This window comes from Strix uralensis, chromosome 1 (genome assembly GCF_047716275.1).
Source record: "Strix uralensis isolate ZFMK-TIS-50842 chromosome 1, bStrUra1, whole genome shotgun sequence".
Classification (NCBI taxonomy): domain Eukaryota; kingdom Metazoa; phylum Chordata; class Aves; order Strigiformes; family Strigidae; genus Strix; species Strix uralensis.
The window spans coordinates 140,553,283-140,697,461 of NC_133972.1; the positions used below are offsets into that span (position 1 = coordinate 140,553,283).

General features: G+C 38.3%; 1 protein-coding gene across 3 annotated transcripts; it reads left to right on the plus strand.

Annotated features, from left to right (window-relative positions):
• Window positions 1-17,686: 17,686 nt before the first annotated feature.
• HNF4G (hepatocyte nuclear factor 4 gamma) lies at window positions 17,687-77,009 on the plus strand. Of its 3 annotated transcripts, none has more exons than XM_074894029.1 (10): window positions 17,687-17,986; window positions 61,208-61,376; window positions 62,878-62,972; window positions 66,629-66,735; window positions 70,664-70,819; window positions 73,029-73,116; window positions 75,198-75,350; window positions 75,527-75,763; window positions 76,247-76,369; window positions 76,745-77,009. In XM_074894029.1, the coding sequence occupies exons 2-10, from the start codon at window positions 61,231-61,233 to the stop codon at window positions 76,861-76,863; spliced, it is 1,224 nt and encodes a 407-aa protein (XP_074750130.1). In that variant the 5' UTR covers window positions 17,687-17,986; window positions 61,208-61,230; the 3' UTR covers window positions 76,864-77,009. The 3 variants fall into 3 exon arrangements, with proteins under 3 accessions (XP_074750130.1, XP_074750121.1, XP_074750113.1); XM_074894020.1 differs by lacking the exon at window positions 17,687-17,986 and adding an exon at window positions 32,929-32,957; XM_074894012.1 differs by lacking the exon at window positions 17,687-17,986 and adding an exon at window positions 57,729-58,256.
• Window positions 77,010-144,179: the final 67,170 nt, after the last annotated feature.

Genomic DNA, 144,179 nt, shown 5'->3' on the forward strand with positions numbered 1-144,179 from the left:
TCACAAAAACTGATTTCCTGGTGTTTCAGAAAACTTAACTGGGGTTGAAGGCTGTCACTTCAGGATGAGCATATACATTCTACTACCACCAAGTGCCACCTGAACAATAGAGTAGTGAAACAAGTAAATTGCAAGCTCAGGAAATCTGCCCAAGTAATCCGTTTTATGGAATTAAATATGATTGTGCTTATATACCTGTGACCTCCATGCGGGGAGCACCTGCAAGACATTCCATGTGGAATCAATGGCTACAACACCATGAATTTATTAACCATCCTACTACAATCTCAGTGATTTGAAAAGCAGCCACTGTACACAGAACATGGAAATATCACCCACACTGAAGAAAAAGTATGGTTATGGGTGTCTCCAGAAAAAAAATACCTGGTTATTTTGATGCCAACCAAGGAACGTTTTAGGTTATCACCTGGAAAGTGTGTTATAATTTTACTTTATGTTGTGTGTTGCTCTATGCATGATCTGTCTTCTGCTCTTCCTTGGTCCAACTTCTATGGAACTAGAAAGTCATCTGTTTCCAGCCTGACTGTTCTTAGAAGAGGATCTATTCAACAACTTGCGACAAAGCCAGTGCCAAAAGCTGGCATTTCTCTCAGTTTACACATTCTGATTACTAGGTAAGTGGAAAATGCAGACTGATATAATTTTAAGGATATCACCAAAAAAACATATTTTGACTCCTGTTTCTTCTGAAGACTTGTGTTACGCTTCATTTCCTTCCTGTGGATCACCAAAAAGAGGAGTCCGAGACAAATAGAAACCTGACCATAACAAAGCTTGCTAGTAAACATGGTAGCAAGACATTGCAAAGGTCATCAACTCTGCAAAGTCAGCATAACCTTCCACCTATTGATTCCGCAAATCAAGAAAGTCACAAGCTGCTGCAAGTAAATCCAAATCCTATAAATATCAGGAACATGAAGGTTCCAGTAAATAATTCCTGTCAAAGTCAAGTTTATAAACAACTTATTAAAACATGTCAAACTGTCAGACATCCTTTATATTTTCAGTACCCTTTCCAGTATAGGAGATAAAACAAGGACTTGCTGATATTACCCTACAGAATACTGCTGGACGTGCTGGTACCTTTCCAAAGGTCCTTAAGAATTCTGGACAAAAAGGAAGGATCTGGCAAATTTCTTTACAAATACTCATCTCTCTGGCAAGCCACCCAAAGAATATAAGGTTGGAAAAGTTACAATCTTGTAAGCAAGCAAGTAGTCAATCCTACCATCTAGGAGTCAATATATTTGACTGTATAGGGCTTATCACAGCTTGTTAGAGGGCTTCCTCCTCAAGCAATATAAACCAGTCTTGGAAACATCTGTCCTAACAGAGCAAGCAGAGATCAGATTTAGTAACAATAGCTCTGGAAATGTTCTAGCATAGCCCACCTTTACTGAAGTCATCTACTGAAATAAATTTAAACACCAGTTTCATTTGTTATGTTCAACTGGCAACTTTTGCAGGGAGAAATGTCTGTCAGTGAAGCTTATTTCTATGTTATCAAACATCTCAACTTCCACACAGCTTTTACACTGTTGAACAAAGTGCCCAGCAGTAGAAAATCTGCATGATTAGTCAAATTTCTGAATGAAGGGCTCCCCCAAGATCCACTACTTCTCAATCAGCACTACTCTACCTACAATCTCCTACAAGTTTATGTCAGCAAATGACTTTGCACTTGCAATCAGGACTGGTGCCTGCTCTGAGGTCAGCAGACATTTCACTATGAATCTCAGAGCATGAGAATATATCTGTCCTAATAGACAAATTAGATTAGGGGAAGCTCAGCCCTGAAAAGAAGTCACATTGACCAGCTCAAATCTCCATGGAAAACCCTCTTCCCCTCCAGGGACAGGATGGCTACATCTGCTCTAACTTTTGTGAATGACCTATTGGGAATAGCCACCTGTGCAGGAATATCCAGGCATTTGTCTGTTAGCCTGCAGGCAAAGTCCTAGTTGGGAGGGGCTAAACTGTGCCAATGAGTTTACTAAATATTAAATAGCAAGGACAGTTGTGATCCAGTGCTCAACTCCATGCTCCAACGTTGTTTTATTCCACAGCATAAATGTAGGTTTAGAGACCAACTCCATAGTTTAGAAACTAAACCCACCATAACGTCTCCTTTCTCCCAGAACAGGCGGAAAATCATAGACAGTTAAAAAAAGTAGAAACTGGTAGGAAGTCATAAAAGTCTCAAAATGTTTTTCAGGAACACAAACTAAATTCCTGAATCAGAGAATAATTCAGGTTGGAAGAGAATTTAGGAGACCATCTAGGCCAGTCTCCTGTTGTAAGCAGGGTCAGCACTGAACAAGGAACAGGTTAGGGTTGCCTGCTGAAGTGCATTGGAATCTGACTGAAAGCTGCTTACAGCTGCCAAACTCATTTTGAGAACAAGCAAAATACAAGAGCCCAGACCTATCCATTAGAAGGTAAGGGGAACTACATGGGGTAGCATTGTATGTGCCCTGAAGACTTTAAAACAAGGATTTGTCTTATCTACAGCAGTGAACTGCTCATCTGTTTGATATAACTGCCTTCATACATAGCTGATCCCCCCTGAAATAAATAGCTCTTTGAGAGTAATAAGCAGTGCATTAAACTCAAATCCAATTCCTTGGCTTTCAATACTATTGAGCATTCTGCCATCCAAATATTAAACGTGAAGCAGCTGCACTATAAGAGTGCCAGAAATTTATGGTCAATAAAGATCTGCCACTCGAGGCTAACATAAACGAAGAACAAGCCATCTGCCTAAAATCCAGAAAACTGCTTTAAATATGCATCTCAAATCTTTGGGCAGAACATAAAGATCTCACATCTTACTGGCATTTAGTATAGGTATCCAGTAGTATCCTAAGTAAGAAATGAATTTTTAATCCCACATAGTAATGCCAGAATTTACCTTACTTTGGCAATAAAGGTCTATCTAAACTAATTTTCAGCCAAAGAAGTCATGGAAGGTGTGCACATCTTCTGCATAAACAGGGATAACTTTTTGAAGATAATTTCAGAGAAATTAATAATTCACATTATTAAACAACTCTGAAATGTGCAGTGATGTAGGGAACATCAGAGAAATTAATTAGGCCATCCCAGAGTCTACAGTAGGCTTTTTGTGAATAAATAGTTTGTTGTTGATTTTTTGAATGCCTATTATAAGAAAGAAAGAGAATGTCAATACATATATAGATAACTGTTATTTTATAACTTACTGGGTATTTCCAATTTATATATAAGGCTTTTTAAAAATAATTTCTGCATTTAAGATCTAGGAGTTCTGTGAGCAATGGATTTACCGGTTTCATAAAGGTTCCCTCTTACTCTAAAATGAACCAAAACCAGACGATGGAAAATTTCTATCATTTCTATCAGAGATAATGAAGCATGGGACAAAAAAAGAATCTGTAAGAACTGTATTCAACCTGTGGAAGTCAAAGGCCCTGTTAAAAAGTTAAAATCAGAAGGACTAGTGTTCTATTTTGTTACTAGGAATTTTGGAACACTATTGCCTTTTCAATAAAAGAATAATACTTCTACAGAAATGTGAGGAGGATAATAATTTCCATCAAACCCTTTTTAATGATTCAAGTTTTACAAATAAATCTTAAGAGGTTACAGTTGCAGAAAAAAAGGTATGCATTACAAAAAGGATAAATCAAACCTTATCCTAGAGCAACATGTGTGAGGGTGCTGAACTCTTTTGTTTAATGTAACTTTTGTTCTCAAAGATGCCTATGCTTTGGGAATGCAAATTATATCCATAGCATTCAGATCTTCGTATAGACTGATAGCTATGAAATGCCTCTTAATTTAGGGATTAGCAATATATAGATATGTGAACATTCACCCATACCAGGAAGCAATCTTCCTTCAAGAAAATAAACTATGTTACAACACCAGAATGTACCTTGAAAGGTTACTTTGGAACTGTTATCAGAGATTTTTCTTTCCTTCATAAAAAGATATTTTAAAAAATTATTTTTGCTACATCTCATATAGAACACAGTGTGTAGTTAACGGCTACTATATACAATTGTGCAATTTTGAACCTGCTGCAATCAGACTAACATGGGCTAATTTTTCTAGGGAAATTTCTTAATGTGATATTATTTATAGTCATCAAGAACACCACGGGGCTTTTTCGTAATTAAGTTTTAACATGACAGGAAGAAAAAGGCCACATGGCCATCTAGTGTTTACTGTGAGAAATGCAAGTGATTAACTTCAAAACATTCCCCATTTCACTATGACTTCGCAGATCTCCTTTAACAGTGACAATGCTTTCAGGCTGCACGCCATTTCTGCAAAGCTGAAACCTGAAATTCTGTCTGTAACACTGAAAACCGTAGTAAAGGGCATCATTTCGCAGCTTCAGTTATTCCTCTTAACTGTATCCTTGTGTTTAGACGTTTGCAGCACACTCATCAGTATGGAGCAGATACCGGGGCATGCAGCTAGGGTTTTCAAAGGTGCTCTCAGGCATTGAGTGAATACATTGAATTTTGGTAGCAGTCAAGTGCCTAACTCCATGTGGTTATGTAAATAATACCAGCTGGTATGCTGATACCCCAAATTACTATTCAAAGCCAAATAAAGATTTCTTGCCTTCTCATGTGCACAAGCTCTCTGAAGCTCATGACTACATTCAGATTGCTCTGAAAGAGGGTTATGCCAAGCAGCCTGGCAGGTCTTTGCCATGCAAGCACACCAGGCACACCCTGGCATGTGGGGTCCCTGAATATGCTGCAAGTCTCAGGTCTGGTCTTGCTCTGCGGGCAGATTCAAACCCATAGCAAAAAAGATAAAGACAGATGTAATAGGATTCTTTGGCTATAATATGACCTGGTGCTGAACCAGAGCAAGTATTTACAGAAGATCCGTAAGTCAAAGCATGCTTATGGCTGTCAGTACGTGTCAGGGTGGAGTTATGATAAACAGTTGTTACAATTGTATAGTTATGTTTGCCTGTACGTTCTATAACGTATTCAGTGCAAAAAATTCCCATTCCACCATAAACAAAAGCTGTTTTGTTTCCCTTGAAGGCAAGAGGAATTTTACCATTGACTTTGGCAACATTACATTTCTTACAAAATTAACTCCTTTGTGCTCATATAGATTTATCATATTAGTTGTCTTTCACAGAAATGATCATAGAGTACGTTAGGTTGGAAGAGACCTCCAAAGGTCATTGCTTCCAAAACCCATGACCAGCTGGAAAGAAGGGAGGACCTCTTCTCCTGCTGCCAGAGTACTTCCTGACAACATCACTCAAAAAGTCAGGCCGAATCTTTTTTGCAGAATGACAATATTTGTAATAGACACTTTCTACTGCTCTGACTGTCACTGCGTGATTCCACATAGAGGGCAATCGTACTGACCAAAATCCTCAGGAAAATTGACAACCCTTCCTGGGAAGAAAAATCTCTCATGAAAGCTACTTTTAATGTATCCGAAGATGCAAGAGACACAGCTAAACATCTCACCAGTACATGTTCATTAGGAATGGCCCTTTTGTGCGTAGTGAGTTTTAATTAGCACTACCTTTGTCCCTGCAGGGGGTACTGCAAATGACAGCTGAGTTCACTAGCTTTCTGCCACTGGGTAAACACCGTGGTGTCTGCCACCAACATGGATCTCTTCTGCACTCATAAATGTGGGTTCTTGTCCTACCTCTGCCTCATTTGTTAATTATGGCCACCGAGAATTATGCCATCAAGCTTTATTTGAAGGTACTTCCAGCATAAAGATGGAAGAAATTAAATGACATTATAGATAATGAGGGACCACCTGAGCCCTATAGCAATTTCTACAGGCATATGGGATCTGGTGGGCTATTCAAGAATGTAGAAGAAATATCTGAGGTGATTTCATTCATTAAATAATTCCCTAGGTTCTCACTAAGTACTACACATACACAGGTCACAGCGTTCTCCTTTTCTTTTTTCCAGTGTACAGTTAATGAGATGGCACACTGAGGAGTGGTTGGATTTAAATGTAAGAAGAGATGCCACGTATGCAAATGTCCTGAAAGAAGCCCAGACAGTCATTCCACAGGAAAAACATCACTGTAACCCGGCATAACAGCATTCTGCAATCTAGGTAACTGGATTTACCCCAAAGAATATTATACTAAATCAAAGGGGAAATCTTTTAAAAATTATCTCAGGGGTTGGAAACACATCCTCCTGTACATTTAGTGCAAGATATGTCTAAGTCCCTGCAACATTTTAAAAAAATCTCATCATCCTATCATCCAAATATTTACTCCTGTCACATTTCAAAAGACCAGATTCAGTCCTAAGAGAGCTGCAAAGAACAGTTCACTGTGAAGACAATAGTAGGACTTGAATATACTGCAAGTACTTCCGACTATGTGCAGTATGTCCAGTATACCATCTGGCTCTTGTCACTTCACTGTCTAGAAAAAGGATAGTATAGAAAGAATAGATAGCACTATAGCTCATTTGCAGCCTAACCTCTAAGGCTTCCTTCCCATAAAACCACACGAAAAGAGGTAGGACTGTTGACTCCTGTCTTAGCCAGTACCCTTAGTATAGATACAGTCCAACAGCCTAAACTTATTCCTGCTAAAAATTTCACCAGTTGTAACTTTTTTTCAGAAAAGACTGAATTGAGAGACAAAAATCATCATCTTACCCAAAAAGCAGAGGACAATGTTTACAGCTAAACTCTTCACTTGGGGCAGAAGCAGAGGTTGCAAAGGTTGCAACACTTTGCTGGTTGCAGTTACATCACTGACTAATGGAGGATAAAAGGGGAGTTTGGTACAGTCTGCTATGGCTTTAGGACTGTATGACCACATTGAGTGTGTACTGGCAGTCAAGAACATGCTAGTTGCCAGTCCTACATGCGTCCATACATCTACACTTAAGCAGCAGTGCAATGCAGACCTCTGTACCAACACCCCAAATTGCCTTGCTGCTGCTGAAAAAATTCCCTTCATGCAGCAAATGCAAACTCCTGGGGGTCCTCATGTCCATGCTGCAAAAGGTGCACAGTGGATGGTAGACTGGTACGACACCTTCACTGAGAAGGAAACTACTTTGAAATCATCCTTGCTGCACTAGAGTTTGTACACATCAACCCAAACACAGAAAGAAAGCAAGTTCTCACCCAGACAAGAACCTCTCTGACACACCAGATCACTATCGTAGGTGCAGCTCTGGTTCTTCTATTCTTTTCCTCTCAACTTTGATGAGAATAGGTCCATGTTCACATAGAAGTACAGAAGTACACCTATAAAGAGATCAGGTGCCATTTTAAGTAATTGCTCTTCAAACATTTCCCACATCTGAAGAAAGACCTTTCAACAATTAAAGGGTGAATCCTTTCACAGTCTAACCTCAGCTTCGTATCTGATTCCCTTATTGCCACTGTATCAGAACAGTTCCTAATTGTTCTGTATTTGTCTGTACCCTATACCGCTCTGAGATAGGGAAGTATTTGCCTATTTTCCTTATAGACAAGAGAGAGGCACAGAGACATTCCTCTCTTTGGTTGAGAACCATGGCAGAGGGGACAACTGAATGAAAATCTTCGCAGTCTCAAGGCCCAGAGTGCCATTACCTTTCAGACTTCTGGTAAATATATATGGTCTTGATTACTATGGTGTAAAATTCATACATTAAAAATATACTTGTAGGAGTAATGAAATTATCTTCCACTTGCTCATTTACTGAATTTTCTCCATTTTTCTGGTAAGCACAGAGTTTTCAAAATCTTACTACAAGTTTGACAGAAGCTTATTACATTGCATTTAACTTCCTTAGTTGTTTCAAGGATTTCCTGTTGCCTTTTGAACTGCTATTTGATGCCATTTTGCAAATGAAACTGTTAGAGGATTGGTAACTGGATACATGTCCTTCTCTTGCAGGTCTGTGGTGGCCATCTACCGTCTGTCAATACCGATTACAGTAATGTATGGTTGCTTGACAAAAATGAATTGGAATTCCAAATCTGCTTGCTAATTGACAGCAACTGCATCAGAAACTACCCTGAAAACTGACATCTAAGTTGTGATGCCTCAATGAAATGAGTGAAAGAAGTAGCAGACTCCATTCTTATCCTTCTGAGACAGGGTTGGATCACTAGATAATTTGTGGAATTACATACTACCCATACAGTACCTAGTCAATGACCAAATAAGGAACTTTGCTTTACAGGACTGTCAATCTTTCACCTTTCAGGAGCGTTAAGTTCACTTAAAAAAATTAGCTTTAGCAGAAAAGGATGTTATTGCTTTTACTGAGGTCACTGAAAGGGTAATACCATTCTCAGTGATGCTAATGTGAAGGTACAGGGGTGACATGAGTTAATTGCACAGTTACCACTCTATTATTGATTTATACTCTCCTGACATTTACAGAGAAATAAAACAGAGTTTACATTTTACACACTCTCACAAAATATAAGCCACAGAAACTACTGTAGAGAGTTGGACTTCAAATTGTTAAAATTGTTACATGCAAAGGAATGAAATTAAGAAAAGGCATAATTTCTTCTCTAAGTTTCATTCTGTGAAGCATTAAAAGTATAATTAGAGATTTTAAATGAAAGCAGGGAAAGGGGATTTGTCTACTGAAAGAGTTTACTCTTCCAATAGCTATGGGCATATAAAAATGTTCTGCCTCTGTGACTAGCTCAACTGCTGTAATTAAGGCCCACAAGAGGGTTGCATAAATGTATTTCAGCTATACATTTTACAAGAGTCAAAAAATAAGACAAAACATTAATATAACTGGTGTAAATTTACCTGTTTGAACACTGACAGTAACTCTAAAGCATGTAAATAGCTGTTCTTCCCTGAAAGAGTTTCTTTTGCCAGCCTGTTCAGTCTGGTTACTCGGTTTGGTCACTTTTATTTATTCACAAGTCAAGACAGGAGTCTTTTTGATAGCAAGATTTCTCAGAAGCTTCATCTGAAATTTTCTTCGGCCATAGGGCTCATTTAAGATTCACATTTCTGAATCCCCTTCTCCATTTCATACAACACTGTATGATGAAGTGTATCAGGAAGTGATGCTCCAGTAGAGAAACAAGTCTGAAATTCACTTCACAGTACAAATCTCCAGCCCCAAGGCTCAAACACAGTAACAGAAGATGAATCTGGTGCACACTGATAGTTCAGATGCAACACAGGTTCTAGAAAAGTAGCTTCCAGTACACATGGTTCATATCAAGGACCTGAAAAATATATCTTAGGTCTACTTACATACATGTTCTGTATACTTACCTGAATTCCTGTGGTCTTACCTGGTCTTACCTGTCTACCTGTGCTAGACCTGTGGAGCATGCACCTTCATCTTTAGGGAGTTTGGGGCCTCTTTCCTTTGTTATGTGAGTCTGGCCTTCTCCCCAGAACTTCTATTTGTCCCAACATGAGGAACAGCTCATTATAGTAGATACATGAATCAGGAAGTGGAACACAGCGAGCCTAAAAACCTGGTAAAATATCGCACAGTAAGTCTATTAAGAAAGCAGAGGAAGTAGCACATCTATACAAATGTATAAATATATATATAGGTCATCCCTCAAAGACAAATCGTCTGTTCAGTGATGATGGCAGCATAGACTATAGAGAAGCAGCTGTTCCCAAAGAAGTCTTTCTCAGAGGATACAATGTATTCCACACTGGGGAGAGAATTTCCTTTCAATGTACTCTTTCCCAGCATGTCTCTTTTGGTTTACATCTTTTGTATTACAGAGGCAAACCAGTAACTCTTAAAACAGCTATTTTATAATGAGTTTGATGCATTCCATTTCTTCTAACCAACACATCACCCCTATTTAAATGGTCTTTTTGTTTCCTTTTCTCAGGGAAAGGTGGACACTCTCCAGTTCCCTCATGTTAGCATGCTATCAAACAACACATACAACCTTTCTAGGAATAAACAATCTTGAGTACTTCACTAAAACATCCTACAGTCAGGCTGTCAAAAACATGCATCAGTGTCTCCCATTCCTTGAAAGAAGATGCTTGTTTGTACATATCAGTATGAGAAAATACACTGAAAGTTAGCAAGTATTAATTTATATAGTGTGATATGGAGTGTGGTTATTTTTATGGTGACCTCAACATATTTCCTGGGGTTAGTGACTGAATTTTACAAATGTCATTGCTCTTTTTTTTTTTTTTTTTATTACCTTAGAAATAAAAATTGGCTTATATTATTAACATAAGTGTGAACATAGTAGGGTTTGATTATGTGTTCTGAACGCTTCTGTGCTCTGTACAGAGTATGAGGAATACACAAGAATCACAGCTGTAGCTGGGTTCTTAATAACTTTGGTAATTATATGAGCACATACAGGGCTGAGGTACACAGAAAACAGCCTACCCGTTCTGGATCCGGTGATTTCAGAACTTGAAGACGAGGCTCTCCCCTGCATGGATGATTAAAGTTACACCTTGAAAATCTCCAGTGCTGTGGTTAACCCAGAATACAGCCACTCACCTTTAGCTGCAAGCTTCCAGTCCTCTTTTGATCTGTATTTTGAAGATTGTATCCCTCCTCAGATCTCCTATTATCACTGCATGCATGTCCAGTACTGTTATAATCATCTGATTAAAAACCAAACAAGTTGACGTAATTATGAAGTTAAGCTGTATCATTTTGACATGGTTGGTGGCAGATCTCAGGAACTGGCAGCTTTCAGCTAGGGAGTGGACAACCTAGGAAGAAGTGCTTGGAGCAAAGGTGGGACTGGCAGGGCTCTTCATCGCTCACCTGGCTCAGCCCCTTCACCCTCAGCTGCTGTGGTCAGCGCTCAGGCCGCCTTCTGCACTAAAGACCTGTGTTTCTGAGCTGACTGCACTGAAAAGGTTAAAGTGCAACCACCTCAACTGAAACCCATCCAGGAGGAGTTGGCTTGCCTTTTCCTGAAGCAGAGTTTTTCAGCTGGTGATCTGTGAATTACTGCGGTATGAGTGAATTAAGGAGAGATGAGGGGTAACTACGAAAAGTAAATAAAAACACGAGTATTGCCATGAGTCTGTACCTCCACTGAAAATAAAATGTGGTGAACTACAAACGGAATAAGTTAAAAACCATTATTTTAAACAATTTAATACCCAAAATGGGCTCCAAAGCTATTCTGCAATTCTTAAACCCAGTGCCAAGCACAATGCATTCTGGGATGCTATAAAAATAGCTGGTAAACTTTAAGATTTAGGCAAAGTTGAATTGTCTCATCTTATCTGCATCTACATGAGCGTAAAAATAGCCCTGACAGACCACTTAGTTTTAACCCTCATTATTAAACCAGACAAATGGAATTTGTTTAAATGGTTCATTAGACATCTAGGATGCTTTCTACCTGCGGAGCCCAATTGAAAACATTGCAGAAGTTTTCATCAGTTGATGTCATGGAGACTGAATTATTCCTAACTCTCATCCAAAGATGATTTTCATATGCCATGTCTACACTGTCAAGATCCATGTATACACACTGCTTATTGGTATGTGCAGTGTGAATTATACTCACTTATCAGTAAAAGATCATTTTCTTTTGCCCTGCCTACATTTTGAGTTCAGTCATCCCTAACTGAATCAATGAGGTGGAACTACTTTGTGTACAAATTATGTATCAGATGCATGCTCATCCTGTTAATCTCTGTTCTAGCCCATTTCAGTTGTGTTATGTTCTTCTATTGTTACTGTTTAAATCTCTTCCAACAGCAATGTCCTCTGCTTATCTATCCCGCTGTTTCCAAGGTATCTCCCGAGACCTGTATCTCCTGGAAGGGAGTCTAAGGTGAACACGACATATTCAAACATAGAGGGAGAAGTCACCACTTGAGCAAGGATCTTTTCGGAATAGTCCATATTGGACAGAGCACGAAGACTAGCAGATACGTCTCCATGCTGAAATCACCATAAATCCTCTTGATCCTTTTTATGGATAAGCATGATGTATATTCTAAATCACGTTAAAGGCATCAAATAACGATAGAACAATACACTTCACAAGCGTAGACCAAGCAACAAATCCTCAGAAAGATGATCTGCTATGACCAGTGCTTTCGGATATGGTATACTGAAGTACTTACAAGAACTATGAAATATTTTTCATTTCATCTTTTCTTCATGCATGCATCTCTTGACGTATTTTGGGAGGAAAATAAATTAATCACGATTTGCATAAAGCATACTATGAACATGGCCCGGATTAAGCAACAAGATCAAAATAGTTATCTCCAAATATGCAGTTACTGTCTTCATCTGGGGAACCGTTTTCATTATATTTGTCCTCATTACATCAGTAACTGCATTTGTGCTTCTGAGACCTTACTCCTGCTTTAGCCTGGCAGGATTTTTAATCAGAAAAACAAACACAGTGAACATGATTTGTACTTCGACACATTCACTACCGCTATGTTAATGACAATGTCCCAGATGATAATGTACCCCCCACCCTCTATTTGCATGATCAGAGGATGTGCTTTTACCGGAGAAGGAACTGATAGGATCACCGACATGGGTCAGGTGGAACAAACAGGATGGAGACCCTGGCTCTTATACTGCATTTAGCAATCCATCTACATGATGAATATTCGTGGGGTGAAAGGGTCAAGATGGGAGCGGAGAGGGAAGTGAACGAAGCATTCAGGCAGCGTGAAACCTTTCGGCTGCCGATCGTTTCCTTTTCCCCTGCTGTAAGTGGGACGCCTCGCGTGTAACAACGGTGACACCGCTGGCAGGATTTCGCTCGCTTTCTGCCATAACGGCAGTCGTTACCGGCTGGGCCGGTGTGGCTCCCCCCTCGCTCCAGCCGCGGGCACCCTGCGGTTCCGCTGCGCCGCCGCCTCCCTCTGCCCGGAGGCGGGGGCGGCGCGGGGGGCCGCGGGCGGGGGCCGGGGGCGGCGGGCAGCGGCGGGCAGGAGCGGGCAGGTCGGGCAGCGCGGCCCGGCGCCGCTAGGTGGCACGGCCGGGTCTCGCACAGCGCCCGCGCCCCGCCGCCGCCGGCCGCGTTACCTGCGGAGCTGCCCTGCCCGGCCCCGGCCCCGGCCCCGGCCCCCGGCGCCCTCGCCCAGCAGCGGCCCCCCCGCCCCGTTAGACACAGAGGGGCAGCAGGAGCCCCCCTCGCCTCCCTCCGTACTCCGCTGCTAATGAGGGGAACGGCCGGCGGGGGAGGAGGGGGGGGGGCGCAAACCATCTTGAAAGAGAGGCAGAAAATTACCATGGGCAACCGCCACGAGGCTGGTTTTGTTTCTCAGCTCTCCAGTAAACTCTTGTAATCTGCAGCCATTAGCATAATCTTCAAAGATCTTTAGGGGGATAATCTTTAAAATGCCTAGGGTGCTCGCTTGTGAGGCTCCTAAATGGGATATCATTGGAGGACCGTCAATACCCTTTGAGGTGCCTTTCTTCGGATTCGAGGGGTTCCTCTCCGCCTTCTGCTGTGGCGGACAATAATGTAATCTCCGCCTTGATGGGGGTCAGGGGAGCATTGCAGCTCTGAATACCCAAATCTGCTCTCTCGCGGGCTTTTAATTTACGAGGGGGAAAGGCATACATTCTCCCTCGAAGTTTACTTTTCGTCAAGGGTAATTATCTCACTTGCATTTGAACTCTTCGGGGGACTAGAATGAGTTTCCAATCATTTGGTTCCCCTGCCTGAAATCTATAGCTCTTTTGTGTGAACCTTCAGAGCTCTGGAAATGAACAACCCAACCCGCGGTTTGCAGAAATGTTCATTGCAGCGAAGGGCGTGTTCGAAGAATACAAACAGCACCCACAGATAGTTGCCAAGGGCACCTAATACATCTTTGCATTACACCTTGAACCAGTCTGCCCGTATCTCCCGAGTTTTTATTGCACGGATCATAAATGATTGTAAAGTCTGCAAATCTTTCATGAAACCCTGGCAATTAATACTTTAGCCAGGGAACCTTTAAAGAAAACAGTCTCTAACGCAGCCCTTGAAATCGGTTCATAGCCGCGTGGTGCCGGCGTAATCTCACGATTGAGAGTTTTAAGAGGTTTACAGCTTTTTCTTTTGAACAATGCACTTTCACTCTGTTTTTTCAAGGCAAGAAAACACAGAAACATTAGTTAGTACTAGAATGCCAGGTGCTCTCTGATCAGGGGGAGGCGGAAAGGGCTCTGCAGAAGTCAGCTTGAACGCTCGGTACCAGAACCTGTAAAATTAGACCGCGTTTCCCATTTATGGTTTCAGGTAACCACATAAAACTGGCTGTATCTTTAAACCGGTTTGGTCCTGATCGTTTCCTGTATTGCGCTTTTAAAACCAGGAGCACCCCGTGACCCCAAGTGACTATAGTTCCCGGCAGCCGTTGAGATGGGTTGTGAAGGCACGTTGGGGTTCTTTATCAATTATTCGTGTTAACAAAGAAAAGGCGCTTGCCTGAAGATGGGAAAGTTTTGTCAGGGAAGCTCCTGCGAGAGAAGTGCCCAGTTCCCCATAAATGATTTACAAGGGATGGATCAGTAACAGGGAAAAAGCAGCCCAGGGGAGGGAGGGAGGGAGGGAGGGCACACAAACAGTTGCTTCACCCGCAGGTTAATGGTACCGGAATGAATCGAGCGGAGAGCGGGCGGGTTGCCGCGACGGGCGGCCGCCCGGCCCCGAGCGCGGCTGCCGCCCCAGCCCATGCCCCGCCGCCGGCGGAGGCAGCTCCGGCAGCCCCCCTTGTGTTCTCCCCGAATAAACTGCGGGCGCCTGCCTGGCGAGGGGTGGACAAACGCCGCTCGGAGCAGGTCGGGGACGGGCAGACCCTGGCGCGGGTGGCCGGTCGTTGCCCTGCGGAGCCTTGCGGGCTGCGCGCCCGGGGCGCGGGTCCCTCGCAGCGCGGGGACGAGGGGGCTGAGCCGGCGGCCGCAGCCCCGCGGGCAACCGCCGCCCGGCGGGCAACCGCCTACCAGGTGTCTGCGGCCACAGCCAGAGGCAGCCAAGTGCCTAGAGGGGCTTCTCCAAATTGGCACAGAAACTATACTGCCTGAGACTTCCCCATTAAGGTCAACGCCTGGAAATATTCGTTATCTCCGCGGCAGAAGGCTACGTGGACTTCCTCCCCTCCCTAACCTCAGTATCGTCTCCCCGCCCTGCCTCCCGGGATGTAGTCGGGGAGAGATGTGGTGAGCAAGAGGGGCATCTCCTGCCCCGATGGCCCAGCTGGTGCCTTCAGGGATCCCGGGCAGAGGGTCCCCGCCGCTGCCCTAGTGCCTTGGTGCTCCATCCTCGGGGGTGAAGGGGGGGGGGGGGGTGTACACGGACGGAGGGGGGGACACGGACAGTACTGGAGGTGGCGGGAGCCCCCACCCTTGGGGGAGGCGGGAAGGGCTCCTGACCACGGGCGCCGGAGCAATTCACAGCTACTGCGGCTCTTTGGGCGGTCGCATGATTTCATCGTGGAGGTGACACGTGAAAATGCTGCTTCAGAGGTAGCACTGGCGGCGAGGTGACCGTCAAGGGACTCTATGCTGCCCCCCACTCTTCCTCAAAAACGTTGTTGATAACTAAGAGGCAACCACTTCATAAAAACCATTTAAGGAAACGCTGAAGTCGAAATGAAAACCACTAGTTACATTAAGGTTAAATCAAACGTGGCCTTACGTGATGAGAAATACGCGCAAATATTCCCCGCACAGGAAAGAAATTCCATTTACTGTTCTGCAAGCTATTTGCTTTTGGCACGAAGCAGTACCTTTCCCGCAGAAAGAATAATAATAACGTTTGTATACGCCGAGGCGATTAGAATTAAAACGTTCTGAGTGTCCCCCTCCATCAAATCTGCCCGCATCCAGATGCAAGTGTAGAAATACAGTTGCTACAGATGACCACATGGCTTTAAGCATGTTAACTTTATTCTAATTAAGACAGCAAAGAAACTCCGACCAATCCTCTTTATTCATATAAGAAACCTGGTTATTAGCCCACGGCATATGGCTGAGATTCTCAGAAGAGAGGTAAAAAACAGCCCTCATGTAAGTGACAGTCACTTTTAAACCGGCTATTTGCGCCTGCGGATTGCTCCGAGGCGCGCTGTAGCCAGCAGCAGTAACGTTTATTTCATTGTCAGGGCTGCCCTTGCCTGCAGTATTTTATCTGCGGCAGGAGATGGGCAAGAACTCCTCAGGAACAAGTCTTCCTCGGCGACTTTTATTGGCCTTTTAAAAACCGCCTTTGAAATAACACCGGAGGACTTTGGATGTATTTACACCTTCCTTGTGGCTATCTGGGCAATTATTTCCAGTGATTATTAATGTTTCGTAAGGGGGGGGGGGGGGGGGATTGTCAAGCAGTATTCCCTTTGTTCCCTCCAAGGGACAATCGAAAGCCCCTAGATATTAGATCCAGAGTTTCCACGGGCAAACTCTGGAAGTGAGGAATTGGCCGTCTTAACGAGCAACACCAGCATGGCAAGGTACCATCGGTAAGAAAGTAGAGGAAACTCGCTGATCTCACTGAGGAAACCAATCAATCACTGGCCGCTTTCAGAGGCTGGAGGAAGAGAACATTTTTCATATTTTTTTTCCAATCACCTTCCTGTGTAGAGCCCCCGTAGTCCCTCTACGGCGAGAGTGTCGTTAAATCACTGACACGGGTGTGCAGTTATGGGAGTCGGGCATGTTCACGCACCCCCGGCGAGGCAGTCCCTTTCCACGGGGACTTTCGTCATTCTTACATGGGAACTTCTGTCAAATATTGTCCTCTCACACCGTCGAGGAGGCCCCCCCCGGATGATACTTGGAGTGACAACACCTTCACTGCCTTGAATTATTTCCTTTCTTCCTGATGCCTCTGTGGGTGTGAGCTGGTGATATCATAGGCAGGGCGTTAATTATTGTTTCGGGTCTGTGAATGTTCGATGTCGGAGGACAATGACAATTATTATTTCATAAATACTTCCTCGTGTCACGACCTTCTCGATGGTGAGAGGCCGACAAAGCGTCTCTAGCGCAGGGAACCCAGAGTTTTCAGTGGATGCCCGTAGTTGGTCCCGTTTCTTTCTGTAACCAGGCGCCTAACTGAGGGGGGCTTTTTTTCCCCCGAGACGGTTTCCCTGGAGCAAAGGGGGCGACAGCCGCTGGGGAACCCTTGAGGGTTGGTCGTCCGCAAATCTGGGGCTACCAAACCCCGCGGAGAGCTGAGCACTGCGGCTCGGGGGGGACAGCGGGGCCGGCCCCGCGGCCGGGGTGGCCGTTCGCTCGGGGCCCAGGGGGCGGCCGCGCCGGACCCCCGGGGGGCAGAGCAGGGCGGGCCGGGGGGTGACTTGCCCGCCGGTGGCGCAGAAGCGGCGGCGGCCCGGCGTGGGGCGGCCGGCGCGGCGCAGCCGAGGGAGCGAGGGGCGGGCCGCTCCCTGGCCCGGCGGCCGGGGGCGCTGCCGCGGAGCCAGCCGGGGGGCACCGGGGCTTTGGGAGGGCTGGGGGGGCAAACAAGCCGCAACACGGCGGCTCCCGCCGGCCGCAGCCCCGAGGGGCCGGGCCGAGTCGAGCCGGTCCGGGAGCGCCTGGCCCGCCCGCCGGCGGGTCGCGGGCTGCGCGCAGGTCCAGTCGCTGTCGGCAGCTGCAGGAGCTTTCAGTTTTCATTGAAGCTGCTGGTTACTGTTTAACATCCCCACCCACGTTTCAGTTTGTTTAGTAAATCGATCAGCTTAGGCTGAGGCTGCTGCCCTCTCGCCATTGAGCAAAGTTAATTCCCCCCCTCCCTCCCCTCCTCCTGCCCGCTACGGCATATGGTAAAGACGGTGCCAGCCGCGCCAAACAAGTCACCAGCCCAGCGGCGGGACGCCCGCGGGGAGCCGGGGGGTGCGGGGGAGGCAGGAGGCCCGGGGGATGCCGCCGCCCTGAGTGAGCTGCGACCGCGCCGCCGGAGGCCGAGCGACGGGGCGGCCCCGCCGGTAAGTTCCCGGGGGCGGCCGAGTGACGCAGCTCTGCGCAGCCCGCCGCGCCGGAGGAGGCAAACGTGCAAGGTGGGGAGAGTTGCCCCCGCTCGTGGGAAAACCGACAGCGGCCGGTTGGGGCGGGGGGTATTTAATTTTATACATTGTTTTTTAATTTTTTTTTTTTTTTTTTTGGTAAATACGCCTAGTCACGTGCCCCTGCTGTCGGCGCCCGGGGCGCTCTGGAGAACGCGCTGCGGCAGCCCCGGGCCCCCGGGGCGGGGTGTGCGTGTGTCCTGGCCGCGGGCCGAGGCTGCGGGAGCCCGGCGCAGCGCGGTCCCGCTCCGCGCTCCTGCGCCCCCGCGGGCAGCCCCGGCCCCGGCCGCGCTGCCGCCGGGGGCTGTGCTGGCATTTGTGATTGCGTAGCAGTCGAAGTCACGGCTTTGCACCGAGTTTAGGAGGATTTTCTAAAGGCTTTTTGGTTTTGCCTCCCTCGTTTATTTCTCCGCCCCCGCTCTCACGATCACCTGGGCAGCAGATGGATTTGTTATTGCAGGGCTGCTCCTAGTAGTAACACTTGGCCAGTGCCGGACACCTTGTTAGACAATCCCAAAATACTTCCCTTAGGGGAAAAAAAAATACAAAAGAAAAATTCGAACATGAAACGGGCAAAGCAAGCCAAGGATTGAGTTTTGCAGCAGTGTTTCCAGTGCTTTTACAGTGTTGAAGGGACACTGTTTACAGGGTACCTTTGATGAAAGCCAACTTCCAGGTGTCACACCTGTGAGTCAAACATCTGTTTCCATGCACTGAAATGGGAGATCTAGTCAAGCATTTTGTGAAGTAGATAGTAGGTTCCAATGATAACAGTATTTTAAAGCGACTTTTCACATTTCCAAGTGTGAATACTCTCCATAGTAAACTATGGCTGTGTTAAAATGGACCTTCCTTTGTGTAGGCCTTTTCTTGTACAGTGCTGCATGTACTTATGTACTTTGATTTACTGTGATTTCTCATCCATATTACAAAGAGAGTAGTTTAATGTAACATCTTTGTTAATTGGTGCTGAGTTCATTAAAATGAGTTAGTGAAGAAGGCTTACAATGCTAACACAGCTTTCAAAGTCCCCGAGTCTCATGTGCTGAAGGAAACTATGAAGTGCTAGGTAATTCCCCATATTCCTTAAGAACAGAAGTCCTTACAATTTATACAGGAGACATATGAAACATTTATATACATACAGGTGATTTTCAAATAATATAAACACTATTTTGGTCATTTCATTATTTTCCTCTTTTTTATGATAAGGGAAAAAGGGACAAAATGCTCAGTGGTAACTCAGTTCACGCTTCTCTTTATCCTTCCATCTCTGAAGCACTGAGAGGAAAAAAGAATTTTAAAAGTGCTACTTCCATTGTCCAGTACTCGGCTCCCTGTCCCTCTCTCTTACTGAAGCGCACCAGGCTGCCCGAGGCTCACTTCATACATATATTTAAAAAAAAATAAAATCAAGTGTAGGACAAGATCAGGATGCTGTGATCTTGTTCATGGTTCAGGTCATGCATTTAGACTCATTTCCCAGAACACAAACTTTGTGTTTCCTTAACACAAAGCATAACTTCCTCTGCAGCATATCTCATATAACTAGAGGAGTATCTCTATTCCCAAATTTTGTACTTAGTAGCAGTAGTGTAAAAGTAGAGCAATGCAGAGGTCCAGTTTGCATTTCCAAGATGGCTATTATAAGTACCTCTGTCCTGTGGCCAGGCTATATTAGCCAGTTCCTTGGATGGCCAAGTGATGTTTACTGCTAATTTGCACGCATAATTGTCTCCAGGCCAACTCCATAACAAAAGTGTTCTAGTATAAACACATCTTTGCTACTCCCATTCCTCAAGATATGGCCTAGTATTGCTTGGCCAAATTTGAGTCTCTGAATCAAATTCTATTTGATCTGGCTGAGTTTACCAAACTACAGCAGTGCAAGAACAGAACTCGGTCCTTGTGCTTGACATGGCTCCTGTTTCAAACTTTGCAGCAGAATTTACATCATGTGCATATGGACTCAATACTAGGCTGGTCCGAGTCCAAGCTCTTTATGACTGCGGGTGGAAGAATGGAGTCCACCACATGTCATCAGTGTTACCTGCAAACCTCCATCATGTACATCAATTTACACTGGCTACAAGAAACAAAATAATACTTTAAACAATATTAATTCTTCTTATCAGGTCATTAATTGAGAGAGACTTTCTGAAAAAAATTCAAATCTAGTAATGTGATGGAAAATATCATCAACTGTTTTTATTTGGGAATTGAGTCTATCATAACAAAACAATAATAATTCACAACTGATTTAAGAGTTCATCGCTGGTATAAATGGGGTTCTGAGCTGAGCAGATTGTGCTTTTATATCTGTCAAGAAGCAGGGTCAATGTACTCCATTTATTAATTGATAAATGGACTCTTTCAATGCAGGGATTCAATGCCGCACTTCTCAAAGATTTCAAAGTTCTGTCTCTTGCTTGTGAGCTTTGAAATATTCTCCGATTTCTTTATTTTAATTTTTTGTTTAATGAAGTCATTCAGCTGTTTGTAAGTCTTCCATTTCTGTGCTTAAAAATGAATATTAAGCCTGAAAATGAGTTTGATTTGCCTTGTGTCATGTTGAGAAGAAGTATGTAATATTAGATAATTGCATTATTCTTTTAATGTAGACTGGTAACATAAAGTGCTTTAGAATATAAATAAATGTTTTATTTCTGTGGTAAATAGTTACCTGATGTACATGGTAATATATTTTGTGATAGAATTTAATGTCTCAACAAAATTATCGCTGCAACATAAAATAACAAGGTTGCAGGAAGGCATGGCTGTTAGGTTTAATGTATCTTAATGAATGATGCGTTAGATAACATATGATGAAAAAATATGGAAAATGCATTTCTCACAGATTAAGATGTTTGGATGTCTTGCAATGGCATTGACTGAATCAAATATTTTCAATTTCAAATTTTTAATTTTAAACCAGCACACCCTAAAAATCAGGTCAGAATGCTGTGTGCAGTGTCAGAGCTGAGATCTATCAAACTGAAAGGCTCCAACAACATTTTCAAACCTTTCTCAATTGTCAATTTAAGTTAATTGAAAATGAAAGGTCTCGCTTTCAGGATTGGGCCATTTAAATAGAAGCCTGCTGCTTTCATTTTGTAGAAGGGCAATCTCCCTCCACATACGTGTTCTTAAAAGGTTCATTCATAATTCTCCCTTCACACTTCTATTGGAAATGACAGAATTCATTATTTTGAGTTCTTGAACTATTTTTCTGCAACTTGGGTGATGAATTGTATGAGATCTAGTTCATAACGTGGCATGGCAACCCACAAGATTTAAAATTCTCAATGCTCGATCTGTCTTTTTCTGGCACACAGCTGGCACAGGCACAGGAAGCCTCCATGTGCATCTTCTGCCTCTTATGGGGTAGGAGATTGGGATTTTTTTTATTTAATACTGACTAGGAAAAGGACTCGCACCCTTGCTCAGTAATTCACTAGAGGTATCCAGGCAACAAGGACATACATTACAGTCAGCAGTATACAAGGTGCCGTGTGAATTTTCCTTGCCTCCTGTTAGAATCCAACTGCAATAGACCTATACAAATAGCACTGTTTCCACTATCCCTAGCATGGTAAAGTTTGCCCCTAGACTTCTGTTTTTTTATTTATTTAGTTCTGTGATGGAAGAGGATTTTTTGGTGTGTATGTATGACAGTACCTGCCCAAACACAGGGATTTGGCTCAGGTGGGCGAGGGGGATCGAGCCTCCATGAAATGACAAACATGACTCAGCTTGCAATTGATAGTGCATCTATGGCAATGTGGCAATGAGAATCCCCTTTTTGAGAATCATTTTTGTATGGGTTTGCTGTGCTGCACCAGCCTGGTTTATACCTGTCTGAGACAGCAGCAATGTCTATCAGTAACCAGCTACTTGCTAACCATAATAGGCCTCGCTGGCAGAAAGTTATGCAGATTGAATTTACCTTTTTCTTTGTTAAATAAGTCATTTTGTCATTAACTGATGACATGTAAAGTATCATCACTGGGCACTGAATGGGAACAGTTCATACACTCAGAGGTGGTCCAGATGCTTGAAGACTGTTTTGCACACAGTCCTTTTGCAAGGAGATGTCAGACTGACATTACATTAGCAGATGAAATTCCCTCAGCAGAGTTTTAGACACTGCTCAGAGAAGTGAGATGGTGACCAGGCTGTGATTGCACATTAATACACACTCACCATCCTCTTTCTGCACCGGATAGATGTAGTCAGGTGTTGGCTTGTACCTGCTGTTGTAGTTCCAAAGGTAAAATTACGATTTTGGAAATGGATAGGATTTTGTTCATCAGATTGCTAAATACTTCATCTGTTTATTACTCCCCTGCTCCCAACTGCTAAACAAGTTGAAAACAGTCTTTTCTACTGGACCATTTGGTGACTTGGTTAGGTGGGATAGAGATCCTGTACGTTGTCGACTGCGTGTATAGTTTCATATGGTTTCTGGGCACTTACCTTCAATCCATATTTCTTCTTTTGTCCTCAAAAAAATGGCAGTAGGCTTTTTACTTATGAACAGTGAAAATCGTGCATAGCTTTTACTGCTAGTTCTAATTTTGGTGGTAGACGCTATCTACGTAGTAGGTATGTATTATCCTTCTTTAATATTCTTCTTGCCTTTTGGGAGAACAGTGATATTCCTGCTTGTAATGTCCAAATCCAAAACATTTCAAAAAGATTTACATTTTTAGAGAGGTTTTAATGTCTTTGAGCCTCTTGTCTCAGTTCACATTTTACGGTGTCTTACCCTATATTATCGCTTTTAACTTTTTTTTCTTTTTATCTGGCTCTCCGAGCTTCAATGACTTTTTATATTAGTATTATACATGTAATTTTAATGGGTGGTTTAGGGAGACTTAGAGATAATGCTTTTTAATTTCCTTCAGTTTTGTTGAAGTGTCAGAACTTGGTCTGATGTAAGTTTAAGGAAGAACTTTAGATTTGAGCACAGTAATGTGAATAACTTTGGCCTTGACAGTAAGAGGAGAAAAAAATGCAAAAGAAGGCACTCTGTTTTAATGTGAGATTTATCTTGATATGTTTCATTTCAGAATCTTCTATATAAGTTACAGGGATACAAACTCGCCCTTTTAAGAGTTTGGTGTTGGCACCCAACTTGCATAGAAAATCAGATCATTATATGAAAGACAAAAGGCTATCTGCAAAAATAAAAAAATAAATAAAAGGAAACCTCCACTGGAATTTCCCCAAAGAGCAAAAAGTAACCTCAGGACTAGGGGGAAGAAGTTTTAGTTGTAAAAATGTAAAATGCATTAAACTAATTGCAGGTCTATTAGGCTAACTTAGTGAGTGGTTTTTGTTTGTTTGTTTGTTGGTTACAGCTTTTTTTGGTTTAAAGTGAGTCAAGATGAAAAGAACTTATCTCAAATAAAAAGTACTTTACAGGGCCTGTATCTCCTTAACTACTGTTATTTAGGACTGAGAGTAAAACATAAATGGGATGAACCAGAGCCACAGCTCCCAGGAATTTACAATCCATACTACATTTAAAAATGTCAGTGCATTCTGTATTTCACAGAACACAAGTCTGGTTTGAGCTTTTGGGTTTTAATTTGGGATCCATCTCCTCAGCCAAAGTTTTCAGGCTTCATTCAGATGCCCTTGTTTGCAGATAAGTAAGAGTGGAGGAGAAACAGTACAAGTTCCCTGGTGCAGGCTGATTCATTTCACTTGATTTTCAGGCTCAGCCAAAACAACCGAGGCAGTTTAAGGCATTAGCATCACTTGCTTGTCCACTTCATCTCCCACCTCTCCTGAAGGTCATTGTCCCCTTAACAAAGGTACAACGATTAAAACATATCCTTGTCCGCAGCTGAGATGATAGTTGCCTAAATTGCCAAATATAGGGACGCTTGCATTGATCTAGTGGATGTTGAACTTCCATGGCTGACGTCTGGGCACGTGCCTGCTTCTGCTGTCCCCGTTGAAAGAAATGGTCAGTTCTGAGGAAAGCCGAGGCTGAAGTTTTAGATTATTGCAGCCAGACCTCAACAAATTGTTCTGTCAACAAAATCAGTCATTTATTTTCTTGCCAAAAAGAGAAAGCTGACTGGTGGATATATAATGGTAGGGGTATTTACCTGCTCGAAAACTGACTGAGTGGAACTCATTTTTCATTTTTAACATCACATTGGTTAGTGGTAAATAGGAGAACAAGCAATTCCACTGCAGTAATCCTTCCAATAGCAAGTCTATAAAGACCTTTTCAATAATGGAGCAAAACTTGGAAACTTTCAATTAATAGGCTTACATTTTAAGGGCAAGGAAATGTTAAGCAGTTTTCAGGTTCTGGCTGAGAAAGGGATTCAAATTTTAACAGAAATTTCACCATGAATTTTCTTAGTACAGAACTTAATAGTGGAGCTTTTATCTTATTTTAATCCAATAGGTAAAGTAGTTTATTTCCCGAGAGATACATGAAGCTGAAAGAGGGTAGAAAATAAAAAAACACTCGGAATAATCGTTCCCGAGTTTCTATGGAACCAGAGAGCGCATATGAGCATTCTGAAATTAAGATACATGTATGAATTGCAAAAACCTTGGCAGATAGAAAATGAGCACAGCTTCAAATGGCCTGAAGAACGTATCTATGAGATTGTAGCAAATTTTTTAACCCTTTGTGGTCTCCTTTTCCATCTAGTAGCCTTGAATTTGTAAGTCAGAGCTCTTGCTTTCCGTAAGAGTATGAAAAGCAGCATTGTAGGGCAGCTCAAGCCAACAAGGTGCTTGTTAAACCTCAGCTGTATAGGGAAGGTTGTGAAGGAAAAACTCTCCTGGTACAAAGTATTTAATTAGTTGGGCAAAGTAATGTAGTTAAATAGTTGTAGGGAAGCTACGGGATAGAACTAAACACATTATCAAGCCCAGAAAGACAATATACTCTTAGAAGTCACTATGAAAACAGTTTTGTCTGCCTCGGCTGGTAATTTTAGGTAGACAAAGTAATATATTGCTGTTTTTCAGTTTAATAGCTCTGTTCTACCTCAGACCAGTACAACTGGAAGCAGAAACTTTGGGGAGCCCTGGCATCAACCCACTAATGGTTTAGAAATTTGAAAACGGATTGTGTGGTGCACTTTGCAAAGGATACATCAGCCTACCACAAGTACAGCTTGTGATGCTGGAAAATTAAAGATGCTCCATTATTCTTAGCTAGATAAAGAATTCAACACGTCCTGTAATCCTTGATAAGTCAAGATATATTTTTTCAGATATCAAGAAAAATCTGTGTCTTGCTAGTGGCTGCTGTTTGCAGGAATCCCTTTCTTTCAGCTGAGATGCTTTCCATATATGGTTTGGTTTTGGTGTGCCAAAGAAGACAGACATCCTCATCTTTGTCTCTTTCTCTGTGTCCTGATCCTAATACCACTGAATTCAAAATTCTAACCCATTTTGGGTCAGATCTAATGTTGTCTGTTTGAGATGACCCTGACCCTAGAGTCAGTGTAGTTGTATTAGAACTGTAAGAGGAGCTTACTTCTGTACAAGGATATTTTTCTTGCTGGGAACACTGGGAGCTACTTACAGTGTATCATCTCAAGCTTTAGATACAGCATTTGGATGTATATATATTTTCTATATCTGTGAATCATACAAGTCTCCAAGTTGCTTGCCTTCTTGCCCTGATACAAAACATTTAATGCTGTTATTAGTATGTGACATAGTTAGAGTCCTGTTGAAAATCAATAACCTTCCTATAAAACAAGCCTTACATCCTTTCCTAAATTCATTTAGAATCATTTTGTATGCCTCATTAGCCTTGTAATTTAAGAAAGAATAAAAAGAAAACAAACCAGCCACCTAATATTAAACAATGTATGTAATTTAATTTTTCCAACCAAAGGGGATGTTTATGACACTAAATATATCTGCTAGTCTATAAATACCTGTGTTTACAGTTGAACAGAGCAGTGCTTCTCAAACTGCTGTAGGTAGTACGATGCCACTGCTACCTTTCTTCTTTCCTCTACTACATTGCTTTCATGGAAACTAAATGCACTGGATTAAAAGCATTCCTAAATATTTTGTGCAATCACCCCTTAGAAAGTGGATGGTCAACGTGAATAAATATAGAAATTGTTTTAAAGACTGTACTTAAGCACAGTTGACATTTAAACCAAAAAGGTATCAAGTTCCTGAAAGGAAGCCACCATATACCGTAGAAGAATATTGTTGACTTTATATAAAACTTCCAGTGACTGTTTTGGAAGTTCTCTGAGCAGATGATAGTGCAGGAAAGGGTCACTTACTTACTTCTATGCATAGTTGGTGACCTTTAATGATGCTGAATCTTTGCAATTCCTTGCAGTAACCCTGTGGGAATTACGCCAAATGAAATAAATGGGATGGGGTTGATCATGACCTACAGAAAAAACTGAAGATAGGCATTATTTGAATTAGAAAAATATTGAATGTCATATGTAATGAATGTGTGAAGAAATAAGATTTGCTATGCTTATAAGTACAGTGACACCTACTTTTTCATGTAGTAAAATGTGCAGCAATACCAAATCAGGTGCAGCTATACTAGACATTGTTGTAAGAAAAAACAAAGCCTTTAACAGCTGCTTTATTAAACAATTCTTACTTTTTATAAAGTATATCTACTTTTTATGTATTTATATACGTATATTCATTTTTAAATTTACTTCCATCATGCAGTCAGTGTTTAGTAAATTAAGCACACTTTTTGCTTATTTAAATTTATTTTTTAAGAGTAATCTCCACCAAAATAAAGCCAAAAGCAATAAATATTTCAATGGTTTGTTTTTTGAAATAGATCCTTAAAATAATATTTAAAATTAAACCATAAAATTTAAAATAAAATCGGAATAAGTAATGACTCATCTAGGTCTTGACCAACACATTTTTCAATTATTAGGAACTTCACATAGAACACCTTAGAGTGATGTCCCACATGTAGGAACCTTATTGTAGACTTACTTAAATAAAAAATTAAGGTTTAGTAAGCTGTGTTAAGAAATGGAGTTGGTTGTAATGAAGGAAAGAATCCCACACATTTTAAATTCCCTGAGCAATTTCTTGATGCCTATTGATGCCCATTGATTGAGCCTTGATGCCTATTCTGTGTTGATACCTATGTCCAAACAGCTCATTTCAAACTTTCTATGTGTGTGTCTAAAGAAGAACAACTATACACGTTTTTATTTAAGCAAAATTATAAATTGTTTAACCTATATGAAGGTAAAACTTGACTTTGCCTGTTAAATATATTTTCTTCCATTTTTAGTATGGCTGTCCATTTCCTTCAGAATTGCCCTGCTGAAACAAGATAACTGTGTGCAAGTTATTTATAGACATTAACGTTAATAAGTAAGAATAGTGTGCAAAGGTATTTTTTTCTGTATAAAGGCTGATCATATATATGCCTGGGGTTTTTGTGTATGTGTTCGAGAGTTTGGTGCTTTTTTAAATTTTATTTTTCCTTTTGTTTTGTTTGTCTTTTGAGTAGCCCACCAGCTTTTGCTAAAGACACGAGGAGAGCAGCTGGCTGTGTATTAAATGTAGCTGTTTGGTGGGCAGTTGCAGCATGAAAAAATGTGGCACGTTCTTTTTGAGTTGCTGTAGATTTCTTCCAAGCAAATTCTTTGGAGAGTGAGGGGATTAATGTTGGAGATTTATTCTTTTTTTGTAATTTACTCTTGGGTGAAGAGCAGGAGCACCATTCTCTGTGTTAGAGGATGGATTACAGTCTGTACATCTGTAGGACTGGAGAGCTTGGCTTTAGGGAAGAAAGAGATGTAGCTGAATTGAAAACAGATGAAATTCAAGATGAGGGATTTGGTGAAGAAGTGCGTAGGGCATATTTCCAAAGGTTTTGCTCTCCCATACTTCCACACTTGGAAGGGATGAAATTAAGTGACTGGCCTCCAGCATCTGAGTCGCTGTGGCCGGGAAGATCACAGTTCAGACATCAGTCATAGCAACTACTGAACATGGTTGGACTTCTAGGTGGCAGTATCTTTGAAAAGGGACAAAGTCTACAAAACTTTCCATTGCTAGGTCTGAGATTCTGAGAAAGCTGTTGCCCTCACAGTTTTTGGGGAAAAAAAACACTCTCCAGCTGCGTGCCAAAGAAATTTTTACATACAGAGAATGTTTCAGGAGTCAGCAGGCAGTTTGCAAGCAGATGAGATGCAGGAGGAGAAGAAGCAGATTGATGCTGAAATTATGAAATATGGAAGCAGTTGAGAAGGAACAGAGAGAGATGCTTTGTTTGGGCATATCTCGGGCTTTGGTGTTGTAAGCCAAGAGGAAGACTAGAACTTGCTTGAACAGCAGGGACAAAGGAGAAGGAGGTTTGTTAACAGGTGTAAAGTGCCTACAAATAAGCCTCACTGAAGCTGGTGTGGTGGTTAAGATTATAGGTGACTGATGACCTCAGGTTCAGTGCTCGGAAGTAGTAAGGTGAAGACCTGGGAGAGAACAGAACAGAGGGCTCAGAACTGAGCCTTGTAGGAGTCCACAAAGGAAGGATTCTGTGCTTAGAAGAAAACAAAATGTTGAGACGTGAAAAAATAGCATTTTTCAGACAAAGTAGTAGCAATAGATTTATGTTATAATACGGCAATGGGAAGGTTGAGGGAATTAGAGAAATGTGTATGTATTACAAGGTGTGTATACATATGCAGGTTAGAGGCTTACTCTTAGTATATTGCAGCTTGTCAAGTTCAATAACGTCTCATTCTATACCATATGCACACTTACAGAATAACATCAGGGTAAACCTGATAAGAAAGAGGTGCTACACTGAGAAGTCATGGAGAAATGCTAGCAATTTTTCACTGCAACCTAACTTTTTAAAAGCTCAGCTGAAGAAGTGAAAAATAGCTTTATTAATGAGATTTCCTATTTGTAGCTGGATAAAGAATTCTAAGTACAGCTTTTCAACAAATGAAACTGTTCTAATAGTCACAGAGACTCTATGAACATCAGCATCAATATGTTATTATTAGTATGTCACTGCTTCATGTGGCATGTGGGAATATTTGCATCAATTCTGCGCACTCTGTTGCTGATTGCTCTGCTGATCAAACTTCAACTAATTGAGTTACACCAATTTAAAAATCACTGTGATAGAAGGAAAAATGAATTCCTTCATTTTTTATTAAAACACACTTTCATTGTGTGAAACTGATTTTTTAATTCAGTGCTAACTCCCTTTCTATGCAGTTCCACTGAAGCAATGGTATGGGCTTGCCTTGCTTGTACCTCAACAATGGCACAGTATGGATACAGACAACTGCTTGTTCTTGATTGCAAAAATTACTTTCAGCCACCATTATATGACAAAGTATTTTCTAACTGTAGAGAACGTTAATTGATTCTTTGCTCAGTCCTTTTAACTCTCAGGTTCACATATAGTGGCTCAATTCCAGCATTTTTAAATGTTCGCTATGTAAGTACTTTATTTTTGGTGTTTTCCAGATACTCATTTGAAGGAAAAGTTTCATAATCCAGTCCTATGAGTTACAGCTATTGCAGCTTTCTTGTGGAGGCTTTAGCAGGTGGGGCTTTATACAAAGCTATTAAAGGCATATAAACAGGAGAAAAAAATGCATGCAGAGAGTTGAAGACAGAAATTACAAAGCTTTTAACAGGCAGTATAAGAAAGTGCAATAAATGTCCTAAATTTTTAAACAAAAATAAATTAATCTCTCTCTAAAAGTTCTTTCAACTGTGAGATCCTCTGCAGCTCAGTTCTTTGTGCAGAGGTATAGATGACATAAACATAAAGGTTTTTCTTGCCTTCCTGATTACTAGGGCTGTTAAATGTCTGAGAGAAGACTCAGTTGAGCACAAAGGATTTCTAGGTGTTACCATTACAGTAAGTAATTGCTATTTATAGTAACCATAGTTTAGCAACAGTAATTCCACCAGATGTGTGACAGTCTGTGTCCCCATTTATTTAAACAATAAAATTTCAGCTGTTTGTATTTCATCTGGAAATCACTTTTAAGATCAAGAAGTGTCTTTCAGCCAGATCAGTGATTAATATTGACACTCCAGTGTCCCTGGAAGGAGGTCTTGTTTTTATTAACACTTTCTCATTCGGCAACAAGAGAGGTGATAGCACCTTCCCGTAGTTCAGGTTTACTTGATGAATCAAAATAACTTGCAGACCTTGTGAGAACGGGACCCATAGGATTGGTTGTGGTCCACTTTCTCATTTGTGATTTTCTCTTTTTCATTTTGTTTGAGATTGAATTTGAGAGAGAGAGCTTTGTTCCGGACAGTAGTTTATGGCAGTGGGTTGAAGAGATGAGATTTCATTGAATCATAGAACTAATACACAAAGAGAAAATATGTGAAAATTGAAATGACAAGGTAGAGTAGCTTGGTTGGTGAGGTAGATAAAATAACTGGGTTCTCAGGGAAATGAAGTGGGGATTTTTTTCCCGAACTAGATTTAGTTTGAACAAGAACAGTTGAGATGGAAAACCTAGACACTATAAACACTTGATAAAAACAAAAAAAGAATATTAATCCCACTTTTTATTATAACTTTGTGTTGAAAGAGCTGTAGTGATGTGATCCCACAGCCCAAAGAAGGCAAACCAGAGTCCATTTTTTGTCAGTGATGTAACACAGCTAAAGGAATCATAAATAGATTTAATTAGAGTGGATTTCTTTTTACTTTATTTACTATGCACCATCACTGTCAGAGCACCTTGAGATACTGGAATGCACAGGAAAATAAGTAGTACTCAAAGAAATCTGTGTGTTCTGCCAGTTGTTTTGTTGTTTGGTTTTTTTTTTAAATCTAGAATAATAGTTGGGTTTTTTTTCTTTAGAATCACTGGGGCAAGTTGTGACTGATCTAAGACATGTGAAGTACCCCTTTGTGAACAGAAGAATAAAGTCGGCTTGATGCAGTCACGCCACAGCACTGACAGAGATGCACTCTTTTGAGCTAAAAAAGCCAGGAGTGCTGCCAGGGCTCTCCAGTTTCCAAATAACTGTCCCCTCCTCTCTCATGTGGCTGGAAGAGAGAGAATTATTTTGCCTTTGATTAATGAAGAGTTAATTTCAGTATAACTTCCTTTAATTCTTTTACAAGGGCTCAGTGAGAAAGTGGCTGGCAGTAGCCTTGGTGGCACACAAGGGATTGCGCTGCGCCCTAGGGAATGCGGAGCTTTGTAGCAAGTGGAACAAGCCTGGGCTGAACCCCCAAGCAGGACAGTGTTTCTGACTTTTTTATGTTCTTGCTTTTAGCACCTGAAAAAAATGTCCGATATGGTCAAATCTCATTGACTTTGAACTTACGAGGACTGTAACAAATTTGTCAAGTTTCGTCAATTTGCTAAGGTTTTCTGCAAAAATGTACTTTTTCATATTTGCTTTTAAATTTCTGTGTTGCTTCCAATACATTCCCATGAAGTATTGTTTACAACTACCCTGGATAATTTTTTTTCACTCTGACAAAATTACCAATCTGTCACAAAATTACCACATTCTCATCCTAGCACTTCCAGCTAGTGACTACTTCACCAGTGAAGAATGCTTAACATGATCTGACTGTACAGAGCTCTTAACGTCTCTCGCATAAGCAAATGGTGACGTCTTACACTGTAGTTTCACTCTTCCATTTTGCTGCTGGATAAGTCTTATGTTGACAGCTGCCTTAATTTAGAAGTATTTATGGAGCTATACAAAAATATATGATGGAAAAGTTTAAAAGCCAGTAATTTAATTTGCTGACTTCTAACTTACCCTACATCTGAGGTTCAGAGCAGACCCCAAATTGATCTGAACTATTACTATGTTTTTCATGTATTACAGTGATGCTTGTTGGCCTCATGAGGCTGAATGCCGTTTGTTGCTATAATAAAAAGGTAGCCTTTGCTCTAGGATCTTTAGTGATTGCTGAAGTATTATCAGGAAAGTTAATATTTGTACTGCAGACCTGACTTTCACAGCCCCTTCCCTTCTTTACTTGCCAAAATAAATCAAATTGGCTTCATTCTTCACATATGGAGTTTTCTGGTAAACTGGGTTAGATTTTGAAAAACAGTTTACTCCATCCACTTATTTGCCAGGGTGGCAATTTGCAGAGAAGGGAGAACTTTTAACTTTTTGAAAGTATTATAATTTGTTGTTGTTATTTACAACATGCCACACTCATTTTTTTTTTTTTTGCGTAAAATTAATTAGCTTGTCCTCCTTTGAAATTACCAGAGCCTCTGTTTTGGGAAAGCTGATAGCTGGATCTTTGGAGGTGTTAGGTAAATGTATTAGAGGATGCTAATGCATAAATCTGACGAGTCATATAGTATAATAAAGGCCTACAATGTCCAATGTAGCCGTCGCAGTCTCTATAATAAATTAACCAAATATTGAAAAATAATGTAAAAGATTTTTTATTTGCTGATGACATTTTATCAATCCTGTCCTCCCGCACTTCTTTCTGCCACCTGCTGAGGTGGGTTTTTGTTTGATATTTATACCTGGCCCAAAGGAACTTGGCTGGAAGAGACTCCTTTGAGTCCTCTGGGGAGAGCTGGTTATTTGTTAAACAGCAGAGTGGGACTGCCAAGTTCCTTCCTTAAAAACCGTGAAGTTAATTAGTCACCACAGTTAGAGCAAGAGGGTGATGAGGTATATTGAATATGAGAAGAATGATTGTCATAAGAGGTAGATAAGTTGACTAGGGTAACATTTTCATTAAGTTCACTTTCTCATTCCTATGCAGTACAAACATCATAGATACAAACAGCTCTGGTGACTTCCCTAAGTCTTCCTGCCCCACGAGAGCACTGCTGTGGTGCAGGTTGCACTGAGGAGCCTAGAAGTAACTGCCATGGTACTTCCAGAGACAGAGCAGATGTGATCACTGGAAAGTACTGATGAAGGACAAGGACATTCCCAGTAAAGCTACTCTTGGTTTCAGCTCAGACAGCAGGTAATAAAGTAGACAAGAACGGTATTTTTCAGGCCTCAACCACCACCGCAACTTCATATCAACTATATTTTATGAAGTACCTTCTGTTGTGTTTGACAATTAAACCTTTTGAAAGTAGAATTTTACTCCTTGGTTGAATAACAAGTCTCTCCAATATTGCAACTTAATTTTGTACGTGTGTGTATATACATAGATACACATATGTATCTATATATATACACATGTATTTTATGGTGTGTGTATATATATATTTTTTTTACATATTTCAGTAGGATTTACACATTTCAGTAGGATTGAAAGTGCAGTGGTCATTGTCCAATAAATGGAGGAAGATGCAGCCCTTGCCTGCAAAACATTTGATGAATGTTTTCAACTGACTTAAGAAATGAAGTTGTTTTCTACAGTTAGCTTGTCTTTATTCTTATCAAAACTGTGGGGCTTTCCAATGTCAGGACACTTGGTGGGTGGATACTTCTCAGAAGAATAGAGGACTTATCAGTGTTTGCTTAGGATCTATTACATTCTGAGCCATAAAAGTAACTATGCTGTCTATGGCACTCATAAATCTTCACCTTGTCAAGGCTACTGTCTCTTTCTTCATGCAAGTTTGCATTTAAAAAAATAAGCATAAACTAATTGCATGAAGTAATTATAATCTCAAAACATGTAACTTCTTCATTGCTGGTTTTGAAGAGTAATACCATAATTCAGTTTGCAAAATTGTCCAAATGACTTCTCAGCCCTGCCACAAAAATCTTTCTTTACCCTTACAATGGAAGCATATTGCTTGGCCACTACTCACCAGAGGGCACTGTTATACATACTCTTACAGATATTTTTCTTTCGGTGAAAATAATGTCTGGTCTTGGAAGAAGTGGTGTGTTGGTGTTAGGTTTTGCTGCACACTTTTCTTAGGGGAGCTGTTGCTAATAAAGTACTTTGAACTGGTTTAGTCTTTTTATCTAGATAAAGTACATTTTTCCTATTGACAAGTGGCCATTGCTACCAAAGCTGACATTTCTGTAGAGGGCCCATCTTTATGTGTGTGAATTAATTATGTTATATCAAACGCCATGTAATTTATAAAAGGTGAGTCTGAAAAGCCCTGAATCTTTAGATTTCCACTGAAAGAGTAGCAGAAGGGCAAAGACATTTGTCTTGTTCCTGTTTATTTTTGTTGAAGAGAATGGACAGGTAATATCAAGTAAAACCAGTAATTCAGCTTTAGATAATTATTATGTCTGCTGTTTATTAATTAAAATCATATACTTAGGTAATATGATTACACAGGAGATCTCTGTATCTACTCAGTTATGCGGATTTGTATTGCTATTAGGTGAATAAAGATAGTTGAGAAAACTAAGTAATGGTAAAGTTTATGCCTCAGGCTATTTTTTTTATTGTGGAAACAGACTAGTTTTGCCAGATCTCTTAAGACAAATTTTATTCCAATGACTTTTCTGTCTGATGATGTGTTTCCTGAATTTTTATTTAGATTTTTCATAGCAAAAAGTGTTTCAAGTTCTCTAGTATCTGTATGGGCTTTTGCATGTATATTTTTACTGCGCTTTGTTCCATTATTTCCCAAACCACAAAAATTAAATAATGTGCACCATATAAAAAATGGACATTCCACCACAAATGAATGCAGACATTTTTTAATAATCAGATACATTTCTACTGGCTTTGCTCCAACATCTATTATTTGTGAACTTCAATGGCTTTCTGATCACAGAGTGGAGTTTTTTTTGTATTTAGGTGAGCCCATTGTCACTGGTCTGTTTGGCAGGAGCTGCAGAGAGAGCTGCCATCTAGAGCTGGAGGTGGCTGCGTTGCATTAGGGGTGACCAGCCATGGTGAGGTAAATTCCCATGGTGGTGTGGGAGCCATCTGCAGGGCAGCAGGAGATGGGAACCAGGATTATTCTTGCTCTACCTTAGATGTTTTCTGTCTCACCTGTTCAATTTTTCCACATTAGGTTCTTGCACATATTACTGGTAAAACTGGTGTTACTACAAGTAGGAAGGTATCTGAAAGTATTATTATTTCAATTATCTTCACAGAATCACAGAATCATCTAGGTTGGAAAGGACCTTGAAGATCATCTAGTCCAACCGTTAACCTAGCACTGACAGTTCCCAACTACAGAATGATTTATATTTACTAATCTGTCTCACTAGTCTGTTTTATGTCACCCTGTATCCCTGTATCAAAGGACCAGAATGTCATGGAAAATGGTAAATGCCATGCAATTTTTAATTTTTTTTTTTTTTCTAAAAAGGGCTGCAGATGAAATCTGCGGAAGTACAGTGTGAGCTTGATGCAGAAAAGATAATGTTTAAATCTCTAATAAAAAGAATTTTTTCAGTGGGAGTACACACTGCATAAGCTTGCAGTTCTTTCAAGGAGTCACTAAGTATAGGGAAAAGGATATGTTATTGACATAGGTGTGCCTCAGTGGACCTCCTGGTGTTGTATGCTGGTTTCTAATTGTCCTGTCTTGAGAGAGAAAGCAAATGCTGTATCTCCTCTCCTGCCAACAAGGCTAGTGAAAGGGAAACAGGGGGGCTGGTGCCCTTCCAGACTTCATCCCACTACAGTATGTAGCAAACCTACGGAATGTCAGGCTCAGAGCTTTGATGTGCTTTCTGGTTGTGATTTTAGTCATTGTCACAGTATAGTTAATTTTCCAGAAAGCCTTTGGCAAATTTCCTCCAAAAGGCACTTAAAGAAACAAAGCTATAACGGGTTAAAATGAAAGGATTTTTCCTGGATTAATGATTGTTTAATAGATAGAACACAAAGGGTAGGGCTAGGATTAGGTTTAAGGTTAGCTTTCGTAATGAAAGGAAATTGCTAATGAAGTCACACATAGACTTGTGCAGATAAACAGGTATTCCTGGGACTTCTGTTATTCAATATATTCATCAGGGCTTCTTGAAATGGTTTGATTCGTGAGATGGCAAAATTTGCTCTTGCTGCAGACCTACTGCCACAGGGTACATCTGGTGTGCATCCGTATCTTAGGTACTGGCTGTGTACCTGGTAACCCACTTAAAAAGTTGTAAGAGAGCTTGCAAAGATACCCTTTACATGTCATTTTAGTGTCAGTCAAGATGTCAGCCATCACAGTGAAACTGGACAGGTTTTTGTAACTATTTCAATAGCTTGGGGTAAGGAGCAGGGTACTAATAAGCACTGACACTTTAGTTCTTTTCTCCACAAATTCTGCACTGGAAATCCTAATAAAACAGATGTGTTAAAACAGTCTAAAAACACTGACTTCAGGACTTCTAAGCATGTCACTTTCTTCTCCGTTAAGTGTTTTGTAATTTCTGCTGATTTTTCTGCAAGCCCATTTGATTATACTTAGTGCAGCCTTGATGCAGTGCGCTTGAATTGCTGTATCAGTGAGATTTGCTAAAATAAGTCACACATGAATTGTAGGCTATTATATATCATTAACTCATCTAGAATTTCATGGCAAACTAAGTGCTATGTATAATGTGTTTTCTCAATTGCTACTGGCTGTGTTGTCTTGGTATAGCAGAATGTGGCTTATAGTACAGTCACATGAAGTTCAGATACACGGAAACCAATTTGAGGGAAAAATGGCTTTAGTTAATAATTGCAAATATTTAAAATTATTTCAGTTATTTCAATTAGTTTAGAGGCATTTAAATTAAAATTTATCATGTATACTGTATGGTTGTTAGCTGCATACAGTGCCCATGAAATTCATATCCATGCAGAAGAAAAAAACCAGAAAGCCAAAATTGGACTGTTTTTTTCAGGATACGTCTACTACAAAAAAGGCATTTTCAGGTATTCAGTTGATGTTTGTACTTCCCAAGACTTTGTTTCATAAAACAGATTTCATTTTCACCAGGAACTGAGCTCTAAGAATTGCCTGCTAGTGTTCATTATTTCCTTAATCATTTACAATAATTGCCAACTGATGAGCTCAAGACAAAAAAAGTTTAGCAAATACAAACTTTTATCATCACACTTCTGTAGGGAATACTTAGGGCTGGACTCAGATTTTCAAAGGTGTTCATGCATCAAAAGATGCAAGTAGATGTCTGATGAAATACAGTCTACATATCCTACGTGGTGTCTGTAAACTCATCATCTTGTCTGCCAGTGAAAAGGAACAGGGTGATCAAAACCATCATAAATTGTTGTGCTTGCTGGTTCTCCTACCTGCTGAGAATGGTGGTACAGTAAATACTGTTACTCTGTGTGTGTATGTGCTTTCAGTTGAGAACCATGCTTTTCAGCATGCTGGCTCCCAACAGGATGAGTCCAGCCATTATCAAGAGCCATGGGTTCTCTTACAGTGCATATTTGCATCTTAAGATGCCTGAATAATTTTGAAAAATTTCTGCAGCTCATTTTTTATGGGAGTACTTGATCTTCTGCTGGTTAGTGGTTTGTGTGTGCTTTTCATTTCACTTTGTTCACTGATGTTTTGTTGAGAAGAGGAGTTGTAGGCAGGTCTAAGATCTCTTTCCTCACCACCTTCAGTGTTTAGAACTGAAGGGGATAGAATGTTGTCTATGAAAAGCACATCAGTAGGCGGATATATCTTACTGTTTCTTCTTGTTCCTGTTTGTTTTGTCGCATCATATCATCTCATCTTGTCTCGTCTCGTCTCGTCTCATCCCATCTCATCTCATAGTTATATTTAATTTCCTGAAGACTAGCTAGTGCTTTGCACAAAGTTTTCCATACTGTGTCTTCTGATAATTAGTGGACTGTTTCAGCTAAAATCAATGGCAGCCTATAAACACATTAATAAATATTTTTGTGGCATAAAACAACTGGAAAATTTATTCTCTTGGTCTGACTAAAATTTGATTATCTTTTATCAGACTTGCCATCAAGCCATCATCTGAAGATCATCCTTAGACTCATGCGAGCTTCTATTTCTAGATTTATTTCTATTTCTGGACTCAAATTTGTCTTTTCTAATTCTACTTTTTACTACGAGTTTTAGATAGCTTTTCCCGTAGGCTTGTTTGAAGGAAGTATCCTGAATGATATACCTTTTTTAACACTGATAGGGATTGTGTCCTTTGTCCCTTAGTACTACCTAGGAGATAGTGCATGTTGCTATTGTTTCATATGTAGTGCCGCTTTGTAATAATTTGCACGTTTTGTGTGTGGATTTGGTTACTGAGTGATACACTTTATGACTACATTCAGTTAAATATTGGAAGTTTATTGTGTGATCATATTTGTTTAGCTTAATGCAGATATGTTGGAAAAGCAAGAACAGTGGCTTGATAAAGCACCAATCTGCTAACACTTCTGGTAGAATTAATACCATTTGCTTTTACATACCTCTGATGAGCAATGGATTCACTGATAAACTTTTCAGCGTGAGTGGTAGAAGTCTATGTTCATTAACATAGGAAAATAAAAGCCTAATAAGATTGGAAAGGATAAGGAACAAGAGGATTGACATGAAAGGTTAACAGAATGAAAAATTTCAGGGACTTGAGTGACTTATAAGGTGAGACATGATTAATCTCATCCGGAGGTTGTAAAAAAGCTGGTTGATCATTCTGCTCCTCACTGGTCACAAATTCCCAAAGAGAAAAAAGATTAATCTTGCTGGCTGGTTGGGCAGGTGTACTGCACTGTGCTGCAACTCTGGACCTACTATGTTATTTCATAGAGAAGAGGTAAAGAATTGGCAGAAATGGATGTAAATATGAACTTGGGTTCAGTGTTGCATCTAACTGTTGTTGGAGCTAGGTAGAAAAAAAAATTAACTTGCTAAAGTTTTAAAGGACTTTTTTTAACTGATTAGTAATTTTTCATATTTGGATTAACCAACAGTTTCTTGATTTTGAGAACCACCTTGCTCCCCCTTTTTTCATTTTTTACTGGCATTATTATGTGGATGCTTTTTCAGAAAATTTGTATGTATTAACCAAATTTTTGACTTAGCCTAGTAGTTACCGTTATTGTCAGGTCTCTCTGATGATGTTACTCTATTGACCAAAGAATTAGTATGGTGAATGTTTACAGAATTCTGGAAGATTTCTTCTTAGAAAATCCAGACAAATCTGTTATATTTATATAAATGCATATTTTCCAACTTTTTAACTTATGAGCACATTTCCTTAAAGATAATTGTATTGCATTTAAACATGACTCTATCATAAAATTGTCACTAAGCCGAACTGCATAACCTTCTATTTCTATCTCTCTATATACACAAAAGCACACTATATATGTGTGATGAAAATAAAACTGTAATGTAAATCTGTAGGCATTAATTTTTCTGTATAGTTTGTTAATTTATTTACAGTATCCAGGTAAATGGGCATTGATTTTAATTCTGGAAACTAAAATTGTAACTATTAATGTGAATATATTTGCTTATCCAAGACTTCAGTGCCAGCTTTTGCTATTAAGATTAGGTAAGGTACATGTTGGCCACATTTTAACTATGAATTCTTACAATAGTTGAAACATGTAAGTAAATAAGCCACAGTATATATAGGCAGTGTAATATTTTTTTTTGAAAGGTCAGCTGTGTAAGTCAGCTAGAAATCACTTTTTTTTTTCACTGCCAGTCGACAAATCTCATTGCCGCTATTTATGTTATGAAAGTTCTATTTAAATATATTAAAGATGTTTTCATTTTCTGTATTGCTGGATAATTCAGACCCGATTATTGACACTGTTTCCTGATTTATTTTTACTTTCTTTATTCAGAAAAGTCATCTAAATTTAGGGAGTCATAAAGTTCACAAAAAGCTGCATATGTTTTTCCAACCCTCTTCCAATTGCCTGACACTTTGTCAAGAGTGTAAAATTATGTAGCAGAGAGTAAAATATGGATTAAACAAAATTCAATCATCCGGAAAGGGGCACTGTTTTTTTGTTTTTCTCCCATTATTTTCTTCTTCTTTTTCTCCTCTATCTGTCCATGGTTTGTTCTCCCATGCTTTTAAGCAAAATGATATGATTTATCACAGTGTTTTACTTCTGATCCTAGCTCAATGAAATAATTCAACACATAGCTCTTTTTTATTGTTTTTATTTCAGCAAGGTATTTTTTGAAGAATAGCATACTGTTTGGACACTTGAAAATTCAAATGAAAAGAGGAATCTTTTCCTCAGAGTAGTTTTTGAGCAGCTTTTCTATCTAGAGCACGCTATTTGAAGAACGTTGCCAGGCTATATGCGTTTTTTGTATATCGCATGCATTTACTTGTGCAAACACAACCTGTTGTATTTTTTGCTTACCATATTAATGCAACATATCGCATGTTATCTAGGTCACGTAATTTATTTGTTCTGAACAGTTGCTAGTTTATGGCTGGGCTTCCACATCTGCACAGCTCATCCCAATTTGAAAGAGGACAGATTCTGAGAACGCCCAGTAGAGGAACAAACCACTGCTGAAAGCTGTAGTAAAACCAATCTCTGACAAAAGGCTAACTGAAAGAGGGAATATCTCTGGAAAAGTCTAGAGAAGATGGAGTGAGCAAGAGAAGAACAAGCAATGCAACAGGTGTATCATACAAACAGGGAAATAAAGCCTAACACCCCCCAAATTGTTTAAAAGAAAATTCCAGATCTTTTTCTTCAGACTAAAAAGGAAAGGATTCAAAGACCAGTCCTGTTCAAATTGCCACAAGAAATGCATAAACTGTACTCACAGACATTTTATAAACATCTGTTGTGGAGGTTTTAAAGAAGAAAAAGTAAGATCTGCTGACATTTTAGTACAACGTATTAAGAAATGCAACGGTGGCCTCTTTCAGGTTCAGAAATACTATGATTTTTAGATCCTGAAAAATGGTTCCATGAAAGAATTTCTCTAATTTCAGTAGTAGTCTAAAGACATGTTGGCTTCATTACATTTTAATTATTTTGAAGTGATTTTTATATGTAGGGAATTAATTAAGCAAAATGACAAAATCAAAGAGGGAAGAAATGGTCTGAAAAGGAGCAAGTGGGACAGGGAAATAAGAGAAAGAAAAAGATTGGGAAGAAAAGACTGGAACATACACAGCACATGGTTGAGGTGAAAATAAAGTGACTCTGCAAACATTTTACATGACATAAAGAGGCAACCCTAAAAAAATAAAGTGGGTTGTTTTTCACAGATAGGAAAAAACAGCCAACCAACCAGGGATGGTTAAAGGTGAAACTAGAAATATCCAAACTAGAAGTAAGTTACTGTATTTTGGCTGTGACTGTAATTGTGACCAATCACTGGGCTGTGATTGGTCCCTAGATTTTTTTGGTAGATTGCTATTGGCCATTTTTAAATCAAAATGGGTTCTTCTGAAGGACAACCACATGTTCTTGGTCCCCATTAGGCATAACTGGGTCAAACTGCACTTTTCTGTGTTATTCAGAAGTCAGTCTAGATTATCAGAGTGTCCCATTATGGGAATTATGCTTCTTAAAGCATCTTAGAAAATAATATAAATAGTGAAGTAAAGATAGAGGAAACTACTTAAACACTGAATAGATAACTATGGCTCTTTAAATTAAAAAGGTGTGGTATTTTAAAGGAACGGATTTTAGATTGACATAGAAATGATTGTAAAAATAATCACAATATACTAGTTAGTACAGCTTAAATTTGTCTGCTTGTTAAGTATTTTGAGGAAAGTCTGATTTGCCTTCAAGTGCATAGCTAGATTTTAAGTACATTTCTTACCACTAAGGTTATGTCTACTGTCTAATAACAACAGCCACCAAGCTCTGTTTGATCTTTCAGCCATTTAGCGTTCCTAATTTGGACAGTACACTCAAAGGCTAAGGCACACATTAACACATTTTGACACAACCTCAGTGCAGATATGCAAATTTTGCATTGCATCTAACTCACATCCAGCCGGGTCAGATTATAGGTAGCAGAAGTAAAGCTGGTACCTGTCAGGTGAGGCAGACCAGATGTCCACTTCTTCCACTGTTCTGCCTCCCCTAACTCAACTCTTTCAGTATTGCTCTAAAAGAAAATGGATTAGGGCTGAATTTGTAAAGCCTTTTTTTTTTTTCATAAAACTAATCTTTCTGTGAGGTTTGTTTTGGTTTTTTTTTTTTTGTTTTTTTTTTTTTCACGGTTTGTGTGAAGAAGGCTTTAAAACATTGGGCATAAGTCTGAGAATAATGATAACCAGGGATTTGAGACAGCAGAGAATTAGTAGCTCCAGGTATCAGTGGGTACGAAGGTCTCCGTCATTAAGGACCACGACTAAATAAACATGCTGGGATATGATTGCTTTATTGCTCTTTGCTCATTTTATGTCATTTTATTGCCTTACTAATGGCTATAGGATTAGGTGTGTAAGGGAGTTCTGGAAATGCAGAACTAAAAGAGGTTTAAAAAAATTGTGTGCTTCCCATAGAGATTCCAACTTTTCCTCATCATGAATGATGGAGAGACTAATTTACCTTGCATAGATAAGCGAGGGTAAGGAGAGAGGCACAGAGGGACTTAAAGAACAGATCCATTTCTAGGCTTCATCCTCACTTTAGTACACCTGATGATTTTTATGTGCCTTTATAGTGGCCCCAGTGGGAGAGGCTGTGTCATTACAAGTAGTGCTTTTTTCCTCCACAATTAGCCAAATGGTATGTTTCTGATCCAGGGTCTACATGTGAAAATATGCAGATAAGAATTAATTTTATATATATTTAACTATTAAATAAACCACTCTTATTTTTGATATTGCCATAATCAGTCTGGTATACTGGTGTAGCCATATCACTTCTGAGGACAGAAAGTACTGATGGGCTAATAATTTTACTGCTTTCTATTTTGCATGCACTGCAGTTTACAAGATCAATAAAGAATGTAGTGCCTCAGCAGACCTACAATTTAGACTATAAGAATCTCTGTTCTTGACTAAAGTCCTGTTGTATCTAAATAAGGGGAGCTAGTTTCATCCCTGGTGTCTAGAAATGATTTTCTGTGTTGTCAGTTTCTTCCAAGGGAAAGAACAATGTATGACCCATAAGGTTTCCAGTAAAGTAAAAAGCAAAGCAAAGAATGCTGTCTTGGCTGAAGCTAGTGGATACTTTTTTTAATAGGAAAACCTAAAAATTACATGCTTTTCTTTGGATCTTAATAGCAGAGAGTTACGTTTGGGATGCAGAAGAAAAAATTGTCTTTCAGAACTTTATGAGTGGCCACTGTATATTTTGTTTGTATTTAAGAATTGCTCATAAATGTACAGACTACACATACATCAGAATGTATAGAATTAGTAGGTAGCATTGACATAAGTATACATAAAACCAAAACAAGATAGTGACTGCCCAGCTAAAGTTTAGCTTTTAAAAGTGCAGTTCACCCAAGAAAGTTAGTGAGGCTGCAAGAGTTGTAAAGTAGTTCTCAGGGTTACTACAAAATGTACCTTTGTTTCCTTCATGCCTTCATTCTACTTGAAACCCTCTCCACATAGTCAAATTAAACTTATTTTTCTTTCAGACTTTTCAACTACAAATCCTGTTTTAGTATGTAGTTTACCTAGTACCTAAACATTAGAGTCATCCAAAGAGCAGGGAATGTTTTATTCATGTGCTTCTATGTCAACAGTTCCGCAGTCTTAAAAACCAGTTTGTCTCTTATTCCCTATATGTAATCCTTCCAGATAGTATTTCAAGACATTGTATAAATTCTATGCTTTTTTATTCTACAAGTGGAAGAAAATCTGGCATCAACATTGTCTGACTTAAGCATTTTCTTGAAGTTTCTTTAATCTTCAGAAATGCCTTTGCACCTTGAGTGAAAGCACTGTATTCTCAACCTTTATAATCCAAATAAGAATTTTCTTTAGGGGCATAGTTGGTTTGCATTGCAGGTAGCTTAGCATTTATTTTACCCTTATTGGCTGCAGGTATTACCTAGAGGTGAGGATGGAAATACAGCCTAGGAAGTCTTCCCTCAGCTGTATATGGAGAACTGAAGCTTCTGTATTCTGTTGTTTTCTTTTTTGAATGTAAGTTTAGTTTTGCTGCATGCTTCACTAACCTCCTTGCTTGCTAGAGCCTATATCATTAGCTGTCCTATTTCGACATGCCACTCAGAAAATTATGACCATTTGGAGTTGCAACTGTTGGAAAGATCATGTGCTTCTGAAAGCCACATAAATACCTATGAAATCAGAGAAATTGGTTGTAGCTTGGTGGAAGGTAAACACAGCCCAAAGATTTTTGCTAAATGATATCATTATGTTGTTCACCCAAGGCTGTGTGTGATCCTTATCAGGCAATTGCTCCCTCATGATATCTTATTACTTTCTCCAGTTGTCCAGATTTTCCAATATTGTTCTGGGAAAGATGAACAGAAGAACTGTGAGCCACTAGTTTCTTCTTTTTTTAAATTTGTATGCTTTAATCAGCTACTTAAGGACTTTGTAACTCCAACATCTATTGACCTTGAAAACCCAGTTCTTGAAAGGTGATGATTTTTCCTACTAATTTCATTAGATTGTGAATGATCAGATATTTGTCACTTCTGGGCCTTAAACAAACATACTTCAAAAAACACTCTTCCCCTTTCCACTTTCTTAAGTGAATTCTACTGTGATCGTTCCCCTCTGTCTCCCAGTGAACTCCATGATTCTTGTTCCTTCCTACTCAGCAGCAACTCACGTGTTTTCAATTCAGTCTCACTTGGTTCATCAGGATGATTTTTTGTACATTTTCCCTGTTTAATTATATAACGCCACTTTTGCTCCATTTGTGCAAACATCCTTTGGACTTGTTACAGTTTGATTTTCTGTCAAGGATAGTTCCAAAGATGAGAAAATGATGGGCTGAGGAAATGATGCTGGTGTATATCTTATTTGCAATTCTAATAACAGCTTTGTGAATTTGAACATGTTAGTAAAGAGCACTTCACTCAAGTGCACATTACTGAAGAACTTGCCAAACATGCCTAAGAATAATGCTACTCCAATCTGGGCAAATTAGATGGATACCGTCATTTACAGCAGTTAATTATGTATCAGCTGCAGTCAAAGCATAATTCTGTTAATTGCTTATTGCACTAAGGTTAACTTTGTCATTTATATTTGTTTAATTCATAATTAGAATAACACACTTGATATCGTTCACTGACCACTTGTAAAAAAATTATTCATGATGCAAATGTTCAGCAACATAAGACTAGAAGAGACCTCCTGAGTCATCAACTTGGCTGATGTCACCAACTCATATAATACCTTTCATAAATTTCTCTCAGTGTCTTTAAATCAGTTAGGTTCCTTGTCTCTACTACCTAAATGGAGCTTTGTTACAGTGTCATAACCCTGCCATGTTAGAAGCTTTCCACTTGCCAGCCTCAAATTTATGCCTTGGCAGCATTGTTTTATTGTCTAAATAATTTTTCCCCCCTGTGATGTTTACCGTGCATGATTTATTTGTGGAATAAACTCCCTCTCACTTTTCACTTCCCTGAGATGGGCAAACCAACACCTTTTAGTGTCCTTCTGTAAGATCTGCATTCTTGTGCCCTGAACATGGCTGGCAAGCCATTATTGCTCCTTAATTCCAGCTGTAATGGCAGTTTTTAACTCTCCCCCCCTTGTGCAGATGGAAACAGAAATGCCATTCACTGTCAGATGAATGACAGATAGCAGGAGGTGTAGATGAGTCCTGCTGGCTCTACAAAATGTGTCCAGAAGTACTAGTGGAAGTGACTGGTGCCACTGACTGACTTCTTAGTCTGGCTAAGTGAACAGATATGGCAGTATTTTAATTAAAACTGTTTGAGACAGCTAAGTCAATCTTTTTGAACCAAGTCCATCATGGTAACTTAATTTATGTGTACATCTAAAAACTAGGGAATGCTGTAGTAATTTAGCCAGGGGTGGCTAGAAATGTATTGTGATTCTTAGAGAATAAAAATTCAGTTGAGAATTGAGAAACTGGGGGACAGTTGGGGAACAATCCTGTATTGGGGGAACAATTAAGGGACTGGCTGGAGAGAAGCTCTGCTGAGAAGAACCAAGGGATAGACAGCAATCAGAGTGTGAGCCAGCAGTGTGTCCTGATAGCAGAGGGTCAACAGCATCCTGGGCTGTATATTAGCCGGATCGAGGGAAGTGATTTTTCCTTTTCACTCAGCACTTGTTAGATGGCATCTAGAACAGTGCATCCAATTTAGCTCCGTCCTGCCCCTGTCCCCTTTCTTCCAGGAAAGACATGGATAAACTGGAAGAAGTTCAGTAGAGGGCCACCAAGATAGTCAGGGGCTGGAACACCTGCCAGGTTGAGGAGAAGCTAACAGACCAGAGCTGTTTCAGCCTGGAGATGAGGTTGCTTTGTGAGAGGGGGCCTCACAGCCTCTGGTAGCTCAAGGCAGTTTGTGAAAAGATGGGGCCAGGCTTCTCACTCTGGTGCAGATGGGTGAACAAGAGACTATGGACATAAGTTGAAACATGAGAATTCTGGACTGGAAGTAGGGAGAAAAATCCCCTCTCTGAGGACGAGGGAGGACCAGGTCCAGAAAAGAACAGGATGCCCAGAGAAGTTGGACAGTCTCTATCCCTTAAAGTATTTCAAGATACGACTGTATAAAGCCCTTAACAACCTGGTCTGACCTGCATTGAGGATAAAGCTGAACTTGATGATCTTCTGAAGTCCTTGAAATTGAGGATTAAGAATATATTCCTCATTTCCATAGTGGTATTTCATATAGTTCCTCCTTTTGGACTTATAAAACTGATTATAAGGCGTCATGCAAATACCCAGCCTTTTAGTTTACTTCTGTATCTCTTCTTTCTTGACTGAATTTATATTCAGATGCCCTTCAGGAAATAACATCAAGACATTATCATCATCATCATCATCATCATCATCATCATCATCATCATCATCATCATCATCATTATCATTATTATTGTCATTATCATTATTATTAATTTTTCTTTTTATTTTTTCTTCCTTCTTCAAAACAATATAGCACAGCAATCTGCTACAATACTACTTTAGTCATTTTAATTCTCTTCAGTGTTGGAAATTAGCAAACAACTGTTTCATCTCCGAGTCTTCTTGCTTTTCTCTCCTAACAAATGAAAAATACGACTTCACTTATATAAAATAAAAATGCTTTCAACAAAGACTGGTCTTCATGTCTTTTTTTGGATTCAGTGATTCTGAAGACTTTGGAGTCCCAGACTAATTATTTCTGTCACACTTAGTAGGAATAGTTGGATTTCAGATTTTTTTTAACTGTTCCTTCCAAGATAACAGTAGACAACAGTGCTGTAGTTTTGTTTTATTTTTTTTTCATAAGAATGCTATGCAGATCAAATGAGACAAGTCACATCGATCTTCAATTAGAAAATACTTATTGTGTTTCCTATCCCTAATATTTATTATATATCAAAGAAAAGTGTAACAAAGAAGTTTCAGTATTTTAGTTGTACTTATTCGAATGCCCAGGCAAGGCTAGGTTTTGGCAGGAAGTTGCATCTTTATTGGACCAAGGAGGACATCCACTTCAGACAGCTAACATTGATATTCTCTTTGGTGCAGCAATTTTGTTGTTTCTGCTAGCTGTAACAGTCAGTCTACTACAACAGTGCCTCCAACTCTAGACCTTACATCACTTAAATCCTGTTACCCTGTTTTTTCCACTCACCTGCAAATTCTGACTAATTTGTTATATCTGTAATAAAACATTAACATGAATGGCGAGGATACACCCAATAGTGACCTTTTCATCACCTGTCTAAGTGAAGCCATCTTTATTTCCTTGCACTTCACTGCTACTGACCCAGCCTTCCTGATTCCTAAACAAATTTGTTCTGCAGTTCTTTCTGATTAGGACATTCTTTTCTTCTGCTTCTTTTTGGAAGTTGAAAGACTAAGTTTTCATAGGAAGTTACTTTTTCCATTCTCACAAATCAGCTAGGGGTATTCAAATACTAATGTGTTTTAAATGCTGATGTATTTACAGAACTTACTGATCAGAAGTGGACTGTCACCTTAGATATTTTCTCATGTGTCTAATTAAAGCAATGTTATCTGGAAGATGAATCAGTTTTAGGTGTTGTCAGGGCATTTAATCAGTAGAGTACAGTTTACAGCTGCTTTTTCTTCTTAATCAGATGAAAAGATGTATATATTTACTGCATTGTTTTGAAAAATCACCAACACCTTGGAGTGCAACATCTTTTGCGTGTCTCCTGAGATAATTTTAACAGATTAGTTGTAATTTCTCCTTTTTTCAACATAGAATGTAGCTTTGATAAGGCAGCTTAACTTCAAGCGGAAAGCTGTTCCTGCACCTGTATCTACATTGTGGGGTAAGTGCATCACAATCCTGACTCCAGGAGATGCATCTAAATAGTGTCCCAGCAAGGTGGGGGAGTGACCTGTGTTCTCTGTATGCCTTGTATTTCTGGTTCCCCAGACCAGAGATGGTATCAGCTAGGTTCCGAGCCTGTGTGCTTGGTATACCTTCCAGAAGAAATTAGAGAGGCCTGTCCTCCGGTCACAGGGATTTTGGGTACACAAACCAGGGCTGCAGCTGTTCCCCTTTTAGGTATGGTAACATAACATTTGCTTTGTCGCTTTCTGTTGTGAGGAATGTTCTTCACCTAACTTATTTTTGGATTATATTACATAAATCTTCGTTTTTATCAAATGCAGAGATACCTGGGTCTGATTCTGTTAATCCTCACTTTATGATTGTACACATGACCATTCCTGTTATGTTGGCTGATTCTCTTCCTGAAGTTCAGGCCTTCTGAAACGTATCTTAAATTGGAGCAAACATTCATTATGTGAACTAGGAGTATAACAATATTTTGAATTTGATTTAAGATGTGATAAAGGATGTTTTTTCTGGCATTCATAACCTGTAGCAGGTGGGCTGTATGATACACTTTCAGCTTTGAGAAAGTGCTCAGGTGGATAGTGCAGGAAGTGGGTCTCCATCCAGGGTCTCCAGCTCTCTTCTCAGATTTCGGGGAGTCATTTATGTAGATTGACCTCACTTAACTCTAGGGATCTGTTGCATTTGTGTGAGCACTTTGATTAGACAACCAGTGGGAAGAAATAGGTGTTTTGAGAAGTGATTCCATTCAACCTACTGTTAAAGATAGTTTTGATGAATCTGTTTAGATGTGCCTGTTTCTGATCATTGTATACAAAGGGAATTAGGCATCTAGTTTGCATGCAGATGACTGTATTGTAGACACGTGGACTCAAGTGCCATAAACGCTATCTTTAGTTGTCCTTTGCCTCAGTTCTTTGCCTCAGTTCTCAGTTCATAAAAGGGGAATAGAGTTTGTACCTCTCTCACAGGTATGGAGATAATGTTACTGACTGCAAAGTTCTCAGATAAAATGATGGAGCCTACCTACATGAATACATTAAAAACACGGAATACAGCCAAATGAATATTGCTGATGTCCAGAAAACCCACCCAGACACAGCTGTTATTTATGGTACTTAAGGTAGACCTGATCATGTAACCTACATTAATGCACCTACACTAACTTTTAAGATTTTATCTTGGTGATTTGCATTGTGTTTTCACTCGTAACTGCATCTATGACCATTTCTCAGTGCTTCCTCTTACCTGCTCTTAAGATAGAGACTAAGCACAACTTTGCAGGACCGCTTCTCTCAGTTTCCATGCCAGTGAATTTTTTCCTGCTCAGCTTGATTGGTGTTCTGGCTTTATTAATCAGAGAGATGCAGCCCACCTTATTTTTCTAATATTTATTATCAGCTTTTAAAAGGGACTTTTACTGATTTTGAGCTCATTGAAATCACTGTTAAAAAGTCTGTTGGGAGCAGATACATCTGTATTTCTTGTAAGTCACGGTAGTTAATGTTTTATTCCTACCTGGGAACACACCTAGCAACTGTTAAAATTAAGAGATAACTACTGGCCAATTGCAGAGCGGATCTGTACGTGTGCAGCAAAGAATAGACTTAAGCTCCTTCTCCAGATTATTCTGTTTTATGTACACTGGGATCTGAATTTGCTGCACTCACAATGCAGATGCCTCTGCTCATAAAGATATCAAGGGTCCACGGTCTCCCCGATTCTTAGCACAGCCCCGTTGTTTGCATTTTCAAGGAGATGGCTGTTGTCATTTCATGTTTGCTGAAAACAAGAATGAATTTGTTCTCTTAAGGAAAATAATGTAATGATTTAGATGTGAAATTTCTTGGTTTGTGACTTAGTGTAACGGTTTCCTTGGCCAAATTTAGGATTTTTAGAAGCTTTGGATTGTTGGTTTTGATATGCTTTACAAGCTATTTTTTCAGCAGTACTCAATCCCGTGATATACTACTGTTCTCAGAGGGAAAAGTATCCCTTTGAAAGTCAGGGTAGTTTACATGCATGCCTCCCTAAGAGATGAGTTGTTCTAAAAGTCTTCATATTTATTTGATGCATAAAATTGAGTTATTTTCATACTTTAAAAAGCTGATCCAAAATATTGTTGAAACAGAATATATGCCTTTATGCCTTCATGTTGTTCCTTTATTTGTGTGATATTTTGAATTTTCTGTCCCTTTGTCATACTTTCAGTTTAAATTCATAGACTTTAACATGCTCTGAACTTCTCATTAACTGATTTTTGTAACAATAAAAATGTGAGAAGTTGTCAGGCTAAGCATAACCACACTAGTGTCCCAGAAGAGTTAAGTCAAGTGTGTTGACACAACATTCTTTCTACAGGAATGTGATGAGTCAGTTTAGATTCTAGTTAAAAATTTTAATTTTAGACAGAGTAACTGAAAATAATGGGACTTGTCTGACTATCCAGTTATTTAATTAGCCCTTTACGTAGGACCAAAAGTTATATAGTCACTAGTATGGGCAGAAGTGTACTGAGTTTGTTTTGAAACATGTAGAATATATAAATCATTCAGCAGTGGATGGAATATAGAAATTAGAAGACTTGCTGTGATTAATTCATCACATAGAAAAGAAAGATTCTAGGCAAGCTGAAAAAAAGCCCCAAACAAACCTTGCCTTGATACTAGTTAACCTTTTTTTGAACTCTTTTATAGTGTATGACAAAGGCAATAGTGTTTATCTGCAAAAAAAAATCTCATTATATGGTATCTCTCAAGATAGATATGGATAAATTGTAAGTAAAATTTATCTAACTGACTATATAAAATATAGTTTATGATCAAGTGTGCATAAAAAACTGCAGCTTATTAAGAAATTACTAATCACCTGGGGATGACTGAACAAGAGTGTTTAGTCTTGCTAATCAGCATCACGAGAGTTTGTTTTTATCTTATGCCTGAACTCTTTCCTCTTCTCATTTCATTCTGCTCTCTAGGACAAGTCTCTGATTAATTTTTCTGTGTGTATCAGAAAATAATAAGTTACCTGATTTAAGCAAATAATTAACAAGTGACTCCAGTCATTTAATTGTAACTCAGCAAATCTCACCACAAAACTCTATGCTACAAAATTCTTTAAGCCCTCTAAACTGACATTTGGCTGTTGTGAGTTTTCAAGAACAAGATGAACTAAAGACTAGTAAGTTAAAATAGAAATATTAAATACTAAAGTCTGTCTAATGGTAAACCATATCTTTTGCTATCTAAAAAGCAAAACTATCCTATTTTTTTAACTACCTCCCCATGAAAATGCACAATTTACTAATAGTGCCTGCTAACCCCAGATAGGGTTAGCAAATTTACTGTTAATCTGGACACAAAGCAAGCACAGAAATGGATTGAAGTAGCAAACTACAGATTTACTTCTAGCTCATGGAGAGAATCTGCACATGGACAATACAATGTCAAGAATTACTAGAACTCAGTATGTAGGAGGGAGAACTTCCACTTGTAAAATCCATTTCTATAAGTATACTCGGTGATAATTCAGGTGGCAAACCCAGCTGTCACTAAAACACTGAAAATAAATTCCTGTGTACACATGTACACATACTTATGTATATATAAACCAAGATTTTAAATCTGTGTAACATTTGATACCTATCTGTGTAACATTTGATATCTGCATATGTTGCAGTCTACTGTGGACAGCCTCCTAGAATAACTAAAGGAATATAACTACTCTCTGTCCCCAGTCTTTACCTCCTAACCCCTGTACTTGGCATACTGTGTTCTGACAGAAGAGAGAGGAGAGGAGAGGAGAGGAGAGGAGAGGAGAGGGGAGGGGAGGGGAGGGGAGGGGAGGGGAGGGGAGGGGAGAGGAGAGGAGAGGAGAGGAGAGGAGAGGAGAGGAGAGGAGAGGAGAGGAGAGGAGAGGAGAGGAGAGGAGAGGAGAGGAGAGGAGAGGAGAGGAGAGGAGAGGAGAGGAGAGGAGAGGAGAGGAGAGGAGAGGAGAGGAGAGGGGAGGGGAGGGGAGGGGAGGGGAGGGGAGGGGAGGGGAGGGGAGGGGAGGGGGGAGGGGAGGGGAGGGGAGGGGAGGGGAGGGGAGGGGAGGGGAGGGGAGGGGAGGGGAGGGGAGGGGAGGGGAGGAGAGGAGAGGAGAGGAGAGGAGAGGAGAGGAGAGGAGAGGAGAGGAGAGGAGAGGAGAGGAGAGGAGAGGAGAGGAGAGGAGAGGAGAGGAGAGGAGAGGAGAGGAGAGGAGAGGAGAGGAGAGGAGAGGAGAGGAGAGGAGAGGAGAGGAGAGGAGAGGGAGGAGAGGAGAGGAGAGGAGAGGAGAGGAGAGGAGAGGAGAGGAGAGGAGAGGAGAGGAGAGGAGAGGAGAGGAGAGGAGAGGAGAGGAGAGGAGAGGAGAGGAGAGGAGAGGAGAGGAGAGGAGAGGAGAGGAGAGGAGAGGAGAGGAGAGGAGAGGAGAGGAGAGGAGAGGAGAGGAGAGGAGAGGAGAGGAGAGGAGAGGAGAGAAGAGAAGACGACTATTTCAGTTGGAAGGGACCTACAATGATCATCTAGTCCAACTGCCTGACCAATTCAAGGCTGACCAAGTTAAATCATGTTATTAAGGGCATTGTAGAAATGCCTCTTAAACAGTGACAGGCATGGAGGATCAACCACCTCTCTAGGAAGCCTGTTCCAGTGTTTGACTACCCTTTCGGTAAAGAAATTCCTCCTAATGTCCACTCTAAACCTCCTGTGACACAGCTTTGAACCATTCCCACACAGCCTGTCACTGGATACCAGAGAGAACAGATCAGCACCTCCCTCTCTCTCCCCTTGCCCCTCCTCAGGAAGCTGTAGAGAGCAATGAGGTCGTCTCTCAACCTCCTTTTCGACTGGCTGTCATCAGGCTTCCACTTCACCATTAGCTATGCCTCTAAAAAACCTTAGAAATGTGGTTCTTCAACTGGCACCATCATGGCCTTGACTTTTCCATTACCCAGACATACTGCTCTCCATCAGCGCAGTTGCACAGCTACTAGTTGACATTTTGTGGTGGCGTGTATGCAGTGGTCCATGTATGATCTCTTGGCTATGAGATGGCTTTTCCTGGACTATTTCCTATTCTTCAGCAGTGGTGTTATTTGGTGAAAGGCTGTCCTATGCTAAGTTGAAGGCTGAGAAATCTCAGAATAAAGTTTTTAAGTTATTAGCAGCTGACGTACAGTTATTATATGTGTAATCCAGCTCTCCTTAGTTGAAGAAAGTCACTGTAACATGAGAATAATAAAGAAGTGAAATAATAGCACAAATCTTCCTGAATCTGGTAGGTAGTCAAGGGCTGGAGATTGCAGTTGCAGGACCACCACACACAGATACTACTTGTTTCACTAAACCATTGAAAGAAAGTAGCACAGGACATCTGGAAAATGCAGAAGATATTATCTTAATAATTCTGATCTGTGCAGATTATGAGTAAATGCAATATGCGAATCCTCAAAACACACCTTTCTGTTAAAGAGAGTGCAACTAAGGGTTTGCAACTGGAATGTGTCTTGTATGTTCTGACATGCTACCCAAGGCACTCACTGACGCATGTACGCATGTGTAAGAGATAAATAAAATCAGATAAACCAGATAGCTTTGTTTACCTTGACCTTAAGTAGTGGATGTATCATCCTCCTTTTCCATATGACACCATTATATTACAGTTGCAATGCTAGTAGCATATCCCCTCAATGGTAATGTGGTATATAAAGTGACTAAATCATTTATACTTTCAGAATGATATTTAGAATAGGGAGGGAGGATCTGAAAGTTGGCTATATCCTCAGACAGTGTAAATTATCTTCAAAATTATCCTGCAGCAACTATTCTTCAGGCTCAAAATATTTTAGAGCTTTCATATTCCTTTGATATTTCCCCTCAAGTGCAGACAGGCCAAAGACCCTAGTGGATGTGAGATTAGAATTGTAAATTGCACTTCATAGAATTTGGAGTATTAAATCTCTTACTCAGCTTTGAAACTCTGATGTAGACTACTCATTATCATCATCATAACTATTTTAGGATTATTTCCATCTTGAAAAACATGCTAAATAAGGTGGGTCCATAGTGTTTGACAAGTCAGAAGCCAGGTGTGTTCTTTGTTTTCTCTGTTTATTCATATTCGTGGCTGTTGATGTTGTATCTGGGTGTTCTGAAAGACGGATGCTTTAGGAAGCCAAAAACATAGACAATTCAGACATCGCAATAATGGTCTGTTCTCTGTTATGCCAAGATGAAAAAAAGTAAAACCAGCCCTCATCATAACTTATTAAAGAAAGCTATGTATTTTTGCTGTATGATACAGTGGAGCTCAATATAATGAATCACCAATTGAAATGAAAAAAGAGGCAGATTCAATATGTGCAAGAATCTTGTTTTTATAGAATGCCTGGGGTGGTCTAAGTGTCTAAAAATGTGTGTAATGGAAACAGGCTTAGCCTAGATTTCCCACAAAGATTTGTACTTATGTTTCACCTGGAATGATTTGTTGCAGCTAATCTTACCACCTTGCCTAATAAGTGTGCCATGAAAACCTGTTATTCAATTCTGGTACTGGCTTTGCTTTTCTAGTGTTTTATTTAACCACTATATTTTTAGGACAACACCAACAGGAAGATGCAAAATGAAAAGGCACAGAAGCATCTAAGTGTCATAAATTTACTCAGTAAAGCTGATAGTTGATGCTGGGTTTGAAAAGTGCATATGAGATGGTGCCTTTGATCATCTTACTGGAAGCAGGTGTTGTGCTGTGCATTTACTGTCATGGGTCACGAATTGTTCTGAAGAATCCTTTAACCAGCTCAGAAGCAACTTTGTCTTTGTTTGGCTCTGAATTTTTTTTTTTATTTTATTTGGCGGGGGAGGGGGGGGCAGGGGGGCATGAAAATGTTGAGACTTGCTGTAATGTTTTAGAGTTGTAGAGGACTGTAGCCATGTTTCCATCATGGTATTTAGATTTTAAGCACAAAAGCATATTTTCCGAGAAGTCAAAGAAGTTTGGTAGTACACATTTAGATTTTATCACTAATTTTTAGATCTGATCGAACTCTTAACATTTTTATTTACAAAATAAAAAAGCTGGCAATCTCTATTAAATAAAGCAATGCTACAGTGTTACAAATCTTTTTATGTCAAACACGTCATAATTTTATATGTTTTAGAATACAAGCAAACATTTCCCAATCATTACTCATGGACCATTTATCAAATACTTGGGAGTGGGTTGCAACAGAGCTGATGTGATGGTGACTGGCAGTGTTCTTCCTGGTGCTGAGGGTGTGTTACGGGAGAGGGACACTCAGTCTCTGGTATGACGTGGGCGTATGTCTTTGTAAGTCAAAGATGAGATTCCTTGCTGGTGTGCATAAATTTGCACACCACTTCCTGGGTAGCAAGCTTTTGGCAAATAAACTCTCTAACTTGGAGATCTTTGGAGTTTTCCGTAGCAAGATGTTCTGGTTCAGCTCATATGGTTTCATTAGGATTGGTTAGTGCAGACTACGTGCATACCCTGTCTCACATGTGTGCCAGCAAATAGGAGGGGAGACATATCAAAGTGTGTGTTTTATCAACATACTGGATAAATATGCCAGCTTATTGACAAAAATTAGATGCCTTCCAAGCGTGTCCACCACAACTCACTATACTTGCAAAACAAGAAATACTGTGAAGTTGTGTTCCTTACTCAGAACACATGGGAGATAATTAAGAAGACTTTCTTCTGGGGACCTACATTTCTTACTAAGCTGGAATGATTAAAGGACATATTGCTACTTAGTAAAAAAAAAAACAAAAACAAACCCAAACCTGTTTTCAGTAGTGACAGTAGTTTGAGATTTGTTTTTATTGTCAGGAAGGCTTTTATGGAAATAACCTTGATTTTATTAGGTTGTGTTCTATTTGATACCACAATCAGAAAGAATGATTACATTTAATATGGAGAACTGAACAATTAACAGAGTTAATAGTCTTAAAGATAAGATAGGAATGCTTTCTGTATGTGATTGTGAGATCATCAGATTTAAAGAAAAAGCACAACACAACCACATGAACAAAACCATTGTGTAGCTTTCTCTTTCTTCACAATTACTGCAAAATTTATTTTGAAAAATCATTTCTTACTCAAGTTTACAGTATCACTTATCTCAAAGGAATGTTTCACAGTTTGACTAATTATACAAGTTTAAAACTTATGCTTACCTAAGGCTAATATTTCTTGCCTGTCAGTAGTAGATGACTTGACATAGAATTTGAAAGAACATCTCATACTACAAGCTACAAGGTCATTCAGAATTTGAAAAACAGTGCAGATGTCCTATAGGAAAAGAAATCTACTGTGCAGGGGTCTGAATACTAGTGAACGTTATAAAGCTTGAACTGACATAAGATTAAAGGCTGTTCATCATTAGCTTCTTTCCACAGCTGCTCTAATTCCAGGACTGCATTCTGATCCACATAAGGCAAAAAGAAAGTATATTAATATTTTACAGTAGTCATTTAGTATACATTAATTGTTCGTGATTTACTTCATGATGGCAAAAATCCCCCAGAAAGCAGATTTTTACAAATGCAAGATTTGACTGTAAGAATTTTCCTTAGCAAAGAGTGAAAAAAATAGTATAAAGAACGTCTTTCCTATAGTGTACATTTTTCCATATTAAAAAATCAATTGAAATGAGTTTTTGTATGACAGAAGTATGAAGGGTCAATTCATTCCCTCTCCTTAGTAGTCACTGAGGGGCCTGCTTTGGCAGCACTGAAGAAGTTCTGCTAACAGCAGAGGGAATAGCAAGATTTGATCATGTCATACATGATATCTTCCATCTTACATTCATTCCCTTATTTTAAATTTACTCATATGCCAGAATGTTTTCAGGACTGGAGTTTTGATGTAAACTCAGCTAGTCTTAGCTACATTTGTATCTGTGCAGCATACAATTTTGGTATGAAAAAGCAAAAAAAGAGATTATTTATAGAAAATCTTATCAAAACATATGCACTAAGGAACAAAAGATAATTTTAGTTAACATGTAAACCTTTGTATATTATTTTAAGTATCATGTTTAAAGCAATTAACATGTGCATCTGAATGGTGCTTGAAAACAACATGCTGCCATTACATCTTGTATGAAGAAGGGTTAGAGCAGGAAGTCCCCCTTCTGGGAATGTGCAAGGTCTGCTGCCTAGCGCGATCGCAGCAACACTGTGTGTGATGGAGGGGATCTATAAACTGGCCTTGCTGCAGAGCTTGTGTTGCTTGAGGCCTTGGTTAAGCGTCTATGCAGCCAGCTCATTGCTGCTGTTAAAAGAACGCTAATGGTTGTAAAAATGAGAGGTTTTGCAGCTGTCTTTTAAAATATGATGATGGATGTTTTGGGTATGAAGATACTCCATAATTGTATCACACTTCCTTATTGTTCTGAAGACAGAGAGCAAAATGGCATATGAACCTACAGTGTCTTTACATAGACATAGTGGTTTGTTTAGGACTGTTTATATCACACATTGAAAACCAAATGTGTAGCAGGGCATAGGAGATAGGAAGCTTCCTGCATGTCCTTGGGTTCACTCAAGAACTGGAACCAGTACAACTCCTGATAAGGTTATTCCATAAAACATTCCAAGATTATCAGAAGGGTTGCACTGTATCATTAAAAAAAAAAAAAAAATGCAGGTAGAATATAGCATGCAGAAGCAGTTTTCCAGCTCCTCCCATTGCAGCACGTAAGTGACACAGTTATAGTTAACTTTGGATTATCAGTCACTGTGAAACAGAATGGGAAGGTTGTGCATCTGAGCAGCCTTTTCACTGGTTTTGCATTCAATGATCAATGATGAGGCTCTCGGAACCAATACTAGACATGGAAATGGCGAGCTACAGTGAAGTTTTAGATCCGACATATACAGCACTGGAGTTCGAAACGATGCAGATTCTGTATAATGGCAATGGTGAGTTCTGCTCTGTGATGCAAAATCAAGCCAGTTAACAGGAAAAGTGAAGTTTAGTAATTCTATAAGGTGTTAATTAAATGCTTTATTAATGGAGCATTTGGGGGTTGTTTTCAAACTATGTATCTGCTTTTTTACACTTCATCACTAAGTTAATAACATTATAATTCTTTAACATTAAGGAAAGTAAAAGACAGATTATATGTAATAAAGTAACTGAACTGTACTGTCACCAGTCAGTTAATCAAAGGAAGAAAATGGTGTATTCAGCAGTTGCTTTATTTACTATAAGACAAATGAATAACTAGTATTGACAGTTTGGACATGAAAGTATATTTCAGATATAACATCCGGAAGGACAGGACAAAATTATCCAGAGGCTTGTGAAAAGAATTCGCTACCGTTGCTTGATGCCTAGTTTCTAATTGGTTGACTAGTATTTTATTTATTTAAATGTTAATCTAGACTTTCTAGGTATGTGTATATGAACTAGAGTGATTTTTAAAAAAATCACATTGGCTTTCTAGAAGCTAATGTTTAGCTGAGAAAAACTACTTGTGTTTGGCTAATGTAACACTTTATGTGGAATTTTTAATGCAATAAATTTTTGAGAAATTGTATCAGTAAGTCATGATTGAAATAGGAAGCACACTGCTTTTGTTCTGCCTTCATTGAGTACTGGCCAAAAATAAAGAAAATGTCAGTCTGTTAAAGTGAAGAAAAGTATCAGGCAAATTAGACTACTCTAAAATGACTTTCCAAATCTTCTAATATACTTAAACAATTGCTTTATTGTATCATAAAGTAAAATTCATAGATCTATTGTAGTATGTATTTTTAAAAGGGAGAACAAATATTAAGTGATTTGCAGAAAAAATACATAGCACCTGCATTTACACATATTCCTGCTATGTAGAACCTAGATTAGTTTTTATTGTTGAGCTGGAAGTTTTATCTGAATTTCTGATGCTACTTTACAGTAAGCTTTGTAAACAGAAAGGTAGATTTGGTTATTGATTTAGGAAGAAAAAACAGACCTTTATGCCCTAAGTGATTCTGAAGCTATCAACGATTATGTAACTTTTAGATGACTTCTCTGCTTTTTGTTCTAATACGGGTGATTTCATTGGTCATTTGTTTTTTGCTGAATAGCACCTTTTCAGATCTGTTAATGTTACATAAAATGGGAAAACAGATTAAGGAGTTTGTGCTGTGTTGCATTATGTGTTGGTGATAGAGCTATTTAAATTATTCACTCTTAAGTGATTAGTTTGATAATTATTAGTTATTAGGGATAGCCTTTTTCTGTTTAGAGTTTTCTTTGAGTTTAGCTGAAGTATTTTCTTATAGCATTTATAAAAACATTGTCTTGTAGCTACAGTGCTAGTCTGGAACTGAAGGATGCCTCTTACAAACCTTTTTATGTGTCTTTCCTAGCTGTCCAAATTAATTAGAAACATTCAGAGAAGTTTAACAAGCAACATTTCAGGCAGATTATGCAGTTCTGTTGAAATCAAAGAATTTTGCAAAATCAGGTCAATTGTTTCAGAACAATACCAAGGAAAATAAGTATATCCTTATATATACACACAATTTATATTGCTGTGAAATATTTAATCATTAAATTTAAATATTTTAATTATTCTGCTGCATCATGATGCAAAATTAGAAAACTCCAAGACAAAGGTTTTGTATTTTTCTAGCTAAAGTAATTCTGTAACCCATTTTTAAAAGTAGTTTTCCAGTCATGACAAACCTAGTTTTAAAATAAAATAGTTACAGAACTGAATTCTTACCTTTAAGATTTCATTTTTTATTTAAGCAATTTTTAATATAATTCCTATTAACTGTATCTCTGTAAAACAAAATAAAAAAGTTGCTTCTTCTCTCGTTGTCTAAAGAACTCTAAATTGTAAGCTCTTTGGAACACAATGAAAATTTTACAATGTATTTGTGTAGTACATTTCAGTTGGATCTAGTACAATATGAATAATAATATGTATCAATGTTAACAGTTTTACTTTTCGACCTGTCCACTGTTCATGAACTCATGTACTTGACTTTTGAATGCATGTTTGAAAAACTGATTAATGTGGCACTCTTTCCTCTCCCTGGCTGAACAACTACAAATGTTTAGGGCATATTGCAAACAGCTTTCCTTTTGCAAAACCAGAAGCATAACAGAAAAAGCTATTTTGCACACATTCTTATTTGCACACATTCTTATTATTGCACACATATATTTGCACACTATTTCTTTGAACACATCTGTTAAAAGAAGAATAAATATGTCTGGTTTGATTTCGGGTGAATTTCTTCAGTATTGATTACCATACTCAGTGACTAATTGTTAATCATGTAGCTAATATTCACTTGTGCAAGGAAAGTCTGCACCAGTGTTCCCTTGGAAAATTTGTGTGAGGAAATAACACTTAGACGGTCTTCTTTGAGCTTGCTTTTTTTTTTTTTTCCATTAAGTATTGTGCAAAAACTGTCTTGTGTTTTTTTTTATTTTTTAATGTCACATATGCAGTTTTATCTTTGTATGATAGTTATTGCCAACTCCTATGAGAACTGATACACAAGATCTTTGCCAGCAACCTAGGCAACACTGCTTTGTGTCAAAGTTCCTCTTCTTGTTAGTAAGAATGTATGTGTAATTACACATGCAGAGTTACACTTTAATTTTTGACCCCTTTCAGTTCAAAAGAGTTTAGAATAAAATTATTTGTTGTTGTGAACTTCATAAATTGTTAACATCTCTATAACTTTGAAAGTGTTCATCTGAATAAGAACCAGATGTAATCAGATGTGCCATGCTATATAAATAGTAAGTGGCAATTAAAAGAGAAAAGGTCAGAAAAAGCCTCCAGAAAAAGTACAAATCGTCCATGGGGTGGTTGTCAAAAGTTTTGTCCCTAACTAAGTATGTTGTTCTTGCCTCTCCTCAGACAGTTCAGGAGAAGCTGTCAACATGAATGCTTCTGACAACGGGATCAGTAGTCTCTGTGCAATATGTGGAGACCGAGCAACTGGAAAACATTACGGTGCTTCCAGCTGTGATGGGTGCAAGGGATTCTTTAGACGCAGTATACGGAAAAATCACGTCTATACATGCAGGTATTTCAAAAGTTCTACGGGCACTAAATTAATGAAATTAAGCAAAAATTACATTCAGACCGTTTCAGAACTATGTCAGGGCAATTTCAGCTTTTTCTTAAGGAATTCTAACCAGCATTTTTGATGAGCGTGTGGTTCATGGTAAAGTCTTACGATTGGAAAAAAAAGTCTTTTATTCAAGACTACTTAATATTACACATTCCATATACTACATTGCAGATGTCTTGATATTGTTGATATCATTACATCACTCAAGAGCTGTTTCATTCTTTCATTTGTGATTACAAAGGTCATCTCCTAGGAAAAAAAAAAGAAAAGAAAAATTCTCATATTTTCACTGTTAATGTGAAAAGTGTAGTTCTTAACTGTTTTGTAAAAATTATTTCCAATTTTTTTTCTTACGAAGGCAGTTTCTGAATAGAAAGTCTTAAGATTTATGAGTCTTATTTTAAGGGCTGTGCAAGTACATCTGCACAACTTTCCACTTTGGGTGACATGTGGCTCTTTTGAGTGACCATTTTCCCTCCTGGTAGTCTGAATGGCAATCCGCTAATTTCTGGATGTCTGCAGGTTATTGCACCATGTTTGACAAACTTCTGTCTGCATGCACAAGTCCATAAAACGTCAGTTTTAAGCCATACACAGAATATGGAAACCTCTGTGAGTTTAGACAAATCACTAAAGGAGAAAATTTTTTGTAAAAATGGCTTGCTACTGGAAATGTTGTTTGCTCTCCTTGGTTCTTAATACTCTTATAAGGAAATCTCTCCCTTATAGACATACCATGGTGATATAGCATAGACATACCCCTAAAGTGGTGTGATAAGAGCTGATATAAGTGATTTCAAGAAGAGCTCTGCAAAACAGATTTATCTAACAAACACATGCACAGCAAAAAAGCAGAAGCAAACGGGGAGAGGAGGGGATGGCTTATGTACATTCCCCTCATATACGTACCTGTAGATGTGCATGAGAGCATGGGTAAGCCTTCTTGCAGTGTCGTGCTCTGTGTGTTTCCTTATGTCTTTATTTCATTGTGGTGCTAAAAAATTTTCCTCCCATTTCCTGTCTAGGTTTTCATCTGTAACAATACAACATGTAGCTTGTTCATTGGTGTCTCCCAGAAGGAGTAAACTTTTCCAGACAAGGGTACTGGTTTTGCAACTAACGGGTCCTCTGTGACAGTGACATTTGGCATTTTCCTTGATTGTCCTTTCCTTTTTCTATTTGTAGCTTTTTTCTTCCTTTTTTCCTCCACCGTCATTTGATGCAGCCAATTACTGATACATCTCAGAAATAAACTGAGGTGTAAGTGATGCACATAACTTCAAAATTTTCCACACTTCCCCATTCCAATGCATATACTGAGCAGGTATGAAACACAGCTCAAGACTGATTATTTTAAAAAACAAATCAAAATAACATTAGTTGGTTTTCTTCTTCATAATCAGGGTGCAGCTTTATTAATTCTTTTACATTTACATTTTCTTATCTCTGATAGATTCAGCCGGCAATGTATTGTTGACAAGGACAAAAGGAATCAATGCAGATATTGTCGTTTAAAAAAGTGTTTTCGAGCAGGAATGAAAAAAGAAGGTAATAGAGTCATTTATTATTTGATATACAAAGAGAAATAATCTGAATTAGTTTTAAAATGTAATAAGAATTCTAAAAATCTCCAGCAGAATAATTCAATGGAAAGTCTGCTGTAATGCCTTCATGGTGGAGGCATCAACTTTTATATTGAGGTGAAATATGCATCATCTAATTTGCAGGTGGGTAAGCAGTTCTAACACTTTGAGTATTAGCAAATCTATGGTTTAAAGTGGATTTGCAACTGTTTAATCCACGATTCCTGGCACCAAAATTCATTGATTTCTAAGTGTAAGAGCTGTATCCTGTAAAAGTTCAAAGAGTGAGATTTTAATTTTAATTTTTATCAAATTTGAATCATAAAATCTCTATCTGGGATTTTGTCTCTACCCTATCTAAGTAATGACAATGCCAATTTACTGGTTTTCCCCTTAGTTTTAAATGTTTGAAGCATTTAAGCTAGAGGGGAAGGAGTGTGAAGTTGAGCAAAAAAGTAGTGGTGAGAACTGTAGTGGTAGCTGTAGTGGTAGCTGTCAGTGGAGTGTCCACATTATTTTAAAAAATTTCTAATCTCATTAATCTCAAACATGGGAAGATAGTTATTTATGCATGTCACTGACAGACTTGAAGAAACATGGGTGTCACAGTGGTCCTCCTGTCAAAGTGAAAGGACCAGACAACCACAGGAGCAGAGCAATAGGGAAAGAAAGGCAGTGGGAATAACAGAGGACTTTTGTATTGGGTTGTTGGGGCTGTTGCTTCACTGGCAATTATGATGTAGAGGCAAAAGACAACTTGATCAGATTCAAATAAGAAATCCAGAATGGTTCATCACAAACTTTGCTATCTGTTTTGTTGGGAGCATGGTATATCCACCTGAAGGCCAGTCTGTAATGTGAGCATCCAGTTCTCCTGCACTGTAACTAGGCTATAATATTTTTAGTCTATACATAGCTTTCCTAAGATAAAGGGAGCTGTTTCTTTATGCTCTTATATATCTATACTGTAGTACTGCTTTGCTAGTAATCAAGTTTTAGTATGAGGTAAAATGGATTTTCTCCTTGCAGCTGGATGGGGATATTCTAAACAGTGTTACACTGTGTATGTATGAAACAGGTTTGCTAATTCTTGTGGGTCGCCTTGAACACAGTTTAGCCTTTTGGAATGTGAGCCATTAAAATCAGTAGCATATTGTATACACATTATCAATCTGATGTGAAGAAAAGGGAAGACCCGAAAAGTTTTGCAAAAAGCAAAGCTTCACAGAATTTCAAAACCTGGAATTAAAGAATGCTTTAGCTCAGAAGGGACATCTGGATGCCATCTAGTCCAGCCCCCCCCCCCCCCCCCCGCCCTTTAAAGCAAGGCTAACTTCTAGGTTTGGTCAGGTTGCTTGGGACCCCATCCAGCCAAGTTTACACAGTCCCTGGGAGGGAAGATTCCACAACTTCTCTCAGCAACTCCTTCTAGTGCTTGATCACCCTCACTGGGAGGAGATTTTTGCTTATAACTAACTGGAATGTGTCTTACTGCAATTAGGGTAGTGTCCATTGCCTCTTGTTCTTTCATTGTGCATCTGAGAAGAATCTGACCCCATTTACTGTAAACTTCAGGAATTAAGACCTCCACCTTGGTCCTCTTTTCCACATAAACAAAGATACCTCTCTCTGAATCACCTTGTGCATCTTGTGGGTTACATCTCCATAGCCCTCTGCTGGACACTGCCCAGTTTTCCAGCATCTTTCATCTACTGGGAAGCCTAAACCAGAGAAAAAATCACTTCCCTCAAGATGCTAATGCGGCCCGGTGCATGGCTAGCTCACATCGCCATGAGGCACGCTGCTGACTCATGTTTATGAAGTGAAGATATATCTTGCCCAAAACTTTTAACGTAATTTACACCACTCTGCCTCCTCTGGTCCCACTACCTATAAAACTTTAATTTTTCACTGCATCCAAGCTATGTTTATTCAATGCTTCCCAGTGCTAAAATAATTCAAAAAGCTCAGCTGTAAATTTCACTGCTTGTGTGTTGTTATATACCTCCCTACACTGTCAGGGGATGTCTCATAGCATAAGTGTAGCATGGTCTATATGATAGTTTCTATGCTTGTTTCTAGCAAATCACTTTCTTCAGGGCGAAGGTAAGAAGGGCTTCATCTGGTAAAAGCTATACAAGCCCTCTTTGAGCAAATATTCCCCCTTCCTCATGGAATCTCTGTTTAAGGCAATTTTAGCCTGAACTGTCAAAAAGGCTTTAGCAAGACAGACAATCCAGTCTAATAATCCAAAATTATGCATACGCAGGAGAAAATTGAAGCTTTTTCCTATTATTCTCAAAGTTTTCCACCAGTGACTTTCACTAGTGATTGTCAGAATAGCTTATTATTTTTCTAATACTAATCAGCACTGACCTTATTTTAATTATCTAGGTAGCACTTCAGCTGCTAAGATCAGTGAATGTTTTTTTCTCCATTCTTTTAAAAAAGGCTATATTTTTTGTTTCCTGTCTACATGAACATTTAGCACTTTATCACTGCACAACATTTCTTACTGTGACCTTAATAAAAGGCCCATCAGTGAGTGTCCTTGGCAGAAAGTTAGTACACCTCTGGAATAAACTATGTGCATTGTTCAGATAAACCCTGAAAACTATTTAGTGTATAGAATATTTTATTTTTTTTATTGAAACCTTTGGTACTACTCCTAAATTCTGTAATGCAGATTGTTTCCCACAAAATAGCAAACATATCTTTGGAAATAAAGCTGCTGCTCTTAAAAGATGATGAGATTCCTTGTGCAATAAAAAGATTTTGATCAGCACAATTCTTTTTTTTTTTTTTTTCTTTTCTCCTTGGCCTAACCTTGGACATAATCTAGGTTTTAGAAAAATCTGATTGATAGTTTTATTTTTTTTTCTTCCTTCAGTTCAAAAGTAAGCCTTGATACTTCATAAGTGTTGCATGTGCTGATTAAGGATTCCTTATCCAAAGCCCTTTCAACTGCCTTTTTTGGGACACCATGAGACAAAACTTATTAGCCTGAAACTTTTTTGTTGCTTTTTCTTTTCTTTTTCCTTAGTTAATGTTCTGTAAACTGGCTAGGTAAACTGGCAGTGTCAATGAGGAGGAGCGTGAGATTTAACTGTCAAAATTATCTTTCTAGTGGGTTAAATTCACGTTTCATTCCTGTTTCAGGGTTTCTCACAGGAGAGCAGGAGTAGGGCTTTCAGACTTCCTCTGACAGACATTTTGTCAGTGGTGATGCTGTACCTCTTGACCTGTTCAGCAGTCTGGAGATGTCCATTTCTACCATTATCATAAAGCCTCACTTATTAAATTGGTTAAAATAACAAAACAACAACATGTGTTCAAGTTCAAAGGAAGAAAGAGGTTTTACTGTAATAAAGCCAGTCACAAAAGTGCTGATAATTCAGTATCTATCTACAATTAGTTATACCTGTTTTTTACAGGCAAACAATATACAGATAAAGACCATAAACATGTATTGTCATCCTTCCTCCTTACTCAGAGCTAAAAGTGCAAGGTCTTTTTTGAATGTCATACCTTTTGATTCTTATAGTTATCTAATAAAGTTCTGAAATGGTATTGTGTGTCAATGTCTGCAAGTCAATAAATGAGATGATTATTCTTTTCCAGCTGTACAAAATGAACGGGACAGGATAAGTACGAGAAGAAACACTTTTGATGGCTGCAATATTCCCTCTATTAGTACATTGTCACAAGCTGAGACACTTTCCCGCCAGGTACTGAGATCTACCACAAAATTATTTTATGACTTCAAGACCATTTTTTTCTAAAGTTAAATACTTTTCAATTTCTTATTGTATTAATTATTGAGATTACTTTTTTCTGCTTCCAAAGTGCACCCAGCTTCCTTTTCCCAATGAAAGAATCAGTAATAGAATACATTCTTAAAGCAAAGTCAATAAAAATCTTCTACTTTGTCCAGGACAATATGTCCTAGGCGCCTTTCTTAATAAAGCTTTATGGTTCTTACTGCTTTTAAATCAGTTGCTGTCTCAGGCAGCTGGTGGCATCTATCTATCCTTGAGGCTGGCTTTACCATGAAACATTAGGGAAAAAATTGTCCAAAGCCATTACATTCAAAGGGGTGTAGACACTCATTTCCTTACATTCTTTTGAAAATCCCATTTTTAATATCCTTAGACATTATAAATAAGGCAAACAGAAGTGTTCCAACTGCAGAGTCTATTCACATATCACTTTTAAATTTTCTTTGTCTCATCTGAACTTCATTTTCTTTTTTCTTTTTTTTCCCCCTATCCAATCAATTGCTGAATGGAACAGTCTCCAGTCCTTTTCTGCACCTCAGATAAATCATGGTCATTGATTCTGCATTCTTGCACCTCTTACTAACTTACTTAGAATTTAACTGCCACCTTTATGATTTCATGCTGACTGATTTATACATCACCAAATGTTTTGCAATCTCATCCTTTATCAGCATCTCTCTTAGGGTAGAACTGTCTGTAAAGAATTGATGCAGGAATTACTGGTTGATAGTCTTTGGCACATATGTCTGGGCAGACTAGATGAACGTAATGGACCTTCCTACCTTTCATACCTATACAGTATGAAAAATATACCTATTTTTACCTCCTTAGTAATTCTTTGAACTTTCTTATTGTGCTTTTTTGTGTTACTCCCTTAATCATTTCCAACTCGTATATGCAATTCAGGAATAAGATCTGTCTTAAATAGGATCACATCCTCAGCTGTTCCTGCCACAAAGTTCTTTTCAGATGGTAGATTCCTGGCCTAAAACATCAGGTTGTGTATACATACAAATTTATTCTACTTACTACTTGGTATGTTGTAATAGGAGAGAACTGCTCCCACTATGCCAAGCATATATGAAGATACACTCTTGTCCTCAAAGACCAAGAAGTCACATTAACATGATGGAGTAGTAAAGTCTTAAAAGTCCTTGTTTTTTCCTCAGTCGAATGAGTCTCTAAGGTGAGTTCAGTCCTGAGGAATGACTTGGAGGAGGTGGTAGTGTCACAAATCATTGGCCAAGTCCTTCAGCTGTGAAATGAGGAAGAAGGTGCATTTATCTCATTTAAAATTTTCATATTAAAATAGAGAAAATGAATTATTTTGTTTCTGAAGATCCCTCACAGGGGAAAGTTGTCCAAGTATGATTTTTTCTCCTGCAGACCCAGGAGAGGCTTTCAGGATTATGTAAATATGGAAGTGACATGCTGGACTATTGTAGGAGTAAAGGCATGTGTCTCTGATGGTTCTCAGGACAATAGGGATACAGTGTTATATTGTCATATTCGTCAAGTCGTTAATGGGTATATGTTGCATCAGGAGAGGTTTCATCTCCATATAAGAAAGAAATTTTTTACAGTGAGAACAATCAATCATTGGCACAACCTTCCAGGGACATGGTAGAGTCCCCGTCATTGGAGATTTTCAAGATACAATTGGACAGGGTGCTAGATAATCTCATCTAGGCTCCCCTTCCCACAAAAGGTTGGATGAGATGATCTTTTGAGGTTCCTTCCAACCTGGGCTAGTCTATGATTCAATGAAGTCAACGACTCGCATGTTCCACTGCAGAAATGAGAGTCAGGTTAGAGCAATAGAGAAATAGAGAGGAAAGTTCATAGCTTCATATCCTGGTGAAGAGATGCAACCCTAGGAGTTCATAATGAACTCCATGGGAGTAATCCCATGAATCCCCTGCAGAAGCTTACCAAGTAATTTCAGCACAGTCTATAGTTTTTCCTGTAAGATGTAATTCATAAAGATGCATAGTTTTGATTAAAAGATATTAAGGGAAGGGCAATGTATTAAGTTCAAGAGTCAGTAAGTCTACTGGTTAAACAATCTGCCTGTTCTTTAACTTCTTGAATTAACTTCTAGTTGGTGCATGGTAGTATCTTTTTCTGGTATATCAGAGTGCCTCCTGCTATCAGAACACTCTTTGTGTAGGTACTTTTGAATCTTGATCAAGACTCCTCATACTGTTCTGGAAAAAATTAAATACATTGAATTACTTTACTCTCTTTCTTTACTGGTAGCTCTCATCTGAATTATATTCAGTATTTTCAGCTTTGTTTTTGTAGAACAGATGCCAGAAATGGACTCATGATTACAATAAGGACTTCACAAACGCTCTGTCTACAAAGAGATGATACCTCCAACCTTTCTCCTACATGATAACCTTTGAATTATGTGTCTGAGGATTTTTTTTCATCTGCCTAGCTCTGTATTTTCCTGAGAACTAATGTTCAGCTAGTTAACTGCCATTAATATCTAAGCTGTTTTCAGTGTTTTAGACTACTAAATTATGTAGGAAGCACTGAGCTTTAGTTTAGAAGTGCAACTCCTTTTGACCACCCAAGGATAATGGGATTTCACCACAGATCCCATTGGGGGGTTTAAGGGGATCTGGTAGGAATCAACCTAAACAGCATCCAGCATCCTGAAATTTGTAGGTACACATTACTGGAAGATCAAACAATTATTTTTTTTTTTTCCAAGGGAAGATAATCAATACAGAATTCCTCAGTATGCTTCCTGTAATAAAACGTAAAGTGAAAGTCAGGTTCGTAGGCCTTGTACAGCGGTGGGGTTTTCATGTTGTTGTGGTGGAATCTTTTCCTTTTCCTTTTCCTTTTCCTTTTCCTTTTCCTTTTCCTTTTCCTTTTCCTTTTCCTTTTCCTTTTCCTTTTCCTTTTCCTTTTCCTTTTCCTTTTCCTTTTTCCTTTTCCTTTTTCCTTTTTCCTTTTTCCTTTTCCTTTTCCTTTTCCTTTTCCTTTTCCTTTTCCTTTTCCTTTTCCTTTTCCTTTTCCTTTTCCTTTTCCTTTTCCTTTTCCTTTTCCTTTTCTTCTTCTTTACTTTTTTCTTCCCTGGTTTTATAAGAGGTATAAACTGACCTCTTCTCAGGCTTGGTTTTATCTTACGTTGTCTTTCCTGTCAGGCTTAACAGCAAGCTTGGTTTTGTTCCTTTCCTTGAAAAGTCATTAAGAATTTCAGGATTTGGCTCAGTGATTATGTGACAGTGCCCCAGCTTCAGGCCCAGAAAGATATTGCTCTGTTCTTATTTCACAGCACACTGTTCACTGCAGGTGGTCTAATGCACACTCATATCCTTTACATTTGCTCTGAAATGTCTCAGGCCTCCACCTATACTGCTGCTTCATCATTACAAACCATTCTCCTCCAGGCACTAAAAAAACCCCCATTTTACCTTCTAAAGTTAATGATACTTATCTTTTCACTAGAAGAACATGCTACCCCTTTATTTCTCTCTTTCTTTGCCCTTAATGTTACTGCATGCCCCTATGAGCTCTTTTTTTTTCTGAAGTAAATGTCAACCAGTTTAAAGGAATAAAAATCCCACCTCCCTCCTACAGATAATAAGTGCTCTGGTATATTTAAAAACAGTATTTTGGAATGAGAAGATATTGTATCATGATATGAATAGTGTAATTTTTAACATACTGTGATACATACTGGTAATAATGAGAAATAAAATTTTATAATTTATGTGCAGACTAATGGTCCATATGGTCAAGGGATTTCTCAAGAGTACGCATGATTACTGCTGCGATTTTTTCTTAAATATGCTGTTAACCAGAGAAAATGCAATTATATGAAATTTAATATTGTTTTTTTTTCTCTCACTATGGCCAGATCTCAATCTCCAGTCCTGGTGCTAGCACTGACATAAATGTTAAGAAAATTGCTGGTATTAGTGATGTCTGTGAATCTATGAAGCAACAGCTTTTGGTCCTGGTGGAATGGGCTAAATATATTCCAGGCTTCTGTGAATTACCACTGGATGACCAGGTATAAGAGGAGACAAAAGAGAGAACTTAATTACTGTCCTGTTATTTCTGTGATATTTAAATGTTATGATTAAACACTTATTTCTTGTCTGATCAGTAGAGCTGGGTGCTACACCCACCATCTTAAAATTTTTTAAAGCTTTGAAATAGTACCACCACAAAAAAAAGAGGAAATTGATAAGGCTCTATCACGTTAACAAAAAGAAGTAGCAAACCAGTATGTCGTTCAGTGTTTTGTGCTTTTTATATTCTTTTGGAAGCAGAGGTACAAAGCTGCATGCAAAAATGAAAAAAATCTTGTAAAAAACACCATGCTTTTTTCTGACTTTGGAAAATATTTAGTTCATGTTCACCTTTCATTATAATATGGTTTATGACACGTTACTTAATTTGAAGCAGGTCTTCTCTATTTGCAAAAAATAAAAGCCATTAGAATCTTAAACATGCCAAACATACCGATATCAATGCACAGCAAATAATCTTCCATATAATACAGTGTACTAAAATTATATTGTATATAATGAACATGGGGGAAAAAAACATCAAACCTTGAAAATTCTTAAGGGTTTTTATGACAGAGGTTTGGTCTATCATCACATCTGTAATATATCCTAATATATCACTGGGTTTCAGAGTAAGTTGTGCTGGCACACTTGGAACCAGTGTCTCCATGTTGCGGTAAGCAATTGTCTCACTGTCTGCCTGGGCAGGAGGTTAGTTCACACCTCAGGTTCTCTTGATTCCAGTCCACCAAAATCTGATTCAGCTTGAAAATGACTCTGTGAAGTGGAATTGTGTAATTTCTTCTTTTTGCCTCTTCAGTCTCTCAGTTTTTTAATAAAATCCTGCAAGCAGGCTTAGATCATTTTTGGGTTTGAGATTCAAACTGAGCTCATTCCCTCTTATACTCTTCCTCAGGAATATGGAGGTGTTTCAGGCCACAGGAGACCCCCCGGAATAGGAGCTTAATGTTGTCTTTTCAGGCCCACAGAATATGATATGTGTGCATAAGTTCAACATACTGCAATAAGTTAAAAATCTTTTAATGCAAAATAAGGAGAATTTTAAATGCATTGGTGTCACAAGGGCAACAAAAGCAAGCAAAAATATTGCTGTTTTTATTGTTAAGATAGCATGAAGGAAAAGAGAAGGATCAGACCTCATTAAAAAGTTCTGTCTGTGTTTAAAAAAAAAAAAATCAGCTTAGATAGGCTGAAAACACCCCTGTAGTGCATGAAGAGTACATGTTGGGAAATACTCCAGAACCTTAAGTACCTTAAAGAGTAGTGACAAGGGTATTGGGAGTTAAAACAAATGCCACTTTTGCATTTGTGATAGCCTCTTTCTAAGGGGCACTGGTGCATTTAGTTATAAAATAAACCATCTGGTTTTGAACAAATGAATCCTTATCTGGGAATCAGCCTGATTTACAAACCATAGAGCAGGCCAGAGCAGATAAGTTAACTCTGTTGAGAACCTGAAAAGTCTTAGCACATTAAGTATTCCTAGGTGCTGTGTACATTTACATCACTCATAAAGCTTTGGCTTGGATTTGTAAGAAAAGAATTACTTGCCAAGAGAGGAGTTCCTTGAGGAAACAGAGGCCAGCGCTGAAATTACAAGCAGACATTAAAAATTAATGAAAGTAAATAGGTGACAAAGAGTAAACTAAAGACCACATTTTTAAGTGCCTTCCTGGTATGAATCAGGTTTCTTCTTTGTTGACAGTAGTGGATAGTTTAGCATAGATGGCTTTGTTGGGGAGAAGGCTCTTTTAAGTGAAACATAAATTTTTGGTTCAAGGTGAGAAAAATGAAACACTGATAGTGCTGAATTTACTGTAACTGTTCATTCCAGCCCACCAGAGTCTTTAGTGTCAACTTAAAATTCAAGAGAAAATTTTGTTAAGGAAATAGGCACTAGGAAATAAATACAAGCATTGTATTTATTGAGAAACATTTTGAAGAGCTGTATGTTTAAAATCTAGACCAAATGCTAGAAGTGACAGAGGATGACAATTTAATTATAGTGTGCTGTTAGTACAGTGTTAAGGTTTTTACATTCACTTTACATTTTATATTAGAATCTTAACAGTCTTAAACATGTACCTATAGCTGAATACACTCACAGTAATATGCATCCTCATTTCTTTTGCCCTTATTGGAACTTACTGCTTTATCATCTAATGAGTCTGATCTTCTTTTCTTGAGGTTGCCCTGCTAAGAGCCCATGCTGGGGAACACCTGTTGCTTGGAGCAGCAAAACGGTCCATGGCATATAAGGACATTTTACTTTTAGGTAAATACTGGTTTTGTTTTAATTAATAATGATGATGTTATAGTACATTAGCAACCATGTAATCACTTAAGTGGGACAACTGTTCTAGCACAATCAAAGCAATGCATTCTGCGAATGCTAAATAGCTATTGATGACATAATGTCACATGCCCTGTTCCAGCAAAAGCAGGTGGACAGTTTCCTGTGAGTTAATACAGCTAAATGTTTATTGGATACCAGAAACCACAACCTAAGGGAGTTCCTGGAAAATTATCTCCTTACATTAGCATCCTCTTTACACCTTTGTCCCATAAACAACAGAACAAAGCAGCAACAACAACAACAAAAAAACCCCATAAAAAAACCTTTGCTTAAGATAGGAGCAGCCAACCTGTGGCCCATGTACTAATTTCAGTCTTCATGAAAACCATTTATCTGGAGCTTTCTCAAGAGCCCTTCAGACAGAGTCAGAGAAGACTGTACAGGCTAGAAAATTGGATAACCTGTTCCCTGCAACTCCCATTCCCAAGAGTCTTCTCACTGCTGCCTTGCCATGTGGCCATCATATAAACATCATGCCTGTTGTCCCATGCCATGTGGGAGATGGGTGCATCCATGGCATGACGAGTCGTCATGCCTGCATAAGCCTATTCTTGGTCACTTGAAATGGCTCCTTCACTGGGTTATATAAAGAGAAAATGGCTGTTAGGGAAGGGGATGTCATCATGTGGTGGAAGCATGTCTTCTCTTTGTTCACGCAACAGAAGAGGCACAGTAATATGATGAGATGTGTGCCTGTGTGTGTAGTGATGTGATGAGGCATTTGTTAGCATTGTTTGACACACTACTCTGTCAGTCTGAAGTGCACCCTCCCAAAAATGGTCACACTAAACATGTGCAGCACTTGGGCGGTTTTGTGAGAAAGCCTGTAGGTCTTCTTGGACAGGATTTTTTATGTGAGGCAATGCTATGCGGAATATGGACTCAAACTAGTTTCTTCACTGGTGGTATGGTACAAGAAGGTTTTCCACTACTTGTTCTCCTTCCTCTTTGGGCCTTTTCATAGCTCTAAATCAGCTTGAATTTATTTTTACGCATATAATAACATTAAAAGGTTAAGAAGGTCTTGGTCCGGACATGTTACTCTCACCAGCAATACTTTCAAGTTAAAAAGTATACAGATTACTTTCTTAACCTAGTTCTTTCTGTAGATACAGTTTTATTGACAAAATTAACAGAAATAAAAAAGAAATATTTGCAGTTTTATTTGGATTAGTAGGTAATAAGGCAAATAATGATAAAACAATAAGCAGAAAATTATAGTCAGCATTTCCAGCATCAGCATATATGTAATAAAACAAGTTGAGGCTCCAAGGCTTATTTCTGATACTTAGAGGTAAAGCTTAAGAGTCATTTTGGCATGGCTTTCTTACGATATATCATCAGCTTTTCTTTCAAAAACTGCTTGGTGACTTCCGGAAGCTCTTTGGCTTTCCCAGTGATCTCATCACTTAGGTTAGATGATTTCTGGACAGAATGTGAATGAAGATGCTATGATGGAGATGTCTCCAAAATGGAAATTTCAAATTAGAAGAGAAAATTCATTCTTTACTGAAAATTTTATAATACTTCTAAATTTTATTAGGAGTAACAGAAGCATCTGTTAGAAAAAGAAGCATTCCTGGTGTCTCCTCTAGAAGAAGTCCATTCACAAATCCTGATCATTCAGCTTGAGATACATTATTTTAATGGGGGAAGAAGAAGAAATTTTTAGATCAGTTTACCATTTATCTATTATGTAAAGATAAAGGCCTACTTGCTCCATAGTTGTGCATTCAAGTATGGACCTCAGTCCTGTGGACTAATCAGTAACTGTACATGTTGTCATATTTACATGCACAGATTATTTACTGAGAGCTGTATTTTACATATATAGTCTGTTTGCAAAGAACAGTTTTGTATGCTACAAAGGAGAGTTATTACTTAAAAAAATATTAATTTGATTAAGCAAAATGAAATGTGCTTTTGAAAATGGGCTTCATCTAGTACATTACATCAAAGTCTTTACATCAATCCACATGTTGGTATCCTTTCTTTCTAAGGCAACAATTACATAATCCATCGCAACAGTACTGAAGTAGAGATCAGCCGAGTGGCAAATCGGATTCTAGATGAATTAGTTCGACCCTTCCAGGAGATTCAAATAGACGACAATGAGTACGCTTGCTTGAAAGCAATTGTGTTTTTTGATCCAGGTACCTTTTTGAAAATATCTCTCAGAATTATATGTGATTATACTGAAAGTAATTTTTGTTGATGTAGCATCTGCTCATGTTATCTAGCTTGATGGAAAAGAATAAAATGAAAACAAGTAAGATGCTCCTCCCAAATCATAATCTGCCTTGACTTTAAGGTTTTGTCATTTTTTAAGATGCAAAAGGCCTGAGTAACCCAATGAAGATTAAAAACATGCGGTTCCAAGTCCAAATCAGTTTAGAGGATTATATTAATGATCGTCAGTACGACTCCCGAGGAAGGTTTGGAGAACTTCTGCTTCTACTGCCTACACTCCAGAGCATCACTTGGCAAATGATTGAGCAAATACAGTTGGTTAAACTATTTGGAATTGTTAAAATTGACAGTTTGCTTCAGGAAATGTTACTGGGAGGTAAGCTAACAACTTGTTAAATTTATCATGTTGTATTATATTGAATTTAGCATACTGGGATTTTGAGGGAATCATGATGTTAGCAAGCACTTTGACCGCTGCCTTGCTGGCTGAGCTTTGGTTCATCTGATTGTTAGCTAAAGCCTTCTTGTCTTGGCTGCTCATCTTGTTAACTCAGTCCTACAACCTCAGATTGTGCTGTGTACTTCTCAGTCATTGCTGAATATCTAGACATACAATTCCCTAGGCAGATAGAAGAATCCTTACAAATATTTTGTGAAATCCTCTGTTAATGCAGTCAAAACAGTGAAAGTAAACACAGTGCTTAATACAGTTGAAGTCTGGTAAAATTGTTTAATGAATACCCAGAGGCAATTATTCAAATTGCCAATCAAAATATTTACTTTGCAGAAATGTAATTATTGAATTTGCTGGCAACAACATGCTCTTTCAAATTGATATATGCTTATGTTATTTTTGCAGGTACTTCTAATGATGCCAGTCATCTGCATCATCCAGTACATCCTCACTTAGCCCAGGATCCATTAACTGGCCAAACTATCCTCATAAGTTCAATGTCTGCTCCTGTACATACAGAACAGATTTGTAAGTAATTGCAAGTTAGCCTTCTGTCATAACATTCCACTGTTACATTTAAAAATATTAGAATGGTGGCTTGTCAGTGCTCAGTTATTTCATCAGCATTCTTAATTAAAATAATTGTGCATTACAAACATATGTATATAAACAGTGTTACATAAGAGACTTTGACCTGAATTTAACTTAATGTTTAAAATTCAGCACCATTCTGATATATCATTGTTTTCACATGTACAATTTTTAATAAACTAAAAATTCTGCTAATTAAAATATCCTATTTCCCTAGCATGGCAAATGTAAGAGAACTTCCTTCAGGTGTAGTAGTATGCATATGTGTATGTAGAATATAAAATATGTAATTCTTTCTATATTCTTTTTCAGCAACTCCAGAAACTCCATTACCTTCCCCTCCTCAAGGCTCTGGGCAAGAATACAAAATGTCTACAAATCAGGCTTCAGTCATTGCACAGCAATCTATTTTGAAACAAAAACCATTGTGATAATGTTTCTGTCTCTGTCTTACTCGTCCTTCCCTCCTTCCTTCCTTCCTTCCTTCCTTCCTTCCTTCCTTCCTTCCTTCCTTCCTTCCTTCCTTCCTTCCTTCCTTCCTTCCTTCCTTCCTTCCTTCCTTCCTTCCTTCCTTCCTTCCTTCCTTCCTTCCTTCCTTCCTTCCTTCCTTCCTTCCTTCCTTCCTTCCTTCCTTCCTTCCTTCCTTCCTTCCTTCCTCCCTCCCTCCCTCCCTCCCTCCCTCCCTTCCTTCCTCCCTTCCTTCCTTTCTTCCTTTTTGTGCACTAGATAAATTGGTAGGACCCTTGCACATTTAAAATCTCAGGATGATAAAGGAAATTATTTCCTCAGCAGCCACCACTGTGGGTGTTTCTTAAAACACCTCATGATTTGGAAAGAATACTCACTGTTCTGACTGCCACGTACAGCTGTAACTGTGGACACTGCAGTCTGACAAATATGTATAGACGTTGGTATTATTTTTAGATCTTTTAACTGCACAGATTCATTTTTTATTTCCTGTTTCAGTTGTTGTCTTAATATTACTGTTTCAGATGTGTATATAATTTTTTCATTGTGACGGAACTGGTTAGTGGTTGTTTAGCTGTGAATTGTAGACATGAAAAAGTGGGTTAAACAGACAAACAGACAAGATTCCATTAATAATAAAGCAGTAGGCTACCAAACAAAGCACATGCATTAAATAAAGAGGAGAAAATACTTAATAGACAGAAATGCCCAACTCATTTTGAAAAGATCTTGGTTTGAAAGAACCATCTCTTTCAAGTAAAATTTCAACAAAAGAGTTGAATCCTCCCTGCTTACCTGTTTTCTATGAATCAGAGGACCTGCCATGGGCAAATACGTTTGAGGACTTTCTAAAATCTGTATACACAGTAATGTCTGTATCAGTCAATTGGACAGTGTCGAGGCATGGGTGCTAGCACTTATATTGCTAAGTAGTTAGAGCAAGGACTGATATGCTTTTTCATCAGGACTAACTAGTACTGTCCCAAAGAATTTCTGGGCATGCTTTGCAAATTAGGCCAGTCTAGGGACACTTTTCAGCAGGTGCTTTGGATATGGCCACCTCTCTTCAGGGGCACAGAGAGTATAACTAGGAATATGGCCAGACCATGCCGCTTGACCTAAGGGCTGAAGTATAGACTTTGTACTGTTTGATCTACTAGCGTAAATGTAGCCATTGTGTTTGTCTGCCTAACTGGTTGGTGAATGCATGTTTCAGCACTCACTCTAAACTTCACCTGCAGAGAAGCTGTAGTTATGTAGTAGCTCTGTGTCTTACTAACCCAAGCAGCAAACATACCTGAGTTCAGCTCCAGATGTTCCTGGTTTGAGCCATGGTATTTCAAGCCAGAAGACAGCCAGCACACCACATACTCATCCTCTGGAGTTTTCAGAAGCTTGGGATGAATTGATTTACTGTGATGAGTCCCCTTCTCCTCTTTCTCCCCTTCCAGTCTGGAGGGATCCAACATTGACTAAGCCTTGTGTCTGGAGTCTGTAATAACCCATCTGGATTTGGACCCTCTGTGGATTTGCACAAAGGGAACCTTGTGACACATATGCACTTGGGCATATAGTCAGTTACAATTTGTGAAAATAATCTATTGTGATACATAAAGTGATCTGTTGTTCATACAATACTGATGCCATAAGAAAATCACCACTTTGCACATTTTATTTATTCCAGACAGCAATGATTTTCCTTTAGTACTTTAAAAGTAGACTTTCTTCCCAGAAGTTATGTAAGTGAGAAACAGAGAAATAGGAGAGGATAAAATATTGAAGTTTGCTGAACTATTGCAAAGAGAAAACATAGTGGAGTCAGAACTTCTGTAAGGTGAGATCTTGATCATCCTGAACCAGACACCTGACTTAATCATAGCATCCAAAGATGGTATAGTTAAACCTCTGGCTTTTAAAAGTTGCTCAAACAAACTGATATGATTCTTCAGATACATTTTTGCAGACAGGAAATGCAACACAGGAAGTGCAACAGTAAATTCTGAGCTGACCTGAACGTTCAAAAGGCTTTAATGAGAATACACTTAACACCAGGTAGATGCTGTGTTTATGTTATTTGAAAGTAGTTGCTTTTGTAAAGTCTGCATACAGTAGCTCTTAATGTTTACCTTTTGCTTTTTAGAGTGTTTTTCTTTTTGCTGTTTACTGTTTATTTTTTATCAATGCATTGCTCTTTTTACAAGTCCCTTTTAATACGAGTTTTTATGACAGAATAAGTACTGAAGTTTTGCCATTAACTTTAGGGTAATCTGGACTGTGCTGTTTTTACAAGTTGGCCACCAGTGCTTTGTGGGGAAACACCGAGCATGTGTGAGACATACTGAGCAGCCCAAAAGTTGACTGATGGCGGTCACTTTTGTGTACTTGTCATAGAAAAAGTGTTGGGCTCAAGTTGGATCTGCATGACTTCACTGGGTCAGATTAATTATGTCAGTTGCATAAACATGGCAATATTGGTCTGACTAAAAACATTTAAATGGAAATAAAAAGTAGTCCTCAAGTTGACCACCCTTGCCTTATATAAACAATGTGCATAATAGTTTAATGGGTTTACTTTTCACACTGTACTTCAGATATCAAGTGTACAATAAAATATTTTCACACACTGCCAAAATGTACTGGATGAAAAATACAGTTTAGTATTTTATCTGACAAAAAGTTGTTATCTATTTTGTACAATATATTACATTTTTGAATAAGATCACTGCTGTAATTTATTGGGAAAAGCTGATTTATTTTATAAATGTAACATTATTTTTGTAAAGTTAATTATGAAAAATCAGAAGTGATTAACTTTGTTAAATATTAAATTATAATGAGATGTAACTTTATATGTTTGAACTCTGATACCAAGTTTTTGTGTTGAGCATTTGGAATTCAATGGTTGCTGGAAATATTTCAAATGGACTGTTTTTCATCAAAGCTCAATAAAGAAAAATGAATGATCCAAATGACACATTTGCCTTTTGGTAATTTTTTACTATTTACATAAACAATGACAGTGGTTTATATTGCTTATATTATGAATAAGTGTAAAACTGTAACATGCTTTCATCTTTGCAGTATTCACAGCATCACAGAATGGCTGAGGTTGGAAAGGACCTCTGGAGGTCATCTTATCCAAACCCCCTGCTCAAGCAGGATATTGAAATCATATGAAAGAATATGATGGCAACATTTTAGTTGATTCTGCAGTAACATGGCAAAGTATTACACAGCTATGGTTTTCAATTTTTAGTTCTGACTCAGAAAAGAACTGAAGCACATGCCTAATTCCATCTGTGTTTAAAATGAAGCATATGTTCAACAGCCTTTTTTTTTTTCCTGGACAGGGATAACTCCCTTTCATTGCTCTTCTAGTGCATTGTTATTTCGGCTAATTTAGTTGCAACCAAGCAGTTATTTATTCTGTAGATAAAGACTTTGAAAACTCTAGAAAGACTCTTTAAGATACATTTTTTTAGATAACCAGTATCTCCTCAGCTTTGGAAAGTATGTTCAGTTGTATGTCTCCTTTGAGTAGATTTTGAATAGAGGTGTTTGGGGGTTTTTTTGGATTGGGTGGTGGTAATAACACAATTAATTGGGCTGTTTGCTTTTGCTCACATGTGCTCTACTCTGGAGTGCAGAGCTGCAGGGCAAAGCTACCATAGGAGGAAGAAGAGACTTCTGAATGCTGGAGATCTTCAGGTCCCTCTGAGGAACTTTTGTGTCTGTGGTTGATTATTCTAGAAAGATTTCTCAGCCCTTTACATGTGAATGCTGACTTGGGTGATGGCAGTTTATGATTTTAGGGAACAGAAGAGATTTTTTTTCAGCCTACAATGGAGAAAACATGGAAACACCCCTACATCTTCAATGCTATGAAGTGCTGACAGACTCTTCATTAAGGATTTACATAAATCAACTTTGCAAACAGCTCCAACAGGTTAACCAGGAGTGTATATTTTACAGAGAGAAATGGATGCATTAACTTTAAGTTCTAATCACTGTACAAAATTCCTCCCAACTAAGGAATTCTGAATGTGAGTGAAGGTATTTACTGAGCTCCAGGAACCTTCTGCGACAGAAAATTTAAGATTCTCAGAATATAAGAAAATCTGTAATAGCTCTTGGTTAATATTTGTATACTTGGAAGTTATGTTTTCACCTCAAGGATGTGTGTCAGTCTTTGAGTGACTAAAATTTTTTGTCTTTCCAACAGACTATTTCTAGTTGTGCACCTCCAATATTTGTGTTACTTACACTAAAGTATATAGTAAGCAAATACTTAGTTCCATATTTTACAGTAAGTCTTTCATAAAATCTTCTGGACTGGTTTTCAGATATCTTCATTTTTCATACTGTCCTGATGTACAGCCATTAGCTTTCTTCTCTCCCTTTATTCTCCCTAGGAAAAATCAAGAAATGAAAAAAAATTATTTACCCCAAAATTTAAAGTCATTGTTTTAACAATGTAATTGTGTTTCCCTCTCTTCTGTTGTTTTTGTAATATAAAAAGAAAGAGGACATAGTTGTCATCAAGGCTGCCATCAATCACTACTTTCTTCTCATTCCTTATTGTCTTGTGGTGAATCCCAATATTATCATTAATTGTAAAATCTGCATGTAAATAAACAGCCCTCTATGAAGTCAAAATCTAAATTTGATTACAGAGAGCAGTAAAGGTGCTGAACTGCAGGAAATATATTTTTAAAAAATTTCTTCCATAAAAAATTTCTAATCAAAATGATAAATATTTCTATTAAAGGGTAAGAAACTTAAAGGCAGAAATTAAATATAAAGACTTACACAGTGAAAGAGAACTTCCATTTTCTATCACAAGATGGAAAGAGGCAAATCATTCTCTTTGAATACGAGCATATCTAAATAGCCTCTAAACAGGATGGGCAAAATCTCATCAAGCTGGGGGAGCAAGCATGTTATGCCTACAAAATGTTCTTATGACAATGATCTTTATTCCTTAATATTGTGGTGGGGCTATGATTGCTACTGACATTATCTGGTAGTTCATTTTAGTCAAAGATGCCACATCAACAAGAGATTTACTGGTGGTCCTGAGAGGGTTGTCACCTCCTCACTAACACTGCCTGATATGACAGCTGGTCCAGGTCACATCATGGCAATATGACCTTGCACCATCACAGAGTTCTTAATTATGCCATGATTTTGGGCATGACGCCACTTTTTCCTTTTGCAAGTGTGAAAGTCACTGATGTCTAACATGATGAGGTGTGCTCCACCAGGTGAACAGCAGCAAGCGTCGAAGATTTTCCTTTAGCCAGTCTGATCAAGGGGTAGTTTCATCTGAAGTTTAGACACTGTGCTCTGAGATTCGAGAAGAAAGCCTAGAAATCCACACTCGATGAGTGTGATCCACTCTTTGAGTCTGATTGTAGCAAGAGCTGAACAGCTGAGAACCTCATGTGTCTGATTAGACTCAGTGGCTTTGTGGGGTTTGGCCTCCCATGTAATCTTCTCTGCTGGTTTGTTAGTAGGTTGACTGAACAGACAGCAGTTTGTGTTTCAATTTTAGAATTCTGAATGTCTTCAAGGAAACATAATGACAAAGATTTCACAGGGAGATGTGTTTCTGGAAGTGAAATTACCTTAAGAAGTTAAAGGAGATAGTGACTGGTTAGAGAAAAATATTTAATAGAGTATAGACTAAGGCGTACTACAGTCTTTCAACGGAATTTAGTGAAAGGAGGAAGGAAAGAAGACCCTCAAAAATCTGATAATGCTGTCAATTCCATGAAGAGATTATGAGAACCTCTACAGTGGAGGTATAAGATTAGATAGCTTTGCTCAATATAGTTTGGTTTGTGGTCCAGTGTATCACCTGTATATTGCAAACATCAGATTAAGTTGGAACAGCTGATTCATTTACAGTTTTTCTTGAGCAGTTCATGAACCATATCCCAGTACCTTAGCATGCCCTCAGGTGCCCACAGACAGCCTGTTGGCTCTTCACAGGGTTGCTGTGCAGGGAGGCCTGGCACATTCTCCATTACTGCTCCAATCCCCTTCCTCTAAGTGTTATTTAAACACATTACTTATCAATGGGCAGTAAAGCCATGGGAGTGAAATGGGATCCTTCTTGTAGCCTATGGCAGTGCTTACTGTCACATGTGCTGACCACTTTTCCTGAAGTAGCTCTGGAAGTTCTCCCATGTTGGGAACACTGCAAGACAGCGAGCACCCAGCTGATGCTACAATGCCAGCAGTCAGAGTCACCTTGCAAAGTGATCATGGTAGCAGCTCATCCATTATGCTAAGTCATGTTTTATTTCATACTTCTCACAGGCCAACTGAGATGAGATAAAAATTTGGTCAAGTTTTTAATTCTATACACGGGCAACATTTCAATTTGATACAACTTTGGGAAAAAAAAAAGCATTGGCGCTGGTGATGTTCTCATCTGTCATCCTCACATCAGCTGCTCAATCTGCAGAGTGCTTGTGTCACCTATTAGAATGGCCCCTATTTCCTGTCTTTTTGAAATAAAACAACTAAATAGATTGGGTTACAACTGCTATCTAGCTAAAAGCATGCCAAATTCATAGAAACACAGTTTTGAGATCATATAAAACTTTCTTTTTTAGTCTATGCATTTAGCTGTTTAAATGAAACGGTGCAGTTTATGTTACATTTTGATCAGCAAGCAGTTTCTGCCCCCCTATTTTTTTGACCCCCCCTCACAATTGAATGAATTTTTATGAATATGACTGCCCAACAAAGCATCCCATTTTTCAGATGCCTGCCTTTTGTAATTTAAATAATGCAAGCATATGAACATAGAGATTTTGCGTTAAGAGGCAAAGGCAATCTCACCAAAAGAGTTTATTCAATATATTTCCAACATCATGTATTCCAAGATATAATTAAGATTACTATGGCCCAAGACTAATTTGCTGTGTTTCCAAAAAGTGGAGCAGATAGCAACTGTAATAGAGGACAAGAATTTTCCATATAAAATTTTTCATTGTCATATTAGATTTTTTAATGAGCATTAGTCTTGATCAGAAATGTAATAAAACAGAACAATAGTCTAAAATATGCAGACAAATGTATTATAAAATAACAAACTTTATATATTTCATTTATGTACTGTGAAGTACACTTTTCTTTTGCAACATGAACATTAATATCCATTTTTTATCTCAACAGCAAAACCACAATCTAACTGTAGCATGATCTGTCCTCTATTTTAGTGTGGGGTTTTTTGCAGATTGATTGAAATTGCATCGTGTACTTAAATACATAGAGGCAGCTATTCCATCCCTGTGACATCGTGCCTCTTCAGACATTAACAGACTGAGGTGCTGCTCATTAACCAACAAATAATTTGGAAATAGGGATGGCATCTTTCTGGAGGGCAGGAGAGGAATCCACGTCTCCCTGGTCATGAGGAACGAAACACCTGCTTAAGCAGAAATTTGCACTTTGAAGATAGGGGTAATAGTGGGAAAAAAACCCTTAAAAAATAAAGTGTTGTTAGTCTCAAGGGTACCCAGTTAGAAAGGATAGATTCAAGAAGGCTTGATGAGCACAGAAGGGCAGTCAGCCAAGGAACTAACACAGCACTACTGCCTTTTGCAATGCTTCAGCTACTGGAGGTATATGAGTACGTGAAAAGTAATCTTTCTTTTGTCATGGTCAGAGAAAGCTTCAAGGCATCATGGTTAACAGAGAATCTCCTCAAACGATGAAATTTACACTCAGAAAAATAAGAAGAAATATTATATTGATTTGGAAATAATTCCGCTTATTGGGTTTTTTATACAAGTCAAACTTTCTGGTATTTTGAGTATTCTTTTCAGATTTTAAATGCTTGGAAATGACCATGCTATGTCAGATGTCATCTTTGTGTTCTGCCTGGTGCGGGGGAGTGGAGGCAGTGAATGAAGACATTAAAAGGCCAAAAAAAGCCAAAGCAGTGAGAACTCTCAGACCCAAAGAATATGCCTTCATCAGCACACTAAATAGATTCATGGGCTTACTTCAAATAAAACATGTGAATGGAACTATTTGCTCAAATTACTGTCTTCAACCCTAATAATATCATTTGCTGGCGATAAAGGTTCTTTAGTGTAATAACTATGAATTGCATTGCTCTGTCCTCTCTCTCACCTAAATCTTATCTTTCCCAGAGTAAGAATCCTTATTTATTTACAGCTTAATTTATATTGAATCCTGTGCCTGAGAATCCTTGAACCCATCAAGCTTACAGCACTTGTGTTGTCACACTGCTAGCCCTGTTTCATGTGAGCTTAGACTGAGTTTCCTGGGGCAAAAAAAAAAAAAAGCACCTAGTAAAATAACTAGAAAGGGCAAGAGGGAACATCAGCAGATTTAGAAGGATGCAGAGCATCCTGTCATTTCTGTTACTCACTGCTGCTGAGCTCACTACCTACTGTTTGTGACCTCTGAACATGTTAGCAACTCCACGGTAGTTCCTCATGTCACAGGGAGACATATGGTGACACAAAGGTCTCTATGCTGCCACTCATTTTCTCTGTGCAATCTACATCTGGATTGTTACAGGGAGTGTGTGGAAGGATGTAAGCAGCACAGTTATTTCATCCCATTCTTTTGTTTAAAAAGCACAAACGCATGAGTCATGCTTTTCCTCCTTGCACTTTATTTCATTCATAAATACTGATGCTGAAGTATTATTAAAAATGTAACATTTGGACGAGATCTTAGCTGATGCGTTTCACTTTCTTTACAGCTAACCTTATAAAATCAGTTTTCAGCAGTGTTCATTTTCTAATACCACTCAATTTTATTGCAAGGTAGTTTAAGATTTTAATCTAAGTTTATGACATGTGACTGTGGGACCGTAATGAGGAATACCAGTATTTCTGTAAATGAGGTATCACTGCAGTCAGAGTGTGTGCTACAATGCTTTAAAGCTGCTCTTCTCTGAAGTTCTGTAATTTGGGTGCAATGTGTATTACAGGTTAATCCCCAGTACACACAAACCAATTCACCAATTTAAACCTTATTATTTCCTGTCACTTTGCTTTAAACTACAGCCAGCACAGGAGACAAAGCTGTGCCCATTGTCCACTGTCATTTGCTTTATATATGGAGACACTGAGAGTTATTTGTTGACCTTTGAAGTAGGGTGTCAAGCTCCTTTAATATTCTTTCATTTCAGATGATGAGGAATACAACTGAGAGTGCTTGGTCAGTCCCACGTGACTCATGTCCTCAGTGGTAATGAGGCTAAGTGGTGCAGATGACCCCTAATGTAAGAAGGGAGCAGCAGAGTGCCTTCTCCAGCATGTCTGTAGGGCTACATCACCTGGTAACTGGAAGGGAGTTTCTTTCTGCTGCTCAGTCTCCACTAAAGCTGCTGCTCCATTGGAATGATTCTTATTCATGCATTAGGAATGTTGCTTCTTTATATGAATAATATTACAGTGCAATATTATGACACAATACAAAACATTACAGTATTATTCGAAGGAAAGTTTTGCTAAAGAGCGTAACAAGCCTACCTTGGAGTTTGATCAAACTCTGTTGTATAAGTAAGCAAACTTAAGAAAAGATGGCAGGGGTCCTATTAGCTCTGTTCATACAGAAATTAAGAGTATCTGGGTATCACTCACTAATGTAACCTAGTTTATAAGAGTAGGCAGCCACCCTCAGGGCATGAGATAGAGCTCTTCAGGCTGCTAAGACATTTGAGATACATTCTGAATAAATGCTTAACTCTGACCCAATCCAACAGAGCACTTAAGCAATGCTTAACTTTAGAGTCATGGCTGACTTCACCGGAGCTGCTTATAGGCTTAAAGGCGAGTGCACCCTGGCATGCTGTGCTGTGTAGGGACAAGTGGCATGCTGCTGCATGCCACCCTGTGGAATGGAAAAAATTACAGTGCTGCAGTCCAACATACAAATTATTGCTGCTTCAGCCACTGTATTTTAAAAAACACAACCACTTTCAGCAGAATGGATGCTCTTTCCTATCCGCAGGAAACAATGTAAGAAGACAAGATGCAGACTGAGCTAAGTGTCCTCTATGAATTGCTAAAACTCTCCCACCTCCTCATCATTTTGAACACAAAATTAATCACAGATGGAAAATTCTGATCTTTATCCCTGAACATTGGGTGAGAGTTTTGAAAGGAGCAAGTAGCTCTTTCCACCCGTGTATGATGTGTTGGTGGAACTCACAGCTCAACCACCAGCTGGGTAGAAACATTTGTTCTATCACAAAGCTATGCTCACAGTGGAGTTACACTCATATCCTTTCAGCAAGGTTGGTGACTGAATGGACTATGAGGGACTGCACTATGTCCTAACACCTTTAGACGCAGTCGCCCTCAAAATTAATCTAGTGATGGGAACTTTGCACTACAGCTAACATGTGAATCTAAACTTTGCACCAATCTTCAAAGATATTTTGGCACCTAACTACTGCTGAAATCACTGGAAGTTGGGTACATAAATAGTAATTAATTGCCCATGTATCTCTCATGATCTGTCCCTTTGATCTCAAAATCTGTCAGTCCAACTCATTACAAGCTCTACATTTACTTTAAAAAATATACGAGGTATGAATTAAGGATAAGATTAATTAATAGTGGCATTAACTGTAGCAAGAGAAAGAGACAGATTGCACTGACAGCGAAACTAGAAAGGATAATGGATTTAATGGCATGTGTTCTAATGGAAAAAAAATAACCTACTGCATGAGACTGTCATATCTGAAAAAAATGTGGCTAGCATTTACAGTTCATATAGGGGCAAAAAAGGTTTACACACTAGCAGTATATAAATCACTGAAAAGAGTAAGCTGAGATCTTTATAGTAGCAGCGATATATTTTGCCTTGTAGAAGCTCTAGCCCAATTTTGTATCTACAGAATCTCTCTGGCTCAAGGGTCTGGCCTACCTCAAACACCCAGCGCTGAGGAGGATGCATCCTGAGCGGAGACAGTCTCTCTGAGTGAACACCCACTGAGGAACAAGCATGAAACATCTTGTCTTCATTTACTACAGGATAACACAGGGAACTCATCATTTAGCCTACTAGCTGCCACGGTTATCATTTAAACTATGTCCCCAAGCAGGGTAAGGACAGAGCCCCTAAATCAAGGCTGAGAAATTGACCAGTGGGCAGCAAGCTGGAAAGTTAAACATTCCTAGTCCAGATATCTCCCATGTGGGAATTCTCATGTGTGCTAACCACTGAGCTAGAAACTAAAAGGCAGAACAAGACATTGCCTCCTTCTTCTCTTTTCTTGATGAGGCTGTGGATCTCCATGTAGAATCTCCATGAAGTTCAAAACTATTGAGGCTGAGATGCTTCTGTCTGTGTATACAAGTAAGAATTTAGGAACTTTTTTATGGGAAATTGGTGTTAGGCAGAGAAGAATTTTGAGGACAGCAGCTGGGACCTCAGCCCCTCTTTGGGCCTATCTATATTTCGTGATGCAGGATAATACTGTGGCCTCTGATCCACCTCTGGGCTCTCACTGACATGCGAGCTGTCATACTGAAAGCATTATACCTGTGTCAGTACAACATGAAGACTGAAGATATAATGCACTGATATGGCTAGTATTTCCAGGTATGTCTATGCTAGCTTGGTATTTTTCACCTATGCTGCACTGTGCTGGTCACGCATGTATTTTTGTTGGATCCCTTTGTAGACCTAGTTTTCAGTGCTTTCTTCAGAGGATTCTTTGCCACTTCTCCGAGTCTGACTTCTTAACTGATCTATATGATTACATCTACAGATACAGATATGGTGGAGAAGTAAGTAAATTTAAAAACTAAATATAATGAAATATGATAACTGTTATACAAATTTATAGTCAAGCTGATATAGAATGCAATACATGATGGCAGCATTAATTTTACCTGGAAATGGTGTGGTGAAATCTGTGAGACTTAAGGGGGGATGGGGTTTCATCCTAAATGCTTAGAAGTAGGAAGTAGGTGCCTAAGTCTGATGACTGCAGTTGGTCCCAGCTTGCTGTTAACATCCCATTGCACTTGTTCTGCCAGTTCAAAAATTGTGAAGGAAATAAAAGAGGAAGACAAAGGAAGCCTTTGCAATAATATTAAAATGAATGGTTTCAGTTTTATGCTCTCATGGCATTCGATTTAAACAGCTGGATAGTGAAGAAGTGGCTAAGGAACAAAGTGCTGATACATGGGCCAGATCTTCAGGTATGGTGGCTAAGTGCACTGTCCAGTTTGGGGAGGGAGGGACTGCATGGGAAGAGGAACTCTTACCTAAGCCATGCCCTCTCCTGGGGCTTCGGTGTGCAGGGCCAGCCCTTGGGCACAGGTAAGAGCATCCCCGAGGCTACCTTGCTAAGTAGGCAGACAGATCCCTCTGCAAGTGCAAGATTACTCCCAAAAGAATGTTATTGACTGCTGTGTTCAATTTGGTTTTAAATGCTTCATGTACTAATTGAACTTCTACTACTGAAATATCATTTGACCTCCCTGTTAGGGAACACAGTCTTGTTCCAGTGTCCTGACAATTATCATTGCCTAATTGACCACAACCACCAAAAAAATAAACAAGTAGCTGCAGAACAAATTCTGCTGATCGAATTTGCTGTGTGAGAGTGATCCGGTAAATATAGTGCTGCAGCTGATTTTTCCAAGCAACAAAACTACGAAATGCTTCAGGGCACCAATGCAAATGGGCAGAAACCAGAACTTAGCACAAACTGGTGCTCCTCGGTGAATTACTTGTTCAAATGCCCTAGCTCATGCTAGTGATAGAAAAAATAGCAGGCAACAGTATATGATCTTCATAATTATTTACTAAATCCAAAATATTTGAAATGAGGTAACAAAGGAACAGGAAGGTGATTTAAACGGTCCCTGCCAGAATCACTCCAACAAATATTCAGTTGACTGGTGGGCCTGTATTTCCAGTAAGTATATACTGACTGAAAGGATCCCTTCTTTCCCTCCATTTTTTTTTTTTTTGGTAGTACTTAATGCATCTTAAAACACTTCTTTATATTTCGACATTGCACTTTTACAAACATTCATCTGTGCCACAAAATGTTTGGCACAATCCTTTTCTTTCACAGAATCATCTAGGTTGGAAAGGACCTTGAAGATCATCCAGTCCAACCATTAACCTAACATTGACAGTTCCCAACTGCACCATATCCCTAAGCTCTATGTCGACCCTACTCTTAGACACCTCCAGGGATGGGGACTCCACCACCTCCCTGGGCAGCCCATTCCAACACCTAACAACCCGTTCTGTAAAGAAATACATCCCAATATCCAGTCTCAACCTTCCCTGGGGTAACTTGAGGCCATTACCTCTTGTCCTATCACTTGTTACCTGGTTAAAGAGACTCATCCCCAGCTCTCTGCAACCTCCTTTCAGGTAGTTGTAGAGGGCGATGATGTCTCCCCTCAGCCTCCTCTTCTCCAGACTAAACAACCCCAGTTCCCTCAGCTGCTCCTCGTACGACATGTGCTCCAGACCCTTCACCAGCTTCACTGCCCTTCTTTGGACACGCTTGAGCAATCCAATGACCTTTTTGTGGTGAGGGGCCCAAAACTGAACACAGTAATCGAGGGGCGGCCTCACCAGGGCCAAGTACAGGGGTAAGATCCCTTCCCTGTCCCTGCTGGCCACGCTATTTCTGACACAAGCCAGGATGCCATTGGCCTTCTTGGCCACCTGGGCACACTGCTGGCTCATGTTCAGCCGGCTGTCAATCAACACCCCCAGGTCCCTCTCTGACTGGCAGCTCTCCAGCCACTCCTCCCCAAGCCTGTAGCACTGCTGGGGGTTGTTGTGGCCAAAGTGCAGCACCCGGCATTTGGCCTTATTGAAACTCCTACAGCTGGCCTTAGCCCATCGCTCCAGCCTGTCCAGGTCTCTCTGCAGAGCCTCCCTACCCTCGAGCAGATCAACACTCCACCCAACTTGGTGTCGCCTGCAAACTTACTGAGGGTGCACTCGAGCCCCTCGTCTAGATCATCAATAAAGATGTTAAACAGGAGTGACCCCAAAACCGAGCCCTGGGGGACACCACTCGTGACCAGCCGCCAGCTGGATTTAACTCCGTTCACCACAACTCTTGGGCCCGGCCATCCAGACAGTTTTTTACCCAGCAAAGCGTGTGCCCATCCAAGCCACGAGCAGCCAGTTTCACCAGGAGAATGATGTGGGAAACGGTGTCAAAGGCCTTACTAAAGTCAAGGTAGACAACATCCACAGACTTTCCCTCATCCAATAAGCAGGTCACTCTGTCGTAGAAGGAGATCAGGTTTGTCAAGCAGGACCTGCCTTTCATAAACCCATGCTGACTGGGCCTGATCATCTGGTTGTCCCACATGTGTTGTGTGATGGTACTCAGGATGAGCTGCTCCATCAGCTTCCCGGGCACCGAAGTCAAGCTGACAGGCCTGTAATTTCCCGGATCATCCTTCCAACCCTTCTTATAGATGGACATTACATTGGCCAATTTCCAATCTGTCAGGACCTCCCTGGTCAGCCAGGACTGCTGGTAAATGATGGAAAGCGGCTTGGCGAGCACCCCAGCCAGCTCCTTCAGCACCCTCGGGTGTATCCCATCTGGTCCCATAGACTTGTGCGTGTCTAAGTTTCTGTTACATATTTATGTTTTCACAGAGCAGAGGTTTGTATTGGTGCCCCAAAAGGTGATAAAGTGTGGTACAACTAACCTCAGCCTTCTATAAAATCTCAGATTTCAGGGAGACGGCCACAGTGGCATCTAGTGAGTGTCCAGAAGAACTGAGAGGACGCTTGTTGAAGTAACTGGACAGAAGACCTCAGGGGACTAACTAGAAATGCATTTCCATAATGACCTGGAACATTCCCTTACTCTTTCTTCAGAAAGGAAGGTCAATTTTTAACCTTGAAGAAAGGACTGATTGGATATGTGAAACCCTGTTCAAGATCTGACTTGAAGCTTCATGAACGCTGGGGAATTCTAGACTTAGCTTTAGGTTGGATGAGGCTTTTTGATTTTTTTTGTGTGTTTTTGTTTTTGCTTAACTCCTTTATTTACTATGTAGAGAGGAGTAAGGGCAGCTGATATGATGTATGTGAGGCCAAATTGTCCATGAAAAAAATGAAGGAACAAGTTCTCAGTGGAAGCAGAGCATCATTGTGATTCAGTCACTTGCGGTGATACAAAGGCATCAGGAGAGGGAGTTACTGGAGCCAGTTTGTCTCCAGGGCTGGTACACTGACAAACCAATACCACCTCAGTACCAATAACTTACTCTAATCTCTTAAGCCTTACAGGTTTATCCATATTCTCTGTGTCTGGGAAACATTTTTATTTCCTGTCAGACCTTCAAGGGAAAGTGCAATAGATCTAAATGTGTGCAATCCTGTATTTGGCCTCATGCATTCTGCCAGCTTCAGTGTGAAAATCAGTGTGAGCCTGTGGGTTTCAACATGAGACTGTGCTTCAGACCTTGGCCCCTCTCCCTCCCCGTAGAAAAGCCCATCTGACACTCCAGGGTTCATGGGAGGTTGACATGCCATGGGGAACAGCACAGGCCACAGACTGCTCATTCCTCCTCTAGAGGATGGAGGTCAGAAGATCATCTGGCCATAAATGCTAAAAGACTGCACAACCCTAGTCTGTATGCATGTCTCAGAGAGGCAATCAAGGCAAAAAAAGATTCCACTAACTGAAAGATAGACACATTGAGGTCAATCAGCTTAATGTACTGACATGCAGATACTTGAACTATAGCCAAGAGAGTCTGTTGTTCTTTGTATTCGGTCTTACACAAATGACAAAGAGACAATATATATCTTTCTTCTGAATAAAGTGTATAAAATGATATTGAGAGTTACAGTTATATTAATCTTATCAGGCACAGTGAAGAAAAAAAATAACCACCACAGAAATTAAATGCACAATTTTGAACCAGTTCGATGGTCCTTTCATTTTATTACAACCCACATCACTTTCATAAAAGAAAATCACATCTTAAAGAACTGACTCAGTAGAACACCCACCTAATTGTGTGTTTCACAAAGATTTAAACCTGGGATTAAGTGATCTGACGAATCAGAGCTTTATATACTAAAGTTCTCCTGAGCATACTAACAAAATACTAGAAAAGGAAAGTAGAAATATATTTGGTCTTCCAAAAAACCTTTTTAGTCTATTAAGTAACTTAAAAGTTATAAGGGTGAAGGTAATAAACAGTCTTTCTCTCAGTAAGAGACAAAAAAGAAAAATAGGAATGAACAAGCACAGTAGGAATACACAATAGGAATTTCAGCACAGTTAAAAGGACAAGTAAGAAAACACTGCTCATGTTTCTTGGTGATATGAAAATGGGAGCAGAGGAGAGGAAGAAAACTGTAGTTATTATCTTTGGAACCTATGGTAGTAAAACTTAAAAAAGTTTTCCCAGAGGGAAAAGAGGAACTGCCCATGAGAGCAGGATATTTCTTCTGTGAACATATTTGTCTCCCATCTCACCTCCCTGTGATGGCTACTTTTCATCTCTAGGACTCAGCACACCCCTTAGTTGCCTGCCTTGCTGGTCAGCAGCTATGGGGGGGTCCCACAGCCTGGGGGGGCCTGTGGCAGTGCAGTGGCCACAGAGCATCAGACCGTGCTGGAGCCCAAGGACCCAGCGGAGCCCTAATGTAAGGCAGTCTTCCCTACTTCAAACTTTGTTTAATATATTCCTAAAAATTGCATACAATTGCAATAATTAGGGAAGTCCAGGACCTGCAGGATGCATACAGACCCTCCCTCCAGTTCTACAGTATTTTGTCTCTGACTTTGCTCATTAGCTCAGTGTCACCTTTGACAGTCCCTATTTTTCATAGTATCTTTTTGACCAAAGATAAAATGGAGATTTTTAAATTTGCTGCTTTTGATCTTTGACTTATTCATGAAAAGATGTCACATGGATATTAATAACCTAATTTTTTAGGTTACAACCCAAATGTTTTGTAAGAACTCCAAAGGCCAGAGATTTGTATAGGAGAGGAATAAGAAATTGATATGCCATATTTCTGAAGCATAACACTCACACACATCAGCACACAAAATAACCCACAGCTCCAATTCACTTTAGTGGGACAAAAGCAATCTAAAAGAGAAATAAAAACAACTTCATATTACTAGAAAGAATTGAACTCTGATGTATATTGATGTTCAGACCCTTCAGAATTATATTTTTTTGATAGAAAAGGTTCTGTTGCAACATTTTTAGATATTTATTTATTTTAAATGTGTATATTTGGGACTTTATTTAAATAAAGTATGCATATTATGGTGCATACACATATGAATTGTACTTGTATATATTTTTATAGTACATTGATCAACTGTCATATGCACATAAAGACTGGCACAACATTTTAGGAATTCTTTGCAGATTCAGCTTCTTGGTTCTTTCAATTATACAATGAACATTGAATTATTCCCAATGTTTCAGTAGCTTTAGGAAGAAACTGGTCCCTGCATGGAGCAGTATCATTTTACACCTTATGTATACCCAAACTTAGATATACAAAATAAATGTGTTTTTTTTCTTCCACAGAAACTCCAGCTTACTGTACCACCTGAAGACACCATTTTTTCCCCTCATAATCATAAAAGTTTAGCACACTGTCACCCTAATTTACACACTGAACTAGACTCAAATTTGTGAGGATGATCCTAAAGGAGCTCAGAAGGTAATACACAGAAAACTGTTTCTGGCCTAGCCATTTTGCAATAAAAGATGCTCCAGTTTTATAATACTGTTCATTGCAGACACAGATCAGTTCCATCTTGCACACTATAAATACAATAGTCACAGTATCTGTAAAGATCTGAGTGATCATATTATGTTTTACTTGTGCACCTGAATAAAAAACAGATACAGAGAGTATTAAAATGGTAGCCACAAAGCTCACTGAGAATTTCTTTATTGTATCATTGAACTTCATGGTTAGTTTTCACAACTTAGACTTTGTGGAGAAATCTGAACATTTAAAGCACAAAAAGAAAGAGGAAGATTTGACATCGCAAGGAAGAAGCTGATACAGAAATAGAGTACAAATATAGCAAGATTAAAAAATGGCCTTCAGAAAAAGTGACACAAAATAAACTTATAGATTATTAAAATGTAGAATCCCAAACAAAAAGATTTCCTCTAATATTTCTGTCAGAACTGAATTTCTATAGGTATTTTCAGGGTAAGGTTTGGGTTTTTTTTTTTTTTTTTGGTTTGTTTGTTTTTTTCCTTATCTTCTGAGATACTGAGGTACCGGTACTTGTACCAGCCCTGTTCATCCCAATGAAAACAGTGGGTGCTCAGAAGGTCTGAGAAACAAAAGCAAGAGGGAAACATACATATTGAAACAAGTAGAATATGCCATGCCAGGAAACTGGTGTTTTTATAGAAAAATAAAATAGTAATACAATTACATAACACATCACATTCAGACACTGAAATGAATGATGCTCGAACAATGAATTTATAAAAGTTCATACTTTAGGAAATCAATCTCAGTTCTACAATAAACCAATATTTATTATAATAGACATGGTACAGGTTTACATAGTCAGACAATTACTGCTGATATAAATCTGTTCCAACATGCTTTACAGGTTGTTCATTTTCCTGGCAGATATTATAGACTCCGTGATTTCCAGAATCTTTGATATACGTTCAGTACCACTATGTGAACCAAGTATTAGGTTCATAAAGTACCAGAATCAAGTCTAAATGAAGAAGGTTTTCATACAGTGTTTCTTCTTCTAGTGTTGGAAATTAGTCCATGAACTACCATCAGCTCCTTCTTCTGTATAAATTATTTGAAAAATGGTACTATTCTTCCATGAAAGCAGGGCATGTGCACAAGACCATGATGTCCTGGATACAAGTTACAGTGAATCCCTTTAGACTGTTTCACCCCTTACTTCTCAAAACAAGCACGTAACACTGCAAGAGTACATGAAGTAGCCTTGCAGCTCATCAGTGCTACTTCTGGATTAATAGGAAGGGATAAGATTTTATTTCAATGAGGCTTCAAGGACTGATCAGATGACAATCAAGGAGCATCCTGACTACGCAGAGAAGAGTCTGTTGCAGTGAGCCAACCTGTCAAGAAAAAATTTCTCTGATTCTTGCATGCCCATTTTATATTCTGTTTTACCTTCCACAATCTCAACACTATGAGGGGAAAAAGCAATTTAGGAATGGGCAAGGAAGTATGGAATTTTTCCTTTCTAAGTCTGAAATTTCCTCTGAAACTGGATGCCATTGTTTGTCATCAAACTTCATGACATCAGGATGCTGCTTTTTGTTTGTAATATATATTCATAATCTCTGTGCAGTTCTTCTTGCAAAACTAGAATTCCTAACCCCTAAAATAATCTACCCAGCTCCTAAAACTCAGGACCTGCTTTTGGTATCCACATTGGAAAGCCATTCATATACAACTGGCCTTAACTGGAATACTTGGGGCAGGCTCAGTAAAAGAGAAGCACTGCAATAATGTGCTAATCTTTACCTGCAAAAGCGGTAAGAGTCACACAGATAGAGCCATTGTGTGGTCAAAACTTTGTGGTCTACTTCTTTACATTAAAAAGACTTCCTAGCAAACTTTGGTACCTTTCATGAAGACCTGCTGGCTTTATTATTTTATTTTCTTCTTCTCCCTTTTTATATTATTTAAATAAGAGCAGCAGAAGAAATGTTTTCTGCTGTCCTAGTTCTGGAGAACTTTTCTTACAGTTTGTACAAATATATTCACATTCAAGTGTGGTTAGCATTTTTCCATGAATTAATACTTTTACTTGGACTCTTCTGTCTGTAAAATGTGATTAATTTTAAATTAAAGAATGACCCAAACACCACTTGAGACTAAACTGAAATGTTTTATAAAATATGTATATTGATTTTAACCAAATGCAAGCTTTTTAGATAAAAAGACTCTTTGATCCATATTCAGTGCACCAAAAACTAACTTTCCTGACTTTGATCATACAAATACATAGAGAAGATCTTGTCAGAGATGAAATACAGAAGTGAAAAGAGGTGAAAAATGAATGAAGTGACATAACACTGGTTGAGCTTTGTTGTCCTTGCTGTACTATACTAGAACAAGCACTTCTTGCTAATATGATGGAACAGTTCAACAATTTTCAGGCACAAAGCCTACTTGAGGGAAAATTCAATAAGTAAGTTAAGAATACCAAACTGTAATCAGGCCTTGGGGAAGAAGCAGTATTGAAACACAACTTTTTTCGACAGTTTTGAGTGTAGCTCTGGTGGTCTGTTTCAAAAACTGTCAAAACGATAAGTGGTCTTAGGAGTCTAGTTTGATTCTTAAACCAAATAATCTGGTTGCCTTCTTGGTATTAGTGCCGTTAGCAATTTAAAAAGTCTGCTTTTTGAAAGAGAAGAGATGTTAAAATAGAAAAATTACTATGCTGAATGTAGAGTAATTACTTTTCATGACATCCTCATCGAAATCAATAGGATTGACTAATTAAGACATCTAAGCTGAAATCAATAGCATCTGACAGCTAACACCTCCCTGTAGCAATAAGCCAGCATCAACAATTTTGCATCTATACTGACGTGAAAATTAGCCCATCTTATTTCTACCACTATTCAGTAATTAACATTTTCCCTAACAAAAAAGCCATTTCATACCTAGCATACTCCCCACATTCCAAAATAAAAGCTGATGAAACTTACGCACCTTCTGCCTTGTAGTGCCCATTTGCAGTTTGTTACAAAAGAGCTTTGATAGCCCTGATGTTTGGGTTCTCTTTCCTAAGATGCCAGTGGACTGTAACAGGCAGTTAAAATGCATGTCATGGCCAAGAGCATCAAAGGCAGAGCCAGTAACCCAGAATGGGTAAAAAAAACCTACGACCAACACCTGCTTTTTGTTTCATTCTTTCATTAATGAGGCTTTAGTGGGAAAGCCTATGGGTGGATAGTTTCCTGAATTTCTTCCACTGAGAGTTTGCTCTGCCTTCCCACAAGTTTTCAGTCTTCCCCAGTGGTTTTCTGGAGATCTATGCAAAGTCCATGCTACGTTACTCCTGAAGCTATCCTCAGTTCACAGTAGAACAGGTTCACAGAAATCATGCCACCTTGAGGTTTTCTCAAATTCGAAAGAGGAGACAGACAAGCTAAAAATACATGTGGTATCCAACAGACATGCAGCCTGAGGTTTGTTTTTCTGCTAGTTAGTTTTTGAGTCTTGTTGAAGTTTTTGTTCCTTCTGAATTTATAGGCAGAAGTAATAGTCAACAATGTTTTCCATCTCTAGTTTGCAGTGAGGCTGTGATTCTTCTTTAATCTATGCTGATGAGCATGATAGCCTTCATTAAACCAAGGCAATCCATTTGACGATGACCTTGAAGACAGATCAGGAAATTCAAGGAGAGCAGAATGTATCAGAAATGTCTTCTGAATTATCCTGTTGTCCCTAGAATTCACTTAATATCTGTTCTTTCTCTGGTAATTTTTTTCTCCTTCGAGTTGCTGCTGGGTTTTTGCATAGCTTGCAATTTAATTCATGGCCAAATGAGTAGTATTGGTTTTAATATAGTTGTTCACAGCAGACTAGAACCGTAGCTTCTAATCACTAAAAGTCACAATAAATAGCCATTTGAAGACATGTTAAAAACTCACTGTGGACCATATGTATGTTTTCTCTTTCTCTCAGCTACAGACACATTTATTTGGAGGTAGAGGACAAATTTAAGCATGCTTTCATGGGGCCTACATACGTAGATTCATGAATTTTCAAGCTAAAACTCAGAAATTTTTAAGAACCCAAAGTAACAGCATATCATGACCCAATTATAAAATAAAAACCAAACCAAAAGGTACTAGAAGTCACAATCTCTTATAGCAAATTCTCTCTTCATAATTTCTGAGCCAAAGTACTTCCATAATTTCCTGTCCTCCAAAGGATTTTGCAGATGCCTGGATATCAACAAAAAAGAGGTTATATGATTCATGTTGGAGAACTGAAGTCCAGACGCACTAAGCAAGAACTAAAATTTAATATTGGACATATTCAAAATTTACTGTAGGCACAGTTTTCCTTCCAAGAAATTTCTTCATATCTGCATGCAATATTTGATTTGACAAGAATTAAGCAGGAGTTTAAATTTGAGTATGTGTAAAATGATTTATCCCGAACTGGGCTGGCAAGAACATCCTTGATACCTGGTGTTTTTCTTATTTATGTAATGTCTGTCCCAGCTTCGTTCAAATCAATGGAGTTTTTCTATTGGATCAGGCCCCAGAGAATTTAATCACCTCTGCTGATCTCACCTGCAGCAACATGGTTTGGAAGGAGAAGATGGCATTCAGATTGAAAGTTCCAAACCACTTAGGAAACCACACCAAACCTGCTTCAATGGCCTCTGAAATGTCATTCTCTAAAAGTACCACCACTAAAACAACAACTTCACTATGTTGTTCAGCAAATTACAGCATTTTCTTCAAAACTATGGCTATGAAGGAGACCAAATTACCTAGCAAATGTGAAAAGACGGTAGAATAACAGAATTCTGAAGTGGCAAGAGACAAATTGCATTGTGACCAATTACAGGAAATGCTATAATATGCACTCTCTTTTTTCATTTTAGCAAGAGAAAGTCTCATACATAGACTATGGACTTAAGAGCAATGGGTTCAGTTTCTCCACTCTTTCACCTGTGTGTCTTCTGGCAAATGTCTTGGCCCCAGAAGTTCTTGAGTTCCTCAAAACAGGCTTTAAATAGTTCTTAGGTACCATCCTCAATGTCCAAGAATATGGAAGAGGTTCATAGGAGCTAACACTTGTCCAGTACAGACACATTGTTTAGAATTAGAGCTAATGAAGCACACCTCTGAAATAGATGTTTCCTGAACAATGTTTTTGACTTGTGCGTCCAACACAAGAGTGAGTAAGTGCTAAGATCACTTCCCTTGGGGTGGGGAAAACTGGATTCAAATCCCTGTTCTGCTTTTTTCATGACAGTGAGCTAACACAAGACCTTCCATGTGATAGATGAAAATTGCTGGATTAAAGAGACACTCCCTTTTTTCTTACTAAATCATTTATAAAGGACAGAGTAACTCCAATAATATAAATTTACCCTTCACTGGAAAGCCAAGTATTTTACAGTTAAGGTACTCACATGGAAACTGGCAGAACTATGCCGAAAATTCTTGGTCTAGCTCCAGCAGAGGCAGAACTTGAATGCAGATCTCCTACCTCTGTGGGAGTGCTTTAGACTTCAGTTTACTCTATGCTCTTTCTATAATTTTCTTTGCAAAAGGGCAAGGTTTAGGTTCATGAGTCGCATGGAGGGTTAATGACTGAGGATTCCATTAGGTGATGAATTAAATTCTGCAATACTGCATGTCATTACTTTTAAGGGGCCAACCCTTTAAGTTTCTCCCTGTATCTTTTTCCTTGTCCATAAAAATGGGATGTTGGTGCTTCTCACATCCTGAGTGTAATTATAAAATTGCAGGAACAAGGTTAATGGGACCATGTAAATTCTGTGCATGTGGATCTAATAACACAATTGTGCATGAAGATAGTGAGCCAGTGATTCACAAAAGCTGAAATGAGAAACTAAGAAGAAGCACCTCTGTGTTATGGACTCCACCAGGCACTTCTTTTCTAGACATTCCAGGTGTTCAGTGTAAGATGAGCCGTAACAGAGGTATTGCAGAAAAGTAATTTCCATGTCTGAAGGGGGAAAGGATTTCTGTAACAATTAAGCCCATAACAAGTGATTTTTGTAATGATAGGGCTATTGCTAAGCTCTTCTTCCATCTCTGTGATATCAAGGAAGGAGCTTCATACTTTAAATATAGTATAAATACTATAAATAAGGTAAAAAAATATTTTTACATCAGTATTCCCATAAACTATTTTCATCAATTCAGTCAAATAAGAGTCTATAAGCAAAGCATTACATAGATTACATAACAAGGTGCAGGTGCCCTGTTTTAAGCCTGCAGAGCTCTGTGATACTTCTCAGGAGAATACCTTCCATTTTAAGTGTATTATATTCATTATTCCTTTCCTCCCCCTCCTTTCTTCTTACATTTTAATTCATTTTGAGGCTTCCTCTTCATCACATGGGCTTTTATTTTCAAAATAAGCCATTTGTGCAGTATCTTTTCAAATGTCTTTGGAAAATTTAAATATATAATGCAGCTACATTCCCTTTATCTGTCATGCTAGCAATATCTTCAAAAAGTCTAGTGTATTTGTAAAGCAAGAGCAGCTCTCCTAGCATTCTTACTGCATCTTGTTAACTAATCCCCTTGTCACCACCTCACTTTCACTTTCTTCTGTCACAAATTAATCCATCAACAATCTTGTAATTCGAATGATCTGGTTTCCTTCTTTTTCCGCGAAGTGACATTAACTCGAATTTGAGTTGTAAGAAGGCTGCATAGTTCTCAGTGAACAAAATATAATCAAATCTTACTTCTTTTAAATGCTGCTCAAGGGTTTTGCTAGTTAGCATGCAATGCTGTCAAGGATATTTAAGAACCTAGACAGAGGTAAAATGCAGATTGGTTAAGATGTGGGATCCAGACCCTGCTGGAGCTGGTGTAAAGCTTCCCATTGACTTCACTGCCATGGCACTAACACATTCTCCTTTGCTCCTTTGATTTTCCCATATTCTGAGGAGTTGAAAGTAGAGCTCCTTGACTGTCCTGTTAAACTGAGGGGAGAGAAATGAGGCTGGTATTATCCCATAAAACACCCATCAGAAGTAAAACCTCCCCACTACAACAGAACGGAGTATGTATTGGTGATGAAAATAACACATGAGGGATTGTGGAGTCACCTGTAATTAGGCTTTTAGGTTTTCTGGACTTCTCCAAACTGGAATATGCTACTAGTAGGCAGAACCAGTTCAAGTACAAATAAAGCCATAGGCAGATGCTACTGACTTGTTTCAAATAGGAAACAAAGGACTATGGAAGCAATAATACAAAAAAAATATAGTTTTAACAGGCAATCTCAGTTTCTGGCTGACTAGAGGCACTTGACTTTTGTCTTTGCTTTCTCCAGTGTGTCCAAAATAAACAGAAGTTTCGTGCAGTGCACGCCTTCCTAGGGACTCTTGCAGATAGAGATGGGGGACTGGTTCTCTGTTGTGCTGAACTTCATTTAGCTGTATACACCAGTGCAAAATAATTGTAAATATTTTGCAACTCAACTTCACAACACTTTATATGCCTCTTGCTTTTTATGGTGAAGCACACTTGAAAACAAGAGGTAAAAGGCAACCGAGAATTAGCCCAAAACAGCAATTTAATAACTTTTCCCTGACTGACCTACACAAAACCCTCAAACAACATTTTAAGACCTTTAATTTCTTTAACTTCATTCATCTCGTCAAGATTTTTGAAATTGCGAACTCCAAAGTCACTGGTTTCACATAAAAATTGCATCTTAAAACTCTGTGGAAGACTTTAACTGCATCCTTTGGAAAGGAGAACATTCACAGTAAGGAAAAAATTGCTATCATGATCTCACATGAGATTGGTGACTCACATCCAGTATAGCATCCTTTATCATCTTTTATATGGTAAAGCATCCTTTATGATATTTTATAAGGTAACATGGAAGATTCATTAGTGTGAAAATTTTATGCATTATAGGCTTTTTTTAAGCGCATGACACCCCCCTCCCCTGATATTACCAATTTATGATTTTAAAAGACTAACAAATATTAAGTGTGCAGTTTGGTGACTAATCTCTATGATGTTCCTCATTTAGACCAAAATTCAGCTTTTATCAAGAACTATTTTGTTTCTCAATCTCTTCAACATTTAGATTTGCAGGACTTTTTTTCCTGTTTATGTGTCTTTCTGCTAACACTTGGAAATATCTGGAAAACTTCTACAGCCTAAATAATTTCACTTTAGGAAGAACCTACGCTCAGGTAATTTCAGCCCACAAAACAGGTATATCAGGAAGTTCTGAAAGTCTGAATTTGATATGATGAACATGAAAAGGGTTGCAACTGTTGCTGTATTGTAATGGAGTCTGAACCAACAGTCTCCCATGCAGGCTCATGTTTTATACATCTGATTCATACGATGGCAAGAAAGACACACTCTTGAAGACAGAGATGTGTTACAGTCATGCAGTTGAGTGTGGGAGATGCATAGGAACTTCTCTGGGAGAACAGAACAGTGTCTTGAGCTAGGAGTTAAAAGATATAGAGCTAAGTCGTGTTTCTAGCCAAAACTCTCATGTTTTCACTGCTTTGGCTGTAGAGACCACATTACATGAGAGCTTATGTTAAAGGACACAGTTAATGGGGGGGTCAAATGGCAGGGAAGGGTGAGGACACTCAGTCGCAGACAGGGATTGTGCAAAACCCCACAGCCTGCAGGGGCAGCCCTTCGCCCACCAGAGCCAAGAGGCACTGTGTCTCCTTGCCTGTGAAGCGCTGTTGCATGCTATTTTCTATCTTATGGCAGAAAACCCTCCTACAAGCTTCACATCTGATGACAGGGACTTCGCTGGTCACTACAGAGAGGGTGTGAAGATAGTCCACTGTTAAGGAGGCTCCTGTAGCAGCTTTTCCTCCCTGTCACTGAGTCCTCATAGAACCATATGCAAATTCTGCTTTCTGTAGGCCTCAGTTTCCCCATTTGCAAACAGAGAACATCTAATCCATGCCATTTTTACAGCCCTTGAAGATCCCTGAATATAAGCAACAGCAGAGTGCAGATGTCTACTAAATATTAGTGCTGTTAGAAGCAGGTTATAAAAACTGTGGACCAGCTCCAGAAATGTGTCTGGGGACAGGCAGAAGTTTGCAGAGGCAGAATGGGCACAGGGAGAGCAGTCACACACAGTGGGACCTAACTGTTCATTATTATTTTTCATATTATTTTTCTGCTTTTATAACTTTGTTTTTTATTTCGAGCACTAGCCATTGGATGTAAAGGCAATTATTGCCCCTGCATGAAAGTTGTGCTTTTTCATTTCCATCTCTTTTATTATGGCAATTGAATTCTCATCACTGACCCATATTCCTCCTTATCCCTATAGGATATAGACTTTTTCAGTTCTTCTCTCCATTGCTCCACTGTATTGATCAAGCAATTTGCAATCTGTCCTTCCTTTAATGTCATTTCCAAACTTCCATCTATCTAGCCTCCTATCTCTCCCAGGCAAATATTTGGTGGATGCAATCTTCTCCAATATAGCATGGCATTATTTCTGTATTTAAATGCCACATTATATACATAAATGGATGCATAGTATGCAGAAATTCATGAAGGATCTCCCTGTAGGTGTCAAGCAAACCCTATTGTTATTATAAAGGCGAGCGAGATAGAAGGATGGCTTAAAAATAGACAAATAAACAAATAAAAATGATAAACAGAGAGATTTATAGAGGACAGTCCTAATAATTGTCTCCTTCGGCAGTCAGAACAACAACAAAAAAGCCCAAGAAAAGAGAATAATCTGCCCCTCTGTAGGAGGACACACATTTATTCCATTTCTCCTGAAAAAGTTTGAATGTTCAAATTCAGATCAGTTTTGTACTGATGTAACACAAACAGTTTCAGAAGAATGATTTTCAGCCTGTGTCAGTGATATAAAACCAGATCTTTAAAGCAATACAGATGCTTTCACTTTCATTTTAACACAGCTGTTCCCTAAGAAATTTTCTCCATCATGTACAAGCTGGATCCTAAAACTTAAGCATTCTGCTATGGGTCTGCTCTTACAGAGAGAGAATTTTTATGTCACAGGAAGACAATTGTCAGTTTTTTTGCAAATTAAAGAATTTTAGTTGGCAATGTAGAGTGTATCAGTCTCTCAAAGAAAAATGCATACTTAGCCCTTTAACGAGGAAGTAAGATTTTGAGAAGACCTTCCTAATGAAAGGAAATAAATGAAGGCTTGTAAGAGCTTTTCTATTGACTAGAATATATATGTATTTACAAGTACTTACATATAAAAATAAATTATATATGTATTCATAAGTTAGTTTGCCTTTTTTTTTTTTTTTTTATGCAGACCTCCTGCTTTAGAAACCAAATGAGTGTCTGAACTGTTCTTGCTGTGCTGTTCATCTTTCCACAGCACTCTGCATTCCTGAAGTTGGGATGGACTGAAAAGGGCTGCTCACAGAGGCTTAACTGAAGGAGTGGGACATTGATGAGCTCTTACAAGACCTTACATGTGTGTGAGCTTTTGTAAGAGAGCTTCACTCCTGAGAAGCCTGCAAACCTCTAGTGTGTTTCCTAGCATTGAATTTAAAGATTCTGCATGAAGCATTGAAATAAAATCTCTTCCTAGCCTTTGATAACAAGCCTTTTCACACAAATTTGCACTTAGTATCTCCCTAAGTTTGCATAGGAGCCAGAGTGCTGAAAACAGATGAAGAGTAGCTCTGTGCTCCCATCTGATGTTGGTTCAGATCACTGGAAGGATGTTCTTATAAACAAAGAGCTGCAGGCCATGTCAGAGCCCCTTTCCTCTTCCTAATCCACAGCTCAGTTAAGAAATAACATATTTTTCTTCATTCAGGACTCCTTTTATCTTTTCTCCTTCTCATGTGTCTGTGGGGTGTTTTTTTTTCTTCTCTTTGCTATCGCACTGCTGCTGAATGCTGATGAGAGACTACTTAGGCCAATCCTAGAGTGATTTTGTGCTCTTTTTTTTTTTTTTTCTTCAGGTCTGGCAATACCTGATCAATACCTGATCAATCTTAAAATCAATTTAAGAATACGAGGTGGCTTAGATTGCTTGAATACTGGATGTTGTCCTGTGATGACACCTTTCCTCATCTCTCCTGAGGAAAACAGATGCATTAGAAGACAGTGAAGAAATGTTTCTCTCATTGAATCTTGCAAGAGAACAAAACTACTCTGTCTTCTGTGCCTTGTGACCAAAAATCGCAGGATGGAGTCATACTGGAGAGGAGAGAAAACACAGGTTCAGTGCTGGTGTTCTGGGTCAGTAGGTTCCCAATGTACACTTACTTTTACATCTGTTGCACTGATTTATATACAAGGTGGAGGTTAACTGTTTTCTGTTTTCCTTTGGCGACAACTTCCTCTGAGCTCAGAGCACAGGCTTTCTTGATACTATTTCAAAAGAACCTTTTTTGGGTGGGTGGTATTTACTAAACCTGGTGAAAAGTCCTATTTTAAAATAGTACCCTCTATGCTTGTTAAAAATGTACGGCAATCACTTCCACTTTGCTCTGGTTTCTAGGATCTAACTGTATTTTCAGCAGCAGTGGTTAGAAAAAAACATGCCACAAACTTCTTCCCACTGTAGCTGTGACTGCTGTGGGTGCTTGACGGTTGATAGTTTTCTGTGCTGGAGAGGTGAAACTGTTAAAGCCAGCTCACAGAATAGAGAGCAAATGAGGCATAGCTTGACAAAAAAACACCAAGAGAAAATTTGCCTAAATCAAGGGATTTGCAGGGAGTCTGCTACCAGGTAGGGTGAAATCTGGCTAAGATAGGTGCTTGTACAAGCCCCTGGTTCTGTCATACATTGATGCACTTCTGCCAAAGGTAGGGAAGGCATAGGAGAAATAATTGCCAACCTGAATACCTGAACAGTCCTGATAAGCTTACACCAAAGAGAAGCCTTTTCATAATTCTGCTGAAGAAAATGATACCAGTCAGCAGGGCAAAATGTTTGCCTGAGAATTTTGAAGTAGTGCAGATACCCTGATATAGCTTTATTAGTAGAACAAAAAGTCTATTGTGGACTACTTCTGTGAACCTTAATGGAAAGTATGCAAATCCATTGGCCTTTAATGGCACTATTCATGTATGTAAAGTTGGACACGTGCTTTAGGTTTCCATCACTTCCACCCAAGCCATTCTGTTGTTAGTTCAACAAAAAAGCAAAGCAGTTCCTCCAACTTTTACCTTAGCAACATTTGTGAAAGTACTGTTAGGAAAAACCTGCAAAGAAAAAATTATATCGAGTGTTTATAATGAAAAGGGTTCTAGTTTTGTCACCAAAAATATTAACAGAAAACAATAATTTCTGTGGAATTATTTTTTGGTGACTTTTTAAGAAGCCCAAAGCTTAAAAGCCTGCAATAACTGTGAACAGCAAAAGCTTTCTGCAATCCCAGATTTGCATGGTCTTTACAAAACAAGCCGTACTCAAAATCAGGGGGACTGCTTATAGGTTACAAACATTTTCGATTGAGTTCAGTCGTCTGAGGTGACGTATTGCAAAAATCATGCCTTGTTTGAGCAACGGTGGCTTGGAGAATATGGCTCACACTGAAAAATATTGGAACCATCTGTATTACAAAGTAGGCAGAAACAAATGTTTCTCAGTAGAAGTGTGTAAAAATACAGTGATCTTTTTTGCAATGGAAATCTGTATATGAGGTGATTCTACCATCTTGCCATTACATGCCTAAAGACATTAATAGCATAAAGCATATTTTAAAAGCAAGTGGTAAACCTATTAATTTCTTACATCTCCATGTATTTGTCATTTACTATGAAATACTTAATTTTTTTTGCATTGTTTCAAAAAAAACCTGTTCACATTTAAATAAAAACCTCCTTTCACTGCCCATGCTACATATTTCATTTTATCTGTATGAGAAATGTGAAACTAGGGAATTAATAATTATTTCACTTGGAAAGGTATGAAGCAAATTCCACTGCCTTTGTCTGATTAGAATCTTCCCTGCTGGTTTAATTAAAAATGGCCATGTGACAAGCAAAGAAAGCATCTCTCCTTTGGGGTGGAGGGGAGCGGAGGGAATGGTATTGTATTTTCCGGTAAACAGTGAATCCTGGAGCTCCAGACTTGTAAAATTTAAATGCTTAATGCAAATGAAAAATGCAGACTCAGGTCAGCTATAGACAAATGTCACTAGACTGGATGCAAAATGCACTGCAGGCAGAAAAGATGACATTTATCAGTCATCCATACATCAGTAACTAAAACAATTTTAGGGTTGTCTAGACAGGCATCTATTATTCTTTAAATTTAAAAGCTTTAGTAGAAAGACAACAGCAAATGCTCTATTTATGTTTAGGTGTTTTGGTTTTGTTTTTTTTTTTTTTTTTCCAGAAGAGACAAGATGGGGAAAGGAAAAATGATAGTTTTCAAAATGAAAAGTACAAATTTGCTTTTCCTTCTTTCTGACTTTTTTTTTAAATCTTTTTTGCTGTCTGAGTAAAGGAGATTTTCTTGGCATGTTCTGAAGGCAATTTAAGTGAATTATCAGAGTGTGCATGCAATGCTGGCTGTAATTATTACAGTACAGCCCTGTAATATTGAGCTTAATTACTGTGTACAGTGTTTGGCCTTTATGTTTTCTGCTTAATTTACCCTGTATAGTTAACGTGAATTTAGTGAAATCATTATGCACCTTTCAGGTTTCTTCTTTGAGGAAAACAATATTTACATTCTCAGGAGAAGCAAACTAGAATAGATACAAATACTGAAGTAAATAATTCTGGTGGATGGATCCCTTCCTTCTGTTGCTTATGTGGAGCCACAGTTCTGAAAATATATATTCATATACTGAATTAGGATCTGTCAACTGTCCCATTAGCTGCAACAAGAAAACTTGCAAGATTAAATTTCAACATCTGAATAAATATTTTCACTATTTAAACCACATGCAGCAAGGTTTTTTTCTTTTCATTTTTTACCCCATACAATACCAAGCATTTTTGTAAGCATATGCACAAAATTACAATTATTCTCTTTACTGTGCAGAATGCATACTGCATATTTTGGAATGAATGGAATTATTTGCATGATGAAATTATTTATACTGCTGCTTTAAATTAAAGTTAATCTATGGATATGCTATACTGAAGCAGAAGCAGCATAGTCCCACTCATCTGCAGTCTGTTGTCCATTAATAATATCTCTTCTGTTCACAGGTCTCTCTTTTATATCGCCTCCTCTAGTAGGAGGAAACAGCTCAGTGTCAGACTGCCCCTCTGGCAGCAGGGCTGGAGTGTTGGCTATTCAAGCCCCGGACTTTAGTGCCAGTGGTTTAGAGCCCTGCAAAATGTAAGGTCAGTTCTGGCTGTCACATGCCGAGCAGAGAAACTGAGTAGTGGAGCAACTTGGTAAAAATACAGAAGCAAAAGATGTTGCTTACACAGTAGGCCTTAACAGAGTGCTCTGACTTTTCAAAAGATGGATGCTTTTAACAGGCCACAATGAAACATAGACTGCTTGTGAAAAAAACAGTAAGAAAATGTTCAAAAAGTGAATTATAAAAATAAAATAAATCAAGGGTTTCAGCTGAGAACATTCCATTGCATTCACTGCTTTTCAGAAAACTGCTATGGAGTGTAACACCGATAGACATTGACAGGGTTTGGGGGTTTGGTTTTGTTCTGGTTTTTTCCCCGCCTCCAGTTCTTCTACAATGCTTACCTTCAGCGTCTGACATGAAGAGATGACACATTTGTATGACATTGTCATTCCCGTATTTTGTGAACTTCGGAATGTCAGGTAAAGAAACTGAGGCACAGAGGCTTTTCAGTAACCATGCCCCGGCTTCACTCATGTCTAGCTACAGGTACAATACTGACACCTTAATATTTGGAAAGAACTTTGAAACAATTAAATGTATTACAAAAGTGAAAATGAATACCGCAGTAAAGTGTGTACACAGTAAATCCCCTTACCTGTAATTTGGCAGAGGTCATAGGAAAATTCTGAACGTATATGAAAATTCAGACTCCTTTTGATTAAAATATATACTTTCGGCAGCTTTATATCTTTTGTCTTGATGGATGACCCTGCCAGTATTAAAGGGCGCTGTTTTCTGACAAAAGTGCCTCACCCGCGAAAGAAATAAAACCAAATATCCTCTCATCTTTGATCTCCAAACCCGAGCAGTTTGTATGGTTGAAAAAGACCGGTCCGCGCGGGTCCAGGCGGGAGCGGTGTGCGGGGCCGGTGGGCGGCGGGGGGGGGCCGGGGCTGTCGCTTCGCCGGGGCCCGGCCGGGGCCGCCCCGCTGCCCCTGCTCCCGCCTGCTCGTTCCCCGGGGGCCGCGGCCCCCCGGGACGGAGCGTCCTCGCTGCATTTCCCGCCATTTTCCACTAGGTGGAGCTGTAACAATATTTTTCCCGTCTTTATGCTAAGGAGGAAATAGTGATGAACCTATTTGAAAGGCAATGTTCGTCTTAACAATTCAAATGTATTCCTGTTAATTTGTATTTGATAAAGGTTCAGAAGTCTTTTGTTGTATGTCTAGTTAGCCTGCATGTTACGTTTAGAGCATTTGCAAATTTTTTGTTTGATTGTGAGCCTTACTGTGAATTTTTATGTGGCTGTATACCTAAGCTTATTTGTTTATATGTGGGCATGTGTGTGTATTTCTGCATTTGTAGGTGTGTGTATATAAAAGGCAGGAAGAAAAAGCTATGTCTTCACAGCTGTTATTCTCATGAATAAAGTGGTAAAGCACAGAGCAATGCTGAGTATGTCCGCAATGCCAATATATTATTCAGAGACAGGTGGAGATTAAGGATTTGATTGTCTTCTATGTAAAGCTCAGTGAGTGCAGTGTTCAGTACCCAAAACTGAGACAGGACAGTGTTTAGCTTTCAGAAAGCTCCTTTTCTGTTTGTGTTCCTCTTGGACAGCTTATTGAAGCGGGATCTCAACACCCTCATACCAGTCTTTAGCATCTAGTTATCACGTCCTCTTTTTAAAGGGTCAAGACCCCCTATGGCAGATACCTCTAAACACTGAAAGGTAGAAAAAAGATGTACAAGTGTGCTTATCTTTAGGGTTGACAGCATATTCAGGACTACCATTATTTGAATGGAAGTGCCTGTGTTTGTTACTCAGATTCATAACCATGGATGTCCTTTTAGACCTTGGATGTTTGTGGAGGGTGGGATACTCGAACTGGCCAAGCACGTCCTTTCCCTTCCCTCTTAGGCATAGGATTGGCAAAATCTTCATTCAGGTGCAAGATCTTCTGGCGCTATCTAAACCTTTGCTACCTCTAGGTTGCTTGGCTGAATTGAGCCTCTTTAGGGGTCTCAGGGTTCAACAAGTAGTAATGTACCTCGTTAGTGGGAGTAGCATTGATATCTGTTCTCCTGAGATTGAACTGGCTTCCCGTTTGTTTCTTGATTAAACATGAGATGTACTTCTGTCTAATAAAGTCCTCTGTAGTTTTAGGCCCTATGTAAATCAGATTATTCCTCTTTTGATGATGCATCCAGCATGACACTGGTAATCTGACATTCCCAAAAAGAGTCTGGGTGATTTTTGACATGTCATTGGAAAAAGTATTTAAATCCTGTGACCTGTTTTAAGAATCCTGGTCAGAGGTTCTTCTATACTGGGGATTGCCTCTTCTTTGCACTTTAGCATTGAGAACCAAGGGGTTGATGAACTAGCAGCGTGTGTGGTAATAGTAATGATAGCATGTGTGTGTGGTGAGGGGGTATCGGTGGGTGTCTCCAGTCTGCAATAAAGCATGGTCTCATTCTGAAGTAGTTGAAGTCTGATTTTCATTGCACAAGCCAAAATTTTGGTTACTTTAGACTTTGTTATGTTTTATGAATGCAGGGAGTTATGTAGGGAGACTGGGGAAAAATAATGTTTAGCTGATGAAGTGGCTGTCACCTTTTTACACAGGTGGATTTTATGATGGAATAAATCAGACTTCTTAATCAGATGTCTTCCTACCTACTTGTGATTGGTAAAACCTTTGAGATTATTTTGAAACACCTGTCTAATGTATGCCCATCTGGTGGACATGCCAAATTGTGTGTTCCCCCCACACCCTCCAGCATTGCTCAGCATTGCTTGAGCACGCAAGGGATTCTTTGTAAATTCTTATTCAAGTGGCAAACCTTGAATATTTATTTCTTAATTAATAGGTCAGAATATAAATATACCTGAGCAACTTTGGTCTAGAAACATAGGACTGTATTTCTACTTAGGCATTTCTCTTCTGAACCATTACTGTGACTGCATCTCTCCATGTATGACAACAACAAGAGCTGGAATTTAACACCAATTTTTGTGCTGGTCAGCTCTAAGAGTGCAAAGTGATCCTTTTCAATCTCCATGTTTCTTTCTAGACTTTTTTTTTAAACTTCAGGCAAAGTTGCTGAACTGCTGTAGGTCAGACTAAAGTAGGAAGCATAGAAGGACTTCTGAAATGACATTCTATCAACAGGAGAATGCCTGTCTCTGTCCTTTTCTTCTTTTACTTTAAACTGTCCTGTAAGCTTAAGAAAAGGAAAGAGGGTTTTAGAGCCTTTTGCCTGCAGGATAATGGCTGAAAGAACTGCAGAAAATGGGAGAAAAATTTCAGAAAAGCTACCTGAGCCCCGCCAAAAATGACCAGTCACAAAGAAATCTATGAAACTGAGACTGTCACAGTGTGACTGAGTAAATTACTAACAAGACTAGGGTAGGCCATGTGAACAGTTCAGATGTGGCTGTCCCTGGTACTGTGCACTTGTTCCACAAAGCATGTTGATTTTGAATATTAATTTCGATATGCAAATGTAATAAAGGGTGAAAAGTTATGCATGAGGTGTACCTCATAGTGAGGCAATATAGTAGGAATGACGAGTTTTTCCTACTGTGTGTAATGGTGATGAACACAGTAATTGAGATTAGCTGTAGCATAACTTTTTCTTTTTCTTTCTTTCTTTCTTTCTTTCTTTCTTTCTTTCTTTCTTTCTTTCTTTCTTTCTTTCTTTCTTCTTTCTTTCTTTCTTTCTTTCTTTCTTTCTTTCTTTCTTTCTTTCTTTCTTTCTTTCTTTCTCTCTTTCTCTCTTTCTTTCTTTCTTTCTTTCTTTCTTTCTTTCTTTCTTTCTTTCTCTCTTTCTTTCTCTCTTTCTTTCTTTTCCTTCCTTCCTTCCTTCCTTCCTTCCTTCCTTCCTTCCTTCCTTCCTTCCTTCCTTCCTTCCTTCCTTCCTTCCTTCCTTCCTTCCTTCCTTCCTTCCTTCCTTCCTTCCTTCCTTCCTTCCTTCCTTCCTTCCTTCCTTCCTTCCTTTCCTTTCCTTTACATTCTTTCCTTTCTTTATGTTCTTTCCTTTCTTTTTGTTTTCAGGCTGCCATTTGTGCTACAGAGCCCTAGGAATGGCATCTGTCCAAATAAAGGTTGTTACAAGGTTTGGATTACAAGATGTAATTAAAATTGAACAATCTTTTAGGCTTTCTTAAGGCACGAGCCTAAGAGTAGTAACCCCTTTTGAGGGTGGGAAGCCACCATTCCACCAGGAACACATGCTGGTCAGCAGCGGGAGGCTCTGCGCAGCAGTCAACCATCATTATAGCTGTGCATTATAGCTGTGCTTCTGGAATGGATGTGGGAAATCTCCTGCCAGGAAAAAGGTGCGTCTGGGAAAGAGTAAGCTACATATTATTTCACTTTAGGTCCTGTAAAAGCTAACTTGCTACCCTTTGAAGACTAGTAACTGTATTTATGTAAGTGGTGTAATACAGGGAGACCTGTAGGCAATTAGCCTACATTCGTTGAATAATCAAAGCTGTTGGAGGTTTGTGAACTAGTAAAAACATTTGTGAGGAAAGCAAGAATCTAAACTTTTTAGAGCCATTTAATCTAATTTTGACTGGATGTGGTAATCTAACTCAACAAATGGACACTGCTACTACAGCAGTTATGGTTATAAAGGCCACTGTAATGGCCAAAAAAAAAGAGATTCTTTCTTCCGCACTGATTATTCAAGTTCAGTAATCAAACCAGAGGTTTTCACTTGGAATATCAATTTGGAAAGTCACGTCAAGTCATTTCTGACATTTCAGGTCAGAAGCACTGCTAGAAGCATCTTTCAAATGTTTGGTCTCAGAGAATTCTCAACATGTATTAGCTGGTGTGGGTGGAATATATCAGGGGATAATATATTTTGGTATCTCTGAGGCCATCACCATTCATGGTAGCTGAGATGCAGAGCTCTTCCATAATTCTCTGTACTTACACAAGAGTCTATTGATGCAAGAAATACATTGTGAGACAAATATGCAGGACAATGCAAAGTTGTAACAGTGGTATTTTCACACGTTGCTTTCCAGCTTTGAGTAGCCCTCTCAGTGCAAGGTGTTATTCTACCTAGTGTGATTACTCACTGCATCTGTACGGTCTTTAATTTTTGGTAACAGAAGAAAGAGTAAGCTTCTGTTGTGGTTTAACACCAGCCAGCAATTAAGCATCACACAGCTGCTCGCTCACTCCTGCTCCCTCCCAGTGGGATGAGGAGGAGATTTGGAAAAAAAGGAAAACTCATGGGTAGAGATAAGAACTGTTTAATAACTAAAATAAAATAAATAATAATAATAATTATAAAATATAATAATAATAATGAAAAGCAATATAATGAAAAAAGGGAGAAATAAAACCCAAGAAAAGGCAAGTGATGCAATTGCTTACCACATGCTAACCAATGCCCGAGGAGCGATCTGCCCTCCCAGCCAACTGCCCCCAGTTTATACACTGAGCATGAAATTCTATGGTATGGAATATCGCTTTGGCTAGTTGTCCTGGTTTAACCAGGATGGGGTTAAGTTTCCCCAGCAGTGGGGGGGGGAGCTCTAGCCGGGTTATTCAGATACCATGCGGACATCACATCATGGCAGGTCACATTTTTCCTGGCAGAGCGCGGTGCACTCGTGGTTTTGTACATCGTTCTTCCCACTGCTGTATTTGGTAGCTATTTTGCTCTGTTCATTGCTATCACTGTTATTGTTATTGTTGTTGTTTGTTGTGTTGCTATTGCACTGTTGTATTAAACCTTTCCTTATTTCAGTCTTGGGGCTTTGTATTTCACTCCCTTTGTGGGGGAGGGGCAGCGGCCGCGTGGTCTCAGACCCCGGCAGGGGCTAAACCACCACACTAGTTCAGGTCAGCTGTCCTGGCCATGCTCCCTCCCAGCGTCTTGTGCACCTCGTCACTGGCAAAGCATGGGAAACTAAAAAGTCCTTAACTTAGGATAAGCGCTACTAGCATCAACTAAAACATCAGTGTGTTATCAACATTATTCTCACGCTGAATCCAAAACACAGCACTGCACCAGCTACTAGGAAGAAAATTATCTCTATCCCAGCCAAAACCAGGACAGCTTCCTAATACACATGAATGTATGCAGCCATGTTGTCTATTGAAAAACAGTCAAAAGATAACCTAGAAGGGAAATACATATGTATTTAATTTCTCTTCTGCTTGACAGAGTGTGAGGCTATTGCGATAAATTAAGTTCCACCCATGGTATAAAATGGGCAGGTAAGAAGAGGTTCAGGCCAAATATGCTGGCATAGTTTAACATAGTGTCAATCTAGAAGAGAAGCTGTTGATCCTCTGATCATTCCCAGAATATAGTGTAATGGTTCCTTTGACACCTTTGTCTTTTATTTCATCAGTATGTAGTACATGACATTTTGTACTTGTGAAAGGTGCTGAACTGACAGGCCTTGAGACTGAAGTCTTCTCTTTATACACATATCAGACGATACATAGATAAACACAGCATCCCCCTTCTGCCTTTCCTACACTTCAACTGCTTTCTTGCTGCAGCTTTCTCATATGACCACCATTTGAAGTGAAAAGATAGTCCGATCTCTACTACAATTCAGCAGTTACTGTTTGCTGTTAATGTTACCAGGAAGATTGCTTGTTCTGTGTGGTGTTTGTGGGTTTTTTGTGATACAGCAATTTATTTCCATGAATTTAAATAATTCCAGCTCATTTCATGTGGGTCACAAACTGGCCATTAGGCTATAATAGCTTTAGGTTACCAGTGACCTGAACCAGACTTGATCTGGTAACCTATAGCAGAGGTGAAATGCTCCATATCCTATTTCCATTCCTACTCATATATGAATTTGTTCAGTATAAGGTTAATCATGCATACAAGAGAATTTTCTTTTTCTCTGAAGTGCACAGAAGATTTTGTCCATTCTGTCTGTTTGGAGCAGACAACGGGGATTACAAATGGGTAAAGTAGAAATTATTGTGTTAACAGTACCAATGAATGCATAGTAAAATTATTACATTTCATAATATTAGTGAAATTTGTCTCTTTATTCACATAGCACAGAATTCCCATTGGGAATATTGGATCCACCATGCAGATCAGAGAGAACAATTTTGCCTGTAGAATGGACTTCTAATGGTTTTCCCATTCTTGCACTTGGAGAGGAGAGAGGTGTGGGGGAAGGAGTTATTGTCTCCTCTCAGTTTTGAATAATGTGACCACTTAGAGAAAAATAAAATATGAAACAATCCACATTCAGGACCAACAGCTTGCAAAATGTAATTTCAAAAAGTATAGCTAGTTTCTGTGGTTGGCATCTCCCAAAGTATTCAAGAGTTATTTTATGTTTGCCTATCATCTACTTAAAAATAAAATAATGTCAGTACTTAAAAAGAAAAAAAAAAGTTGCTATTCTCAAATTAAAAAAAAAACCACAACAAACCAAACCAACAAATCTATAGCTTTCAGGCTATTTGTATTGAGCAGCAGAATAACTTGGGGTGGGGGAGTGGTGGTGCAGGGACAAAGTTCAAAATTCCCAGAAAGCAAGTTTTCTGACCAAAATTTTGGGAAAGGTCTCTACTTTTTATACCATAATTAGTAAAATATAGACTTAATATATAATTGAATTTACAAACTGCAATAGTACACAGCTTCATATGTTTTTTGTTTTTTTTCCAGCACTGAATCTTTTATCTTTTTGCTTTCTCAAGATGTTTCTTGGTGTGCAGAAATTATATTTTCTGTTCTTCTTAAAAGGTTTGCTATGTAATTAAGTCTTTGGTTGTCTTTCACTAGATGTTGCAAATTCTATTTTTTTCAAAGAATATGTCAAGAGGATACCCCTGTTGTATACTTTGCTAATACTTTCATAGATTATAGAACAAAATCAGTAATATAAAGCAAAAAAGTATAAATGTTTGTTTGGAAGAGACAAAAAGGCAGGATTTTTTTAATAATGTCTATCTCTACAACAACATAGGATGAGGTTAATATTTTTAGTAGTAGCATCATATTCCTATGCCACTTACTCATACAAAATATCATATGAATATAGATTTAAATTATTTTTCTCAGGACTGGGTTTGCATTAAGGATCTGTTTAGTGATTAAGGGCAAAAACTGCCCCCTATCATTTTTCACACTTGCATTTACTCATACTTTCAGACTTGTCTCGGCTAGATCAACTAAATTTTCCCTGAAAGATTGAGAACATATCTGGCCTCACTCAGTCACAGTCCAGAAGGAATTCAGTTATTTCAAGAAGTCTCATTACACAAGATCCTTCTATTGCCTCTTGTTATTTATCTTTCAGTACTATCACCTTTTACTACCCTTTCTTCTTTCTTAATTCAAATTAATAAAGTCCTGCAGTGAATGATTCTTCAGTTCCTTTGAAATTTCTTTTGAAAGAGTGAGAAGTCCTCAAAAATCACAATACTCATAAAATGGTTGAGGGGGAAAAAAACCCTTTATTCTTTCCTCTAGACTTCAGTGACACTATGAAGTTTCACATAATTTGCAGACTGCATCTCATAAAATGCTGGCAAAATTTATTCAATTCAAATTAAATAGATGTAGCACAGAGTAATCTTTCTCTATTAAATATGTCACTTTTTGCAATTGTTTCTTAATATCCCTCACAGCTTCCATCTAAGATTAGCACTTTCTTTGCTGCCACAGTTTCACTAACCTACTGAATTATTCACTGAAGCATAACCTTCAGATATCAGGTTAGAAAGACCTTGATTATGGCAGGAAGTGAACTGTATAAACCATTTTTCTTTAAAAGAAAATTTCTCAGTATAAAAAAGTCTGAAATGAGATAAGTATTAAATGTGTGTAAAAATTAAGTTCATAATTGATAGGAACTTAGTCAACTGTGACATTCCTGTATTTTGTTTATAATAATTTACAATAACATTCTAGATATCATTTAATAGTGTAAAACTGTCTGCATTTTCATGGTGTTTATTTAAACTTAAAGTACAAGCCAGGATATCCATGTTGGTCTCAGCTGGAAAGTAGAGCTGTGGAATCTCTCACATGGATTTAACATACTGGACAAAGAATATTTACATCCAATTCCTGATTTTGTCCCATTTGCTGAAAATTACTTTTAAGGGGCTCTCAGCTCTGGAAACCATGGTGACAGAGTGGAAGGCTTCCCTACAGAAAACTGCTGTTATTGACCATTACTTTGTGCCAATCCACTGTTGAAAGGTCATTTGAACACCTACCAAGGAGACAACAGCTTCAGGAACGCTTTCTTTGCGAGTGTTGAAATACAAACTCGCCACTCGCCTGTCTGCTTCTCATGACCTGTCCGGTGGCACCCAGGAGCTGAAACATAATTGTGAAGTTTAACAGGCTTAAACACTTCGCTTTTAGAGGTACTATGATAGCAAAATGTCAGGGCAAACAACATTCTACAAATTATTCTGCTAGTCATGCGTAAAAATTTTCATAATGACTTGACCTAGAATAGGAACAAAATGTGTTTTCCTAACGTGGGTGATAACTGCATAATTATGCAACTGATTCTGCTAATATTATCAGCCTTATGTTACTCTCCCAGATGTCAGAGAAATGGCACAGAAGGAGAAAACAGGTGGTAAGATTGTGGGATATTACATGTTAGTACAGTTCATAACAGAATTCTCTATGTAGATTTGTTGACCGTAGTTTGAAGAACTATAATATAAAACACGCTGCACAAGGATTTAATGTTTTGGGTTTATAAGGGGCTTCAGCAAATTTTCTACTGTACAACAACATGTTCAGTTCCTAAGACGTGTTTAAACCTCTTGCTTCGTCTCCTCTTTATCTCTTTCTCCAAGTGATGTTTGTGGTTTGTAGGGCTTTATGAACATGTAAGGTTGTCACTTATGGGTAGCTAAATTTGCATTAAATGATTATGTGAATTTCCAAGTCAAATATCATTTTAAAAGAAATACAAGTAATGTAAAGGAAACTATCAGCTTAATGAATTTTTAAAACATATATATATATTGCTCTTCAAGAGCCCTTACACAACAAGAAGCATTTGAAAGCAGTGTGGGACGTCATAAAGATTGGGTTCATGTTGTGGGTGTATAGATTATTTTTTTTCTTGTTTTAATATACCTTATGCATACATATAAGAATACATGCAGTCATGTATCCTTGTATACATTTATTTGATAATTCAACTCTGTATTTATTCTGTGTTTATTAAAGAAGTATGCCTTTGACGAAAAGGTCTGCAACTGTGGCATTTGAATTGCAGACCAAAAATACATGTGAAAGAATTAAACTTCCTATATGAGAAAGAGGATAAAATGTGTACTTAGGTAAATTGATCATTTTGTTCTTAGAAATATACATTGGAAGTCACTGTGGGCATGACTTAGTGTACACTGTTCATTTCAGTTTAACTGTATCCACTGAAACTGCCTGGGAATTGCACTGAGAGTGTTCACATTCTTCAGTTCCTGCATTTTTGCCTTTTAGTAATGTTTGCTAGAAATCTTGTCAGGATTAAAATAATTGGAAGCAAACTACAATATCAGCATTGAAAATGGAAGTTATAAAAGACAGAAAAGATTGTGGTAGTGGTTCCTCCAATAAAATAAATGAAATGAATGTCTTATTATGTGCCTAGAGATTGTATGATAATCTGAAACCCTGATTAAAAGGAATGCTTTTAAATTGATTTTTACTTTTTTTTTTTTTTTTTTCCCAATGAATTGATCTGCCATCAGGCTAGAAGAAAGGTAATCTGAGTCAAGTTACTTTTGTTTGATTTTTAGCTTCCCTATTTCATGGGAATGTTTTGAAGGAGAAGCTGCTTCCTAACATGCAGAAAATTTGCCTTTAATGGAATGATAGAGGAACCCAAAATATAGCAAGGAACAAAAATATTCTTGCTCAGTTGTTTCTGAAATGGCTTTTTAAATTTCTGATTCTGCATATGTACTTTTACAAAATCCTTTAGCTGGAATCAATATAAAAAATATCTGGTGAAAAATGGAAAAGTATCAGATCAAAACTTGCTTTTCATGTTAGGACTTTGCGTAATTGATGGATAAGCATGGACTTCGAATGTTACACTTTCTTCAGATTTGTAGGCATTTGGAAGGTTAATAGCAGACATATGTTACAGTGGTTGCCAATAGCAACCCCTGTGATTTGGTTGGGTTCAAACAGCCATTCAACCCCACTTGTCCCCACTCATTAATTCCAAAAGCTAGCCATGCAGATTGTTTTGGGGGATGACATTTTACATGTGTGTCTAGCAGTGTCTTCTGTATGTATTTATCTAAACATTTATATTTCTTCCATCACCACATTACACAAGTGTGAATGAATCTTGGCTGACAACATAGCTGTGAGGAATGGAGAGGGAGTATTATCTTTCCCATTTAACAGAGAGAGAGAACTAAGATTTTAAGACTTAGTGAAAGTTTCAAAGAAAATGGGTATCACTGCTGGATATTGCTGCTGAAGTGTCTGAGCCTTTATCTGCTTTTCTCTTTTTTCTTGTGTCTGTGCGGAAACATGCCTGAGTCTTCTGTGCCAGCAGCTCGTTTGGATTGCTACCAGGGATGATACGTTGGCTCTTGGAAATGGCTTTGGGATTCCTAGCTTTATTATAACAGGTTTTTACATGGTGTAATTCAGATTTTTAGGTGTATATCTGTGTGTCTGCATGTGCGTATTTGTCATTCTTGCAATCATTAAATATTCATTTTCATCAGTCATGCATAGACAAACATTTTTTGTGATAAATTGCATATACTATTTGATGATAGTCAAGCTACCTGGGGATCTACTTGTAGTTGCACTGTGTAAGTGGAGGCTGTTCCAACAAATGTCTGGGTTTTTTCTCCTTAAACAGCTAATAGATACATCCTCCAGTTACAGTGGGATTGGAAAGGAGTTTATGAAGCCATGCTGCAAGGCAGGTGGACTGCAGCTAGAGACATCTAAAATATTATGCAGATAGCATAAAATGGAAATGGCCTTTCAGGAACTGCTAAGCAGCTTGGAGAAAAAAGGAAACCTCTAAACCATGCGTTGAGTCCATTCTTAGCAGTCCATTCTTGGACTTCATGTCTATAGCTACCCCTTTCCCTCAGGCCTACACTGCTTCTCCAGAACTTGACTCTGTTACTGTGTTGTGCAGTAGAGGGGAAGAAACAAATGTGAGACTGCATGCTAATCTGTTGATGGTAGTTTTCAAATCTCCTATCATGTTTTGTAAGGGACAGTCATTGCTAGACTATCAGAAACAGGTAGTGTCATTCTGATTCATGTATTTATCCAGCACACATCTTCATACGTTTCCTTTTGATGTCTCATACTTTCTGAGGCACATTCTTGAAAGAGCACAGTTAAGCCTCTTGGACAATCACATGCAGAAGTGATTCTTAGAAGTAATGAGGAGTATAGAAAAATAGTTATAAATACAATTTGCTGTTATATGGTAAGATTGCCTCTCCTTAGTTGCCAAAAGTGTGCTCAGCATAAGGAGGATAAAATAGCTGAACAGTGATACAGTCTAGCTGACCTCTTAAGACTCCAGCATGTACCAATTCTGGCAAAGGGGTTTCTGGCAAGCATCTCTCAGTTGTGAACTTCTTCAGGACCAGTTTAGTAGTAGATTACAAGTATGGGGGATTTTTTGCACACATGAATGTGGATGTTTCTGACATAAACCAATGCATTATTATGCTGAATGTCCCTTGAGGGGGTCAGTAAGGACCACAACAGGCTTCATAGCTTTGTGTGTACACAGACACCTATTAAGAAGGGTAGTCTCTCCCTTCTCCTAAGTAGGGTAAGCTGTGAAGTGAACCCTCTGCTCTCAGCCATGAGCTGCAACTACTGTCCATCTCCTGCTCCCTCCCACCCCATACTATCATGAGTAATATACTTGCATTACAGTTAAGTGCTCCTGTTAACAAGCTAAGAGAACCCAACTTCAGATCAGAGAGCTGCTGTATTTCATTGAGTTGTGCTGCAAGGAAACTGGTGGAAGTCTGTCTCAGACATGTGAAATGGAGATGATCATGAAAGAATGGGGAAAGAAAAGGTCATGAAGAAGGCTGAGGAGAGCTTAAAAAAAGAAAAATAATTGGAATAAGAAAGGAGGAAATGTATTTAATGATTGCAAAAAGGGGAACAGATGGAGGGAGATTCAATATTTACAAATGAGTGAAAAATTAATTTGGAAGGAAAACACACGAATGGGACTATGAAGAAACTAGTAGGAAAGGAGGAAAGAGGAGGAGAGCAGGTGAAAGGACTGAGGGAAGAACAAAAGAAAGAACAAAGAAAAGAACAAAACCCAGCTCACTGCAGTTATTGTATTTTGGTCATAAATATTTGCAGGTGGTTACAGTAGTAATTTCCCCACTTCTCCTCCCCTTTTCCCTTTTAGAACCAGCTCACAAATCAGTAGAATCTCCAAAACAGATGAAACTCTTAAAAAGGGAGTTCTGGGTCTAAAACTACCTCAGTTGCTCCACAACATCCACATCACTGTAATGATGTTTTCCTCAGAGTGCTGTGAGGCACACAGAACTTGACTGTCACTGTATTATACTAAACTTGAAGCAACCTCTCTCTTTAATAAACAGAATTAATATAACTTTTTTTTGAGCTCCTTTGACAAATCCTGGGCTTGTTGCTCTTTGTGTGTTAACATTTTCAGATGCACTTGGCATTTTCTTAGTGTGTTTGGGCTTTTACTATTTCTGTGCATATTAATAGTAATTTACAAGTGTGAAATATTTCTGGAAACTTGCCCCATTTCAGTCACTGGCATGACTCTCTGTGCCTGTGGGAGGGTCCAGCTTCCCTCTTTTTGTGGCTGCTGGGGGCACTGCGGCTGTGAATCTCTTTCTCTTTTACTGTGCAGCTTCTGTAGGAAATCAGAAAACGTTTGCAAGTGCGTCTCTCACGTATTTCTATCATTTCTCTGATAATCTTTGCTTGTGATTGCGCTGTGCTCTGTGTGCAGTGGTGGCAGTTTCACCTGCCCACTTTTATGTGTCATTAGTTGTCACTGTGCTCCTGTGTCTGGGTAGACGTGTCTTCACTGGGAGCAGCTTCAGCATCGTGTCTGGGCTTTGTAAATCCTGGCAGCAGTGCTACACATGCAGCAAAGGCTTTGTGACACAATAGAAGAATGACAATTAATGACGGCTGAATTTGGGAGAGGGAAAGGAATGTGCTTGGGTTTTGTGGAAAGATGCATTTTGAGGCTTTCGAGCAGGAGGCAACATTTTACAATTCAGGCTACAGTTTTAAAGCCCAGTAGAGAAACCCCTTCGTCTGGCAGAGCTCAAAGCCTGCGTCAGTATCTGCCATTTGCAGAGCCTCTCGACTTCAGTGGGGCTAGTCTTTGTCTGGTGGGAACGTCACTGGGTGATTGAGGCATTATTGCTTTGAAAAGGACCTTAATCGCATGATCAGTCTATACATTAGATTTTACTCAGTGCTAGCCAGGGTGGCAGAACTGGTCCCCTGGACTTCACGGGGACCACTCACTTCAGTAAGGTTTTACATGGTCAGGACTTCAGATTTAAGAATAAATACTTTATTTTCCATCAAATATACAGTAACAGTTAATCTTACCAAATTATTCTGAGCTCTGCAAATGCTAAAAATATATGTTCATTTAATGTGCAGGATTTTTGTTTACAATGGGCATTAAACAGAGGGAATGTCAGAGTAAGAAGAGGGGGATTTAATGGGTTAAAAACTGTGTAAATGTTACTCTAGTTAAATTACAGCTTGTTGTTCAGATGAATACTCTCCACTTCTCATATAGCTTTAAATTATGGACAAATGCTTGCAATTGTGAACTACCTACATTGTGGCTGCCTGTTCCCAGGCTTCATCAACCCTAGCTGTCCAATGGGATTACTGTAAGCTTTCACGGCAGTCTGCCAGCCACTGATCAGAAATTCATATCCCTGGATGTTAGATTGCTCTCTTTATTCCATCCTTGTGATGGCTGTGATTGCTGTCATGGTGTTAGGTTAGAAATTAGCATTTTGTGGCCCAAATTTTGCCATCCAGAACATAATCAGAAAAAAGAGAGAGAGAGAGAAAAAAAAAATCAAAGAATAGTAATTTCATCTGTCAAAGAAGGGAAATGCAGTGTTACCATGATACAGATGTCTACGAAACTTAGGTCAGGAAATGTTGTGGTATTTATGGTCCTATTTAGCGAATGCTTAGGCAGGTGGTGCTTTTCTGTTACTGCAGACCTCTGCTCATAGATTAATGCTTTTCCTCTGATAAAAAAAAAAAAAAAAGTAAATAAATAAAAATCCATCAGTGAAACTATAGGTGGGCTTCAGAAACTCTTAAATTAAAAAAACAAGGATCTCTAGCAGATACTTTCAAGGACATGCTGAATTAATCACAAGAGGCTGGTTAGCAGGAGGTCAGAGAGAGACTTCTTAGCATCATTTTGGGTCATATGTCTAGAGGCGATGGCAGTATGTATGTGCTGTATTGTAATATCCCCTTTCTAGTTTTCTTGTCTCAGTCAGAAAAGGATGAATGCATATTGCACAGGGCTCTTGAAAGAAAGAGACACTGGTAAAAATCAGTACTTTGGAGGTTTTTTCCTGTTCTTTAAGTCAGATCTGACTGGCTAATAAAAACATATCATTGTTTTTCATCAGATTTGTACTATATTCAGCAATCCTTGTATTCTTTTATTTTATTTGCTAAATGTGTCGTATCTGATACAAAGGTAGTGATTAAACAGCACAGTAGTAGTCACTGATAGATTTAATGAACATTTATTATTGCTCTAAACAAAGATTTTTCTATTAATCAGTTTCAAAACAATTCATCAGGGCTAATTACAGAAAATTATGGAAAACAACTGTTTAAAATTTAGTGTAGAGATATGGTTAGGTCCTTAAAGGTAGCTTGTTATTCTTTTTAGGCAACTCACAGACGTGCTAATTTTTCCTGTCATTAGCACTGAACAAGCTGGAAGGATTCTGACATACGAGGTGCACAGATTCTGTTAGGAGCCTTGATTTTTATCCACCCAAGCTTATCCGTCATCTTTAATCATGCAAAAAGCAGGATTACTTAATCATTTCATTTTATTGAAAAGAAAAAGAAAGATTTACATTAAAATGATGACATGCAAGAAAAAAATAAATTGAAAATGATTATGAAGAAAATGTAATGTAGAGACTAAAGCTCCATTGGTTTTGTGATGCTCATTTAAAGCAATGATCTAGTAAAGCCAAGATATAAAAGTAATGATGATGTTAGCTGTTGAAGTATAACAATCTTTGCATTTTAACATACATTCTAACATGAGGTGTGTAGTTGATTATATCAGATAACTAAGGAAGATACTGTTTTTCACTTTTGCTGTATTTATTCCTTCCATTAAGTTGTACCTTTGTCTGAACTAAGTGTATTTTAGCACACAAATGTTAACCGACAAGGCATACTAGCATTTTCACAAGCACTTCAGTATGCATGTGCCTATCTGTTAATCTCCCTATATAGAATAGGCCAAAATTACACTGATTTTTAGACTATCTACAGAAAATATTGCTTTAATGCAAGTGTGAATTATATTTTGGAAATAAAATTAAGAAATTATTAATGAGTGGCTTCTCTATCTTTTGGATTTTGGACATTGCATTGCATTCCCTACCAGTTCTAGGTTTCATACATCAGATTTAATGTATTCCTTTTAGTTTGTTTGTTTGTTCTCTTTACACATTTTGAATATTCTTTTAAGTCAATACATTTTTTTCTTATATAACCTTTGTGTTTAGGTATGTCAGAATTTAGGTAGTAAAAGAGGTGGGGAAAATATACCTGCAAAATTTTGATGTCACAAAACATTTGTTTAGGAAACATATAGTTTCCAAAAGAAACTTTGTTAAAGGAGAAAATGAAGAGATGTTCTCTTATGTGAGTATATACAACAAGTGGGTGTATTTGATGAAAGAAAATTTATTAAAAGTAGCAGAGTTTTAGGTCTTGGTCTGATATTTACATAAAATGGTGCATTAAACAAGTAATTACATTACAAATCAATGTTTACCAATTAGGTCATTAATAATTCATTCTACTGTACCAAGTTGAGTGAATTTAAGGTTGAATACTCTGGTGCCAAATTGTTTTAGGTACATTAACATCTAATGAAATCTGAAAAATATCCAACTTTTTCTTTCAATACATAACATTTCTAGGTGTTGAATATTCTTTTTTTTTTTAAAGAGCTAAAAAAAGAAAACAAAGTTCGACTATTTTCAGCTTTACATCAGTGCAAGAATCTTGTATTGCTATTGGAGCTGAGAGTGTAGAAATAAGAAATAAACCAGAAAAGATAAAAATATTTGTGTAGCTATTTATTTGAATTCAGTTGTTCATTTTCTGACATTAGCTCTGTACACTACTTGGCTGTGATAGCTGACTGTTTTGAGTGGTAACCTTCTAATAGCAGGGAAATAGTTAAAAATGTCATAGGGTAAAACTGTATGAATGGGGAAAAAGGTTGGAAGTCCTTAACAGAAAGAATAATTTTTGTTTATATGTTGTTTCTGAGTTCTGTTTTAAAAAGGATATAGTTATTATTATAGAAAAAATATTAAGTAGATAAGAAATTTAGCTTTCTTATAGATTCTTTATATTACTATAAAAAAATCCCTAAAACTCTCTCTGCTACCATGGACATTTTAAATACTTCTAGAATTAAAATACTGCATTTAGTTAAAAAAGCCCAAACAAACAAAAAACCCTCACTTTTATTTTTTGATACTTTCTATTTTTCCTCTTCTTGAATGCAACCATTTATCTAATAATTTCACAAATCTTAGAAATGCAACTGGACTCATAGTGAGATATTTTAATATAGAGTGAATGTCAATATTCTGCATAGTGACTGTGAGCATTTTTAGGCACAAGATCAATGGATTTGTAGTTTTTCTTCTAATAATAGAAGAGAATATAAAGGATTTTATACAATGTACAGCTACTTCCCTGTAGTGAAGAAGTAAAGTCAACTTATTTTACAGATGCAGACTGAGTAATAAACTGAGGATAAGAAGAGGCCTTTCAACAACAAATTTCCTTCCAAACGAAGTAATTTTTCTATATCGCTGTAAATGAACCTAGATACTACTTATGTAAGTTTATATAACTACCGTTATTTCACATTAAAGCAGTTATCTTCCTGATTGATTCATATGACTTTCCTTACTTAGTATGGTCAAATATCTGTTTCTCACTTTTTCTTTTAAAAAGTGGAAAAAATTTTCTTTTTCTTCTTTCTCTTTTCTTTCTCTTTTCTTTCTCCTTTCTTTTCTTTCTCTTTTCTTTTCTTTTCTTTTCTTTTCTTTTCTTTTCTTTTCTTTTCTTTTCTTTTCTTTTCTTTTCTTTTCTTTTCTTTTCTTTTCTTTTCTTTTCTTTTCTTTTCTTTTCTTTTCTTTTCTTTTCTTTTCTTTTCTTTTCTTTTCTTTTCTTTTCTCAGGCTGGCTAAGGTTATTCTGATGTTATGATTCTTGTTCAGATGTGGAATTAGTGGTCTTTTGGTGGTTGTCCTGAAAACAGAATTATTTACTGAAAAGGATTAGGTCTGATCTTATACTGATTTATTTCCATGCTTTCATATCTGTGTCCCTAAAAGAACTGCAGATGTAGATTTATAATTTGAGTATTTGCCTAACCACTTGCAAAACGTTAGCAAGAATCATGTTATTTTGGATTACATTGGGCAATTTTTATCTAATCAATAACTTGAATTTTGAAATATTTGTCATGTTATAGCCTGAAGAATCTTCTTTTGTTCCTTTTCTGAAAAGATTTTATATTTTAAATGAAATTGTTTAGTATTTTCTAGAAATTTACTTTCAGATACATTGAAATGTTCTTTTGTTAAATTTCCATTAATTCCTGATAAATTATAGCCATAGTACGGAAGGCAGACACTTATTATTTGTTAAGCATCCTTGAATATGAAAGTCTCATTCGGTTATTAGAAATAATGAAAGCGTAGTAGTCAAAACAGCAAAGATGAGTGACAAAAAACTGCAACAGATTTTAGTAACTATAACGTTTAAGCAATAGGTGGCAGTGTTACCTAAATACTCTTTGCTTTGAATTGGATAAGAATGGGAGTACTTAAGAGGAACAGGACATTTGTTTTACTTGTACATAATTGCAGATTTGTACAAACAAATTTTACATCGTTAAGGAAGTTTTAGAAATTTTTTTCTAAAAAACTTTAAATTCAGTTTCCACTATCATTTAAATTATCTACATTTTTGTGTTATGTGATTTATTAGTTAAAACATGATGTTGGAATCTAAAATATTCAACTTGTATCTGCAAAATAAGAACATTTTCCTATGACATACTGTATTTGAAAATGTCATCCATTTTAACTTCATTACATATTTATAGTAACAAACACCGAGCATAGTATTAGAAAATATATTAGAGAAATTACTTTTCTGGTTTATTACGAATTTATAAATGTAGGACCTAGTTAATAAACCCTATAACACGTAGTGCTTCTGTAGAGATTATAGGACAAACTTTTTGAATTCTTTTAGTATGTACAGCACAATATCACAGAATATAGCTGCACTAATCTACGAATACTGTTTCCCTCTTTATGTACAAGTAGTCACTCCTTTCCACACCTTCTGAAAAGCATGCATTAACAAAAAACCGATGGCATTGGTTAGCAAAATTGATGCTTTAATAAACGTTTCTAAACTGAGTATGCCAATATGTTCACTTCATCATAAAATGTTTCACAAAATGCAGCATTGTACATTACAATCAAAAACAATTAGTTTAAGCCATTTCAGTCCTTTGAAAGTTACTTGTGTATATTTCATCATATAATAATTAAAATATCATACTGACCAATGCAGCAGCCATATTCCACACCATGTGTTCTACCTCTAGGATACAGCTTTCATACAGTTGCACTTCCAAGAGATGTGTTCATCAGTGTGTGATAGAAACACTGTGCTGTACTTTTTTGCAGTTTGAAGGGGGGGGGGGGGGGGAAAGACTTGCTATAGTATGCAGTCTTAGTTTGATAATTATACCTTAATTATTTACTATGTTATAACTATTGAATTTTAATCTAAAAGTGGGTTGTTCCTTGTAAGAAGGAGAAAGGTAAATGATAATCATGCTAGCAAAAGAAGATAATGATGGATAGAAACAATGATGAAATGTGTCTGATAGGGTAGTTTTCTTCTGTACCACCATTTCGTTGCTGCTCTGGGATTACAGCAAAATGGTGGCTACTTATATTTTATGGAAAATGTAAATTTTATGGTAACCTTCCTATAGACTCCAAATTGCTTCTCCCTTCCACCCCTATTATATTGCTTTGTTAGAATGAGCTTGCAGTTTGCTTTCTGAATCTTATAGTACTACGCAAAAGGTAAAAGCTCAGTTGTAAAATTCTGTATTGACAATATAGACTTTACTTACATACATGTGATTAAAACAAAATGTGATCAAATGGGAAAATCATGTCTTATAACTACATATAAATTACTGAATAGTCATAGGTAAATAAATAAGATTTGGAGTATATTCTTGTTTTGCACAGCACAGAACTACTGTAGCTGAACGCAAACACTTGTGGTGCCTTTTGGGGTTTTTTTTTTGGATAAAACTTAGTCTTTATTATCAAACAAGCCTAATAAGTAGTAGATCTCAAGAATGAGAAAAGACATAAAGTCCTAACACTTTGCTTTCTAGCCTTACTGTTTCTCTATTCCCAATAGTTGACATGGCATGGAGTGACAACACTGTCTTGTAAAAGATCCCTTATCTACCTTCTTGGCTAGGGGTAAGGTACCGAAACAGTACCTTACTGAAACAGTTTTTGGTTTTGTCACAGTTTACAGAAGGATGTTAGTCGTGATAATATGGTTTTCCCCAAGTACCTTATTTTTAGAAATGAAAGCAATTAGAATATATGGCTTATCAATCTGATTTTTATTAACTATATGTGTTAATGCAGGAAAACAAAAAACAAAGGGAAGTGAACCAAATTAAGAAAATGAACTGAAAGAGAGAAAGTTGGAGAAATATTACAATGCTGTTTTTTTCTTAAATTCTAAAGGGAAGATGCTTTATAGAATGCTTTGTTTCTGCAATTACCCTAGTATAGTTAAATTGTGTTATTAACATATGGGTTATTTTTAAAATGTAATTTTATCTCTCTCCATATATATATATTTAAATTAAATGTGTGTAATGCTATCTAAAATTTCCTTGCCTAATTTTATGACGTGCTTGTTATAAGTTACCTCAATTCTGAAGATGTGACTTTTTAAATAGTAGAAAAAAAAAATCATGTATAAAATAATCAGCTTCCAGACTCATGTTGTACTGTTTGCTTATCGGGTGCATATAAGTGAGGCGATAAAGTATTGAATTTAAAGCATGTGGTAATGAAGTACATGCACCAATGCTACTTATTTTGAAGGAAGTAGGTTCTTCAAGAAGTAAATTCTTTCTTTGAATGTTTGTATATCTTATTGAATTTGTCATTGTGGTGACTGTAATAACACAATCCATATAATAGTATGCTTTATCTCCAGAGGTACTGGTTACCTATAGGCAGAGGTGGTGAATGGTATTAAAATTTATACAAACGTGCACAAACACACTATCCTCGTTAGCATATCATGGTAGCTAGAGACAGAAGATGTACTATGTTTCAAGTGTAACTTTAACTTCCACTTCACCCTCTACACTTTTTACACAAGTGAATCAGTTAGTATCCCTCAGAGTAAGTGGTGAGTCACAGCATTAAGTAAAAAACCATTGCTCTGAATCATTTCTGTTGAGTGCATAAATTTAAACCTCAATAATAATTTTTTTGAGTTATTTTGTTCTGAAATGCTCAAACATATTTGAATAGAGATTTTAAATCTAAAAAAGGTCATGACTTAAATATTTTTATGATGCAATCATTAGCTTCTAGTTGCAATATGACCATTTGTTTTGTTACCCCAGTTTCTTATTTATAGCCTGAAAGTTGGCAACATTGCTAGGGAGGACCTGGTTAAGAAACCATTCTATTTCATACTTAACAAAAAATACACTGATCTCAAACTACACAACCTCATTTAAAGTTGGCTTGATTTTTTTTTTCCTTTGTAACTTGTTTATTTTAGCTGTATATTTACATGCAAAGCTTAGAATACCCTGAAGTTCTATACTAGGTGAAATAATACCCAGAAAGGTCTAAAAATCCATTTCCTAATTTTACATGTTTAAAGAGAACTGATGTGCACCATACTTTTATTTTAATAAAAAATCATAATCCTACATCCCTCTATATCAATCAATGTATTAAACTTTTAACAATATTGATGACACTATAAAACTGGTAAAATTGCATGGTAAAATATGCTAAATAATAATGTCAATATTTGTGTAACATATTTCTTGTTTATAGAGTTCTGTAGTAATTTTTTTTTAAAGTTCTCTGCTCTATACAGTAATACATTTTTTGATTCTTAAAAACTGAGGACATATTACTGAAAATACATGATGAGCGCAAGTTTTAGTATAAGCACTTGAACCTGCATAATAAGAATAAGAAAAAAGATATTTAAACCCCACCAAACTCGTAATGTGCTCATGCCAAGACAAAAAAACATCAGAAGTAGACTGAAACATGTTTAATCCTACTAAATTACAGCTGTGCAGGCTAACGTTGGTTTGGTCCGAGTCTGTCAGAGTTGCTGTTGTGAGCCCTGTTTTCACTGTAGATCAGACTGAAATCAACCATATGTCACCACATGCAGTTAAAAAATAATTAGATGTAAGGATTTATGGCATGTTTTTGTAAATTTGTGGGTTAAGATAGGACTTAATATTTAAAGAAAAAACAAAGATATATTTAAAATCCTGAAGTGTAAACTATTTAAATATTATAGCAATGTTTTAAAAAATTGTTGCAATGCTTTCACATGTAATGATACTACAAACAAGTCTGTTGATTATTTTATTTCTTTATTTCAAAACATGATAGTCATAATATATACAGAAATTATTCAGAGGATTTTTATTTTGTGTTTTCATTCACACACGAAATTAAATTTTTCTGTGGACTACTAAATAAGTTATCTGCTGTATCAATGAAGTCATTGAATAGCACAGAAGTTTTGTGCTATCCAAAAAGACCCAACATCACGGTCAGCCTAATCCTTTTCATTGAACAGGTATTGCTGTCTAATGGATATGGTATAGCTTGTTTCATGACTGCAAACTTGCTATTAGCTTGAAAAGTGAGTGTGTGTTTTTCAACATGTTTAAAAATGAAAAAAATAAAAATTAAACCCCACAAACACATCAGTGTTGCCTAAATTAACTTCTGTTGCATATACATAATAGTTTATGCAGTGTCCTGCAAAACAGAGATTTCAGAAGGATGTTAGTTTTGATTCTGAATTTTCTGAAATTATTGTATTTTGATATGACTGGGAGGTCTAGCTATAAGAGCATTTTGGATTTTCTGTTTTATTTTACAGTTTAAAATGTTTGATTAAAAAAATAAAAATAACAGTTTCAGTTGCGCAGTATCTTTTAGGGCAAATATTTTTTGTTGCTTTAATGTCAGTCAAGGAACAATTTATTACTAGGTAACTCAAATATAACTAATCACTCAGAACAACAAAATGAATATCAATTTAAAAAATCCAAACCCAACAGTTTTCTTTCCTTTTTTTTTTCCCCTCTTCTGATGCTGGCAAAGATAAAGGCTGTGCAATTACATCTCTGCAGCCCAGATTCTGAATTTCCCTAGATTTGTCAATCAGAAAGCTCAATTTACTTCTTCACTATCACAAAATTTAGAAGCAGATACAGAACGGTAATCTGGTCTTCTGTCTGTACTGGTGCAGAATCGTTTCCAGCCTGTGTATTTATTTGGTAATGTTTTGGCCAGTTATTTTAAAATTGCCTAGCAGTGGGCCACTCTTTGCTCTCCAGGGAGATTATTGTATTGGTTAACTCACAGTCAGGTTTTTCTTTTTTCCCTACTGATATATTCCCTTTATTAATTTCCTCCATTACTCCTAGTTATACCTCTTTTTACTATGCTAAATAATTCCTTTTATGCTAAATAATTCCTTTTTTCCATTTTTGAGTTATCACTCTGTAACATTGCTGTTCTCCTTTTTATGGAAACTGTCTCAAATTGGCAAGATCTAAAATATGCTGAGTTAAATCTGCTATAAAAGACTTTATTGACAATTACTATAACTTAAACACAGTCCTGCTTTAATAAGCTCAGCTAAAACTGAAGTTTAAATAATTTTTGTTAGCTGAACCAAGAAATCTATTAGAAGGAGCCCTCTATTTTGAACTGTTTTGTAGTGATGTAATGGAGCCAAATGATTAAGCATAGCTTAGATAGCCAAAATCCTCTGGGTCAAATTACCCTGTCTGCTGAGAAGCACAACAGGGTTGAAAGAAACACAGACGCCAGACAAATGTTTCTGGTAAGAGAAGGAAAAGTAGTACAAGACTGTCTCCTTTTGCTAGGGTTGAAGCTAATTTCTATAGGCTCTCCTTCCCTCTCTGCATTTTCTTGAAGGTTGGAGACTGCCTAGTGTTGAAACCTGTGGATACGCCTTCCCAAAACACTGGTTTCTCTTACTGTCTGTGAGAATGGGGACTTGGTGCTGTAAATTTGGCCTTATTTTGTTCCTAGCTTAGAGAAGACCTGGGCTGGTTTGTTAACTGCACGTGCCTGCGATGCAGCACATAGGTGCTGGTGCAGGGCCAGAGTCAGCCCGTCCACACCAACACTCCACGTCCAGGGTCCTATAAAGGTTGACTGAGACATTGAGGAGGGAACATACTTCACCGTGAGTATTATCTGCAGCCAAAATTTCTGATGGGCTTTGATCAAAATTTGTATCTTGGAGGGCCCAGCTAGGGACAGGAGAACCAATTCCTGGCTGTCTGCCACCAAGGGGGCTGTGCTGCCACCGACAGGCAATGATAAGGTAGGGTGAATGCACAAAAGCTCCTCGATTTTCAAAGGAAGAAACAGGTTTCCCTGTAAATCTCATGGCATACTGGGAAAATGTGGATTATAAGCATAAGATAAACCATGACTAGTTTTCTAAACTGTCTTCTACCTCAGCTTCTTTTCCCTGGAGAGACCTCTAAATTTAGTAAGAGAGACTTTCACACCAGCAGCCTGACATGGATTGAAAACCACCGCGATAATGTTGCAGTGATGCGTGCTACCATCATGGTTACAGTGAGAAGGTTTGCTGTTGTTTGACACTGTGCATATGACATTAGTAACTCTCCATTTGCATCAGGGCTGCTTTTGCAAAATAGCAAGTGGATTCTACCCTGGCTGAAGTTAATGGAAACTGAGGGCTCATTCCCTTTAACAAGCCAGACATTTTTTAAGAGTACCTGTGTATGCTTAAATGGGGACTTGTTTTGTTTCCCTTCAGTTGCTTGTTTTAGTAAAACTTTGATTTTTCCATGGGACAGGATTGGGCGCTCCAATCTGTGTGTCTGTCTTGATAAAGGTACTTTATTTTATTTAAATCTCTAAACTGATGTGATTTTGTACAAAGTGTTCAGTGTTGTAGCGATGGCTGTCTTTATTACATTATTTTTGTTGATCAGCATATTGGTTCTGATAAAAATTAAGGCTGCTGAGATTCATCTTATTTTGCAGTTTAAAGATGCATTTAGAATATTTTGTCTTCTCTTGAAATATGATCTTGTACTGAGGATATTTGAAAAGTGACAGATGATGTAGGCAAAAATGCTACAAATAGTGGTAAATGTTTTGTTTCACAATTACATTTAAAACCTTAATTTTTAAAAATTCTGATATAATATATTTAAAACTATTCTGTTATCCCTTGGAGCACATAAAAGGTGTTCCATGTAAACAGGTCCCTCTGCCCTTGTTCTTTAGACTGTAGTGAGGCTGATGAAAGATTTGAGTGATGGTGCAGTGTTTTAAATTAAATATAGATTTGGGGTTCTGAGCCTGCTGAGTTGAGTGCTGTAAACATTGGAAGACCAATCAAAACAAACACAAGTGACACAAGTGATCTTCATTGAATCATTTGGCATTTCTCTTGACTTGTTTAGAGACAAATGCTTTTGTTTCCTTTTGTGGAATATTGTTTCTAGATCTAATCTGAATTTTCATTTATAGAGAGTACATCACAAGATAAATAGCATGTTTTTACCTTGAGCAGCTAGTTAAAAAAAAGTGCAGAGCATAAAGCATGGGAGCTGTGGCATTCGAAGGCTCTGTTTTCCTGGTGTGATTAACTGTATTCAATTCCTGATCAACTGTGCTCTCTGTTTACAGTATCCTAACTCTAACACGTGCTATTTATGAGTAAAATCTCCAACGTGAAATTGCTATGGCTGAGAAGGAAGAAGTATTACACGCACATGTGTGTGTGCATGTGTGTGCGTATTCATTAACATTTGGGGTAGCAGGTGTTGAGAGCTCTTTTTCCTTGGTGTGAATACATTTTGCATCGGTGGAAGGCACTGAGAGATCTTATGCTGCAATCTTTTGTGAGCGGCAGCTTAACATTCTTTTTATTGCTTCACTAGAAGGGGACATACAAGCCAAGGTCCTTCTCCAGTGCTAACAGCTCCAGAATATTGCTCAGCTAAGTGATGAAGAGGGCTTATATGCTGAAAGGATTTCAGTAAGAGGGTTATCATAGAAAAACAGAAACAAAAAAGACCCCCAAATCTAAAAACATTGTAATTGGTTAGGAAACAGGGACAAGAGGGTCAGCGCTTTATCTTACAACTTTAATTTTTGAGTGTAGAAGACTCGTTGGAAAGGTTGGACTTGAGTTGGAAGACTAGATGGTTGTGTACAAGTGTAAGGATATGATTTTCTCACTTCTGTAGTTAAAGAGCCAGGAGGTGTAGCAGAGCAGCCCATGGAAGGGTATTTATTTATTGTTTTTTCCTTCTTGCTCTGTACAACAGCTTGACCTCTCTACTGGATGAGTTGATCTGGTTGTCCTCTCTCTGGTCCTTTCAGAGTCTTTTTACACCTGCAGTCACGTTCACTATTAAAAATGTGACTAACTCTGGAGAATTTCCTTTTTTAACTGCAGCAGAAAAAAAAAAAAAAAAAAAACCTCCTTTGGAATAAAGGGAGACTGATGGAGGTAAAACAAATTTAGGCCATTTCAACAACAATCACTTAGTTGTGTAGTATAGTTCAAAGCACAATACAGAGAAACAGGGAAATAATGAACAACCCATGCAGAGGTTACTTTAGGAGAAAGTAGAATGAGATGTTAAAAATAAACAAAACAAGTCCTTGATGAGAGCTATGCTTAATACAACATGTCTTTCCCCTTTGAAGGGCAACATCACACATCTATAATGTCTCATACTGGCTGAGAAAAGAAAGACTAGTTAGTGGACAAGAACACCCTGATGTTCTGTGCTACAAATTGAAAGTGAAGGTTACTTTCTTGTAGACTTTATCTTAAAGCAGTAAAACGGGTAGCTGCAGCTACAACTGAAAGTATTGATTTTGTAATTTCAGCAAATTAAGAACAAGACAGGAAACCTATTAAACCTTTCCACTGATTGCCAGGGCACTTTTTGGTGGTGCTGGTGCTGACATTAAAATTACATGCACCTGTCTCTTTAAAGCCAAACATATACATTTTACAGAAGATAGTGCCAGTTAACATGCTGAAAAAGGATCTTTGTAAATCTGTGTAATTTCACATTTCAGATGTGAAACTTTTGAAGCCTGATGACATGAATGTCAAGCAGCACATCTAAAATTTTCATAAATTATGGTTCATGCTAGATGTGCTTTTATTACATTTTAATAAATTAAAATTTTCACAAAGCCAGAAGATTTTTTATAATAATAGCAAAGATGGTAACGCTAGTAATAGCATTATCTGTCAGAACATTATGAGTAATGATTATGTAAAAATCTATGTAACAAAGGCTAACAGAAGAAATGATCAAATTATATTCTTCTGTATCTTGTATAAAACAAGTTATTTTATTACGGTATCAAAAACCCAACTTCTCTTAAAGCAATATTTCAATTACTTTTAAAAAATCAGTGTAATTAAATTCATGTGAATTACAATAGTTAAGATCACTTGTTTCATAAAGGATTGTTTTAAAGCTTTGCTTTAATATTACCAAGTATAAATTAAAATGTTGCATCTTTTACAAATGCAATATTTCTAATAGTCCTTAACGAGAAAATTTTTCATTAAAAGTGGGTCAGGGCAAGGGAAATTATACCTGGATCCACTCTGAACACCCTATAAAGATGTAAGTTTCCAGTTTATCCAATTCATAAATATTTTGTTTCATCTGAGCGGGTATTTGGCATCATTCCAGTGTGTAAACAAGCATGGGTTTTACACACACGAATCTAATTTACAGGCAAGCCATCATCTACATTTACTGTGGTAGCCAGCAGTTTGTGATGTGCCTGTAACAGAAATGCACAGTGATAGAGGAGGCAGTGGGAATGTAAAGTTAAAAAGAGAGATTGGATTTGTAACAACAAAGGTGATCTTAAAAAGCGTGTGGGAACACTGCTGAGAGACTGTGAGCCAAAAGTCTCCATCAGAGTGGGCTGCAGGAACTTATAGCAGGTGTTTACACCATCCCTAAACATATGAATGAGAATGTGCAGCTTATGTTAGCAGTGAAGCAGGAGAACAGTGTATGAAAATGAGCACCAGGTGTGAAAATGTACATCTAAAGAAAAAGGTGTGGATGGTGAAGTGGATCTAAAAGTAAGAAAGATCTGGAATAAATACAAGGACAGACCTAACAGGAGTGCAGAGCTTTAAACAAATGCACAAGTAAAATCTTTTTTGTCTGTTGAAGGAGTAATGCACTTGGGGAATACTGGACCTCTGTAACCACCTGTCCCAAACCAGCAGAAGTTCAGGTGATCATGGTGACTCTTTGCAGCATGTCTTTTCAGTTTACCAGTAATGCACATGCATGCCTGCTTATACAGACATATATTTTTTCTCTTTGTTTTCATAGCAGATATGCCAGGCTATTTGATGCCTGCCAAGTTGGATACACATTGCCCATTACAAGTATATTCAGATAACACGTATAACTCCACAAAAGCGTTGGTGCTTTATTGTACTGCACAGGGAGAAAATTACACAGAGACATCCAGCTCCCACACACCTCATGGCCTGGGACTTTGCTGAACCTGGAGCAATAAATATGAAGAGGAGAAAGATTCAATAGCTGTAACTACAGGTGCACACATAAGTTATTCACAGTGGCCTAAATACTTAGAGGTGGCCACCAGGATAACCACTCCCAGATGGTGGTGATTTGTAGGGAGAGAGGCAAAAGGTAGGCTTTAAGGAGGAATTTAAAGGGATAAAGATCAGTCACTGCTTGAGAGATGACACTTTATTTGGTGCAGGATGGCTTCAATAACCTGAGAAGGAGCTTTAACTTACCTTGCTAGAGTTCCTTCTGGCCATTTGACAATGCTGAGATTTTATTAAACCAACTGTGGGTTTGAGCCTTGTCCTGAATTTCTCTTTGAACTGTCTTTTATTCCTATTAAATGCTGGTTTTCCTTTCCTCCATCACAGGTACTCACTACCTTGCACTCTCCTGTAGATCTATAATTTTGCCAGAGTTGTGAGTGGTGGTGTTTCCACCTAAATTTTTTTCACAGGGTTTGTTATTTATTTGTAATTTTTTTCAGGTTCACCAGAACTTTTAATTTCTTCTGTTTTTTAATGGAACATACCAGTTCTGAACTGGAACATATGCATGAATATGTTTTACATATTCATATGTGTATTTATGTATATAAATATAAACCTGTACCAAATCCCCCACCTTTTGGTTTCAGAAAGTTGGAAGAACCAAGAATGGCTGGGTGGCAGAAGGTACAGAAGGTGCAACCTAAAATGTGTAAAGTCCTTCCTTCATCTGATATAAAGTGAAGATTGAAACGTCAGTCTTCCACATCCAGTGAGAAGACTTAAAAATTCAGACTGAAATAATGAATACTAATTTTTTTTCTGCAATACAGGAGATGGATGGAGACATAAACAAAAAGAACCAGTAGCCAAGTAAGGTGGGACAGTTGCTGCAATATCGCACAAAAACCAGAACGTAATCTAGTGTATAGGTCTCCCACAGTCCTGGGAAGTGTCCTCATTCAAAACTCTTTTACAGTATTCTGCAGAACTTGCTTTCTCTATGAAACACTTGGAGAATCTGGGTCATGACCCAAGACAGAAAGGGGAAAAAATATTAAATGTCCCAAAATGCTTCAGTGCAGGAAAATCATGTCCTGCACACCTTTACATTGAGAGTAATAGAAGTTTTTTCAACACACATGAACCTGTGCTCAAGAACGTTCACATGCACACTGGAAAACACTGATCTTCATTAAAATTTTATTTTTGCCTTGGAGCCTGTTCAGAACCAGAACTGTCTAAAGGCCACTGGAAATTGAATCAACAGGTGGCAAAAAGTTTGGCAGAAACATGTTGATTTTATGGAAGGTAATTTTGGATACTTCCATTTCTTAGTGTGCTGTTAGTGGCAAGAGCTAAATTCATTTGTACAGTCTAGATAAGGTTATGTGCCACTGCTGGAATTGTGAATTAGTTGGAAAATGTGTCTACTGATGTTCTTGAGATATTAGCATGAGACTCTCAAGGGCTGATTTTCAGTAGATATACAGTGAAATTAACACTTATATTTGAGGGGTAAGGAAGTTAATAAGGATTAAGTTAATAAGATTCTTTTACCATTTCATTTAGCAGGATTGTGCTAAATGAAATGGTAGCAAATATAGGATGTGCTTGTAATAAATAACATCATTTCAAACTTAAGTCCCAACAAAGTGTCTGCCTGAATTTCACAGAGATAGTATAAAAATAGCATAAGCAAAATAAATTCCTACAAGTGTAAACAGAAGAGAGAAATAATAAATTTAAAGCACCTTAAATAAATTGCTGAAATAATTAAATCATTCTTGGTTGATGTCGACAAACTAGGTAAACACAGATCTATAGAAAACCTAGTATCTGTAATAGATTTTGTACTAGAAATAGTGATCATTTTTGTACACATTGAAATAGAATGTAATCACAAATTTTTAAGAGGGAAATAGGAAAAAAAATGTTTTCTGTTTTCTTCTACGTACAGCGTACACTATTCATGTATAGTAAATACACAACATGCATGCCTGTTGGAGTCTACACAGGGTTTTTTATTGTCTAAGCTCTGATTTTCCTTGGTTTCTTCTTTCACCTAGGTAAGCAAACTGATAGGAAGCAAGTGTTCCTTTATGAAGAATTGACTTTTTCATTGAGAAATCATTGAGTGCTAAATATTCTTTGGTGACCTGAAAAATGTTTCTAAGGACAGCAGAAAGGAGAAATCTTTTGATGTTAAAGGCATTTTTTTTTCTGCCACTGCTTTCAAACAAGGAAAAAAAAAAGAGAGAGCAAGAGAAAGAAGAGTGAGAAGAGAGAAATTATACTTTCAGTTTATGGAATTCAGTGGTGTGTGAAATTTCTAAAGAAATTTTGTTTTTATTTTCTTTGTTCCCTCCAAGTTTTCCTTATTGTTTAGTCAATGTTTCTGCTGGGGCAAATACATGAAAGTAATGATTTCATCTCATGGTTGTGACTAATAAAGATGTGGTTAAAGGCAGAAATAGTAAATTATTGTCTTGAATCAAACTTGAAAATAGTCAAGAAAATATCAGATGTTTTCCAGAAATAATTACGTGAAAATCAATAGCTCTGTTTGTCAGTTCCTTACTGCTTGTTATCTTTTATGTTTTCTCTGTGGAGGATGTGGGTTGAGTTTTGGTTTTGGTTAAATCTCATGTTTGGATGTTTTTCTGCATTTACTGAAATAATTCCCTTTCTAGCTTCTTAGGCATTTTCCATTGTTGTTTCTTCTGTATAATTATAATGACAATAATTAATATTCTTACCTATTATTATTATTATTATTATTAATGGGGATAAGGCACTTTCTTCATCTGCTTTCCTTTGTTATTAATATAAATCAATTAACAGTTATGCAGAAAAAATGCCAGAAGTGGTGTTTCTCAACTTTGTTGCGCATTGCTATTCTCCTATACAGTACCATTTGCATCTCTTTCCCTCCCAAGTACACTTTCAGACACCATAAACAGTATTATGTTCGATGTTCTTGGTCCTCTTTCTTTGCCTATGCCCCTCTTTTCTGCCTTTGAGACTGCTTCCCAGATTGGGAAATATTGGGTCTATCGGTCACAGTGCAACTGGGTACATATGCTTAGCAGGCATAAACATTTTTCCATGTTCTGTTAATTAAGAGGTCTGCCCTCCTAAGCCACCACTCTTAGTTGGAGTGCCTGCTAGCATCATTCCTGGATCCTCCATTGGTCCTCCACTCCAGTTCCAGCTTTCCCAGCAAATACCTCCCAAAAGAGAAGGATAGACTTTCCCCAGAGTCCCCACTTTTTCCATACTGTGTGTTGAAGCTGATTGTGGCTTCACCTGTCTCTGCTTTGTTCCCATCATTCCCACTGAAAAGAAAATCACAGAATCACAGAATCATCTAGGTTGGAAAAGACCCTGTGGTGGTTTAGCCCCCGCCGGGGTCTGAGACCATGCGGCCGCTGCCCCTCCCCCACAAAGGGAGTGAAGTACAAAGCCCCAAGACTGAAATAAGGAAAGGTTTAATACAACAATGCAATAGCAACACAACAAACAACAGCAATAACAATAACAGTAATAGTGATAGCAATGAACAGAGCAAAATAGCTACCAAATACAGCAGTTTGAAGCACGATGTACAAAACCACGAGTGCACCGCGCTCCGCGCCAGGAAAATGTGACCTGCCAGGATGTGACGTCCGACCGCATGGTATCTGAATAACCCGGCTAGAGCTCCCCCCCACTGCTGGGGAAACTTAACCCTATCCTGGTTAAACCAGGACAGACCTTGAAGATCATCTAGTCCAACCATTAACCTAGCACCGACAGTTCCCAACTGCACCATATCCCTCAGCGCTATGTCGACCCTACTCTTAAACACCTCCAGGGATGGAGACTCCACCACCTCCCTGGGCAGCCCATTCCAACTCCTAACAACCCGTTCTGTAAAGAAATGCTTCCTAATATCCAGTCTCAACCTTCCCTGGCACAACTTGAGGCCATTACCTCTTGTCTTATCGCTTATTACTTGGTTAAAGAGACTCATCCCCAGCTCTCTGCAACCTCCTTTCAGGTAGTTGTGGAGGGCGATGAGGTCTCCCCTCAGCCTCTTCTTCTCCAGACTAAACAACCCCAGTTCCCTCAGCTGCTCCTCGTACGACATGTGCTCCAGACCCTTCACCAGCTTTGTTGCCCTTCTCTAGACACGCTCGAGTAATTCAATGTCTTTTTTGTAGTGAGGGGCCCAAAACTGAACACAGTAATCGAGGGGTGGCCTCACCAGGGCCAAGTACAGGGGTAAGATCACTTCCCTGTCCCTGCTGGCCACACTATTTCTGATGCAAGCCAGGATGCCATTGGCCTTCTTGGCCACCTGGGCACACTGCTGGCTCATGTTCAGACGGCTGTCAATCAACACCCCCAGGTCCCTCTCTGACTGGCAGCTCTCCAGCCACTCCTCCCCAAGCCTGTAGCGCTGCTGGGGGTTGTTGTGGCCCAAGTGCAGCACCCGGCATTTGGCCTTATTGAAACTCCTACAGCTGGCCTTAGCCCATCACTCCAGCCTGTCCAGGTCTCTCTGCAGAGCTTCCCTACCCTCGAGCAGATCAACACTCCACCCAACTTGGTGTCGCCTGCAAACTTACTGAGGGTGCACTCGAGCCCCTCGTCTAGATCATCAATAAAGATGTTAAACAGGAGTGGCCCCAAAACCGAGCCCTGGGGGACACCACTCGTGACCGGCCGCCAACTAGATTTAAGTCCGTTCACCACAACTCTTTGGGCCCAGCCATCCAGACAGTTTTTACCCAGCAAAGCGTGTGCCCATCCAAGCCACGAGCAGCCAGTTTTGCCAGGAGAATGCTGTGGGAAACGGTGTCAAAGGCCTTATTAAAGTCAAGGTAGACAACATCCACAGACTTTCCCTCATCCAATAAGCAGGTCACCCTGTCGTAGAAGGAGATCAGGTTTGTCAAGCAGGACCTGCCTTTCATAAACCCATGCTGACTGGGCCTGATCATCTGGTTGTCCCGCATGTGTTGTGTGATGGTACTCTGGATGAGCTGCTCCATCAGCTTCCCGGGCACCGAAGTCAAGCTGACAGGCCTGTAATTTCCCGGATCATCCCTCCGACCCTTCTTATAGATGGGCGTCACATTGGCCAATTTCCACCCATAATTCCCATAAACCTGGAGGAGAGAGTTTAGAACATTCTTTCTGCTGGCTCTGACACTGTCCTTACCTTTGAAGTCTCAGTTTTTGCAGTGGTGAACACCTAGATGTGGAGCTATCTAGTAAACTGTGCAAATGGGAATGTTTTATGTTGGATATTACAGGAAATTGAATTAGTTTTAGAATTATTTTATTTTTTTTTTCTTTTCAAGAAGCTCAAAGTTTGACAAGTCTTATGTGTAAACAAAATGTTTGGTAACATTCCCCTGGAATGTGATGGATAAGTGATATTCTTTCTATCTCTTAACAGCGTTTGCATCTATAATGCACATTTATATTTTTTTGCCCTGTTTTGTTTAATCTGTTTAGGTTTTCTTGACTCCTCTATTTTAGGAGTCACCTAAATGTGCTAGATAACTCATTGGACAAGTGTGATTCAGGCATGTTTTTTAAACTGAACAGCACACAAGTAAGAAGAGATTAAGCCAATACTGTATTGTGTTTCCTTTGATTTCTTTGACTGGATGATCAGATACTGGTTTAAAGCTGGGGCTGAAGAGGTGCAGCCTCAGCATGTCTGAAGAAAAGCTTGAACTTACATCTATGAATTTGAGGAATGATACCTTAACTGCTTTTTCACATGCTAAATGGAGGATGATGAAACTAACACCAGGCAAGATTAGAAGAATATTAAAACAGTCTTTTATAGTGAAGAATAGTTTCTAAAGGGAAGCATTAGAAGCCTGCAGCCTGGGACATCTAAGACTGGTTTGTTTGCAGCCCTGCAAAGCTTATTCTTAGTAGCTGCTGGGTACATCTTAAA

Excerpts from the sequence above, each read along its gene's own strand:
- HNF4G (XM_074894012.1), top strand. The coding sequence starts at position 58,139 with ATGATGAGGCTCTCGGAACCAATACTAGACATGGAAATGGCGAGCTAC. Across the intron at positions 62,973-66,628 it reads AGCAGGAATGAAAAAAGAAG|CTGTACAAAATGAACGGGAC; the intron begins GTAATAGAGTCA and ends ATTCTTTTCCAG. Across the intron at positions 75,351-75,526 it reads AATTGTGTTTTTTGATCCAG|ATGCAAAAGGCCTGAGTAAC; the intron begins GTACCTTTTTGA and ends TCATTTTTTAAG.